This window comes from Alligator mississippiensis, chromosome 4, assembly GCF_030867095.1.
Source record: "Alligator mississippiensis isolate rAllMis1 chromosome 4, rAllMis1, whole genome shotgun sequence".
NCBI classification, from domain to species: Eukaryota; Metazoa; Chordata; order Crocodylia; family Alligatoridae; genus Alligator; species Alligator mississippiensis.
Window position 1 is genome coordinate 107,507,897 of NC_081827.1, and position 102,209 is coordinate 107,610,105.

General features: G+C 42.2%; 1 protein-coding gene across 1 annotated transcript; it reads left to right on the forward strand.

Annotated features, from left to right (window-relative positions):
* The first annotated feature begins 22,654 nt into the window (after positions 1 to 22,654).
* GNPTAB (N-acetylglucosamine-1-phosphate transferase subunits alpha and beta) lies at positions 22,655 to 99,773 on the forward strand. The gene is made up of 21 exons (XM_006259614.4): positions 22,655 to 22,856; positions 33,087 to 33,172; positions 43,961 to 44,080; positions 45,622 to 45,663; positions 50,666 to 50,871; positions 52,639 to 52,703; positions 53,269 to 53,403; positions 60,889 to 61,050; positions 64,571 to 64,750; positions 67,182 to 67,352; positions 71,247 to 71,370; positions 74,164 to 74,367; positions 80,831 to 81,969; positions 83,473 to 83,672; positions 83,929 to 84,148; positions 85,865 to 85,978; positions 91,125 to 91,210; positions 93,354 to 93,452; positions 96,023 to 96,190; positions 97,150 to 97,240; positions 98,564 to 99,773. Exons 1-21 carry the CDS (start codon positions 22,740 to 22,742, stop codon positions 98,639 to 98,641), a joined length of 3,807 nt encoding a protein of 1,268 aa, XP_006259676.2. The 5' UTR covers positions 22,655 to 22,739; the 3' UTR covers positions 98,642 to 99,773.
* Positions 99,774 to 102,209: the final 2,436 nt, after the last annotated feature.

The window sequence follows — 102,209 nt, forward strand, 5'->3', positions numbered from 1 at the left end:
AAATGTTTACATTAGAATTATTACAAAAATATATCAGGCCAGAACGTATACGTAGTAGCATAATTGCATGCTAGTATATTGAAAAAGTCAAAACATAAGGGTATAATCTTAGAAGATTATCTGTAGCCTTTTATTGGAGTGGTAGCTCCCCGCTTCTCTCCTATTCTGTTCATAATCTTGTTTCCAATAATCACGTTCTGATTTTGTGTGAGCACTTTCTTCATGACTACCATCTTAGGAAATTCCCTAGGTCATTTTTCTTAGGTAATTTTTTGGTCATTTTTATTACTGTGATTTGGTTTCCTTATCACTATATTTGACCAATGTTATTTAATCTTTCCTTGTGTAAAGTGTGTTTTTGAGATATACTGAGGAAAGTGCTACTTATTTGCTAAGTAGTAAATTGTATCATCTAGAGCAGTTTTATCCTACTAGGCACACTTTGTCATTAATTGACAATTCCTTTCTACCCATTTGTGCCTATGCCTGTAGTGATGTTCTCAACCCCTTGGCTCTTATTAAAACTTGTACATTAAATTCCCCCATTTTACTGTCCAATGTTAGACCTTCAAATTCCCAGCCCTTGTCATGTTGTCATGTATTTGAAAATCTCATCAGATAATCTACTTTTGTGCCTTCTACGTTGAAAAGTATAATTTCTACTCCTTTCTCATCTTCAAAGTAAGGACAACTCATGTTTCTTTTCCAGTAGCTTTAAGATCCCATCTGCCCTATAAATAGTTGTGCATTGGAGGCTCCAGTTACAACATTGAAATAGCTTGAAAATACTCTGCCAAGCTCTATATGGATTACCTCTCTCTATATACATTGTGGGTGTGTCTACATGAGACATGTTAATGTGCATTAACTTAGGCTAATCACACCTAGATTTGATACCCGCAAATGCCCCAAGGACCTGCCCCCTAGGCCCCCTCCGTGGCCCCCCACACTGGGCTTAAAGACCCAAAATATTGTAAATAGTTTTCCCCTTGTATATAGTTTCCCTGTTGTACATAGTTTCCCACTTTTAAGTGGGTGTTTTATTGTTGGTGGGTGGGGAGGGTGGTGGAGGGACGCTGTTGGTTGAGGGGGGAATGAGGTTCTGCTTGTTGAGAGGGCGGGGGAAGGGGAGGGATGGGGGTGGGTGTTGTGAGGGTAATATAGTTCTTTTGTTTCACACGTGTGTGTGTTCTGACTCTGAGAGTGGTGCTGAGGGTGGGCAGGGGGTAAGTGATATGTGGACAGTGGGGCAGGCAGGCCAGAGTGGGGAGTGCCAGAGGAGGGACTCAGCCAGGGCCTCTGGTAGCCAATGCCCTGGCCCCTGCTGGCGGGTTTGCGACTGTGCCATTGGTTTTGGCAGGGGGCTGGGGCCAGTAGGGCCAGCACCATGGCCAGCAGGAGTGCGGGGCACTGGTCATCACTGGCAGGGGCTGGCCTGGAGCAGTAGGGTGCTGAATGTTGCTGACAGGGACAGGAGCTACTCTCAGCCCTGGCTCAGGGGAGCAGGGTGGGCAAGGAGGGAGCTGCCACATGCTGCCCCTGTGCTGGGCATGTGGCTCTTGGGCAGGGAAGGGGCTGGGATCAGAGTTTCCCAGATGGCCACCAGGTGCTGGTAGTTGGCTCTGGCTTCAACATGGCTACCAAGTGCTGACATGTGGCCAGAGGCTGGAGCTCCCCCTGTGGCCACAAGGTCACGCGGTAGGACTGCAAGGATTTGGGACTAAATTTAGTGCCAAGTCACAGGATTTGGGATGAACTTCAGTGCCAAGTCCCTGCACCTGCCAAAAGTTGCTTCATGCACGTTAACTTGATAGGCATTTAATGTAGTCATGCTTAAGCGTACATGTAGACGTGCCCTGTATGTAATAAAGCTGGCCTGCACCATCCTAAAGCAAACAACATTGAAAATGACATACCACAGTGACATCATTATCACCAGGGTAACTGCCAGAGTGCCTTTTTACATACATTGTGTGAGGAGTTCCAGAATGGGGGCGTGGGCTGGTAGTAGGGAGAAATGGCAGGAAGTTCATTTGGGAACCAGGCTGAAGCCACAACAGATGTGTTTGCTTATGAACTCAAACAGTGAGATTTAGAGTAGGAGTTATTGGCAGCATTTCCAAGAATTCACCTACACAAAACCCAGGCAGATGAAGGCTCTTTGAAGAAGGCCTAGTTTGAACAGCCAAAGGGCTGAGTAATGCTTGGAAATCCAATGTACTGGTGATGCAAGTCTATGTAAGAGAATACCTTCTACATCTAAACAGATAACATTAGGGTAAGATTTGCATATTTTGTTTATTTGATATTTGTATGTGACAAATTTAGACTGTGTTTTTCTGTTGTACCCAATGAAATACTTAAACTATTATGTGGGAGGACATGTGAACTGTGTCTTTCAGACTAGCTCTTCAGCTGTGCCCAGCTTCCTCTGACTGCAGCTGAGACAGACCACAGAGTTGCTAGTTGCAGCTGTGTCATTCAGGGGCTGGATTGATACTAGTCCTGGCCTTGATGTGCAGTAGAGTAGCACTATAATGTTCCTAAAGTACTCAAACTAATAACAACCCCTGTTGGCTGCCTGCCATCTGGGGGACTGCCTAAGCACATACATGCTGTGGCCATCTTCCCCCCCCCCCCCATCTTGGCTGTGGGTAAGAAGGTGGGGTGTATGAACCAGAAATAGGAGCCAAAGGTATTCCAGCTAGGAAGATCTGGTGATTCTTGGTGCAATTGTGCCACTCAGGCTCCTTTGTACTCAGGGGACAGACAGGTTCTGAACTGTTGACTCATGATGTTAGCCTTTACTGTTTATAAATGCTGATATACATAAGTTTCTTCTGTCCTGTTAGCCATGTAAGTTATTTGGAAATAAAAGGAGGAAAATACCCTTTTACGATTGACATACCCTAATTGGATCTATCTTCTAAGAAAGAAGGAAGTCATAACATAAGCAGATGCTGGTTGCAACATATAATCAAACTTGCTTGTTACAGACAAATTCTGAACAGGGGAGTGGGGTGGGGGTTCATAAAAATGTACAATTTTTTTTTCAAATGTGACTCAAATATATCTTTGCTTTTGTGTAATGTGGAAACAAGTCTTGTGGTGTCTTTTGCTTTAGAAAATACGTTTTCATTTCCCTGTTTTTGCTGAAGCCCTGAATGACTGAAGAACTACTGGAACTGATATCATAGAAGCATGAGCTATTGAGAGGGGGCTGGGGTTTTAGTCCAACTCTTTCAGACCTTCTATTTGGTTACTAATGCTCTAATACAAAATACTCAACAACCAGTGGGAGCAAGCTCTTTCTTTAAGGTTTCACATTGCTAACTCTTAAGTTGAACACTAAAAAAGTTTCCGTTCCATTTCTCCACTCCTCTAAGAAGCTGTCCAGCAAATACAGGAAAGAGAATAATGTAAATTGAAAATCAAATAGAAATGTCTTCCAGGTCATATTTTCTGCTTACCACAAAGTCAAAAATATTTGCATGCCTCCTGATTCTGGGTAATGAGCCTCTGGTCTCTCAGTTCTAGTGAAGCAACACACAGCCATCCTTGGCAATCTTCCGAGACAGCGAGCCATATCAGGAATTGTTTTCTCTGGCTCTGGGCCAGAGATAATGATTTCTTGCATGCCTTTCCAACCCTAGGACCTGGAGGCAGAGTATATGGGGGATCATGCAATGCTCCAGAGGGAGGGTGAGGTGGGGAGCTGTCGAAGTGTCCATCTGTCTGTGGCTGAAGCATTCTGGTTCTGAAGGCCTTTGAAGCACAGCCACATCCGAAGCACTTCAAAAGTTACATCTGTCTGTGGCCTATTTGTCACAGCCCCTATGCTATAATCATGTAAAGGTGATCTCCCCCTTTACTTCAGCTGATGGAGGGCTATCCTTCTGTAGTAGGAATATGTTGTATCTATTTGTACTGCTGACATGAAGTTCAGTGTCAAGAATAGCCACTGAGTGACAACCATGAAGACGTATGTGTAGTACATTTGTTCCATTTCTGTTAAAAAATTACAGGTCAGTAGCTTAACTGTAGTATTTTGGACAGAATTGTCAATAATATTCAAAAGAAAAGACAGCTTGTTTCTTTCAGTTGTTCTGTCTCCCTCTTTTATGGGCTAGATTAGACTTCCTGACCATTTCTCTTCTTTCACCTGTCAAAAATAATGGGCAACCTTCCAGCTGAGGAGAAAGAGCAAATTCATGGGGTTTTTTTCATCCCACAGGAAATAGTTTACTTTGTGTTCGCAGTTTATATGGCTATCTCCCAACAGTGCTGAGATCTATACTACTTAATCCCCAGCATTTCCAGGGAAGATTAACCCTCAAAATATACATTGTTACCCAGATTACCTTCTGATTTCAGTGTGGTGCTTTTCAAATGAGGGAGATCAAAAGGAAGGATTTAATAAGGTAAATCCTTTTCCCTGAGCACAACTTAAAACTAGTAAAGTGCAGATCGGGGTGGGCAATGGAGGGCAATAAGGAATGGTAACTTTTTGGCTGTTGTGTAGCTCCCCTACTCAGGGTGGACTAACCAATGTGCAAGTGCCTCAGTTCCTGTACGGGGTTTAGGTTGTAGCTGTGTTGGTCTAAGGACATAGGCAGACAAGGTTCCTTGGGTGAATTTGATATCTTTTATTAGACCAACCCAAATAGTTGGAGAATATTTATTAAGCAAGCTTTTGGGTTCAAATAGTTCCTGTACTGAATTTGGCCCCATGGATCTGAATGATTTTGGTAATCTTTTAGCTTTAGCACCAAACTGATGTTTAATAGACCTTTGGAAAAAATATTGTTTAGGAAGAATAATGTTTTTTTTTTATACAACCTCAGCTACTCACTTAGAGCTAAATCATAGTTTTGGGCTCCGCGGTCTGAAGGAGGGAGAAAGAAAGAAGTCTCCACATTTCACGTAGCACGCACAAAATGGAGCAGAACTGTTTTTAAACTGCTGCTCAGCTTCCTGGAAAATGAGCCCATCAACAGAACTGGACTCTTGACTAGGGAGTTTGCTGAAACTTGTGAACAGGCGCCAGTGATTATCTGTTCCCAGTGCGGCCTGGCAGCCTCAGGAGGATTTAGCCAAAACATCCAAAAGTGACTAGTGATTCTGAGCGCCCAGCCTGACACATTTTAAGAAGCTCAGTTTCAGGAAATACTGAGACCCATCATCTGAAAATCAGATCCCTTTTAGGCATCTGAATTTAGATTCCCCATAATTAAGGAACCCCAAATCTCCATTCATTTTTTGAAATCTTTGCCATTGTGCTTTTATCACAGTCTAGGCCCAGAGTGTCAAGTGCAAATCAGTTGGCAGGCCACATTCTCTGTCAACACACAGGGAGTTAGTGCTGCCACCACTACTGCTTACCCCAATTACGGACTACTGCCAATTTTTGTTGACAATGGCAATTGAAAATAGTAAATCTGACAGCAGCACAAGTGGAAGTGAGAAGGTACCTATCTCTGGTGGTGCCTAGTTTAACTTAGTAGGTGCAGGCCATGCCAATGTGGTGGCTCTGGCAGCCAGGGCAGGAGGAAGAAGCCCCAGGGGCCAGATGGTATGGCTCTTCAGGCCATATCTAGCATGTGGGCTGTAGGTTGAGCACCACTGGCTTAAATTATATAAATGGTTTTCTCTTATTTTTATTGCTTCTGTTTCTGATCACCTTCAATTTTGTGTTCTAATGCATTAGAATAGCATTGCAAAGAGCAGGTTGTAAACACCTTGGGTAATTTATTATAAAACTTCTAAATTCATGTAAATGCTTTCATTATCTTAAGATTTAGTAATAGCTAATATTAGTCAAAACCAAATATTACACCAAATCTGCCCTAAGGATGTCTTTTTATGGCACATACATGTGTTACATTTCTACCAGGAGAACTGCTGTTTTCCCTTTACAAACCATAAGCATACAAATGTTAACACTGTTTCTACTGGACCAAAAATAGTGGTCTTGGGAGAAAAACAACCCAACTCCAACCCAGTAGATGTTGCTCCCAGGGGAACAAATGCTTATACACTTCCCTGCAGCTTAACTTCTCCCCGGGACCAGGAGGAGTCAAGCAACAATGAAAGACTCCCATGCCTTCTGGAGATCAGGGCTATCTTGGTTTGGAGAAGGTGCAAGGGGTAGCTGCTCCCATTCTTGTAGACTGGGAGGGGAGGAACAACCACCATCTACTGTCCGTGGGCTCTTCATACACTGGGGATTCTAGCATGAAAAGCAGGCAGAAGGCTTTGCTGCACTGCTCCATCTTCTTGACTCCCAGGCACCAGGAGTCCCCAGTGTAAGGAGTGGGTAGGGGCTTTGGGAGGACAGTAGCAAGCACCGCTCCCCACAGTTTCCCCTGTTCTTGGAAAGGCTCCAGGAGCAGGGAAGGACCAGTTACAGGCTGAACCCTTGTACTGCTCCCTCTCCTGGAGTTGTTTCTAGCACTGAAAAATTTGCACCATTAGTAATGAATGCTTGTATATGGCCTTAGTTATAATGAAATGTTGGGGGGGGAGGCATTTGTTACTTATTGACCTTCATTAATGATTTCTATGCTGTTCTACAGTAATGTCTATGCTGATGTCATTTTGAAGAGAGTGCAATAATCCCTATGTGAAAAGACACAAGTAAGTGCCCAGCTTCATAAATGCAGCATCTGACTTTGGGTAAATTGCTTGTATTGTAGACTTTATGACTGAGGTGAGAACAGAGTACTACAATTATTTTTCTCTTCAATTCTACATAAGAGAAAAAGCTATGATGCATTGTAATCCAGGAGGAAAGATCGTAAACTCTACTATATTTTTGCCTCTGACAGATATCTTCCACTTAGGAATAACACTGTACAGAGATATATCTATTGTGTGGGGGTTTTTTAATATAAACTTTGGCTTAAAAGCTGATCTGTCATCATCTCTTAGGAAGTGCTCTGTATGTCATTTGAGGCTATAAATGTTTGCTTTGGCTCATGGAAGAACAAATTGAATTATTGAATATTTCACTACCATCAAAGGTGTTTTTTTTAAGCAGGACAGATTGTAAACTTTAAACTCTTTTAATTCAAAATAGCATAAAATAGTTGTATGTTAATGCTGTTGATAGTGGAAATGGAAAATGCAGATAGCATGTTTATATCATAATCTATTACTGATCTAGCTTTAGTTAAGTAGAACTTCGAAAATGTCTGAAGAAAAAGAACCCCGTAATTTAGCCCAAGGCTGAATGTAATGCATCTGCCTTCAATAGACTAGCTGGTTAAACACCATTGTAACATTGGCACCATCTACTGATCAAATCATGTAACTGTATCACCTTGGAAAATATTTGGGACATCTTTGCTGGCAGAACCCTGGAGGTTTAAAATTCTTTGGGCAGTTGTGGAGCTCATAAGTCTGAAACCAGACCATGGTCTTTGCCAGGAATGGTAGAATCTCTTTTTGCAAAAGCCTGTAGCAGAAAAGTGGCTTTCAGATTAATTTGAATGATAGTTTGAGAAAAATACAGTTGTAGGAACCTTCTTCATTAATTCTTTATGACATAAGGAGGAGGATCCAGGTAGTGAACCAAAGACTGCGGCACTGGTGTCATCGGGAAGGCTTTGGCTTCCATGACCACAGCCTGCTCTTTGGAGAGAGAGGCAGTGAGCTGCTGGGACGAGATGGCCTCCACTTCTTTCTGCTGGGGAGGAGGCTCTTCTCAGCCAGACTGGCTGACCTGCTCCACCAGGCTTTAAACTAAGCCCGCTGGGGGATGGAGGGACTACTACCACTGCTGGCCTGCTGAGCAACCCCTGCAAAGCCAGCAGGCCAAGGCACTTAAGGGAGCCTACCCCTGCCCCAGCCCTGGTACAGTCTGTGAGCAAGGCAAGAGCCCCCAAGAGGACACTTACCTGCCTGTACACAAATGCCAGGAGCTTGGGGAATAAGCAGGAGGAACTTGTCCTCCTGCTTAACGCAAATAATTACAACATCATAGGGATAATGGAGACCTGAAGGAACTCCATCCATGACTGGACCATGGGTACAGATGGCTATACCCTGTACAGGAGGGATCAAGTAGATAAAAGGGGTGGGGGTATGTCAAGGAGAGCTACGCATCCCTGCAAGCTAAAGTTGGTGAGCAGGGTGGACGACTGGAGACCCTCTGTGTTAAAATCCATGGGGAACATGGCACAGGGGACACAACGGTGGGAGTCTACTACAGACCTCCCACCCAAAGTCAAGAGCTTGACCAGGAGTTCGCCCGGGAACTGGCTGAGGCCGCATGCTCCAGGAGCATGGTTGTCATGGGTGACTTCAATTACCCAGACATCTCGTGGGAAGATCAGTCAGTAAAATCCGAGTGGTCACAAAGCTTCCTAACATGCATGGATGACCTCTATTTGACTCAAGAAGTCTACAGGCCAACAAGAGGTAAAGCGCTGCTCGACCTGGTACTGGCTACTGGGGATGACCTAATCAGCGACCTAGTGATTGATGGGAAGCTGGGTGGCAGCGACCATGAGCTGATCACCTTCACTATCCGCTGTAAAGATGGCAAATCAGTCAGCAACACTGAAGTCCTTGACTTCAGGAAAGCTGATTTTGACAAGCTCAGGAGGCTCGTCAGTGAGGCCCTAAGAGACCACGACCCCAGGGGGAGGGGAGTTCAGGAAGAGTGGTTGTTCCTCAAGGGAGCAATCCTCAGTGCACAAGCTAAGTCTATTCCATCTCGGAGGAAAGGCAACCAGAGGGCACAGCAGCCCCCTTGGCTCTTCAGGGATCTAGCAGACCTCTGGAGGCTAAAAAGAAAGGCCTACAAAGGATGGAGGATGGGATTCACCTCCAAGGAGGAATATTCTGCACTGGTCAGGTCCTGAAGGGACTGAACCAGGCAAGCCAAGGCTGCAGCTGAACTCCAACTAGCTTCAAGCATCAAGAACAATAAAAAGTCCTTTTTCAGATATGTGGGGAGCCGGAGGAAAAGCAAGGGCAACGTTGGACCCCTGCTGAACCAGATGGGACAACTGACAACTGATGCCCAGGAAAAAGCCAACCTATTAAATGGGTACTTTGCGTGGGTCTTTCATCAGTCCCATGGGACGCCCCTGCCCACTATGGGACAGGGAGGCCTGGGTGAGGGAGATTCCCTGCCCTCCATCAATGCTGAACTCGTGAAGGAACACCTTGAGAGGCTGGATACCTTCAAGCTAGCTGGCCCTGACAATCTACACCCCAGGGTACTCAAGGAGCTGGCGAGCATCATAGCCCAGCCTCTAGCACGGATCTTTGAGAATTCCTGGCGCTCTGGTGAAGTGCCTGAAGATTGGAAGAAGGACAATGTGGTGCCTATCGTCAAGAAAGGGAGGAAAGTGGATCCGGCAAACTACAGGCCCATCCACCTGACTTCTATCCCGGGGAAGATCTTAGAAAAGTTTATTAAAGAGGCCATCCTTAATGGACTGGCTGATGCCAACATCCTGAGGGATAGCCAGCATGGGTTTGTTGCGAGTAGGTCTTGCTTGACCAATCTCATTTCCTTCTACGACCAGGTGACCTATCACCTGGACAAGGGAGAAGAGATTGATGTCATATATCTTGACTTCAAAAAAGCCTTCAATCTGGTATCCCATGATCACCTCTTGGCGAAACTGGCCAGTTGTGGCCTTGGGTCCACCATGATCTGCTGGCTGTGAAATTGGCTCTGTGGTTGGACCCAGAGGGTAGTAATTGATGGAAGTCAATCATGATGGTGCCCTGTGACCAGTGGCATCCCCCGAGGCTCTGTCCTTAGACCCATATTGTTCAACATCTTCATTAATGATGTGGACATTGGAGTCAGAAGTGGACTGGCCAAGTTCGCCAATGACACCAAAATTTGGGGCAAGGCATCCACACCAGAAGACAGGAGGGTGATCCAGGCTGACCGTGACAGGCTCAGCAAATAGGTGGATGAGAACCTGTTGGTGTTTAACACTGAAAAATGCATGGTTCTCCTCCTTGGGAGGAAAAATCTGCAGCATCCTTATAGGCTCAGCAGTGCTATGTTGGCTAGCACTATGGAAGAAAGAGACTTGGGGGTCATTATTGACCACAAGATGAACATGAGTCTGCAATGTGATGCTGCGGCTAGTAAAGCAACCAGAATGCTGGCTTGCATCCATAGATGCTTCTCAAGCAAATCCTGGTATGTCATTCTCCCCTTGTACTTGGCCTTGGTGAGCCCGCAGCTGGAGTACTGCATCCAGTTTTGGGCTCCATAATTCAAAAAGGATGTGGAGAAGCTTGAGAGAGTGCAGAGAAGAGCCACGCACATGATCAGAGGTCAGGAAAACAGACCTTATGATGGCAGGCTGAGAGCCTTGGGGCTCTTTAGCCTGGAAAACTGCAGGCTCAGGGGTGATCTGATGGTCACCTATAAGTTTATCAGGGGTGACCACCAGTGTCTGGGAGAACGTTTGTTCACCCAAGCGCCCCAGGGGATAATGAGGTCTAACAGTCATAAACTACTGCAAGACCGTTTCAGGCTGGACATAAGAAAGAATGTCTTTACTGTCTGAGCCCACAAGGTCAGGAACAGCCTGCCATCAGAGGTGGTTCAAGCACCTACATTGAACACCTTCAAGAGTAAATTGGATGCTTATCTTGCTGGGATCCTATGACCCCAGCTGACTTCCTGCCTTTCGGGCAAGGGGCTGGACTCGATGATCTTCTGAGGTCACTTCTAGCCCTAATGTCTATGAAATCTATGAAATAAATATTAGATATGAAGAATTAACTTGAAAAACTGTTTATCTTCCTAGTCTAACTTCCTATCTGCCAGTAAGGCACATACCAGGTCCTTCACAACTTAAAAGCACAGGTTGAAATATATTTTATAGGGATTAGGTATTTTATAGGGAGTTTGTACTGTCAGGTCAGCTATACCTATGTGCTGCCTGATTGGCTAAGAAAGACAGTAGGTTCAGGGCGCACAGTTATTTCTGGTGGAGGACTGCTTAACGAGTTTTGGTGAGCTGTCAAGGACTGTGTGGGTAGTCTCGTCCCTTGACAGTAACCGAAAGTCCCACCTCCCTAACCGCTGACCTTTGTCACTGAAAGTCCCTCCCTTGCACCCCAGAAAGACTCCTTTAGGAAGGGGGTTGCCATCTTAGAACTGGAAAAAACCAAAATCATACACTAAAAGTCAAACACCTACTAGAACATATTTTAATTTTATTACAAAAAATATTTTTGTCATGATTTGTGTTTGCATAGTGTATATAGAAGGGATTGCATAATAACTCAAACATAAATTCTTAGCCTTGTATATTGTGGGGTGTTGTGTGTATGGTGGTGGGAGGTGTATGGGTGTGTGTGTGTGTATGGTGAGGCATGTGGGTGTGTGTGTATGGTGGGGTGAGGATGGTGTGTGTGTGGGTGTATGGTGGTGTGTAGGGGAGTGTGAATGGTGGGGTGTGGAGGGGGTTGTCGTGGAAACACACACAGAGTACTTTTGGGTCAGGTCAGCAGAAGCTTTTATTCAAAAGAAACTACAGCTGTAGGGGGAGTTCCAAAGTGACATGGATTTCCCAAGCACTTGGAAGGGGTCCCCCCCCAAGAGCAAAATCAGGAGGCTTATATATTTTTTAACAGTCGCTTACAACTCACGTGATCATATAGTGAAATTAGCATGAAAAGCGGCTATAATATTACTTCATTATTTCTTTGCTGTAATCAGGATGGGAACTTATGGGGGAGGCGAGGTTAGTTCACAAACCTCCTTCTTGCACCTGGAAATCTACTTTGTACATACTTTTTTTCTACCTTCAAGGCCGCGGTGAGTGAAGCAGTTGCAGAAGAGTTACAAAGAACAAACACTTGCCCTTATCTGTTCTACTGTACAGAGCCAGCAATTCTACACAAAGCGGTTATGTCATCTTATAACTAAAATAATCAAAGTTTAAGGCATATATTTTTTCTGATTCCACAGCCCCCCCCTTTGAGACTATTTAGTCTCACTTTAGCCTTAAATTTCCATTCTCATGAGCCCCTCTATGTCATCATGCAGCCTTTTATGTTTTCTTTTAATCTGCTCACACTTTTGTAACACCATTATTCTAGACTCTGCTGTGGGTTTTCTTGCCTTGTTAAAGCTTCTCCTGCTGGCTTTTACGCAGCAGAGGATCAGTTGCACTAAGACATAGAACATTATCAGAACTATCAAGACAAACAATATTCCATACAGAATTTTCTTGCCAAGGGCCCCGAAATCTGGGAGCCAGGAGGTTAGCCAAGACCACATTTCTTCTAGACCCCAGTCAGTATTTTCTGAGGCCACTTGATGTAAGACCCTTAACTGATTTTGGATTTTGCGAATGTCAGTTTCGATTCGCATGTCCTGATTGACATAGACACAACAGGTGGAGTTTACTAAGGCACATACTCCTCCCTGGGATACCAATAGGTAATCTAGGGCTATGCGGTGTTGTATAGTTACTTGTGAGATCTGGGAGATCTCTTTCTGCAGAGCCTGAATTGCATCCGCAGTGGCATTTCCCATAGCTTCCATTGTGGCTGAAATGTTAATTATGGCTAGTTTTAATTCTCTTACTCTAAGCCACGGTATGAAGGTTTTCACAAATCGATGGAACCCTGTGTTTCTGGTAGCTAAGGGGTTAACCGCCCTTTTCATGTGATGGTTGAAATTTTTTATTTGTTCCAGATATATTGCACTATGCATTTCGAAACCAGGGATAACGCGTCCAAGAGTGCATGCCCCCACCCAATTCCAGGGCAAGATTTTATGAGCCCTGTTTCCGCAGAGCCAGTAAAGGCCTGGGGCAGAAAGGGTATTCAAATCTCGACAGTTGTTGTGCCATATCCGGCACTTTCGATTGATATGCATCGTATAGGATGGTCCACATTCAGCTGCTATCCTGCTGGACCGAGATATATTATAAGAAGTAAAATTGGAGTCAATGTAAAATTCCGATCTGTTTGCAATGAGAGCAACATGAGGTTCCTTAGAAAAGTTGTAGACCATGAATCCTGTATAATTGAGAGAGGGTACATTATCCAACAGGATTCCACTGGTGCTATTAGGGCTATAATCTAGAGTAGTTAGGCAATGAGGGTAGTGTCCTATAGGTGTGGCTTTATTATAAGCTCCGGTGTTGTTGGATCTGTAACAGAAAGGCGCCTCTACTCTTGGGGAGATTATCCAGTTAGCAGGGGCGGCCCTCCATTCTTTAGGAGCGGACCGATGGGCAGCTAACGAGTAGAGTCTAACGAAGCCGCCGTTTATTGTTCCCCATTGCTGGAGGGATATTGGTACTCCGATCATTGGGATTCCTTGGTGTAGGTGTGCTGGGCTGTGAGAGCATATCCAGCAGTCACTTTTATTTCCAGCTTGAGCCACTGCATGGGAGATCTGCAAATACAAATTTTTCTCCCACCCCCCTTGGGTGATACTGAGATACCCAAGTGTGATATATAAGGATATCAGTGCCATTTTTAGATACAGGAGGGACAAAGAATCTTAACAACAAACATAACCAGCACCAGTAAGAAAAAGAACACTACCAGCCAAACCCAGGATGGCAGCCAAAGTCTTTCTTTGTCCTCTGGGCTCAAGTTACCTAAAGGACTGATAATGTCGGCTCTTGGTCTTGATTGAGGTGGTGATCTTCTGAATGGGAGCATTCACTTTTTTCGAGGCCGAAGATGATATCTTCGTTCTTCAACTGATGAATCTGGCTGGGCTGAGGTGTTGGGTGCAGGGGAGAGGTTATTAGCACTTGCACCCTGATGCTCCTCACTTGCCTGAGTGAGGTCCTGAGGGTCTTTGTCCTTGGCCTCAGGGAAAGATCCCAACCTTGGTTGGAATACAGCTGCTTCGGGGTCCAATGGAGGTGATACCTTCTTGCAGTGCGAGGCGTGAGTCCACGTTTGGTGACCTTGGCAACGAACAGCAGAATTAGTGGTCAGAAGTACCTGGAAAGGTCCTTTCCATCTGGGTTGAAGTGTGTTTTTCCGTTGATAGACCTTTACGTAGATCCAATCCCCTGGTTCGAGGTTGTGACAGGGAACATCCGGTGGTTGAGGTAAGGCTTCTTGGACCTGTGAATGAACAGACCTGGCATACTTCATTAATGCCTTGCAATAATTTAGTACAGTTTTATCAGTTAATAGTAGGTCTGTTTGGTGAGGGGCAACAGGTGGTGTAGCTGGCATCCTCATGGGTCGTGCCATGAGTATTTCATAAGGGTTTAGGCCATGTTTTTTGTTAACAGTGTTTCTAATGTGCATAAGAGCAATGGGCAGTGCATCAGGCCATTTGAGGCCTGTTTCAGCACAAATCTTCGAAATGCGCGTTTTTAAATCAGAATTTTTATGTTTTACAGCACCACTTGATTGTGGATGATAACTACAGTGTAGGTGTTGCTGTATGTTGAGTGCTTGGCAGATGTTTTTTATTATCTGTCCTGTGAAATGGGTGCCGCGGTCACTATCTATTGTGAGGGGCAATCCAAATCTAGGGATGAATTCTTTGAGCAATTTTTTTGCTACAGTGATGGAACCAGCATGTATGCATGGGTAGGCTTCCACCCATCCAGAGAACACATCAATAATAACAAGAATGTATTCATAAGAACAGCACTTAGGTAGCTGCACAAAATCAATTTGCAGATTTACAAATGGTCCCCGTGGAGGGGGATAGGCTGCGGGTGTCATTTTTACCCGTTGCCCAATGTTGTGAGCTAAGCAGATGGGACAGGAGCTACAGTACTGTTGTGCCATGGAAGGAAAATTTTGGGCAAACCAATTTCTTTGTACTGTAGCAATCATTCCTCCTTTGCTCGTATGGGCCACAGAGTGGGGTAAACGAGCAAGATGTGGCAAAAGCTCTCTAGGCGCCACCAGGCGGCCGTCCGGGGAGCGCCAGAGAGAGTCGGGGTGTAGTGAACATCCTGCACGCAGCCAGTCATTTATTTCCTTTTTTGGGGCCTGATTTTGAAGAAGGGCCAGACTTGAAAGGCTAGCCAAAGGAGACTGGTCTGCTGAAAAACAAACAAAAACAGAGTTAGGAGCCTGTGGGCCAGAAAGGGCCGCATTTCTGGCAGAACGGTCTGCCAGATCATTTCCTCGTGTGACATCATCAAAGGGTTTCTCATGAGCTTTACATTTAACAATAGCAATAGCAAGAGGCAATTGAACAGCTTCTAAGAGCACTTTTATATAACAACCATGACTGATTTGGGTCCCTGATGAAGTGAGAAACCCTCTTTGTTTCCAGATTTGTCCAAAATCATGAACAACACCAAAAGCATACTTAGAGTCAGTATAAATGGTTGTGGTTTGATTTTTTGCAAGAATGCAAGCACGTGTTAAAGCAATGAGTTCAGCAACTTGAGCAGAACGAGCTTGGGGTAAAGAATAGGCTTTTAAAACAGCATACTGAGTGCATACTACATATCCCGCAACTAATTTGCCTGTATCATTTCTAAGACAGGAACCATCAACAAACAAAACAAGGTCAGAGTTCGGGATAGGAATGTCCTTGAGGTCAGTTCGAGGGGTTAACAATTGAGTTGTGATAGACAGGCAATCATGAGGCTCACTGTCAGAGGCAATAGGCAGAAGTGATGCAGGATTCAGAATTGAACAGCAATTTAAGGTTACATTTGCAGCTGACAGTAGAAGTTTCTCATATTTAGTAAGACGGGAATTGGAAATGTGCTGAGTTTTGCCCTTGAGCAGAAGGGCCATCACAGCATGTGGAACTGCAACAGTTAAAGAGTGTCCCAAAACTAGAGAATCTGCCTTTTCAACCAACAAGGCAGCAGCTGCAACTGAACGGAGGCAAGGAGGAAGTCCCGCAGCTACGGGATCAAGGGCAGAGCTATAATATGCAATTGGGCGATGCTTTTCACCATGCAGCTGAGTGAGTACTCCTAAAGCGATTCCTTCCCGTTCATGACAAAACAAGGTAAAGGGTTTTTTATAATTAGGAAGTCCAAGAGCAGGAGCAAGAGTGAGGGCTTGCTTAAGGGCCACAAATGCTTGTTCGGCTTCAGGAGTCCAAGGGAGGGGTTCCGGGGTGGTATCATGAGTGAATGCTTGCAAGGGTTTTGCAAAAGCAGCATAACCCAGGATCCACTGTCTACAATAACCCGTTGCACCTAAGAATCCCCTCATCTGTTTTCTAGTCATAGGTTTGGGAATGTTGAGGATAGCTTCGACTCTACTAGGGGAAAGGTGTCGTTCTCCTGCTGAGATATCATGCCCTAAATAATGGACCTTAGACTTGCAGAGCTGCAATTTAGATTTTGAGGCCTTGTGGCCTTTCTGAGCTAAAGCTGTGAGGAGTGTCAAAGTATCTTGCTTATAGGCCTCCAAAGTGGGTGAGGCTAACAATAGATCATCAACGTACTGAACAAGTGTGGACCCCCCTTTGAACATGATAGGATCCAAATCTTTTTTTAGGATCTGGAAAAACAGGATTGGGGACTCTGTATATCCCTGAGGGAGTCTTGTCCAGGTATATTGAAATCCCTGATAAGTAAATGCAAACAGATACTGGCTATCCTTATGAACGGGGATAGAGAAAAAAGCAGAACAAAGATCCACTATTGTGAAATATGTAGCATCTGAAGGGATACAGGAAAGAATAGTGGCAGGGTTAGGGACCACGGGGAAAGCGGGTAACACAGCGGCATTTACAGCTTGAAGATCTTGCACAAAGCGATATGTATCTTTACCAGGTTTTTTGACAGGTAGGATAGGTGTGTTGCAAGGGGAGCGTATTGGGACAATAATCCCTTGCTCAAGGAGTGAGGAAATGACAGGCTTGATCCCTTCCTCAGCTTCCTTTGAGATGGGGTACTGTGGGACATGAGGAAGTGGCTTGGCAGGGTTCAGGATGATACGCACTGGTTCAGCACTCAGCATGTGCCCCACTTCATTCGCATGGGTGGACCACAACTGTGGAGGTACTCGTGCCAACAGTTCCTCTTGCAAGTAGGAAGTGTCAGGATCAGAGTACTCCTGGGTTAGCAAAGCCACAAGCTCGGTTTCCCTATGTTCCGGTACCTCAAGGTAAACACCATCTGGGCTACAATAAATCACGCATCCCAGTTTACACAGCAAATCCTTACCAAGAAGGTTGACAGGTGCACAGGGGCTAAGAAGAAAGGCATGATTTTCAGACAAAGGGCCAATAGAGATGGAGACAGGTTCAGAGACGGGATGTGGGATAGGTTGTCCGCCTATACCGACAGCATTTACAGTTTCAGGAGAATAAGGTAGAAAAGGAAACTCAGCAGCCTTTAGTGTGGAGCGGGACGCTCCGGTGTTGACAAGACAGGAGACAGGTTTACCAGAAATAAGGCATTCAACAAACGGACCAGATTGGTCAGTAGCAAGCAAAGGAGCAATGATGTCACTGTCCCTCAGGCTGTCCTATTCAAACTGGGAAAATTGACAGGAAGTGGAGGTGGGGGCTGGGGTCTGGGTCCTTGGCCGGGGCGGTTGGGGCATTCTGATTTCCAATGTCCTTCTTGCTTGCAATAATGACATTGGTTCCCATAGCCTGGGTTTTGTGGGCTCAAGGATCTATCTCTTCCCCTGAATCTACCCGGGCCTCCCCTTCCCCATCCTCGTCCCCTTCCTCTACCTGGACCCTGCAACTGAGAAATCTGTAAGGCCATTAACTTAAACTCGGCACTGTCTTTAGACCGTTCCAATTTGTTATGAAAATGGTTAGCCACAGCAAGGACTTCGGTCAAATCTTTAGTTTCCCAGCCAATAATTACTGTTTGAATTTTCTCAGCAATTTTAGGGTTAAGTCCCTGGACGAATGCTGCCACTATTGCTTGTTTAGCATTTCCGACTGGGTTATCCATTCCTGAGTATCGTTCAAATGCCTGTTTGAGGCGTTCTAAATAGTCACTGGGGTGTTCATTTTTGTTTTGTTTACAGGTATTTATTTTGGTCCAGTCTGCCTTTTTTGGGCAAATTGTGAGAACTGCCTGAACCAAAGCATTTCTCTTGTCAATAAAGTCTTGGCCAATCCCTGGGTTTTGATCTGGCCAAGTACAGGCAGCGTACAGACGTAGCATAGTCTCCTTGGGCAAAATGGATCGCATGAGCTGATTAATGTCAGCCCATGTTGGATTATAACAATTTATAACAGTCTGCAATTCTTCCTGAAATTTTTCTGGGTCTTCCCTGATTTTTGGGAACTTTTGAGTTAAATTGTAGAGATCACCTGGAGTCCAGGGTGCATGCACAGTTACTATATTTTGTCCATCAGTGCCAATGCCTGGCATTTGTCTTAGGGGGTAAACTTGTGCAGTTCGGGATCTCAGATTGATGGGAGATCTTTCCATGCCTATTCCCATTCTTCTAAATACACCTGTGGTGGGTTGTGACCCAGGAGTAAATTGCCACACTGGTGATGATTGAGTGGCAGATATGGTGGATGAGTCCGGACTATTAAGCTCCGTGGATGGATTTACTGAAGGAGCTTCAGCTAATGGGTCACCAGCCTGGGCTGCAGCCTGATGTTGAACCGGTTGTTGCTGATGTGGGAGTCCCAGGAGAGCAGGGTTCGAACAAAGGTCAAGGATATCCTCTGCTGGCTCCGGTGGTGGGGGCACCCCGGGCAATGCTGGATACATCGGAGCGGTGGCCAGCATGTAATTTGGGGGAGCAGCCAATTTCTCCCGAACAGCTTTTAACTGCTGTTTTAATTTTTCTTGAGAGTCTTTTAGGCTCCTAGTTTGAGATTCTGTCCGCCTTTTGGATATTTCATCATACCAATAAAAGAACGCGTCCCACTGGTTTTGTGGTGTTTTGGATCCACGGGACTCTAACGCCCCTCTCAAGTGCACTATTTTATCCTGATCAAATGTTCCTTCCTGTGGAAAATGTTTCACAGGATCATCCCTAGTATACCAGTTCCACTTATCCAGGTACTTGCAAGTCTCGGGAGAATAGTGTGTGTACATAAAGTACGCCGGAGTCCCCTTAGGGGGGACAGGAACCTGTTTAGACTGACTTGTTCCCATTTTCAGTCACACAGGGAGACGTAGGAGAGGCTTATTTAGGATGTCCGGGCCGCTCAGTGCCTTGCCCCGCAGTTTTTCACTGCCCAGACAAAAGGCTTCTGACCCGACACCGGCTCATAAAATGGAAATGGGGAGGGAAACCCTAGAGGGATCCTTTCACTCCTGCTTTCGGCAGAAGCTACTGGGACAAGGGGTTTGGAAAAGACAAAATCACTCGGACGCCCTGTCCACTGGGTCACGAGGTTCCAGTTGGGTCCCCTTGCTTTCAAAACTGCCCTGTCAGGCAGAATTGGGGCGGCTGAACCCAACCGTAGTCTCAGTCCTGGTCAGTGGCTCATGTTTCTAAATATACACACACATTCATTCAATAAGCCCTGTCCACTGGGTCACGAGGTTCCAGTTGGGCCCCCTTGCTTTCAAAACTGCCCTGTCAAGCAGAATTGGGGCGGCTGAGCCCAACCGTAGTCTCAGTCCTGGTCAGTGGCTCATATTTCTAAATACACACACACATGCACATTTATTCAGTCAGCCAGACCTCCTACCCCACACCGCCTTAGTTAATTAACTACAAGCCCGATGTGCTGTTGGATGAAGGTGCCTCAAACAGTTTCTCCCTAAAACGTACGTTACCAGACACAAAATGGGATCCTTTACCAGACAGAAAATTTTAGCCGGCAGTAAGGTTCAGACTGACCTGTTTTAACAAGGTTCAGATCCAGTTACCACGGCCAAGTTGGGAGCCTACAGGCAGTCCTCCTCCGAAACCCCAATAGAGATTTTGAATTAGGTCTCTTACCTCTCAAGTTTGGCACCTCAGGGTTCGGGGGGGGGGGGGGGCAGCCTGCGGTCCTCCTTCCTCAGCCTGTGTTCTGGATCTGAGTCACGGCACCAGGAATTGTCGTGGAAACACACACAGAGTACTTTTGGGTCAGGTCAGCAGAAGCTTTTATTCAAAAGAAACTACAGCTGTAGGGGGGAGTTCCAAAGTGACATGGATTTCCCAAGCACTTGGAAGGGGTCCCCCCCCCAAGAGCAAAATCAGGAGGCTTATATATTTTTTAACAGTCGCTTACAACTCACGTGATCATATAGTGAAATTAGCATGAAAAGCGACTATAAAATTACTTCATTATTTCTTTGCTATAATCAGGATGGGAACTTATGGGGGAGGCGAGGTTAGTTCACAAACCTCCTTCTTGCACCTGGAAATCTACTTTGTACATACTTTTTTTTTCTACCTTCAAGGCCGCGGTGAGCGAAGCATTTGCAGAAGAGTTACAAAGAACAAACACTTGCCCTTATCTGTTCTACTGTACCGAGCCAGCAATTCTACACAAAGCGGTTATGTCATCTTATAACTAAAATAATCAAAGTTTAAGGCATATATTTTTTCTGATTCCACAATAGGTATTGGGCAGATCAGTGCTGCCAAGTGTTGCTTTGTTGTGCACATGTGCAGCAGCAGAAGTTTAGGTCACAAAATGTCACCAGCAGAAACTTAGACACCAAGAGTGTAGATATCTCTCCTGTCTAACCAGTGGCCTGCAGGAGTTAAGTTGCAGCCCCTGAGCCAGTAGCATAACTAGGGTAGGTGAACAGGGCACCAGCTCAGGCACTGACTAGGGGGCACTAGAATCGCCCCCTAGGAGGGTTTGCCACAGCACGGGCAGCCTTGCACTGCTCCTGCCCAGTCATAAGAGCTGGACACAGCAGTGCAGCACCTAGCAGTATATCTGGCAGGGGGCAAGTGGAGTGAACAGAATGGTGCTTCTCCACCTCGCTCTGGGAAGCCTTTGCCCAGGGCAGGCACAGCCCTGTACCTGATATGTATGCATGGGGTGAGAGGGAGAGAGTAAATGGGGAACCAGCATCAGCTCAGTGGGAACCTGGCCATGGGGTTGCTGCTGCCTGAGCAGAGCTGATGCTGCTACAGCAGTAGCAGCAGCCTTGGAAAGTAAGCCTTCTCCTCCACTCACCCACATCCCATTCCCTGCCCCTGCCCCCCTACAATGGTCAGCATTTCCCCTTGCAGCCCTACCACCCCAGGCACTCGCTGAGTTTGCTACACCTCTGACCCCAGCGCGCCTATATCCATTCTTCATGATCTCTCAGAGTCCTCCCAGTCTCTTGTAGCTGAGGAAAACAAATTTGCTTTGCAGTGTGCGCTGAAGAGCAATAACGTAGGATTGTCTTGGTCCATGAAAGATGGTGAGTTAAAAGGTTGGCACTGTATGTTGGGTCAGCTCAGGGACCATGGGCCATGTTGCCTGACCAATAGCATGGTGGTATGTCGCAGGCAGATGTTTTCTTGCAGGGAAGTAGGTCCCAGGCCATTTAAGCCTTTGTAAGTGAAAAGCTTAAAATTCCACTCTGTATCCAGTTGATAAAGGCAGAGCCAAAAATACTAGTACCGTGCTTCTCCAAAAATACACTGGGCAATAAACAGGCTTCTAGATTGGCCCCTGCTTTCATGGTCCACCTCTGCATTTCTAGATTGGTTTACAATCACTTAATCTGTAGGTGATGAAGGCATGGGTCCAAGACCCACCTTGGAGGGAGGTTCATCCAACATCCTGAACAAGTGAATGGCAAAGCCAGGTGGGAGACAACTGCTCCTTGCAATTCTGGGAGCAGCTGGGAGTGGAGTCCACATGAACTCATCCATTGTCACCCGTGCCTCTAGTGAGGGCCAAACCTGCTGGGCTCTGGCTTCTTATTGTGGTTTCCCAAACCATCACACCCATCTTCTGCTTTCCGGCCCTGCCTCAGTCAGATTTAGCCAGAGCCTTGGAGGCAGTATAAATTCTGCTTCTAGGGGGTTTGCAGAGAGCAGTGTGCAAGTTTCATTGCATGGGAAGAGATGCAGTAGCCTTTGCTATCAGCAGCACAGGGAAAGGGGGCTGCTGCGATTGTCCGTGCACTGGATGTAGAGAGCCATCCTAGAGCCGCAGTTTTCAACCTTTTTTGTACCAGGACTCATTGATATCCAGTCCCCCTCACTCGTGTCCTGCTGCCCCCAGGGCAGGGGTCGGTATGTGGGGTGCCGCCGTTTCCTGTCTTTTTTCTCCTTTAAAGGAGAATCCTTTTATAAAATGTGTTCTCGACCTTTTCATACTGAGACCTGCTTTTGGGTCACGACTCACGGGTAGGAAGGCCACCACCATAGAAGACAGTCCGGTTTTCCTCTGCTCTTGATAGGAAACCCGACCCCTTTATCAAGAGAAAAATAGAGGCCATAAAGCTGTCGGGTTTCCTATCAAGAGAGGACGAGGACAACCGGAATGTCCTCTATGGTAGCCACTCTAGGCATGGGCTGATAAACACTGTCTGAGAGAAGCAGGGCTGCAAGGGACCTCTGCCGGGGTCCGGGAAGGGCTTAAATGCTGTGTTGCAGCCGGGCTTGCTGCAGGGGGCGGGTTGGCTCGGCCACGCGGGTGTAGTAGACGCTGCCGCCGGCCAGAGCCGCTTCCTCGGGCTCCAGAGCGGTGCCTCCCCCACCCCGGCGGCTCAGGGCTGCGGCGGCTGCCGCGCGCGCCCCGCTAGGTGGCGCCCGCGGGGCCCGGCTGCCGGAAGCGGCGCGGGGGGGCGGGGCTGCGGCCGGAGCCGCTCCGCCCCGCTCGGCTCGGCCCGGCCCGGCCCGGCTCGCTTGGGCTGCGCATGGCGGCGGCACGGCGGTGAGCGCGGGCGGGCGAGCCGGCCATGCTGCTGAAGCTCCTGCAGAGGCAGACCTACACGTGCCTGTCGCACCGCTACGGGCCCTGCCTCTGCCTCGGCGGCGTCGTGCTCATGATCGTCTCCGCCCTGCAGTTTGGGGAGGTCGGTACCGCCCGGTGCCTCCATTGCCCTGTGTGTGTCGGGGGGGGGGAGGGTATTTGTGTGCGCTGTGTGTCCCACCCCCACCCCCTTTGCCCCAGGCACGTGCATCGCTTCTTGCATTGCCCCCCCAACTCCCCTCAGGCTGGGGGGTGCCCCCTCTGCCCGCCCCGCTGTGCCCATGGTTGTGCAGTGCCCCAGGGCAGTCCGTGTTCAGGCGTCCGCCTGCCAGGACCACAGCGGCCAGGGAGGAGAGGTGTAGTAGTTTCGCAGGTGTGGAGAGGAGGCAGGTGTGCAGCACAGAGGCTAGCCAGAGTGGATTTGTATGTAGGTCGGATTAGGGAGGGAGGGAGGCAGAGAGCACCAGCTTTCATGGTCTGAAGCTTGCTTCGTTGGATGCCACAGAAGGGCTGTAAGGTGTGTCTTGCCCGTCACCCAGCCCTTGGTTTGAGGATAGTCTCTGCCACAGCCCGTGGATGGGCTTTGAGGGGGAAGGTCTGTCTCCGCAGCCTCCATCCTGGTTCCTGTGCCCCTGCAGCACCTGCACAGACCACCCCCGTCCCGCATGGTGCCTGTCTTCCACGCTGGACCTCGGCGCTCATCTCTCACTCACGGCACTGCATCTATCACTGCTTCTGTAACACTCCTGCCCCATCCTCCCCTGCTTGCAGCCCTTCAGTGCCACAGGGGTTTCCTCCTTCCCTGAAATTTCTCGCTCTCCCAAGTGTTGCTGTTCCGTTTCTGGCCTTTCCTTCCTGACACTGCAAGGGGCACACAATAAGGGTTTCCAAAATACTAAATGGCAAAGAGAACGTCATTAGAGCTTGATTGTTTATTCTCTTTCACCAGACAAGGTCTAGGGGGGGTCACAGAATGAAACCAGTAGGTAGTCAGTTTAAAACTAACAGAAGGAAGTTTTTTTTTTTCACACAACGTGTAATTAAAGTGTGAAACTCACTGCCACCAGATGTTGGGGAAGCCAACAGTTTAGCCAGATTCAAAAAAGGATTAGACAAATTCTTGGTGGAAAGGGGCATCAGTAGCTGTTGAGCACACAAGTTAGGGGTACCGCCTCTGAATCAGAACTTACTACACCTTAATGTTGGAGGCTGCAAGCGAGAGAGGAATGGTGGGGAAAAAAAACCCTGGTCGTACCCAGTTCACTCTCCCTTTCAGCATCTGCTGTCTACCACTGTGCCCCAAGACACTGGGCAAGATGGACTTATGGTTGCAAAGAAGGCTAATGGCATGCTGGGCTGCATCAGTAGGAACGTTGCCAGTAGGTCTAGGGAAGTAATTATTCCCCTCTATTCAGCACTGGTGAGACCACATCTGGAGTATTGTGTCCAGTTTTGGGCACCCCACTCTAAAAAGAATGTGAACAAATTAGACAGAGTCCAGCAGAGGGTAACCAAAATGATTCGTGGGCTGGGGCACAAGACTTCTGAGGAGAGGCTGTGGGAACTGGGCTTATTTAGTGTGGAGAAGACAGGGAGATGTAATAGCTGAAGGGGAGTTTCAAAAGAGGATGGAGCTAGACTGTTCTCTGTGGTGACACATGACAGAACAAGGAGCAACGGTCTCAAGTTGCAGCAAGGGAAGGTTAGGTTAGATATTAGGAAGAACTTTCTCTCAAGGAGGGTGGTGAAACAGTGGAACAGGTTACCTAGAGTGGTGGTGGAATCTCCATCCTTGCAGGTTTTTAAGACTCAACTAGACAGAGCTTTGGCTGGGATGATCTAGTGGGGGGTGGTCCTGCTTTGAGCCACGGGTTGGACTAGATGACCTCCTGAGGTCCCTTCCAACCCTTAGTTTCTGTGATTCTCTGATATGATTAGACCCAGTAAATGGCAATTCGTATGTTCTTATGTTCAAACCTTTCCCATTTTCTGTTGAAATAGTTGTGCTTGTAGGCAATAGGAAGTGGAATTCCAATGTATTTGGTAGCTCTTCAGAGTACAGGGATGTGTGTGAAGCGTACATGGGATCCTCTCAGCTAAACAGTGTACCAGACTTGTGTAATTGCAGAACAGTTGTTGGAGTTCTGGGTTATACTCAATGAGATGGTCATGTTTACATTTTATTTTTGGTATCTTACTGAGCTATTTATAGGGCCAGCTTATGTCCCCAGTTACATTTCTGCAACCCACTGAAGTCACCTCAATGAAAGTGCAAGCTAAAGTCTGGTTTGGTCCTACATATGCTGCCTCCATTCTTTAAAAAAAAAAAAAGGTCTGGTAGCCCACTTACGGAGCTTTCATTTGGCAGCTAGCTTGTATGCATTCTTTGAATGCGGTAAACAAGCAATTAAGTGATTATTGCTTTTCTCTCTATGTATGTCATGTTGCTTGTAATTTACTTGTGTCCAGAGGTCTCAAGTGAGGTCGGGGTCCTCTTCATTAAGCATGTTACAAACATACACCCTTGTAGTCACCAAAAAAAAACCCCTTTTTTCTTTAAGAGTTAGGTCATTTTAGCTAAGACGATTCCCACTGAAAATTTACTTTGAGCAAGTGACAGTTGTTTAAAATGAGAAGTGCTTTGTCAATACAGATATTGTTGTGTTCATTTGTTTAAAAAACATCAGTCCAGATACAGCCATGATGTATGTGTATGTAGCCATGGTGAGATGTCCCCTGCCTAAACAAAGAGTATTTAGACTTAGTGGACAAGTGGGGGACAGAAACGGAGATGAAGCAGCTTGACCAGTCAGGCAGATCTTTGTCAGTAGTAGTTTATTAACAGCTTTCACTAAACAATACAATAACACTGACAATAAAACTATATAAGACTAATAGGACAGTATGGTGCAGGATCTCTCATCACTATTTTTGAAGACTGGGACAATTATTTTTTCTTTCCATTATTAGGATAGATGTCTTCTAAAATAATTATATTAATTTTTTTTCAACATTGGACACCACAAGTCAATAAAGCCCTTGCAGATTTCTTGGGAAGAAAGTCAAAACTTTCCATTACTCAGTTAGCATAGATTATGATATTACTAAGCAGAATTTTGTTAGATTCTGCCTGCTTTATAAATTGGTTTACTTTCTTGTTTTAATTTGATAAAATAAAGTGAAGGGAAAGATGTATGATGATTTTTATATTATTAGCAACATAAAATGAATCATCTGTCTGGGAGGGATGCAGTTCTTGTTGCCTGAGATCTTGTGATATGATGACCGCAGTTTAAAAGGGGGGGGGGGGGGAGGGAGGAAGCACTCCTCATGTATGCCGTGACTTGTATTTTAAGCATGCTTAGCATCTCCTGACTGGACCCACCATTTGACTAGCACTCCTGCATTATGAAAACAATTTTGACTGCTCTTTAAATTTGGTTTGCATTTGTAGGTACTATGCAGGAGATGCCATATAGCATCTGCCTTTGCTGAAAAAAATGCTGCTCTTTTTCTGATTCATGCCAAAAATAGAATACAAATACTAACTGGTAAGAGCAAAAGCCCTTCAAATCCAGCCTGGACAGCAGAGGGCCTGGGTAGAATCTGTATACTGTGAAGTAAGCCTTGTTTTCTTCTGTAATGTCCTCCCTAGCTCTTCAACTGACTTATCACTATCATTTTTTTTATCTGAGCAGATTGATCTGAGTTCTTTGAGCTTTGGGCAAGCTGCTTTTGAATAGCAAATTGTTACCACAACAGGGATAATTAGAATATGGGTTGTACATATACAAATACTTCAATTCAGAGTGTTTATGAAAATATTGTATGTATCTGTGTCTCATAAGAGTTCAACAGAGTAAAAAAAACCACACAAACTTTGGAAAATGACACCTGCAAGAGAAGGAGCTCTGAGATGTGGTAATCCAGAACGATCAGAAAGAGCACTGGGCTGCAAAAGCAAAATACAAATGCCATAAAAATTTTACAGATGACAGTTGTTCGGCAGTTTCTTGACTGTACTTTGCTATCCATTTGTAGAGTTTTTAGAAAATGTATCTGGATATTTATCAAAGACTGTTTATAGATGCGAAGTGCATAAAAAAAGTAATAGGAAATGCATAAAAAAAGTTTGAATTGCTAAGTTATGGGGTGCCAGAATTCTGTCATGTCCTTTTAAAGCAGTATCTTTAAGTAACATTAAATTTCCTTTCTTAAGGAATTGACCAGCAGTTTTGCAATATATGTCCAATGTCCATTGTAACTCTCTTGGAGATGATGAAATCATATCTCAGAGTAAACTAAAGTGTTGCACATGTTATGCAATGATAAAGCAAACACCTAGATTTTCTGATGATAAATCAAAAATAATCAGTTCATAAGATGAAAAAGAATAATTCTTTTTAATGGAGGAAGATATGTGGGGAGCTGGAGGAAAAGCGAGAACCCCTGCTAAACCAGATGGGACAACTGACAAGCGATGCCCAGGAAAAAGCCAACCTATTAAATGGGTACTTTGCGTGGGTCTTTCATCAGTCCCATGGGATGCCCCTGCCCACTATGGAACAGGGAGGCCTGGGTGAGGGAGATTCCCTGCCCTCCATCAATGCTGAACTCGTGAAGGAACATCTTGAGAAGCTGGATACCTTCAAGCCAGCTGGCCCTGACAATCTACACCCCAGGGTACTCAAGGAGCTGGCGAGCATCATAGCCCATAGCCCCTGGCATGGATCTTTGAGAATTCCTGGTGCTCTGGTGAAGTGCCTGAAGATTGGAAGAAGGACAATGTGGTGCCTACCTTCAAGAAAGGGAGGAAAGTGGATCCGGCAAACTACGGGCCCATCAGCCTGACTTCTATCCCGGAGAAGGGCTTGGAAAAGATTATTAAAGAGGCCGTTCTGAACAGACTGGCTGATGCCAACATCCTGAGGGATAGCCAGTATGGGTTTGTTGTGGGTAGGTCTTGTTTGACCAATCTTATTTCCTTTTACAACCAGGTGACTTATCACCTGGACAAGGGAGAGGAGATTGACGTCATGTATCTTGACTTAAAAAGCCTTTGATCTGGTATCCCATGATCACCTCTTTGCAAAACTGGCCAACTGTGGCCTCAGGTCCACCACGATCCGCTGGCTGGGGAATTGGCTCTGTGGTAGGACCCAGAGGGTGGTGGTTGACGGAAGTCAATCGTCGTGGTGCCCTGTGACCAGTGGCGTCCCCCAAGGCTCTGTCCTTGGACCTGTATTGTTCAACATCTTTATTAATGATATGGACATTGGAGTCAGAAGCGAACTGAACAAGTTTGCTGATGATACCAAACTCGGGTAAAGCATCCATATCTGAGGACAGGGGGGCAATCCAGGCTGCCCGTGATAGGCTCAGGAAATGGGCGGACGAGACCCTGTTGGTGTTTAACACCAAAAAATGCAAGGTTCTCCACCTTGGGAGGAAAAACCTGCAGCATGCTTATAGGCTCAGCAGTGCTACGCTGGTTAGCACTACGGATGAAAGGGACTTGGGGGTCAAGATTGACCACAAGATGAACATGAGCCTTCAAGGTGATGCTGAGGCTAGTAAAGCGACCAAAACGCTGGCTTGCATCCATGGATGCTTCTCAAGCAAATCCCAGGATGTCATTCTTCCGCTGTTCTTGGCCTTGGTGAGGCCGCAGCTGGAGTACTACATCCAGTTTTGGGCCCCACAATTCAAAAAGGTTGTGAAGAAGCTTGAGAGAGTCCAGAGGAGAGCCACACATGTGATCAGAGGTCAGGAAAACAGACCTTACAATGACAGGCTGAGAGCCATGGAGCTCTTTAGCCTGGAAAAGCGCAGGCTCAGTGGTGATTTGGTGGCCACCTATAAGTTTATCAGGGGTGTTCACCAGGATCTGGGGGAACAGTTGTTCACCAGAGCGCCCCAAGGGATGAGAAGTTCGAACGGTTATAAACTCCTGCAAGACTGTTTCAGGCTGGACATAATGAAGAATTTCTTCACTGTCCGAGCTCCCAAGGTCTGGAATAGCCTGCCATCAGAGGTGGTTCAAGCACCTACATTTAACGCCTTCAAGATAAATTTGGATGTTTATCTTGCTGTGGTCCTGTGACCCCAGCTGACTTCCTGCCCCCAAGGTCCCTTCCAGCCCTAATGTCTGTGAAATCTATGAAGTAATCTTGGATAAAATTCCATTAAAATCTTTAATGTTAAAATTTAACAGTTAAACACTGAACAGAAAATGCCAAAAATGAGGCTGGATATGCAGTTTTCACTCCTCTCACTTCATTATGCTTAATCATATAGTCTCTAATAATTATATAAATATAGTAAATTCAATTCTGTTTTTCAGTGAGGCAATATAATTAGGGTTTTTCTTTCATGGGCTTGTGCATCCGTATAGCATCTTCCACTGTTGCCTCATAATGCTGTTTATACATTGAACAACATTTTTAATGGTAAATTCACAGCATTTCTTTCAAGATGTGCATTATAAATCTGTAGAAAAACTGTGTTTTAGTAGTCTTTTACAGACAATATGATATCAGGGGATTAAAGAATGTACTGTCATCTATATTCAAAAAAGGAGCAAAGTTAAACTTGCACATGCAGTCTTTCCCTTGACATTTCCTGATTTTGAGCATTCTCAAAAGAAGGATTTGTTCTACTGTGAGAGACTTGTGAGATTTAAAAAAAAAAAGAAAATGGAATCTGTAACTTCCATTATTTCTTTATTATTTTGCTAAATACCTTTCAGTGCACATCCTGATCTCTACATAGGTCTGGTTGGCTGAATTAACTGTGTAATACCATTAGCTGCCTATGATATTATGTGATACTGTTAGCTGGAATGATGTTTTTTGGAGTACTGTGTCCAGTTCTGGGCGCCACACTTCAGGAAGGATGTGGAGAAGCTGGAGAGAGTCCAAAGGAGGGCCACGTGCATGATTAGAGGTCTGGAGAGTAGGTCATACATGGAGAGGTTGAAAGACGTGGGACTGTTCAGCCTGGAGAAAAGAAGACTTAGAGGGGACTTGGTGGCAGCCTATAAGTATATAAGGGGCGTACATCAGGGCCTGGGGGAACATCTGTTCACCAAGGCACTCCAGAGGATTACAAGAAACAGTGGACACAAACTGATTGACGATCATTTCAAATTGGACATAAGAAAAAATTCTTTACGACTTGAGTGCCTAGGGTCTGAACAGACTCCCCCCAGAGATGGTACAGTCACCTACCCTGGAGATCTTTAAAAATGTCTTTATCTGCACCTTGCTGGGATCATCTGACCCCAGCAGTTTTTCCTGCGCAAGTACAGGGGGGCTGGACCCAATGATCTCATGAGGTCCCTTCCAGCCCCTAACATCTATTAATTTATGAGTGTGGTGAAAATTTGAGTAAACTCCTTTGACTTTAACTTGATAGAAGTATGAAATAATTGCCATTTAGAATTCTGGTAATACTGGATAAAACATAATGCAAACTATACCTGACATCTGAAACAGGCTCTTTTACTTACTGCTTGTCTGAGTTGTGACAGATTTCCAAGGGATCATTCAAAGGCACTGTTCCTCACTGAAGGCTGTCTCAGTGCCAAACTTTAAATCACTCTCTCTGCTGTTTAAATACTAGAACTGTTTAGAAGTAGTCATAAGTAGAATTTTATAATAGCAGGAGTTTTTTTCTGTTAAATATGGCTACATCATTTAAGAGCAAATATTCTAAACAGTTTCCCCTTTGACAAAGAACAACCCTAGGAAAGAGTAAAAAAGTAGGAGCAGCCAGAAATGTAATGATGGACCTTTCACCTTAGCGATTGCTTGTGATCTAGCACAAAAAGGCAGTTAGCCCTCCTAAAATTTTAGTACTGATAACACAAAAATATCCAAGCAGTCTTTCTTTTTTCCCTACAATGAGTTATGATCCAACAAAGCCATGTCACAAACAGGTAAATGGCTTAACTTGGGGCTTGTGCAGATAGGGTTTGAAGGATGGACTCCAAATTTTTATTAGATGTTGTCTTACAGGGCTGTAAGGGTAGTATTTGAAACAAAACCAAAAACCTTGCTTGCACTTACTAGGTCACGAGTTTCTGTATCTCCTGCAGCACCCCATATCAGGGTGAGGCTTCATGTTCTGGAGCTTATCTAGATGGGCCTCCCTGAGATAGCAGTCCTCCCTCTTTCATTCTTTCCCCCTTGGATCGCAGCCCTTGTGTTTCTGGTACACTCCCAATGTGACACCCTCAGTTAAGCAAAATTGTGCCTCTTTGTTGTAGATCCACTGATAAAGGCAGTAGCACTGTATGTGTGCTTAAATGGGTAGATCAAGTTAATACTTTAAAATTAGTAATTACACACCAATAGTAACAAGATGTGAAATTGTGGTTTGAGGGCGTAAAGTCTCATCTGTGAGCTCAAGCCCTGTGCTGGTAAGCACAATTCAGACTTGTTTGCACAAAACTTTGTTACCATCAGCTTCAAAACAGTTAAATTTTAATTATGTTTCTGTTGGTGCTCCAACTTTGTTCAAAACCCTGTGTAGAGAGGGCATGAGTGAACAGCTGTGGCTGGCAGTAGGTACATATTTTGGGAATAGAAGCTGTTCTTATTTTTTGGTATAGCAGCATGGGCGACTGGTGCCTCTCGAGTCTGGGAGGCGGGGCAGGGGGCACCAGATCACTGATGGGGGCAGGGAGGGGTCCCCCCACGGCTGATCACTTCCTCCAGCACTTCTGGTTATGCAGCTGCTGGTTCTAGGTGGTGTACATGCACCCCCTCCGCATCACCAGTGTATAGTGGCTAGCACTGTGGAGCCCCAATCTCAGTACCTGTAGGTGCTGTTGTAATACAAATACTGGCTCATTCTCCCACTCAACTTGCTCTCCTGCGTTTCTCATCCAAAGAGATTCTGGAGTATAGTGTTTATGTGTAGAGATATTATTACCAGTCATAATATCTTTATTGAAAAAAATAGTGTATGCCATCTTTTTTTCTTTGTCATAGCAAGGAAATTAGCATATCTGTTTAGAGAGAGAGAGGTGACTTGTATTTGAAGGACAGAGTTGTCTCACTTGTTTTTAAAACAAGCCATTATTCACCTTGACAGAAATAATAGCGAGCAAATTGCACTCATTTTGTACATTCTTTGTTCATGTGGTAAGGGAATGAGAAGGGACAAGTGGTTTTAGTTGTGAAGAACCTCTTTGCCAACTTGGAAGGAGTTTTTGATTTCAGCAAGTGAATTATCAGCTGCTTGCTTGATTCTTTATTCCCCTATAAAATTCCTTTTCTTCATTGTACACCGGTGTAGGTATGTGCTGTAAAACTTTTAGGATCAAAGGAGTAGGGAAAGTTTTGATGATTTTTTTTCTTTCTCCCTAATGCTGAAAAGTACACTTGGGATTTTTCCAGAACAACATCTAATCAAGAACTGGAGAAAAGTATTTGCTGCTATGATCCTTAACTCAGACTTTCCACTGCTAAACATAGCCTCAGCAAGTTTACCTCCTGATAAAACTAAAGTGCCAGGTTTTCCTTGTATTTTTCACCTTGAGATGTCTCATGCTTATTTATTATTTTGTGGTAAAAAAGCAAGAGAAACTGGTGAGTTTAAATTACCTCAATGATAAATATCCCTTGTTTGTGAAAAAACTTTTAATTTTAGTAATAGAGATGTGAATATTTGGACTTATTTTTATGTAAGCTAGTTTTTTACACAGATGTTATTGGATTGGTAGATAGCATAAACTAGTGGTTTTCTTCATTAAGAAGCGACTTATAAAAATGTTGCTTAGTCTAATTAGCAAAAATCTGCAATGTGATAAGCAGTGAACAACTTTTAAGTTCTTAGTCATTCTAAGATGCAGGGCTCATTGGTATGTTTCATTTGTTTAAATGCCAGCAGAGTTGCACATGATAAAATATCAACGTATGCTTTATGGTAGAAGCCAGCTTCTAACTGATGAAGGTTTGGGAAAAATAGATACTCTGTGGGCAGGCTACTCCATAATTGTCCACTGTTGGGTTTCTGGCCACTGACAGCAATGTATTGTTGCACTGGGTGGACTCAGCTCGATCTGGTATGGCAGCCCATGTCCCTTAGCTTCATTGACAGTCTGTAAACTTGCCTTTTTTCTTGTTTTGTTTAGGGTGACCTGGTTTTCAGGTTTTCGTTTCTTTAGAGACTAAATGTGACATTTTTATGTGGCTTAATTCCCAGTCTGTGTGTGTTAATGTACACAGAATGCTTTAATCAAATGTACACTGCTAAAACTTTTGAAGAAAGAGAAATCATCAGTTACATGTTCAAAAAGGTGACACCACATTTCTTTTCTTTACAGGTTGTTCTGGAGTGGAGTCGAGACCAGTATCATGTTTTGTTTGATTCTTACAGGGACAATATTGCTGGAAAATCATTTCAGAATCGGTAACTATTATTCTTAGGGTATCAGTATTGCGCGTTTAGCTGGTATGCGTATTTGTCAATGTTCTGTGTAGTTGCATCATTTTCTTCCTGTACATTTTGAGGACTGTGCTACAGTTGTAATTTAACCTTGTGCTAAACATGTTAGCTCTGAAAACGTCTGTAATTGGAAGTGATAGTAAGACAAGAACTGTGTCAAATTTTAGATTTGTATGCTATCAAGTTTTAACATTGTAATCTGGTTTGAACAAGTTAGTCTTTTAGCATTGCAAAGCAGGCAGCGTGACTAATTTTGCATATTAAAATATATTTAGCTAAATATACAAGTCCATTTCCAATTTGGTTTGTTTTACCATCTCTGGAAGATTTATTTTTTAAATGTTGGAAATGTTCCTTGACCTCTTATAGAGATTGCTATTTAGTAGAAATTAACAAGGCCAATGGGGAAAAAAAGGTCTTTTGAGTGGATTGATTGAAATTGGAGAAGCTGATCACAGGAGTTTGAAGCCTAAAACACGTTGATCATTTTATGCTTCAGTTGTGTTAAATGTTAGATGGCCTCTTGTGGTTTTTAGTGTAGATCTTGAATAGTCATAGGATCTGCTGCTCAGGAAACCAGTAGGACTGTGGGCTGCAGTGTGGGAGGAGCTGCTTAAGGTAAGTCATTTCATTTCTTTTAGCATATGTACACTCAGCTGAAAAAAATAAAATCTCATTAAGACCCCAGTGCTGAGGTGTAATTAAATCATAGAAATGAGAGTTTCAGAGGAAATGATTGGATTATCTAGTCCATTTGCCTGGTGGCATAAGGTAATCTTGATCATATTGCTGTACACTAATGTTCTAGACCTGTTTTACTCCCATTATTCTCTCATTTTCTCACCTTCCCCCTTGCCAAGCAGTAATGGGCATATTAAAGTTGATGTTCATAGCTCTCAAATGATTTTTTTATTTTTTTTTTTGAGAATTGTAGTGCTTCATAGAACTAAGCAGTTGAGCATGCTGCTCTGTCCTGATGCATTTCTGGAATGGCTGTCACTATGGTAACTAAGCATGTGAATTTTTGTAAAATAGTGGGTTCTGTCCAAAAGGGATATCTAAACCTTACTGCTGCTATGTGGGTATTGTCACTGTTTTATATATTGCAATAAGCAGCCTTATTCTTTTTTGCTCTAGTTCTTAAGGGAATGCTTTAATGTGGAGGTAAGCTTTGCCATTTCTGAACTGAAATGTTCAGGAAATGCATGGAATTAGGGACTGTTTGGATAAGTCCTAATGCTTTTGCAGAGGGTGCTAAAGTCAGGGAGTAGGTTGAGTTCCTTAGTAAGTTTTTATATTCTGTCAGGTTTGATAGGAAGGTATTAGGTGATGTTTGTCAGGAGATATGCATCCAACTAGCAACCCGGTTGTCCTGGGGTTGTCTTTAATAATTGGCATAGAATAAAATTCTTTGTTTTAATAATCTTTTCCTTACATCTGTCACCTAAGACATCAGGAGCTGGGTTCTTCTGTGCTGCCAAATCCGGGCATCTTGTCAGGCCAGACCTCTCTTTGTCTGTTATCTGTTACCATGTTTTATAATTTCATAGTTGGTAGGGTCGGAAGGGACCTGAGCAGATCATCAAGTCCAACCCCCTGCCATGGCAGGAAAAAGTACTGGGGTCAAACGACCCCAGCAAGGTGCTCATCTACTAACCTGCTCTTAAGGACCCCCAGGGTAGGAGCCAGCACCACTTCACTTGGAAGTTGGTTCCAGATCCTAGCTGCCCTGACAGTGAAGTAGCGCCTCCTGATGTCTAGTCTGAATCTACCCTCTGCCAGCTTGTGACTGCTATTTCTAGTCACTCCTGGAAGTGCTCAGGGGAACATGTAAACCAGTATAGCCTGTTCCATGGTTGGGTTGTCAGTGACTAAACTGGAACCCCCACCTGGCTTGCCTGGACAGCCAGCAGGACTGAACAAGATATGTTAAAGAGCGAGTGAACTCCCTGCGAGCCAACGGCCATCCATATCTGGAGAGGAGATGGACGCTACCAGGTCACTTTGCCCAAAGAATCACCAATGATGGAAAGCAACTCAACTAAGGAGGGTTGTTACCTCATCTAAAGTGCCCCAGTGGTCACAACAGTCTTGGGACTGACTTGACTTGAAATTCTGGCAATGTGATGAACCAGATATTCTTGTAGTATAAGCTGAATGAGTTAATGGAATCTCTCATAAACAGAGGTGTGCCTTTGGCTTTCTGCATAGCCTGTAGACACAGGATTTCTGATTTTGATACTTTCTAGAATCTAGTTCACCCTAAGCTCTGGGATGAAGCTGCAGAGAAGGGACTAGAAATAAATGCGTCTCAGGAAAGGCTGGTCCTGTGAAAGTAAACACATCAGTGCAGGGAAAGTAAAGCATATCTCCTTGTGGTATCAAGTGATTAGCCAGTTTACTATATGAACAGTGTGAGAACCTGCCTGTAGAGTTTCTGTTTTGATTATATCTCTGGTGTGATGCCTTTTGGAGACATTACACAGTAACATTTTTGTTACCATTACAGATTATATATATATTTTATGTGATCTTTATAACACATTAAAGTTAAATTGGCTGATGCCTGTGGGCATGCAGGATTTTAAAAACTTGCACAAATCTTAGTTTGTAAATTATTTTAAAAACTCGCTGTTATGAAATAATTATAACTGTTTAGCATCACTGCTTATAAGGACAAGAAAAAAAATCATGTTCTACATTTAAGTGCTAACCTTAGGCAGCTTTGCTTTTATTTCCAATTTACCTCCTTCAGCATTCTCCGCTATCTTCTGTATCAGTGAAATCTCTTAATTGCCTTTTCTGCCATTTTGGCTGTTCAAGACATGTAGACTCCTTATCCAAAAGCTCTTCAGCATTTCAGTTCTTTCCCCACTCAAGTTCGTTCTTAAAGGTTTGCTTCAGTCTTGCATTAAGGGAGATGGAAGGAAATAAAATTAGTGGAATCAAGATTTGTAATTGTCTTATGTGACTCTGGTTTTGCCTTACTTTGTGCAATGTTAATTTTAAATTGTGTGCTATTCTGGAATGGGAACAAATTATATTTGAGAGCCTCCTGAATGTGCAAAGTGCTAAAAAAAAATCATTAGGAAGTAGACAGACCTTGCCCCATAAAATCAATAATGTATATTTTACATGGCACAACAAATTAGGACCATTAATAGAGGTGGAGGAGGGGCAAAAAATGAGGCCAGGAACAAGAAAAGAATCAGGAGATAGAGCAGAATAGGGTAGTGGCTATAGTAGTACAGTTGTAATCGGGGCCTATGGAGAGGGGAAGAAACTGGAAAGTTATGGGAGAGCAGTTGGAGAGTGTAGTAGGTCTATGTCAGGAGGTTAAGGTAGTTAATGATGCCTGGGGGAGATTTAATGTGTATAGTAGGGGAGGGAGCTACAGGCTGCTGTACCTCTGAAGAATTATCAGCACTGACATTGAGGCTTCTCTGCCTGATTCTAATCTGCTGTCAGATTCCACATGCATAAATAGACACCAGATATAGATGCTGCTGGTGGGATCAGGATCCTCCAGGGAAAAGACAGAACTGGCAGGTCCCATTTGGTGCAGCCCTTTTTGAACTGTCAGGTTCCAATTTTTACTCAAACAGGATTGGACCCAGTGTTCCCAGATTTGAAAACTGGAAATACTGTATGTGAATCCCAGAGTTATTAATTTTAATGAATGATTTTGATCACCATCGCCTCTTAGAATTTTAAGTTATTTAAATTCCTATTTGGAGTCATTGTCTGCTGTTACACACACCTTTACAATCAAAATCACATGCATAACATGCCTTTTGGCATATCCACATGTATGTGGCATAATGCAAACAATTAAGGGGTGGTTAGTCATTAGCAGAAAGCAGGGTAGGGTCAGGGCTGGATTAACCCTTTAGTGGGCTCCAAGAAAACAATACTGTATATTTATATTCCTTTTTTTCCCCCACTCAATAATTATAATATGTAAAATAAGCACAACTGGGCTCCTTTTTCACTTTTAGCCCTAGGTGTGTACCTAGTTTGCCTATGCGTTAATCCAGCCCTGAGTAGGGTAGTATGTTAGAGACTAATTGGTTCAGAAATGCAGGAGCTTTTGTAGGCAACTTTGTCAGATGTTAGGAATGGATCAGTGAATAAAAGGTCGGTTTCTAGCATCTGATGAAGTAGGTTGTTTCCTCCGAAAGTTCGTGTCTCTCTGAATCAATTGGTCTCTAAGGCAGTAGTTCTCAAGCTTTTCAGGTTTGAGGTGCCCCTCAGAAAATGCCAGCTCTTTTTGACTACAAAAAAATAACATAGCAGGGGATTTTTTTACAACGAATTCAGAAAGACCATAATTATGGTTTTCTGTTTGAAATCTCTGTATGTATCTTGTGAATTGTGTTTGTAAACCTGACAGTGCTAACATGGTGTAGCACCTCATAGCACCTTGATTGAGTGTCACTGCTCTAAGGTACAACCCTAGCCTACCTTACCTTCTGCCAAACAGTTAAAGTTATCTAAAGCTTGAAAAAGTGGTTGAATACGACTTTTTTTCCCCAAATCAAAACACTTTCTGAATTAGCCTACATTTTGTCTACTTTTGAAATTACCACATGCGGTTGAATTAGCATACAAATCTGATTATCCTACACGTAGTAGCATTGATCTCACCTTTATCTTTTGGACCTGGAAATAGAAAGTGGGATTATGTTGGAAAGAAATCATGAATGTTAAAAAAACCCCCAAAACAAAACCCTGTTTTTTGTTTATTTTCTTGAAACCCCCAGTTTCAAAGAATTGTCTCATATTAAAATGAGTCAGATTTGAAAGATGAAAATCTTCATATAGAAAGATGTTACAAAATGCCTACTTGCCAAAGTGAGGGTGCTGACAGCTCATTTTGGAGTTCAGTAATATACCTGTCTGATACCTGAGCTGAAGAAGAAATCTATCTGTCTGTGTAGAAAAAAATCATTAATACCTGAAGTCAGAAAGATATTTTCTGTCCTTTTTAGGGCTGTGTGAAGCTTCAGTTGCTGATTCGATTCAGAGGAGATTTGGCCCAGTTCAGTAGCTGAATCTCTGAATCCAAATCGAATCAGGAAACCCATTAATCTCTCCAAATTAAATTGGAACCTTCCAGTCCACTTCTGGGTCTGCTGCTGAATGCACAGGGGAGGATTTTGCAGGACTTTGCACTTGTCCTTGTTGAACCTCATGAGATTTCTTTTGGCCCAATTCTCCAGTTTGTCTAGGTTACTTTGAATCCTAGCCCTACCCTCCATCCTACCTACTACTCTGCCCAGCTTGGTGTCATTTGCAAACTTGCTGAGGGTGCAGTCTATGCTGTCTTCCAGGTCATTGATGAAGGCATTGAACAAAACTGGCCCCAGAACCAACCCCTGGGGTATTCTGCTTGATACTGGCTGCCAGCTAGACGTTGAACCATTGATTACAACATTCTGAGCCTGATGCTCTGGCCAGTTTTCTATCCAGATTACAGTCCATTCATCCAGCCCTTCCTTAGCTTTCCTATGAGAATGTTGTGGGAGACCATATCAAAAGCCTTGCTAAAATCAAGGTATACCACATCCACTGGTCTCTGCACCCACAGAGCCAGTCATCTTGTCATAGAAGGCAATCAGGTTGGTCAGGCATGGCTTGGCCTTGGTGAATCCATGCTGACTGTTCCTAATTACCTTCTTCCCTTCAAGTGCTTAGAAATGGATTCCTTGAGGATCTGCTCCATGAAGATGGTTTCTATTTCTACTACTCACTGTTTCACCTCCTTGTTAATGATCAAACTTGATAAACTTGTGTTACCAATCAGAAGACATAACTCTGACTAAAAAAAAAATAGCCTTAATTTTTTGGGCTTAATTTTAGCTCAAACATTATCAGGATGTGGCTGAACCAACACTACTGTAATTTTATATCTTAAATGTAGAAGTGCACATCATCAGCTTATACTTTTTGTTAATATGGTATATTATTAATAAATGGCAATGTGGAAAATAATCCAAATTTAACAGAATTGAACCTAGCACTGAGTATCTCCCATAACCAAGAGAGTCAGGATTGGTATTCTTTTATCAGTGTAGCTTCTCAAAAGAAGCTTGACTAAATAAGCATTGCACTCTGCTGAGAAGGTTAATAGGTTTGGCATAGAAATAGAAGAAAATTCTAGTGTTCAGGCATCCCCTCTCCCTGTCTGGTCCGTTGCCCGCCCAAACCCCTCTCCGACCAAGTCTTACTATGAGTGTAAAGCTATGGGTTGTCAGTCTGAATGACATCTTTACCCTGCCTTCTGTGTGACTTCAGACTAACATGACTCACTTCATTTCTCTACTCATGCCTGATTACGGTGAAATGCATAGAGCTCTTGTTGCTACAGATTCTAAACCACAAAGGACCTTGATAGATCAAATGCACATTGAATTACATTTGTTAACAGGTGAGAAGCTTGTATAATCTCCTGCAATAGTTTTTTTGTGTGACAAGTGACCAGCTGTATTCCCCAGTGAGCCTTCTGTGTTTGATTTCAGGGGAGCCTCATGTAAAAGGCAGTGTAGTGACAACAGCAGCGATCACTGTGGTGAAACGGACATCAAAGAGAAATCATTGCAATGTCCTGGAAGTAGCAGAAAATCCTAAAGGACACCTTTTAGGCTGTACATAGTACTGGAGGAACAGTTAAAGGAACAGCTGTTTGTGGGGTGTTGATTTTTTTTCTTTCCAGCATAATGTCTGTCTTAGCTGAGCTTCAGCCAGGTGACTTTGATTAAAGCCTCAGTCCTTATCACACACTAGGAAAACCAAAGCAAATAAATCATTCAGGTTTGATTAAACTGAGACGGAGAACTGAGTTTCATGAGCATACTGGTAGGACTACAATCAAGACAGACATTGAACAAAAGTGACAGAATAAAGCCCTGCAGTACTTCATGTGAATGTTCTTGGGGAAATTAATCAGCTGCCCAGTACTGTCCCCTACACCCTTTATAATACTTCTTTCTTCTTCAATCCATCTATCCTTGTTGGTACCCAGTCCATGTTCAGTAGTATTAAAAATGAAGGACACACCAAAAGCAATTTGAGAGGGAGGCTATGGGCAGGGGACACTGCAGCCACCCCAAAATTTGCCATAGCTCCCCCTCCTAGCGCTGCCACCTCCTGCCCCGAGTACAGCCCTTGCCCAACCTCTGCCCCCTCCCCTCCAGCACACACACATACCGGGAAGAGCCCAGCACTGCCCTGGCCCCAGCCCGCAGCTGCAGCCCACCCCACCCTGCTCTATGCAGATCTAGGGGCAACCCCCTCCCGTGTCCTCCAGGGGTGTGTGCAGCAGCAGGAACTGCCCCCCTGCACCCGTCAGATGAACCGCAGCCTTGTCCCCTGTCCCACCCCTGCTAGGCAGTGCCTGCCCCACTCCCTCCCTCACTGCAAGAGGCATTGATCTGCCCCCACCCCATGCCACTTCCCTCCCTGCCCCCCCTTCTACCACAACAGACTTACCAGCTGCACACAGCTCTCCATGCTGTGGGCTGTGCTTTTTGCTGCTTATGTGCTCCCCCCGCACCCTCTAGATGAGCTGCAGCTCCATCCCCTGCCCCGCTTAGCCCTGGGCTCCATCCTGCTCCCTGCCCTAGCCCCTGTCCCTGCCCCACTCCCTCCCTCACTGCGAGGGGTATTGATCTGCCCCCACCATGCCCCTCCCCTCCCCCTCCCCCTTCCACCACACCAGACTTACCAGCTGGATGCAGCTGTATCAGAAATTGGATCAGTATTGGCTGATGTGCCTCCTTAAAATTTGGCTATTAGTGTCGGCCCCCAAAATCTCTATTGGTGCACCCCTACTAATTAAAGTGCCCAGGGACCACCCAGCACTGGACTGCCTCAGGCTCAGGCAGCAGCTGCCCCCAGGCTAGGGTTGAAGGGCAGTGGCTACAGTTATCATGGGGTACTGTTACATTTGCTTTAGGAGAGGGGGGTTGGAGAGTCAGTGTGCCCAGTCTTCCTCAGTGCCAACTCTTTTTAAGGTCATGGTGGGCCATGACATGGCGCACAATTTGACTTCCTCTTCTCTCCCACAGGTGAGCTGTGCCTTTCTTTCCCATTTCCAATGATTCCTGTTTCTTCACCAGCCTTAAATGCCTGGCAGACATCCTCCAATGGGACCCCAAACAGTTCACCCAGAATCCCTCTGTGGGCCCCCTCTCAGCGTGTCACATATGATTTATAGTTTGTACTATATATAAGTAGGTGCCAAAGTGCTGCTTAAAAGTGTGTTTATAGAGTACCTATGCTAAAACTTGCAGCATATGATCTGCTGGCAGATTAAGGGAAGTAATTATTCCACTCTGTTCTGCACTAATGAGGCCATACCTGTGCCCAGTTTTGGGCTCTCCACTATAGAAAGGAGGATGAGGATAAGTTGGAAAGAGTCCAGCAGAGAGTATGCAAAATGGTTTTGGGTTTGGGGTATGTTACTTTTGCAGAGAGGCTGAGGGAACCGGATTTATTTAATCTGCAGAAGAAAAGGCTGAGGGGGGATTTGATAGCAGCCTTCAACTACCTAAATGGTGGTTCCAGAAAGGGTGGAGCTGGACTCTTCTCAGTAGTGACAGATTACAGAACAAGGAGCAATGGTCTCAAGTTGCAGGAAGGGAGGTTTAAGTTGGATATTAGGATAAACTTTCTGTCTAGGAGGGTGGTGAAGCGCTGGAACAGGTTACCCAGAGAGGTGGTGGAATCTGCATCCTTGGAGGTTTTTAAGGGCCTGCTTGACAAAGCCCTGGCTGGATTGATCTAGTGGGGGATGGCCCTGCTTTGAGCAGGGAGTTGGATGAAATGACCTCCTGAGGTCCCTTCCGGCCCTAATCTTTTTATGATTCTAAGATTCTGTGATTATTGTGGCCCTGCCCTTCATAAGATGAAGCCAGACCAGGTTGCCCTATGCCTCATCTGCATATAAATTTTTGGAGGATCACAGGATTTATGACCAGGTTGCAGGAATTGTGTTGCTAATTAGCACATGAATCCTTTTCAGGGGGAGGTATCTGGAGTACACACAAATACTGAGCAGTGTTGAGATGTGGAACCACCATGGCTTGAAATGCTGTTGACTCTGCTGGGGCCCAGCCCAGTAGGCTATATGGTAAATCATGAGCCTTTTGGTTTTGGATTAATATCATGCTTAATTTGTACTATATATAAGCAGGTGCCAAAGTGCACTTAAAAGTGTGCTTATAGAGTACCTGTGCTAAAACTTGTAGCAGTTTAGAAAAGGCAAATTGCACCAATTCTGCATGAACTAAATCTATGGGTGCTATATGTAGATTGATAGCTATGCTTATTTCAAGGTCATTGTTTTCAAATTTGCTCCTCACTTCCATATGCTCAGGGAGACCAGGGTCTGACGGTGAGGATGGTGGGGAAGGGGCTGCACGGTGATGAAGTTGGGGGATGGGGGGGCAGAGGGCCAGGGTCTACCTGTCCCTCTAGATTTATTTTCCCTGCTGTAGCAGTGACAAAGGGGACAAATTCAGGACAAACTTCTAATAGTTAGGCTTAAAACCTGGAAAATTATAACAAATTTATACATTTATCCTTATATAGAATCCAGCCATTGGGGTTTGTCTTGTATTCAGGGTCATCTTACGTTTGAGAATATATGATACAAAGGTTGGGTTCCACATACTTACATATTACTAGATTTAGTACATCATTCTGCTTCTTTCCAAATGCAGAACAGAACTTTATTGAACGGTTCTGATAAGCTCTCACAAGCACTGACAGTCTTAAAGTTGAGTAATTGTGTCTCACGTTAAGATTTGCTAGGTCTCCATTTCTTCATCAAATACTGCATATTAGTTGTCCAGCCTTAGGTCAGTGCTATTGCCTTTTTGGGGGGCAGGGAAAATGGGGAGGGGTAGAAAGTTCCTGATGTCTTCTTGCTTGGCGGGAAATAGAAGAGATATTGATATATAGTATATGCCTGGTTTTGAATATACATGTTTACAGCATGATCCCCTTTGGGGACACACTGTTGTAAAACTTACTGGCTTTGTGGACCATAATGCAAGGAAGAATGGGAAACTTGTGGTTTCCTGAAAATCTCCTTTTTTCTGAGTAATGCTTCCACAGTTCTCACGCATGATGGAAACAAATGGACCATCCAGAATAAAAAATGGAAATAGACATTCAAGCACTTGGGTTTACAAGGTGTAGTTTAACATCCTCTATAGTAGGATAATTTGTTTTTTCCCTTGGTGGTATTTTAACATAATCTGTAATTTAAGAAAGTAGTCTTGAATTATCCTGGCTTTAGAAGTTTTAGAAGTTTTCAGTTTGAAGGAACTTCAGGAGGTGGGACACTTTCCCCCTGCTGCTGGTGACTGATTGTATAATTAGGAGATAATAATTAAGGTGCAACATTTTTTTTTATCTGGTTTATAACTAGGGATCTACTGAAATGGCAATAGGCTAATTAAGCCATGGTTTTAGACCATGTGGCAATCTCCAAGGAGGGGTAAGATAGCTAGGGCCAAGCAGGGACATGGGGGGCCCACTGCACTCATCCCGTGAAAATGGCGGCCAGCCCCAGGATCAGCTCTCATACTCAGCTGGCCTTCTTGAATTCAGTAGACCTCTATTTATAATGGATAATCCATGCCCAGCAGATGGCTTTCTTTGGCACAGTTTAATCTATGCTACTTTCAAACATTGTAGAAATAATCCTAAACAGGTTATTCAGCTTTCATTTGCTTTATGTAGGCTGTGTTTGCCCATGCCGATTGATGTGGTATACACCTGGGTGAATGGCACAGATATCGAGCTGATCAAAGAATTGCAACAAGTTAGGGAACAGATGGAAGAAGAACAAAAAATAATGAGGTAAGAATCTTAAGTGGAAGCAGAATTCTTTTTTTTTCTTTAAGTTGCCTACAGTAACGATAACAGGATACTGTCCCTTTATTTCCCTTTTCCCCATGTTGTTCTGCATGAGTCGAACAGATTATTTGTTAGTTTCATTTCCTTGTTCCCATAAGTGTCCTTATTTTAAAATGAATTTCTCAATGCTACTTCCATTAATGAAGTATTGACTAATGCCAGTGAGTTTAGTTTGTTATTCCTACCTTATTTTAATATTTTATCCTGTGTTTGTCTTTTATTTCTAGTCCCCTGGGCCTTTTATGGGGAAGGGTGGCATACGAATCTAATAAATAAATTAACACATTTCTCTATTTAACCATGACTTGGTAAAATCTTTTATTAAAATCTGTGTTACTTCGAGTTTTCTCTTTAAGTTAAATTTTAATGATCAGAAAAGCTAAAACTGGGAGGAAAAAGAAACCACTCATTGAACTTGATCCTGAATTTAGATGAGTTTGCAAAATTCAGTTTGGTGTGTTTTGACTATTAACTTGTTCTGAATCCACCTGTTTTAGCTTTACTGTGCTGCAAAATTACCAAGCAGAGACTTAACTCTCTAGGTGACATGCTGTTTAACAAACCCATGCTGCCTCAAGTGACTTGGATGATGTTCTTGAACAATTGATTCAGTTCTTGATAAGTATCCCTCTTGGCTTGTCACATGTTCCACTTTTCAAACACAGAATAACCTTGTTTGCTTATTTAATGTCATGATAGATTTTTTTAAAAGTATGCAAAAGATGAGTTGATATTCTAACTTTAGAAGCAGCGAGATTGGTAGCTTTGAGTTGAACTGAAAAGGGAAATCAGGTTGGCATTTTCATTTTTATGTATTATTGATATTGTTGTTGCTGTTATTTGTGTGTGTGTTTTTGTTGGCTTCATTTCCTTGTTCCCGTACATGGCTCTCTTTTAAAATTCATTTCTCAATGCTACTTCAAGCAATTAAGTATTGACTAATGCTAATCAGTTTGTTTAGTTGTTCCACATACACCTGCACGTGTGTGCGTGTGCGTGCTCACACACACACACACACACACACACACACACACACACACACACACACTGCTTTCAATATATAGATACAATATCCGCTCTAACAAGTTATTTATTAATCTGTGCTTCTCAATAATTTGTTTTTACAAATGCTAATGAACATTAACATATTATGAAGGTAATTCTGTTATGTAAAGGTGTAACTATTTCCATTTTATAGGTGTAACTATTTCCACATATAAATTGAGTGCTTTATTGAAGCTAGTATAGGAAATGTGTAGCAAAGTTTGAGGTGAAGTCCTTTCACCATTGTCCTTTTCATGTCCTTATTTATAAAGATCTGAATAAGGAAATAACTTTTCTTTCACATCTGTTGGAATAATGACAGTGGTGTGTTTTATTATGGAAAACATTCCATAGCCAGAAATAGCTATATCAACATTCAACCCAAACTCTTTATTTCTGACTTAAGATAAATTTAAAGTTGTCACTTGATTTTTCTGCAGAGAAATCCTTGGAAAGAATGCAACGGAACCAACTAAAAAAAGGTAACCTTTTTTTTTTTTTGGCCCTGAATGTTTAAGTCAAAATAAGAGATGAGTTAGGTCTTTGGTGGGAATCAAATTTAGATGATGGGACCTACATTGGTCTGCTGTGACCTGTTCATATTTGACATTTGTATCTTTTCAAAAAAGTTAAAAAACAAGATCTTTATATTGAACAAAGATAATGGGAATCTCATGGAAAATGGGTTCACTTTAAAACTGTAAAAATTAATGAAGTTTAGAAGCTACTTGTCTATTGTCATGCACAAAATATTTCAGATTCTTTAAAATTATTGTTTACATGCCTGGTATCATGTAGATGTGGCAACTCAGTAGGCAACTATACATGCTATGCATTCGAAACATTGCAGTTTCTATGTCCCACTTGATTGTAAATCTCAGGACCCTTGAAAAGACTACCACAATAATTCCTTTCTGCAGCCAGACAAAAATCAGATTTAAGTGTAGCAGGGATGTGTGAGATTTTATTCTAACTGCTTTATAATATGCTTATGTGAAAATGTCAGTCCTGGCTTGAGCTGATGCTACTAAGAATGTCCTCTCTTAAAAAGGATGTTTCTCTTAAAAAGGAGCTCAAGCCCACAGCCTGCCCCTCATACAGATCTGGGGGCATGGGTCTCTTTTGCCCCCTTAGATTAAAAACACTGAGTGCCTCACTGGCTCCACATCTCTCCGCCCCTGGTTGATGCCTCCACGTGTGGCTTTCCTTAAGAGCTGCTAAAGCCACTTCAGTTTCACCTGTCCCCAGTCAGGCACTCTGGCCATGAGCAGGGAGATGTGGAGCTGGCTGGGCACTCCGTGTATTTCCCCAACACCTCCCTGCTCATGGCTGGAGTGCCTGGCCGGCTCCACATCTTGCCACTCATGGCTGGAGTGCCCAGCCAGGAGCATGTGAAACCTAAGCTGCTCTAGCAGCCCTTAAGGGAAGCCGCACATGGAGGCGCCGGCCAGGCACTCTGTGTATTTTCCCCAACACCTCCCTGCTTCCTCAGCCCCCTACCAGCTTCCACCCCAGCCCTGCCCCACAACCCCTCAGCCCCCTGAAAGCCCTACTTACCAGTTCACAGGCTCTGGGAAGAAAGCGAGCCTGACCTAGGCCTTGCAACTGACTAATAGCTGCAGGTTCTGCCCTTCTCCCTCCGCCTCTCCCTCCCCCTGCCCCTCCGGGCAGGGCTGGGGTTTTCCTGCTCTTTTTACACACAGCTCTTGCAGGCTGGAACTCAGCCAGCCTTCAGATCTCTTTGCAAAAGGGGGAAATGCATGGGGTTCTCTGCTAAATGAGAAAATCCGCATTTTCTCTGATAAACCCAGGAAATCTGTAGTTTTCTCCGTTTTTCTGTGGGAAATGGAAAACCTGGATCCCTGTTGAAGAGTTGATGGCCATGTCATAGCAGCATTTTCCTGTTCGGCAGTTGGGCATCTACCCTGGAGTGTTGTGTTAAGAATATTGGAAAGAAAATGAGGTGGAATAAGTGGTTGATCCGTCTGCTTCTTTACTGCTTAGTATTTTACTGCTTTAATGGTTCTTGAAGTTCTTTCCAAATTTCAACAGGAGCCGCAATACAGCTGCAATCTTTCTGTAGTTTGTCCAAGGCTATGGAAATATGTTTTAAATTTTAGTGTATTCAGCATATCTTTTACATTTCTCTGCAGTCCAAGGTTGACTGTTTAGCTGTGATACTTCCATCAATTTTGTCACAATTTTCTTCACAGATTGGCATCAGAATAGGCCAGTTCTTAATAAATTGTTCAAAGCACTCAACCACTGAATTGCATTGTATATTTTGGGGGAGAACTAGCTTGGATCCCCCAGCTCTCTGCAGTGAACCTGAAGCAAACTAGTTGTTCTGAAAGTATTTTGCAAGTTCAACAACATTTTCCTTTATTCCTGGAGTACTTGAATATTTCCCTGAAAGGATGCATCAAAAGGGCAGTGCATCCCTATGTTGTAAGCTTCAGGTTTGCTTCGTTATCTTCTCAGTTTCTTCTCATCTTTGGTACCTTTGAAGGATTATCTCACAGTTTGTTATAACTTTTACTGCTACTTTTATAAAATATTCTGCAGTATGGGCATTTCTGAGAGACAATCCCGTCTCTTCTGTTTTCACACTATCCCATTACTGGATCCTTGTGTACGCTGCACCATCCATCAAGACTCAGATTAACACTTTTATTTTCAATATTTTTTGCACACTGTTCAATTTTCTTCTCATACCCTGTATTCAGAAGCCTTCTGGTAATATCTGTTTTGCTTGGTGAAGTGTAACCTGGTCGTAATGATTGAACCATGCCAGTGAAATGTTTGTTCTGAACAAGACAAAAGAGAGATTTTATTGTGTAAATGAACAGAGCAATCTTTACATCTATGGTATTTTGCTGGACTTTGCTGGTCCTGATTATGAACTCATCCATAGTTTTACTTGATAATGAAGAAAGTCTCTTCTTGAATACAGGTAAACCACTGTCTGAGGGATATGTAGTGAAGTACTGTTGGTGATACCAGTAGATGATTCTGAAATTGCAGATGTTCCAGATGATGGACATTTATAATTTTTTAAGCCTAAATGAACCCTGAAACAAAATAGTTAAGAAGTCACTCACTCTGAGTATTAGTTAATGCATTACTTAAAAAAGAAAATGAGATTGTAAAACAGAAGAGCCCTCCTACAGCAGATTATTTTTAACCAGTGTTTGAATGATAGTTTTTCCAAACCTGGTTCTATAGGGAAAATATTCAATATATTATAAAGGTCCCTTCTTCTATTTAAACCCTTTTATTTATCAATATAAAATAACTTACGAAATGTTTAAATTTTAATTTTTAAGTTAATAAATTCCTTTAAAAATTTAATTCTGCACAGATTATCTTTACCTACGGCTTGTATATTTGCTTACACAGAGCAAACTCATTTCAGAAATGCGGGGATAATATTTAAAATGTGTAACTGACAAATACTCCCACAAACTAGTACATACATTAGATTTTAACACAAACGTTTTGAAATTCATTAGTAATCCACCCAACATTATTGTCATAAATTGATCTTTTATTAGCGTTGCAGTGTATGGTAGGCAATCTTATAAAAATGGTTCAAAAATAGTAAGTTTCCTGACCAATTGATCCAGATGGCCCAGACATGTTCACATCGGCATCTTCAAGTTTTTTGCCTTCTGAGATTCTGGTTGTTGCCGTGTTGGTCTAAGGACGTAAGCAGACAAGGTCCTTTGGGTAGATGTGGTATCTTTTATTAGACCAACTGAGTAGGTGGAAAAAAGTTCTTTGCGAGGTTTTGGGTGCAATCACCTTTCTTCAAGCATAGGAGGTCTCTGCTGTTCTGAGACTCCAAGGAATGAACGAAGCTGAAAGTCAGTGAGAATGTAAATACGTGGACATTAGGAAAACAAAAGGTGGAGCAGGGAAGAGAAGGGGGAAAAAAGCAGGGGGGGGAAACCACAGGTAAGTAAGGCAGACTCTACAGTAGTATGTTGCTTTATTTGGGCTACCAGACCTTGCCTCTCTTTGTTGCCCTGTTTACATTTGGCATGTGTTTCTCTTTTTCCCAGTAGCACAATAATTTTTTAAAAAATATTCCCAAGTAGGGCCTTTTTTGCCAGCTACAGCCATGGCTGTTTTTCCCTCCAGTTTCCAGGTGATGAAATCAAGACTAGTGTGTACTCCACACAATGTTCTTCTTTCCTATGCTGTCCTGAGCTCAGTGTTGTTCCTTTCTGTCATACACACTGCTCCTTACTCAGCTTCTCTTCCTCTTCCACACAGCAAATTAACCACAAAACAAGATCTTTCTCACCCCTCACCCATTGCACCTTCTTCCTTGCAAAATAAAACAAAATAAAACCATCCCCTTAACAATCCATCATTTCTGCAGTTGTAACCCCTTGGCCTCCTGTTAGAGACATGGATAGAGTACTTGAGAGGCTAATTTTTACATATCTTTGTGTACTATGCAAAAGGACCAAGAAAGGCCATTTAACCAAAATACCCAGAATCATTCAGAAGCAAGGGTTGGTAGTTATTGAGTGGATGGTTGTTTTTCTATGACCTGGAGAATAAGCCTTCATTATGGGTGCAGAATCATAAATATTCAGAATTTGATAGCTGAGGTAATCAGAGCTTAGGTAAAGATAATAAAACAGGAGTTAGATACCATCCAATTGGACTCCGTGGATAACCCTGATCAAGGAGTACACCTAATGGTATCTGCTGGAGTCAGGTCACTGAGGTCATATGGGATGACTTTGCAGCTCCTTTGTATCCAGTAGTGTAAACCCTGCATCTCTTGTGTGGCCAGGTCCCTAATATGTGAAATATTGTGTCACCTCAAAAGTTAGATCTCTTTCCCCTCATTTTTATACAGAAGAAAATTAGCCTTTAACTCCAGAGTTTTTAGTAGAGGCTCATTGACTCAACATGTTTTATTTAAATTATTTTAATAGATTATATTAATTGTGTGCCATAGCTTATGCTGTATTAAATTCAAATTTCATTTTAAACTGGTGTATTTTTAGGAAAAGCTTTAATTATAATTTAAATAAAAACATCAAAAACATTAAATTTTAAATAAAATAAATCTGATTTTAAATTAACCTGATTAAAAAAAAAGAACTATTATTTTTTTTAATCTACCCTGTCCCTAAGCATTCAGCTGAGCCAAAACAGTGTCCCTTCAAGTCCTTCAGTAAATATGGAATATTTTGCAAGGAGAAAGAAGCAGGGAAGAGTTGGGGCCAAGGGGTAAAGAGATGAAATTATCAATGATGTGAATGATTTAAGTGGTAGCAGCAGGTTTTTTTCTTTGTAGCAAAACACCTCCTGCATACATAGAAATAGTAAACTGTTTGCAGTTGCAACATCAATTAGATTTTTCAAAAGTATGGTCAGCATTCAGCAAAATCCCGCTAACACAGAGTTTGTCAAATGTTAATTTTCACTGGCATTAAATTTACACTTGATTTTTTATTCCAGTGAGAAGCACCTGGAGTGTTTGCTGACGCGCTGCATTAAAGTGCCGATGCTTGTGCTGGACCCTGCTCTGTCTGCCAACATCACTCTAAAAGACCTTGCATCTGTCCATCCTAATTTACAAGCTGCTAACTCTCTCTTCTTTGTAGCAAAACCAAAAAATCCTTCTACCAATGTGACAGTAATTGTTTTTGACACTCCTAAGGAAGGTAAGAACCTATGTGTTTTTTCAACCTTCAAGAATGAAAAGCAGTCTTTCCATGGAGTTAGGGTCACAGGGTGACCTTGTGCCTTAATCCATACAGTGTCTTGTCCCTTACGTCTTTAGGCCTGTGCACAGAGCTGTGCCTACACAGTCATGCGTGAGTGACCTCTGTTTCCTTTGCTGATCAGACTCACACTGGTTCAGTTTGTCCCTAGCTGACCATATGTATTGATTCCTTGCTCTTCCAACCTCCATTCCTGACTGAAATTAGAAACAGCCTATGTTGAGCCTGTAGATCCCTTAAAGGATTAGTTCTTTGTTATAGCATTATTTCCATCCTGAAAGCTGGACTGTTTCTCCTTGACTGTCTGGAGAATACATATATCACAGTTAGTGATGCAGTAAACAAATGGTACTTTATGCTGTTTAAGGTCTTAACCCTATTCTGCCTCAAAGAATGTCTTTGCCTTATCTAACCCCAAAAGTAAACTTCTTGTTTTAGGAGTCCACCTGAACTGCACCAGGGACTTGAAAATGTATAACTCTCTCATTCAGGCACTAGGCAGTGGGCAGCTTCCAAGAAGGCTTCCCTGTTCCACCCATAGCATTCCCATTCTCTCAGTGGGCAACCTTATGTGCCTCCATTATGCTGGGATCTAGCTCACTCAGGAGATAGCTACTTAAGGAAAAACACTGAATTCAGTGTGTAAAGCAAGGGTCAGGGTGACAGTGAAGGTCATGCTGCCCACCTTCCGTCTGGTAACTTATGGGTTAGGGCACTCACCCAGGAAGTAAGACATCTGAGTTCCAGGCCCCACATAGCTTGAGGAGGTTTGAACCACATCTCCCTCTTCCAATAACTAATAGGCTTTGGGATAGGGAAGGTTGATGGTATTAGCCTATATCCCTTCTTTTGAAGCTGGGCCACCAAATGGACAGGAATGCAAGAGGGAGTCTAGTTCTATAGCCCAGTGAGGGGGTGTTCCCCTGTGATCATGAGGAAGGAAGTCCTGGGTTCTGGCTCCTACCCCTAATGCTGTTTATGCATGCCAAAATCCATGTTTTCCCATGATTAAAATCACACACACACACACACACACCCCTCCCCCCCCCGTGCCCTCCTGTGGGCACACAAATCTTGGGGGGGCATGTGCTCCCCTGGTATATTGTCTGTGGTCCCCTGCCCCCCATTGTGTCACCTGTGGCCCCACTCCCCACCCCCGTAGACTTATCTGGGGGCACAAACTTTCCTGGAGGGAGCTGTTCTCCATCCCCCTGCCTGGCTGCTATGTGCATGTATGCGTGCGCACATGCATGTCGTGTCTCCTACTCCCTGTGTCTTGCTCTCCCCAGCCCCAAACAACCCCTTGTAAGCTGGAACTCTGCCAGCCTGCAAGGAGAAACCTGAGGTTTCCCCTTTAAAGGGGAAAATTCTTTTTCTCTGCTAAAGCATAAAATCCACATTTTTTCTTGTCTAACAGAAAATCTGGATCCCTGATTATTACATGCCTTAAAACAAACAAGGCCTGTGTATTCATTATTTATGTAACAGATTTGTAGAGTAGACACTTCACCTTTGTTTATTTTTATATGTAGTGCCAAACCACTGTCATCACCTAGTAAATACTGTAGTAATACAGACAATACTTGGCTTAGTGACCATTCTTTTTCTTTTTTAATGTCTTGAGCTTAAGTTTGCAAAAACTGAATTAAAAGATTGTTCCAGAAGGTGCCCACTGATTTTTAATTTGGATATATTTATTTATTCCAGCTGAAGATGCTCATTCAGGAATGTTAAAAGAAAGCAGTAAACAGACAGTATGGAGGGGTTATTTGGTATGTTAATTTAACACTTAAATTAGCTATATAAATCTGTTCATTGGGCTGTTTAGATATAATAATACATTTAACTACTGTATTTTTACTTTTTTTTTTTTTAGTATTTGTTTGCACCATTTTCTTAATTTGTGTAATAACGAGTACAAGATTTTTCAAAATAAACCCATATTCTAGCTTTGAGGTTTTGGGTTATGTGACAAAATACATCATTAACTCACAAATCTGCAGAAAGCTTAAGATAGGGTGCTATGAAATTCTTTTAAGTGTGTTGTGGCGTGCCATCCAGTATTTAGCACTATTAGGTATACAGACACCTACACATGATTCACAAGATAAATCCAGAGATTTCAAACAGTAATCTCTAGTGTCAGAAACATTCTGACCTGTTGTGGTCTTTCTGAGTTCTTTGCAACAGAAGGAACTGCTCTATAATTTTTCCATAGTTAAAACTACTAGGAGTGCTTTGAGTTTAAAAAGGTTGCGAACCACTGCATTAAGAATTATTAGTTACTGCTGATTTTTTTTTAAAGCCCAATTTGAACTTGCATTTTTCTTGTTATAGACTACAGACAAAGAAGTTCCTGGGTTAGTGTTGATGCAAGACTTGGCCTTTGTTAGTGGATTTCCAGCAACATTCAAAGAGACAAGTCAGCTAAGGACAAAACTGCCAGAGAACCTTGCCTCTAAAGTAAAGCTGGTGAGAGTCTGAAAGGGTGTACTTTAATTGTACTTTTTTAGAATTCCCTTTTTTTTCTTTTTTTTTCTTCTTTTCTTTGCACAGAGATGTCCTGGCCAGCCTACTGGCAAAACTTTTCATGTATGATCCTTCAGTTTAGATTACAGCGTTGCTGATAATTGTCATTTTTCTCTCTCCAGGTTTGAGTTCTGTTTTCCTGTATGAAATATGTCTACTAATGCCTCAAGTAGTTGCTTTCAAAAGACAAATCTTCTGTAACTGTGTCTCTGGTAGCTTTCTGAGCAGGGTTAGGTTTGCTACTGTTCAGCTGGTCAAGAACCGAAGTCCTAGCCCAGGGGTTTTCAACTTTTTCGGATCAGCATAGCCCTGGTGGCCAGGCACAGAGCAGTGTATCCCCAGTGGCCAGATGCAGATTTGGGGTAAGGGGGAGGTGGCATGAAACCTTCCCCCACGCCCAGCCGGGTGGGTGGCGCCTGCGTGGCAGCACAGGTTGGTGCGTGGTGGCACTCCGTCCCTGCCTGCCTGCACATGTCCCATAGGGCCTTCTCAAGTGCCCTCAGGGTATGCGTGCCCCCAGTTGACAACCCCTGTCCTAGCCATTTGTATTCTCTAAGACAGTGGTTCTCAAGCTTTTTTTTGTACCGGAATAGTTTTTTGTGTGCACACCCCTGGGGGAGGAATAGCGGACATGTGTCCCCCCAGATTTGTGCTTGGGGTAAGGGCAAATGTGGACTGCCTGCTGCGGGCTTGGGGCTCTCCGCCCTGCTGCCTTTGCCCCAGGAGCCACGCAGTGGCTGCACGTTTGCTGTCTGTCTGGCCGCGGTGGAAGTGGCAAGTTGTGCCTACCACTGCCAAATGGGCAGGGGACGTGTGGCCAGTACGCGCCTCATGGGGCAAAGGCAGGGCAGAGAGCCCCAAGCCTGCAGTGGGCAGCCTGCATCTGCCCTTGTCCCACTTGGCTCCAGTTACAAATGTCCCCGTTCTTAAAAATGGTGGTGGCGGCACCTGAACTATAGTTCATTTGACAAGCCTTAGTTCAAGGGCCATTTTTAAACACCGGGCTGCTGATCCCCTGGATAAGTCACTCATAGCTCCGTTTCGCTCCCTGCCCTGGCCCTGGGGTCCCATTCACCACCCTGGCTGGGCAGTACCCGCAGCATCTGCTGCTGCCCCTGCCCCACTCCTTTCCTCACTGTGGGGGCCTCAGTCTGCCCCCACTCCCCCAACACACCTTTTCCCCTCCACAGACTTACCTGCAGGGCACTGCCCTCCACCCTGCCCAGCTGTGCTCCTGTAAATCGGTTATTGGATCAGTATTGGCCAGTATGCCTGGTGAATAATGGGCTATTGGTATCAGTCAAGAAAATCTGTATTGGTGCACCCCTGTAAACAAGTATGGTCATTAAGTCTATTCGAAAGATGAGCTGTCTCTCCCTCTATAATCATTCTCCCCCACCTGGCTTCCTGTTGGCACTGTGGCTATGCAGTTCTGGCACCACCTTCAGCAGCTCAAAAAGGATGGGGTGCAATGCAGCATGCCAAGCATCTGTCCCACCTGCCTGCTGCAATGAATTGCTGCAGCGCCACTAGTCTGTGCCAGCCACATGTGGGGGCTCAGCCTGGGGCAGCCACCCCTGACTTTCTTGGTGCGGCGCAGCAGCTCATCATGGCGTGTGGTCAGGACAGCTACTTAGCACATTGCGTTGTGCCGTGGGCCCAGCTGCCGGCTGCTGTGATGCTAAGTCTGTGCAGCGCCAATAGGAAACTGGGCAGGGGTGGATACAGGGGGACAGAGGAATCTGCATACTGCACAGCCTGGCATCGCCTGCCCTTGGCTGCGGCAGAGCGGAGTGGCATGGGGCGCAGCTCTGCATCCACAGGCTCCCACGGTGGCCAGCGGGCCGAATAGGATCAGTTGCCCCTCTCCTAACAATTCACCAAAAATCCATAAGTGGCCCTCTAGCACAAATAATTGCCCACCCCTGTTCTAATGCCTTTATTTCAATGCATGGGCCCCTTAGTAAATAAATATTTGTTGTTCGTTATTGACTGTACCCTGTTTGCAGTGTGGGCTAGATACAGTCCAGACACCCTGCCTCACCCTCAGCACTCTGGCCTCAAGCTCCCCCACTGCACTATGCTTCTCTGGTACTCGGGGCTGTGGGCTCCCTTGGGCACTGTGGACTGTGCAGTGCTGCACCACCCCATTGTATAGGGCAGGGGCAAGAAAGGAAAGCTGGAGGCATGGGGAACCCTGAGATCCCAGCTGCTGCTGCAGCTGGAGCAATGTGGGGAGTGGTGGCCAGGTGGAAGCGCCTGGGAGGCTGTAATTTAACCCCTGATCCTTGAAAGTGTGTCCACCTAGCTTTTTTGTTCAGCATGTAACTGCATATCTTGTTCTCTGGCATCCTTCTCTTCATTGTTGCTGCTGCCACTGGGACCTCTGTGCCAGGGGTGTCACCAGCAGCATGAGGAGTAACTAACAGACTGGTGGGATGGGGCTGTGCTGCCCTTACCTCCTCACACTGCCCTCACCTCCTCATTCTGCCAGCTCTACTCCCCTCAGGCCACCTGCACTGCCCCCCATCCCACCACCCCTCTGGGGTAGAGCTGCGGCCTGGCATGCAAGTGGCTGGCAGCAGGAGGAGGTCATGGCAGTGGGGCCCCCGTTACTCCTTGTGCTGCTGGCAGCTCAGCTGGCACAGGGGTCCTGATGGTAACAGTAGTGGCAGGGCAACAAGTCTCGCCACCCCACTCCACCCTCTTGCCCTGGGTCCCACCTGCTAGGTTGTGGAGGTGGTTCCTGCCCATGCCAGTCTGCCCAGGCTGCAGCCCCATACCTGCTGTGGGTGCATAAATCCAGAGGGAGAGGGAGCACATGCCCCCGTGCCTCCCTGATGCATCGGTTATTCCCTCACCCCTTCTCTCCCACATCCTCGTCCCTCAAGCACAAACCCCCTGAAACCTGAGGGTTGAGATCCGCTGATCTAGTCCAACCTTTTGCCTAAGGTACAGTCATCCCTGTCTAAATCATCTAATTCAAATAATGCTCTGAGATTCTCAATTAAAAGGAGTTAAGTGTGTATTTATGTCCGTGGTTCACTCACGCCCGTCTGCCCTGGATTCCCAGTAACTCCCCTCCAGTAGCTGTTTTCCAGTACGTGACTACAAGAGGTGATTATAATCGAATTGAAATTACAGCAAAGCTGCCATTAGGAAAGGGAGTTGGATATAAAGGTGGGGGGAAAAAAGGAGGTTGGAGGAATTTTTAAACAACGTTGATACATTTACACATGGTATTCCTGACTAGTGTAATAGCATCTCTTCTCTTTACTGTACATGCTTCTGGACGTGAAGAGCTCTAAAATAGTTCTGAACTGTGTTTGTAAGAATGTTTCCTTGAAGATTGTCATGAGTTTACTAAATTGTTTTGTACTCATTTGAGCTTAAGCTGAATTTGAAAAGATGTTGTTTACAAGGCAGTTAACTCAGTAAGGAAAATCTGAAATATAAAAATAAATTGCAAAAACAACTTGTTTGTTATGTCTAGATACTAGAAAATCCTGAAAAGCAGGATGAACTACATGGCTTTAGGAGAAACCAGGAGCCCTCCGTCTTGGCTTTGTCTTTGTACTATGTGGCCTTGGACATTTGATTAACTCAGAGGGGCACAACTGAACTTTATTGAGGGCTACTTGCAAGATGCACTTTCCAGTGCAGGGCCACTGCTACTCGAATTTGTTCATGGAAGCCCTCAACATGTTTGTAAGCTAGAAACTGCAAATGCAGCAACATTTGCTGATTAAGAAACTGCCATAAAGTGAGAATACAAGACGTGCTGTTTGCTTTCGAAATCCGTTTAATTTTGGGGTATAGAAAATTGTGTAATAAATATTTATGGGAGGCCACAGGGATTATACTTGCAGGTCACATGTAGTTGGCAGGATGTTAAGCACTCCCAGGTTAATTTGCCTATGTACTTTTTAAGCTGAAAATTGGGAATAATAATTTACCTGTTTCATAACAATGTTGTTGGGTTCATTTAACATTTGTAAAGAAAGTAATGTGTTGATAAGCAGTGACCTTGCATGGTGAAAATGCATATCTGACTGTTTACAGAACTTCCATATTTAGCCTAAGTAACACGTTGGTAGTAAGTTTGAAATTATTGTTCGTGTCTTGGCTGCTTGTATTTTCACTGCTCATATTTGTTTCTCTGTTTTGTACATGTTTAGTTGTGGTTGAAAATAACTGACATTGAACTTTGTTGTATTTTCTACTATATCAGCTGAAGCTACAGTGTTTAACCACTTGATGGAGCCCTTACTCTTATCTTCAGCAGTTGTTCTATTAAGGAGTTCCTTAAATCAGCATTTCTCAACCCGTGGGTTGCAACCCAAAAGGGGGGTCACAAGAATATACAAAAGGGTCATGAACAAACTTTAAAAAAGGATTCTCTCTTAAAAGAGAAACTGGGGGGGGTGGAGCTGGGGGCCGGTGGGTAACAGGCTGGGAGCGAGGGATAATAGGTCAGGACTGGCCATCAGACGGGTTTACAGATGGGTCCTGGTACAAAAAAGGTTGCGAACCACTATCTTAAATGAACTGCCAAGGTAATATATTGGACATTTTTTCTTTGCAAAGGAGACCGGAAAAAATATGCTTTTTCTTGTGTTTCTAATGAGAAACAGGTACCTTCTAGCCAGAAAAAGAGTATAGTGAGTGGGGAAATAATGATGTAAGAGCCAAAACATTGAATGGAGTGCCTGGGAGGGGAAGGGATTTTTTAGTCAGACTGTTTAAAACCTAGAAGGTTGCTGTGTTTGCACCTGTTTAATTTAAGTAATTGGTGAGAATTTGAGGAAATGGAGGCTTTTTATAGATTCAGCACCCTCCTTTAATTAAAGTGTGAAAGCTTGCAGCACATATCTGAAACCTATTTCTTTTATCAGCTGTAGTTTCTGGTTTGTTGCTATATATATATTTATTCCGGTTACTTGTTAGCCCTTTTCCTTGAAAGCAGTGGAACAGAACCCATGTACTTAAGTTATTTATAGATGGAAAACAATGGCAATGAAATCTCTGTATATTTTTGCTCCTGACCACATGTGTGCTACACTACTCCTTTTAGAAATTAATGGTTATAATATGGCTTTTAATGGCATTCCCTTATTAGAAGGAATGATGATAATGTCAGTGAGTGCAGCAGGCAGTATCTTACAGTGGTAGCACCTATGGAATCCCAGTTATATTGTACAAGGGTATATAGCCTGCACACACTAATGCTAGCTCCAGTAGAGAAAGAGGTGGGGATCATGCTGTGCGCAGAGGAAGAGGCTTGAATTGCACCTTGTGAGGTTCTATTCTGAGGCAATTTGTGCATTCTGGCTGCTTTCTATACAGGTGTCCAAGAAGTGGGTGGAAGTCTGTGATTTTCCCCTGCTGTGCACTCATATATTTACAACTGAGTCACTGACTGGTAGGCAGTATCATGGAGTTGGTCTCCAAAGAAAATTACTGGCCCACATTTCCATTTAAAGGAAGCCTGATGCATTGGTAGCAACTACAAATGGCACTACATTCACAAGGACAGGCAAAAATTGTCTTCATATTTTGTCTTTGGCATAACATACAGTATTTTCCCCTTCTCTCCATATCAGAATGTGTCCACTGTCTTGGATTGTTAAATGTTCAGCACCTGGAACATATGAAGAAGGAGTAAAAAGAGGAAAAATAGTAATTTGATAGCAAATTCAGTTAGAAGGCTGTTTGTAACATTTGGCCTGTTTTGTAGTAGTCACGGGAAGACGAGTCAAATAGAAATATTTTTAAAGACTTCTTTTGAGATGGTGGGATGGAAATCTTGTCAGTTCATCGTGTGTGTGTGTGTATGTATAAAGATGACATTCTCAAGGCTTGTATAACATCATTGTCTTCTTAAATAAAGTACATAGCTTATGGTGGCAGCTTTGTAATCTGTAGCTTCTCTGTACTGATATTTTTAGAGATTGCTTGTTTCAATCTGTAACAATACCTCAGCTACACAACTAGTGAAGCCATCCTTTCGTCAGTATGTTCGAATGATTCCCTGGAAGGTCCAAGGTTTATCAGCTTTTTCTAATGACAGACTTCATAAGTCAGATTGAAACCTATCAAATAGCATATGAGTCAAACCATTGACAGCTTTAAAATGTCACAGGCATGACAGCTGGGCTTGTGTTTGACTGCTAAGGGATGGGGTGCTAAACACTGTGGCAAGTGTTGTCTCAGAACAGGCAGAAAAGGTCAGATTTGATCAAAAATAAAAATTAGCCTGAGTTAGAAAGTTAATAAATGGAAAAAAAAAATCTAGGATGCTTCAGCTGTTGTGTTGCCTAATACAATATTACTGTAAAGTCTTACATTGCTTTTATAAATTTCTGCCAACCAGAAATATATGCAGTAATCCTGAATTCTTTTTATTAGAGGTAATGCTTAATATTTCTGCATTGCACTGAGGACTGAAAGACATATATGCTACTGTCATATTTCAGTCTGTCTTTTAAATATAGATTAATCTAGAGAACTTGAGCATGATTATACCCTTTTTATTTGTATCCTTTTGCACTAAAATATACAAATAAAATCTTTGGTTGCCTTTTACTTTTAGTGAAATGTACAGTGTCCTGTGCTTTTGGAAGCTGTATTTGCTGTCAGATATAGCAGTTAGTAAGCCCCTTCTCATCCTGTCCATTATGAAATCTGATATCCAAAATAACTAGTGGCAAGAGATAAAAACAGCGACCAGATCAAACAGTTCCGCAGTAACAAATGACCTTAGCAGCAGATCGGCAGTCGTGGTTGAGGACTCAGAGACCCACATAGATTAGTTCTGGAGCCTTTTGTATCTCAAATTTCTGGACCTAGTTTGATCCTTAAACCATTCGAAAAATCTCATGCTGTTAACAGGCAGAGCTGAATCAGTGGCCTTTCATGCCAAGAAAGGTGTCACTTTAAAAAATAGGGTAGCAGTCCTTTAACCAGAAATTAAATTTAAGGATCAGTAAAACATGAATTTATGGATTTCAATACTTTAGGTAGGGAAGGGCTGGAATAAATTACTAATGTACTCATGAAGTATTGCTAATGCATTCATTGATCATTGATTACAGAGTAAAGAGAAATGTGGTTGGAAACAGTAATACCAACATAATAAAACACGTTTTTTGTGTATTGTTCTAAAAGTAACTTCAGTTTTCCAACACTATGTTTATCTTTCTTCCAGATACATTCCATGTATTTGAATGTCAGCTGTATTTGCCATTTTGTTATTCTTCTTCATTAGGTTGCTTTTTTCAGGGTACCTAAACTTTTACCAGTTTTCATCATTTGACCCTTTTAATAACAATAGTGAGAAAAATATAAGTCAATAAAAATTGCAAGTGAGAAAGTATCTCTTCTGTGGATATCTGACACATATTAAAGATTTTTTCTCTGCTTATATAGTTGCAGCTTTATTCAGAAGCCAGCGTAGCCCTCCTGCAACTGAATAACCCTAAGGGTTTCCAGGAACTGAGCAAGCAAGCTAAGAAGAACATGACTATAGATGGAAAAGAACTGGCACTCAATCCTGCTTATTTACTGTGGGATCTAAGCACCATTAGTCAGGTTGGTAAATTTCAGCAAGGAATGTAAAGACTACAGTGTTACAATTTCCAAGGAACAAGGTTAAAGATTTAATGTTAAGGAAAGAGAATATCTTCTAGAAAATCTAAGTTGGGAACTTGAAATTTCTCATTTAAATAAAATTGACCTCAAAGCTTAAAACTTGGAAAGAAGTGTGAGAAGGGGTAGAGCTCCATCAAGTTTTCTTTGAGGACTGTTTAATTAAAATATTTGCCCTTCTCTTACCTATGGTGATAAAACTGTCTGTAAGCTAGTCAGTGTAGTTTGGACAGGAAGTGCTTATGTCTGAACTGGTTATTGACTTTCATATAAGCATTTTTATTTCTCATGCTGGAAACAGAATTATCTTTACTGAAATACATTTTTTTGTTTTGCTTCTTAAGAGATGTCTTTGGTATACTTTTGCTACAGTTGGAAATGTACTGCTAATGCTGGGGAAAAATAATTGCTGCTTTGCTAAGAGTTTTAAAGAAAGCAAGTTTTGGCCTTTGTATTTTACTGGAAGACTTCAATAAAAGAAAAGAGGTTCCTGATGAAAAATGGTATGGCCCAAGGTAGTCTTTATCAAAAGGAAAGAAAATGTAACTGGGGAATCCATATTTTCAAACTAAGATTTTTCTTTTAAAATTTCTTCCTCTGAGGTTTGTATTTATCTTGTAGTGAGTGACCAAATTATATTGTATAGAAAAAAGATACATATGTTTTGTTTTTGAGCTACATTCTAATTAGCTTGAAAAAGTTTTGTTACGTTTTTGTAATTAATGAAATCATCTAAGCAAGATTGTCACCTGTCAGGTTTTACTTTAAAGAACTTCTGTCATTATAATGCAAAACCCTGAACTTGGCTTTCACACTTCCTCACGTAAAAAGAATGTGGTGTACATTTCATCAACTTTGGGTGTCCGGTAGACAGGATATTTGGAGTTCCTGAGTTGGAAGTTAAAGTTTTGTGCTGCTGCAATGCCACTGTTAAAACTGTAGTGTATATCACATTACCTTTTATGTTGAATTTGCAGGGACTTACTTATAGCAGGTAGAGTCTGGTGAAAGTGGTAAGCAGGAGGTGTTCAAGTAAAGATGTGTTAAAGAAGGAAATCTAACCGGACATTTTCATTTAAGGAGGTGTGGACGGGTGTTTACTTAAAGCAAACATACCTGTCTTTTTAAAATATTTTTTTTCTGGGAATTAAGTATGTTGCAGTATTAAGTGACTGTAGTTCATGACCTACAAAACGAGTGTAAAAAATAAATTTGTCCGAGTTTATCTTAAGAAAATACTGGCATATTTGAATTTACATAAAAGTTGATGGTGAATTCATTTTCATTGAACTATTTTTGTTTACTGGTGTTCTTGATTAACAGCTCATTACTTTTTAAAATTCAAGAACAGAGTATTGTATTTTATAATACTTTATTTTATGGTGCATAAATTTTGTTCAAATAAATTACTAGGCTATCACATTTATGAATACAACTTTTCAAAAGAGCAGAGCCAATAAGAATCCTGTTCTGTACATGGTGGGACCTGGGTTTAATAATAAAAGAAACAAAGGTTGAAAAGCAATATAGTTTTGGGTCTGTCTACCACAGGAGGGAGTAGGAGATCAGGAAAAAAATGTAGTAATAATCCAGGAAGAGAGGGTAGTTGCTCTCTGGGACCTCTTAAAGGTAGAAGAACAAGTTCATTGTAAGCACCAGTCGGCTCCTATTACAGTCATGGACAGGCTGATAATATCGTGTGGTCAACATTATTGACAGCTCATGTCAGTGGGCATACTATAATATATAGTAGCTGAAACTCACAAAGCATTTGCAATTTAAATTTCTATTGCAAAAGTGTTTCTTTAAATACAGGATTTTTAGTTATCCTTTGACTAAATACTTTTACGGAATCAAAATTTCTCACCCTTGAAAAGGCTACATAAAGCTATGCACGTGTAAACACAGGCTTAAGAATATAAATACGTAGTTTGTTAAAAGTCTGAGCTTGTGACTTGTTTATAGTCTTACAATAAGAGAGCCGTTGTACACATGATGAAATTGCCCCTTTTAGTGGGTTAATTGCCTTTTTTAACAATTTAATTGCGTAACAGTGTACACGTTCGGCGGCATGTTACAATTTAAATGACTTTTTTACATAGCAAACTAAAAACACATCCCATGTATTTGAGTTGGCTATGTAACAAATTACAGTAGTGTTCCTCATGTGTACGAGGGCCCTATCCCAGGGAAGGCTGTGGGGACGGTGCATGGGGCACTGGAAGCCTGGGCATGGTCAGGGAACCTCAGGCTTGGCGGGCTTCTAGTGCCCCATGTACCATTCCCACTGCCTTCTCTGGCTGCCAGCATACCCAGTTGCCTTCCTGTTGCCTTCCTGGGGCAGCCAGCCTGGTCCCAGGCAGCGGGAAGGTGGTGGGGATGGTGTACAGGGTGCTGGAAGACTGCCACGCCTGAGCTTCCCTGAACACACTCGGGGCTTCCAAGCACCCCATGTACCATTGGATCATGCAGGTGCTGCCTGCAAGCTGGGGCTGCACCTGCGCAGCTATCACCCCACCCAGGCAGCCCTGGGGGGCACCACTGTTGCAGAGGAAAGCACTGGGTTCCCCGGCAGCTTGGGGTCTGCATGATCTGACAACAGCTCATGTGGGCAGCCTCTGCCGAGGAGAAAAGAAAAAAAAAAAAAGTGGCAAGGGGCCTTGTTCTTTGTTTGTTGTATTTGTTTTTTTTCTTCCTGGAGCCTGCCTGTGTCTCCCGCAGCTGGGGAATGAGCTGCCGGTGAGTCGCACAGCCCCTGAGCTGCAGAGGATCCTGGTGCTTCTTTCCTCAGTGATGGCGCCCCCCTGGGCAGCACCCACCCGCTAGCACCCTGCCTGGGTGGTCCTGTGGGGTGCTGCTGCCGCAGAGGAAAGCACTGGGGCTCTCCACAGCTCAGGGGCTGCTGGCATCTCACCCCCCAGCTGCAGGAGAGGTGGGCAGGCTGGGTGGGGTGGGGGCAGGAGAGATTGAGCCCCTCACTGCCTTTTTTTCCCCCCCTTTTTCTTTTTTCCCTTCTGTGGAGCCTTCCTGCTCCTTGGCAGGGGTTCCCAGTGCTTCCTTCTAGCTCTTACCTGCCTGCATATCTGTTTGAAATGCCTCAGGATCATCTATAATAGCTTCACACTTATTCTGTCTGTCTGGAGCACTCCGATTGGTCGTTTCAGTAAGCATTGTGATTGGCTGCCAAGACAACTAATCAGAGTGCTCTGGACAAAAAGAATAAGCCTATTATTATTATTACAGATTTTTTTTACAAAATCAGACCATTTATAAGGAACAGTTTTATTTTTTTCCAGTGTACTTGCTTTTAGTTAAGGTCGCAGTCCTGCAAAAATTGATGCACCCACATTCCAAAACTTACTGTAAGTTGTCCAAAGCATTTCAGTGAGACCTATTTACAGGGTTCAGTTAAGCATGTGTTTAAGCCATTAAAATATAAATGTATCTTTTATTTTATCCATAGTCTAAACAGGATGAAGACATTTCAGCTAGCCGTTTTGAAGATAATGAAGAGCTGAGATATTCTTTACGATCAATAGAGAGGCATGCTCCGTGGGTTCGACATATTTTCATTGTCACTAATGGACAGATTCCATCCTGGCTTAACCTGGATAACCCTCGTATAACTATAGTAACACATCAGGTAAAAATCCCTCAAGAGAGGCTGCAGTGGTTTGAGAGCTGCACTTCTAGTAAAGCTTGTGTATTATTGCAAAGGTAGAAGCAACTACCTTATTTCTTTTTTCTTGTTTTACTAAACTGTAGGGTTTCCTTTGTTTTTCAGTTTGTCACCTTGCAAGGAAGATAAAACTATATCAAACCTTTACTGAGAACTTGTTTCTAAATATCTACAGGTTTTTAATTATTTGGATATCTGTCTATCAGTTCCTTATAGAATCTGTTTTTATTTAGATTGAGGGGAAGTAAATGGTATTTGAAGTTTACACCATAAACAATTTGTCAAAGTCACTGAAAGGCTAGTATATTTAAATTTTAAGACAGGCTGGAATATAATTACTGGAAAGAAGTGGATCACTGGAAAGCTATTGTGTTGTTTTAAAAAAGCTTACTTTAAAATAAACCTCTAAATTTACTAAATAAATAAAGCACCAAAATATGGTGGTTATTACAAATTGTGGAGTATTTGGGTTTTTGGCATGTTTGAACTCTGAGAAGTGTTAAGAGGCATTGGGTAGGAGTCTGCTGAACCTGAGGAGGTGACTGGCCAATTTCATGGCCAACTACCATTGATTGGTGGAGAGGGGTGGGGCTACACAACAGGCAGCCCTCTCAGCCAATCAGCAGAAATTGTGGGAGCAGCAGCCACCTGGGCTCCTTATGTGCCAGCACCCCTCCCCTCCCCCTGACAAGCTGCATGACTGAGCCACAGCACCATGAGGACCATTGGCTCTCTCTGACGAGTCAGCATTTTATTTTCAGTATGTTTTCTTTTCTTATTTTTCCACGGATTTTGTGGATATTGCCCACTTTTCCAGGCAATGCTGGATTTCACATTTTCCACTAAATCTGTGAAATGGTGATTTCAGTAGGTCCTTACCAATGGGATACATCAGGAGAAGCTGAAGTAGTCCCTTCAGAAGCAGGATTTGTTTAGAAACTGCCTGCATCATTGGGAGAGGTGTTAGACAAGCTTTCAGGCACAAAATGCCCTTCCTTCAGTCTGGGACGTTTTATGCTTCCTGAAAGCTTCTCTGACATATCTCTTCTTCACTTTTCATTCCATCCAGGAAGAGCACACACAAACTGCTGAAACTTCCTTAGCCTGACGAAGGGTTTTTGAACCTGAAAGCTTGCTTAATAACTATTCTCCAACTATTTGGTTTGGTCTAATAAAAGATATCAAATTCACCCAAGGAACCTTGTCTGCCTCTGACATATCTCTGAACTCTATAGCTTGTCCAAATGAGATCTTATCAAGCAAATCCTGCTTCTTGCATGTTCTTTGGCCCATCTTGGCTATAGCAACACTACATGCTCACTAAATTACCTGTAAGAAATGGAGATCCATGATTCCCTCCATGTTGTAGTGGCTTCAGCTGGCTTCAAACTCTGTACAGATTTGTGTAGCCTGTAATGCAGAAGGCATATAAATATATGCACATATGACCTGTTTGACAGTTCTTGAGGAATGCAGACAGAAGTGCAGCTCCCAGCTGTAACTCAGAATGATTTTTGCAAGCCGTTCTGAGTTACAGTGGTACCCCAGACCAGACAGAAGTTGACTGTTGGTTCCAGGGGAGAGGGAAATCTAGCTGCAGGGCCAGGTTCCCATAGCAATGGCCAGGGCTCTCTGCCAGTGCTCACTGTTTTCAGAATGGGAGGGAGGAAAGGGAGCAGAGGGAGCCTGTTCTTGGGCTCCCCGCCTGGTACTGAAGGGTGGGGTAGGTGAATTGGAGCCCTCCCAACTTGGAGGGGACTGCAATAGTCCTGCTCCACCTTCCAGGGGGGCCTGAAATTCCCCAGACTGAACTCCCTCTGCTCCCTTTCCCCCTTCCATTCTGAAAATAGGGACAGGCTGGGAGCTCCACAGACACAAGTTACAACAATGCTATATTTTGTAACATCTTTATTTGATACCTCATGCAATGAGGGGTCAAATTTTCATCCAGTTGGCCATTTTTTAAAGCTGTTTGCAGCCATGCACTTTTGTTTGATCATAGCTATAAACTGCTTTTTGTGGTCAGATCAGGCAAAAATTGTCACTCCTGTCTGCACCCAAAGTGAGTGGGAGCCTTTCTGTTGTCTTCAGTTAACTTTAGATCAAATAACAGTCATAGTCTGCCACTTACGTTAGTACAAGAAGAAGACCAGTGTAAGCATGCAATTTGAAATGTTTTTAGAGCTACAAAGAGAAGATGGTAAAACTGTACTTATTCCTTATTTATTTTCCTGGCCCTTCATTCCTTCCTTTATTTATTTTCTCCCTTTCTCAGCCAAAATAATTTTCATATTGAATAAAGTTTCTCTGCTGTACCTGGCAGTTTAAATCTATGTTAAAAAGTTCTAAAGAGGCATATTTTTTTCTTTTCTTTTCTTCTTTTCTTTTTTGTCAGGAAATATTTCAAAATTTGAGTCACCTGCCTACCTTTAGCTCCCCAGCTATCGAAAGTCACATTCATCACATTGCTAGCCTGTCCCAGAAGTTCATTTATCTAAATGATGATGTTATGTTTGGGAAAGATGTATGGCCTGATGATTTTTACAGTCACTCCAAGGGTCAAAAGGTAAGTCCTTATGCTTGATCAGAAACCGTTCAGAAACAGTTTCTACTCTAACATGATGATGTAAGTTCAAGAAATGATATGAAAGGAAGATAGAGTATAAATAAATTTTTGAAGGAATATCTATTTTTAGAACGTACAGAATTGGTAACTGGGTCATGGGGACTAAACCCCACATTTTCCATATTTTGCAAGGCTCTAATGTTAAATGTCTTGCTGGAGATTAGCTGAACCAATTTTAGTTTCTTTGAATTCAGCCTCTAATTTGTTGGGCCCTATGTCTTTGAGTTCCACACTTTTCTCATGCTTAAACCTTGCCCTGAACTGTAGAATAACTTGTTTATCAATTCTGCTTGCCCAGCAGGTTTGATGAGTCTGTGTAGCTCTGGTTGATTCCTTCCCTTCCCTCAAACATTTAAAGTAAAAGTATTTTAAAATAGTCTACATGTGTGTCTGTCTCATGTAAAATCTTATCTTTCCCTGATGACAATATGAGCAGGCCTAAAATCTTCAGACATCTCCAGAAAGTTATCTGGTCCCATTTGGGTGCCCCAGGCCCCCAAAGCAACTTTCCCAGTCTTGAGAGTCCTTTTCAGCCCCATCAAGGTTTAAAAGCATAACAACATTACACTTGCAATCCATTGTCAAAACTAATAGTCCCAGTATTGCCTTTATAAGTCATCAGTGTTTGCTGAGGGATTGTTTATCTCAAGCTATTTTTTTCCTTCCTGCTTGCTTTTCCTTTCCGCCCTCTATTAAAATAACCCAGTTTATTCAGAGAGTAAGTAGTTTCTAGGTCAGCATACCATATGCATAAGCATTTCCAGTTCTGATACTGCAAGTACTTTCTGCATGAATTGGCAGAAAGCATCTTGATTGATGTCATTAGTCTGACCAATCCAAAAAATTGCAGCCTATTTTGTTTCTTTAGGAATACACGTCATGGACAGATGTTCACTTGGAGCTGTTTCAAAAGGGATCATGCAGCCGATGTTGCAGTCTAACTGCTACATGTGCACAGTAGTCTGTAGCAATACAAATGGGCTAAATGGCTCTACATTTAACCCTGCTTCATCCAGCAGTTTCTTGCATGTATCCCTACAGTGACAGCTGCTGCGCACTTCCATCCAGTAGCTCCCCCTCTTCTCTTGAAAAACTCTTCTAAGTGAATCTTTGTAAAATTGTAGCTGCCCAGGAACTTGTTAAAAAAAAGGATCAGAAATAGGAAAAACATGTAACAAAACTAACTCTAAATAAGTTATAAAAGTTTAAAACACTGAGAAGATTCTTCTGCAGTACCCATTCGGTCCCACACATGGCATTTAAGTGTTAGTTTATTTTCTGTTGCTGTCACCCCTTTGCTGCATGTTGCTTTTCTGTTTCACAGAGATTAAAAAATGAAGGGGAATGCAGTTTTATTTTGCTTGTGAATTCCTTTTGTATGGGAAACTTGTTTGAGACAGTAGACTTAGTAGTTCTTGATAGCACTGAGATTAGATAATTGCTGAATCAATCTGCATTTTACATTTCTTATTCATCACTTCTCCAAGTACCGAAAACATTGTCAGGGCCTATCACTGAGGTATACCACCTTTCCTAAACCTGTAGCAATTTATAGCCTATCAGCACTTTAGCAATAGTTATATTTAGGCTAGACAACCATGCTAGGACCATGGAACAGCCATGTTTAAATGCAATTGTATTAGCAACTAGTATACAATCCTAGGCTTGGAAGGAACCTCAGAGGAGGTCATCTAGTCCAGCCCTCTGCTCAAAGCAGGACCATCCCCAACTAGATCATCCCAGCCAAAGATTTGTCTAGGTGGGTCTTGAAAACCTCCAAGGATGGAGCTTCCACTACCTCTCTGGGTAACCTGTTCCACCGCTTTACTACCCTCCTGGGGAGAAAGTTCTTCCTAATATCTAACCTAAACTTCCCTTGCTGCAACTTGAGGCCATTGCCCCTTGTTCTGTCATCTACCACCACTGAAAACAGTCTAGCTCCATCCTTCAGGTGGTTAAAGGCTGCTATTCAATTCCCCTCAGTCTTCTCTTCTCTAGACTAAATAAGACCAGTTCCCTCAGTCTTTCTTCAGAAGTCATGCCCCGCAGCCAGAGACGATCCTAGCAAGGTGTGAGGCCTGGGGCAACTCAGCCTGTGTGGGGCCTGAATGCAAAGAAGCTGGCAGGGGGCGGGGGAGGGGCAAGTGGCCGGATGCAAAGCTGACTGAGTCACAAGCACTAGGCGGGCCCTGCAGGAGGGGCCGTGGCCGCTCTGCCTGGCTCAACGAGGCCCCCCAAAACTCAGGGCCTGGGGCGGTCGCCGTGATTCTACCACCCGCCCCCTGGGACAGCCCTGCCACCAGCACCCTCACCATTTTCATTGCCCTCCAATGGACTCTCCAATTTGTCCCCATCCTTTCTGTAGTGGGGGGCCCAAAACTGAACACAGCACTCCAGATGTGGCCTCACCAGCACTGAATAGAGGGGAATAATCACTTCCCTTGACCTGCTGGCAGTACACCTACCAATGCAGTGCAGTATGCCATTAGCTTTCTTGGCAACAAGGGCACACTGCTGGCTCATATTCAGCTAATTGTCCACTGTAACCCCCAGGTCCTTTTCTGCAGAGGTGCTGTGCAGTCAGTCAGCCCCCAGCCTGTGCCGGTGCATTGAATTGTTCCGTCCTAAGTGCAGAACTTTGCACTTGTCCTTGTTGAACCTCATGAGATTTCTGTTGGCCCAATCCTCTAATTTGTCTAATTGACCCCCAGCTTGGTGTCATCTGTAGACTTTCTGAGGCTGTACTCTATGCCATCTTCCAGGTCATTGATGAAGATACAGAACAAAACTAGCCTCAGAACCAACCACTAGGGCACTCCACTTGATACCGGCTGCCAATTAGACATTGAGCCTTTGATTACTACCCTCTGAGCTAAATGTCCGAGCCAGTTTTCTTTCAACCTTACAGTCCATTCATCCAGCCCGTACTCACCTAGTTTGCCTGCGAGAATGTTGCAGTCTCCTGCAACAGTCTCGGAGGCAAACTAGTATTTCATCTATAGGTTAGGTGTGTGCTAACCTTTTGGTGGGAGAAAACTTTATTATTATTTGTATTTGTTTGCGATCCTATTACACAACAAAATGAGACAGTTCTGCCTGTGGTCTAAAGAGAGAGGATGGCAGGGAAAGAGGCTCAGAGGGTAAAGTGACTTGCCCTTGGTCACACAGCAGTCTGGTAGCAAATACGAGGTTTCTGGCTCCCAATCTAGTATTACTGTTCCGTCAGTTGACCATGATGCTGATGTGACTTTAGCTGAAATTTTTTTTAATGATACCTACTTGCTCTGTAGCTTTCACAGCTGGGACCACATTGTAAAATTCTTGGGAGAGGGATCTGAGAATAAAAGTGCTTAGTTTTTTATGATTTTTAAACAAAATACTTTTCCTACATTATTTTATCCTAGAAATTCTTGGAAACATTAAACTCCTAGATGGTAAGGTTCTTAGTGATAAGTACGCTAGTTGCACTTGTGCTTGTTACACCTATGGCTAGTTGACAGCACCAGGAAACACCAAGTGTATTATTTGAGACTTCCCTCTTTTTATCTTCTAAAAGATCAAGTGTCTAACAGTCATTTGAATGCAGTCTATGGAAATGAAAAGAATGGTAGGGAATCAGGAAGTTGCTTGACAGTCTTTTCCTCTGAGCCTTAATTTTTCCCGCTGAAAGGGAATAATACTTTCACTTCTGGGTGCTGAGGATGATTAGTATTTCTAAAGCACTATGCACAGGTAAGTGTTGACTAATTCAGTATATATTGTGAGGCAAACTAAACTGACTTTTATATGACCGCTAATTTTGACAAAAAACCTGATCATGTAATACTATTCTAGGTTTACTTGACTTGGCCTGTTCCAAACTGTGCTGAGGGATGTCCTGGCTCATGGATTAAAGATGGTTACTGTGATAAAGCCTGTAATAATTCAGCTTGTGATTGGGATGGAGGCGATTGCATTGGTAAGAGGGCAAATTTAGATTTACAAACAAGTTAAATTTACTTTTATCATTTAAAATTAAAAGGATTATCCTATAACTAAGAAAAGTGTTTCTTAGAAAAATACAAAAAAACCTGGTCTGGCTTATAGATATATAGTTAGTTGCTTGAGGGAAATAATATTGCAAACTAATATATAAGATAATAAGGAAATCATGCTTCATGTACCATATTTAACTAGATGAGAATAGATTTTGGATCTTATTGTCTGTCTTTGCACAGCAGGCCTGATAGTAGTAAAATATTAGTTTTACCAATGAATAAAAGTTTTGTTGTCAGGAGGCACAAAGGGGGGGAGAGAAATAAATAAGTACTAGAATCACTTTCAGACCCCAATTACAAGTTAAGGTAAGATTATAAGGATTAATAATGGCATTTTGCATATGTTTAAAACTATGGCTTATCTCTGATATCACAGACTCAGTGTTATATGTGTAAGTATTAAATTAAAATCTGATTTTGGTAATATCAGAGTAGTAATACAAAGCATACTTAGTAAAGTGTTAGTATATTGAATTACAACACTATTTTTAAAAGATGTTATCTGTATTTTAACACTCTAAATACAGATGACTTTATTACATAAAAGTTGTTCAGAAATCTTTAGGGGACTGGGGCCCATGACTTATGAGGAGAGACTGAGAGAACTGGGCTTATTTAGTCTGCACAAGAGAAAACTAAAGGGGGATTTAATAGCAGCCTTCAGTTACCTGAAAAGTGTTTGGTTCCTAAGAGGATGGAGCTAGACTGTTCTCAGTGGTGGCAGATGACAGAACAAGGAGCAATGGACTCAAGTTGCAGCAAGGAAAATTTAGGTTGGGTATTAGAAATAACCATTTGGAAAATGGCTAATTACCATTTCTATAAAATGTTGCAGCTCACTTTCAATTTGATTTTTTTCTAACTTTTGCTCTCAACCAATTGGATCCTGTCACACTTTTGTCTGAAAAACTAACAAATGCTTTAATGTTAAATACTTTTATTATTGTTTTTTATGGCTATTTAGATTTACCAAATGCTTTGATGAGGGGTATCAACATAATTGCCATTACTAAAATCAGGTTTAACAAGATTCATCATCTATTTATTACCAGAACTTCTCATATACACCACACTATCTGTTTCCTACTGTATGATACACATCCTTAAAGCACTTGCAGGTGGCTATCCTAAATCCCTATAGCATCTGAGAACTGAGAAATAGCTATTCTTTTCTTTGTTTTTCTTTGTCATAATTCTTCAGTCTTCTTACGGGATTTTTTGGCAACAGGAGTTAGAGACTATTTAGGAACAGTTGCATGAACACTACTTAAAGGGTTTTGAAAATAAGCTGGAATGCAGTACAAAGATATTCTTCCTAAAAAGTGTGGATAGATTTCTAACCGCCAATCTCTGATATTTAGAACTGATCTTAAAAATGGATATAAGGGGCTTTCAGCAGGGAGACATAAAACAAAGGCATATGGAGTTGCTTTAAAATAGATTTCAAATTAGAGAAAGGAATGAGAAGAGCTGTAACTTTGGATTTTTTTTTGTCTTCTGCAACCCCCGCCCCCCCCAAAGTCTTGCCCAAGACCGTTATAATCAGATGTTCACATTTTATATTAAGATCTTTCCAGTTCAATGTTTGTGGTCTTTAGTGCCTGAGGAGCTCAAAAGTAGCAACTAGTTGTTTAAATGAAAGTAAAGAGTTAAATAAACGGCCTGTATTTGGGGGTGGGGGCGAACCTGTACGTTGGTGCATTTTCTTAAACAGATGGACTTGTTGTTAGACTTTGGCCCATAAAGTTCCATACAGATTTACAAAGTAGGTGAACCTTTTCCTCTCTGTTTTAAAATAATTTAGGTGTTTTTGCTGGCCCAGAAAGTCTGCTTAGATTTCCCACTGGTTTACAGGAGGCAAGCCAGCATATCTTAATGTAAGGTAATTACTAGGGGTGTGCGAAACAAGCCATATTTGATTTGGATGCGGCCTAAATCAGGGACAGAGATTCGATTCATTGATTCAGATCACTGTCCCGATTTGATTCAGCCGAATCTGAATCTGAAGATTCGATGATTTGGCCATAGACATGGCTTTAAATATTTTTTCTACATACCTCAAGGTACCAGACGTGACTCGTGAATGCTGAGATGCTGGGGTGGATGGAGCAACCCACAGGAGCATGAGCTTCCCCCCCGCATGCTCAGCGGCGGACCACCCCTACCCCTCCTGGCTCAGTGATTGGCCGTGGGGGAACCCCAGGTGCCCCCACAGATCCAGGAGGCACCAGTTGCTGAGCTGGGAGGCTGGGGGGGGGGGGGGGCAGTCCCCTGTATGCTTCACCATGGATGTGGAAGTGCTTCTGGTCCGCTTCCAGGTCTGCCGCTGAGTGCACTGGGGAACCCACCCCCCCGTGATCCCATGGGACGCTCCATCCACCGCAGCATCTCAGTGCTGACAAGCCACCTGGTACCTTGAGGTATGTAGAAAAACATTTAAAGCTGTGTCTATGTCCAAATCACCGAATCTCTCCAAATCAATTCAGAGGGTTCCGATTCGATTTGAAGAGATTAAAGGGTCTCCTGATTAGATTCAGCCATGGAATTGGGCCGAATCTCCACCAAATGCAATCAGCGACCGAAGCACACAACCCTAGTAATTGCTGCTTATGGTTTTTCTGCCTAACTCTGGAAAACAAGATTTAAAATGATAGTGGAACATAACCTATCCCTGAAGGAAAGTCTCAGTGGACTCTGCTTTCTCTTTTCTTTAGGTAACAGTGGAAGTAGCCGTTATGTTGCTGGCGGTGGTGGAGTTGGAGGAGCAGGGAATGGTCCACCCTGGCAATTTGGTGCAGGAATAAGTGGAGTTTCATACTGCAATCAAGGCTGTGCTAATTCCTGGCTAGCTGATAAATTTTGTGACCAGGCATGCAATGTTCTTTCTTGTGGATTTGATGCTGGTGACTGCGGGCAAGGTATGTTAAGCACATCACTGAAAATCTTTCTGTAAGTATTTATAACAAATTATCCTTTTTTACTTTGTGGCTATTCTCTGTGGAGTTCCATTCTGCAACCCTTTGTAGAATTGTTGGAAAGGAGCTGTGACTATGTTACCAGTTTAGGAAAATGTCAGAGGGCGATCCTTATTTAGACCAATCCAAACATTAAAATATGTTTTTGGTTGATTTTATTTTTTTTCCAGGTAGTTATTTATTGTGCTTGGCTAGAAATGTACAATTTTGAAGCCATGGGAAAAAATGGAAATTTTTGGGAAAAATCGAAACATACGCATTATTTATTTTCTTAGCACCCTTTACAGATCGAAATTCACTTTACTACTTTAAGAACATAAAATGTATTATGTATAATTTGATTTGCTCATAAAATTATCATGTTTGGTATATTTTATTACATTTAAAAACATAGTTTATTCAGACAGTAATTACACATTTACTAATTTACTTTAAAATGTTTTTAATTTTTGTTACAAATGGACAGCTACAAGCTGCTGAACTCTAAGGAACCTAGCATCTCTTAGTTTTTGCCAGTTTATGAGAAGCAGGCAAAAATTAAAGTTGAAAAAAGAAGAAACCATCAACATTGTAGTAAACATTGTAGTAAAACAAAGGCAATTGTTATGTCTCCTCCACAGTGTCAAGCAGTTACAGAAAACAGTCATTTTAAAAAAAGAGCCGAGAAAAAAAGGACCCCCCCCCCCGACTCACTGAATACAAGTTTTGCTACATGAAACTTTGTCTAATTAGTCTCATTTTCTGAGCTGTCCACTATCAGCAGTTTCTGCTTCTTCTGATCCTTCATTTTTATCATCTTCATGGACTTCTGAAAACTGAAGGTTTGCCCTGAGTGAGACAAGCTTCTCTACTCTTTCACATCTTAGTTTATTTCTTGAGTTGGTTTGAGTATTTCTAAACATAGACCAGTTTCCTTCATATGCTGCAGAAGATGGAGGAATCTGAAGCAGGCGAGAAGCAAGAGGAGTCAGAGGCTGTGTCGTGCAAAGGCCTTGCCACCATGTTGCAGGAGGGATATGCTTGGCAGAGTCCCAGATTGCATTCCTGGACCAAATACCTGAAGGGTTTGTATTCTGTAACATTTGAAAATACCTTTCCAACATCAAGTCCTAAGTCTGTTACTTATTTTGTAATCTAGTCAAATGCAGTAGCAGTGCTATCATCACTAACATTTCCACCTTTGAATCTTGGATCCAAGAAATTTGCAGTGGCATGAATTGATTGGCAACAAAATTCTTCCCGTCTGTTAATAAAGTCTTTCATTTTTTCTTTCTTCTGTACTTGTAAGCGGAGATGCACTTAGATTCTCAAAAACAGTTGATTTTACCTGGGCCATTTGGTAAGGAACATCTGACAAAAGTGCACTCTGATTCAGAGGCAGTGATTGCTGAAGAAATTGGCTTTAGCATCTTCAGGGAGTTCTGCAGCTGAACCCAGAAGACATCCTCATCAAGTACAGTGTTCCTTACGCTTCTGGGTACTTTAAGATCCTCAGTTATTACTATTTCTTGAAGAGCGGCTTTGTTTTTCAGTAAGCTTTCAAATGAGATCACCACTCCACCCCATCTAGTTTTACTACAGAGTTTGAGTGTCACTATTTTATTCTTTGCATTCTTTTCTTCCTGATTCTTAAAGACTGCAGCTACAGTATGAGTAACTTTTACATGTTTTATATCTTCTTTTGCTCTTCTATAGATCTTTTGCAGAGTGTCCAACTTCACAATGTTATTAGGAAGCAAGTTTAGCCCATGGGATGCACATCCTATTGCAGTAATAAGTGGATATTTATCCATTATGATCTCCCATGCTGCTTTCATGTTACTTGCATTGTCAGTCAGCAAAGCAAATACTTTACCACTCCCAATCTTCTATAGGACTTCACATATTTTACTACTGATATATTCTGTAGTATGCCTGTTTCTCTCCTGTTTCAATGCTTCTGTAAAAAAAACTGGTTGAGGTGTTGTTAAAAACTGGTTGGGGTGTTATCACATATTTTATGATTCCTTCTACCCGCACATTTGTCCATCCATCTGTAAGTACTGCAAGACACTGCTTCGTTGATTTTTCCTTGCACAGATTGCATTACATGTTCATACTCTAACTCTAAAAGAGGCTTGCTCAAAGAATGTCTGCTGGGCAAATGGTATTATGGTCTTAGTAATTTAAAAGCTTCCTGCCAGTATGCATTTTCAGTTATTGACAATGGCGTCTGAGAAGAATGTCAGAAAGAGCTACTTTCACTTTCATCATCATGATCTACCTCCTCCTCACTTACACCCATGACTGATTTTTTTAACGAGGACACTTCTTACATACAAGGATGTGTTTGGTCATGTTTAGTAACATTTGGAAATCCATATTTCATTAGACCTTTTTTTCCTCAGTATAACTTGCAGTATGGAAATGCTTTCATATGCTAGAAGTTGGTCACACCATTTTGCTGAGGGAGAAAAAAGAAAAATGTAATTTAGTGGCTGGCTTGTGTATATAAACACTAAACTACAGCATGTACAAATTTAGTAATGGATGGAGGAAAGGCCTCCTCAGAGTTATCTGTGAACAACTTCCCTGCCTCACCTCACTGCTAAGGTTGGGTGATTTGTCACAAAACATCAGATTAGTAGGAATTCAATTCTGAATTACATAGGTTATGAAAATATACTAATGCAGCTAAAATATAGCTGAATTCAGAGAAATTTAAACTCTTACCTTTCAGTAAAGAAGTATACTTTATTTCAACTCCTTTGTACTGCTTCTGTACTTCTGCAGATCTGAGGGTCACAAGGCCAGGAGGAGGCAGGTTCCTTCCAACTCCAAAACCTTTAGATTTGCTCTGTCTCCTCTCCTGAGGCCTTTGAGCAAGCAGGGCATTAAGCTCCTTGTTTCTGATCTCTATGGGAATGAATGGATGCTGTTGCCAGTGTCCACTTCCAGTCCTTTGAGGTCTAGTCAGGAGGACAGGAGCAGATCCACCAACCTCTAGATCAAAAGTCAACAGTAGAGGAAGTGCACAATCAAAGAAAGCACTGAATCCTTCCATCTCTTGTGAAAATGGCAGTGCCCCGTGGGGACAGAAATGCACCTTGCTCTTCCATTTGAGAGTTGTACTGTACTGTTTCTCCTCGGTGTACAGGAATTATAGTGATCTGGTACTGCAGATAGTCTTTAAAAAGTCTTCCTATTACATAGTTATTAGAAAATGTTTTGGGGGAGTAAAGGGTAGCAATATAGGAAAACCTTGTCTTAAACATTTTATTCATCATTCTAAAAGAAAATATTTCATAAGAGGGTTTTTTAAATTTTCTTCCAAATGTTCAATTTTTCCAATTTTTCAGAAAAAAACAAAAAACATCCTCAGAAAAAGATGGGGGGGGGAGACGGTTTTTTTTCCAAATGTTTCTGTTTTTTTTCTGGGCCTTCCCATCTCTGTGCTTGGATAAGGTACTTGGTTCTGTACAGAACCCAGAATATTTAAGTCTTTGTTTCAAGAAGCTTGCATGTTACAGGAGAAAATACACTTAAATGGTATGTGAAAACTAAAGTTAGCAGTGAAAATGAGGTACCAGAGCAGCTAAGACATCTTGGTACAGCTGCAGAGGCATGAATTTCAACTTGCTCTGAGCTAATGATTAAGTCTGTCTACAGCTTACCCAGTCATTAACAGATATTCTGCTTCTAGTGGTTGTCCATACACACATCTTCACTGTGGGTATGAATTTGATCAGATAGCTCAGGCATTTGATTACAGCCTTTTTGTCTGATTGATACCCATATGGCGCTTCACAGACCCATCCTTCCTAGTCCTCCAAGTAGAGTATTTGAAGATTTGTAGGTTTAAAAGGTGAGGATGTCAAATACAAGGAGAGGAAGGAAAAACATGTGAAGACAAAAACAGGATTAAGCTACAGAAGACAGTGTGGAAGGAGCACAGCAGTTCAAGGAGGTACCCAGGAATGAACACACACATGTGCTGGTGGAATGGAGCAATGGAAGTCCATAAATGTGAATGTAAGAATTTAAAATTTGCTATGAAAAAACAGAAGAAATTCATGGAGTGCCAAGTACACATTAAGCCATTGATTTACTACCCCTTAAGCCTGATGATCCAGCCAGTTTTCCATCCATCCAATCCATACTTCCTTAACTTGCTTGCAAGAATGTTGTGGGAGACCATATCAAAAGCCTTGCTAAAGTCAAGGTATATTGCATCCAGAGAAACAGTCATTTCTTCATAGAAGGCAATCTGGTTGGTCAGGCATGACTTGGCCTTGGTGAATCCATGCTGATTGTTCCTGACCACCTTCTTCTCCTCTACATGATTAGAAGTGGATTCCTTGAAGAACTGCACCATGATTTTTCCAGGGACTGAGGTGAGACTGACCAGTCTAGTTTCCCAGATCCTCCTTCTTCCCTTCCTTAATGATGAGCACTATATTTGCCCTTCTCCAGTCATCTAGGCACTTTCCCAATTGCCACAAGTTTTCAAAGATAATGGCCAGCATCTCTGCAATCGTATCAGCCAACAGCCTTAGCAGAACCTTTGGCTGCATTGCATCTGGCCCCATGGACTTGTACACGTCCAATTTTTCTAACTAGTCCCTAATCTGTTCTTTCACCACTGGCTTCTCACCTCCTCCCCAGACTGTGCTGCCAGATACAGTAGTCTGGTGGCTGACCTTGCCTTGAAGACTGAGGATAAAGAGACTTTGAATACTTTAACCTTTTCTGCATCATCTGTTACTAGGTTGCCTCTGCCATTCAGTAAGGGATCCACGCTTTCCCTGATCTTCCTCTTGTTGCTAACATACTTGCAGAAACCCTTCTTATTACTCTTCACATCCCTTGCTAGCTGCAACTCCAGTTGCACTTTGGCCTTCCTGATTTCATACTTGCATGCCTGAGCAATACTTTTATACTCCTGCCTAGTCATTTGTCCAAGTTTTCATTTCTTGTCAGATTCTTTTTTGTTCTTTAGCTTACTGAAGATTTCCCTAAGCCAAGCTGGTCTTCTGCCATACTTGATAGTTTTCCTGAGCATTGGGTTGGTTTGTTTCTCCGCACTCAGTAAGGTTTCTTTAAAATACACCCAACTCTCCTAGACTCCTCTCTCTCTCAAACTGTCCTCTGAGGGGAGGTTCCCTGAGCAAATCGAAGTCTTCTTTTATGAAGTCCACAGTCCTTACTCTGTTGCTCTCTTTCCTTCCTTTTCTCAGAATTCTGCACTCAATCATCTTGTCACTGCTGCCCAAGTTGCCATCCACTTCTGCATTTCCCACTAAGTCTTTCCTGTGTGAGCAGCAGGTCAAGAAGAGCACAGTCCCTAGTTGGCTTCTCCAGCACTTGCACGAGGAAGTTGTCCCCAACACTCTCCAAAAACTGCCTGCACACTGCTATATTGCCTTCCCAGCAGATGTCAGGGTGATTTGAAGTCCCCCATCAAAACCAGGATCTGTGATCAGGAAAATTCTGCTAGCTGTTTAAAGAAAGCCTCATCCACCTCATCCTCTTAGTCTGGTGGTCTATAACAGTCACTCACCACCACATCACCCTTGTTGCTCTCCCCTCTGACCCTGACCCATAGACTTTCAGCAGGCCTGTCTCCAGTTTCCTACTGGACCAGTGGAACCAGAGATTACTGATACACTAGAAAGTTTGCGGTTTTTTGCTGTAAGGAGAGAGCAGCAAGCAGAAGTAGAAGGCAGTGGTTGGAAGTGGGGTTTTAAGAAAGTGAGACGAGTAGAGTAAGACAGTCAGGTACTGTACATTATGAGGGCAGTGAAGTTATCTATAATGATGGTATTTTGACTGTTTTGTTTTTTTAAGTTTGTAACCAAAATATGGTAAAGTACTATAGGTCCTGCTAAACCAGAGGTAGGCAATTATTTTGGGCGGAGGGCTGCTTACTGAATTTTGGCAAGCCATTGAGGGCTGCATGACAAGCAGCCTGGGGCAGGTAATTATTACTTTTCTAAATTTTTTAGGGGCCCCTGTGGGCCAGGTAGAATGGGCTGGTGGGCCACATCTGGGCTGCGGGCCACATTTTTCCCACCCCTGCTCTAAACAATCATGGAGCTATTTTTAAATGTGGCCAAAGCATGGTTTTGTAGATATCTGTGTACTACAACTAAAATAGAGGGACTATTAATGGACTACAAAAACACCAAAATAAATAATTAATGCAGTAGCTTTATAAACATCACTGGAATTAATAAGTTGATAAGTCTCAGTATATCCAACATGGTGATATGTTATTCAGAGTACATGAATTAGAATAATTGGTAGTAATTGTAAGTATAGTTTTGGAGCTTGCTCATTACTGGTAGTCTCTCTACAGCTGGACAAGTCATTACAAAAAAAGTGGCAGAATGTGAGCTAATGGGAACTATTCATTTTATTTTTCCAGATCACTTTGATGAGTTGTACAAGGTGACTCTCCAACTTAATCAGACTACTTATATTATTCCGAAAGGTGAATACCTGCCCTATTTCAGCTTTGTTGAAATAGCCAAGAAAGGAATTGAGGGTGCGTATAGTGATAATCCAGTTATACGCCATGCTTCTGTTGCCAACAAATGGAAAACTATCCACCTGATAATGCATAGTGGAATGAATGCAACTGTGATCTATTTTAATCTTACATTTCTAAATAAAAATGATGAAGAGTTTAAAATGCAGATAGCTGTTGAGGTTGATACTAGAGAGGAACCGAAATTAAACACAACTACCTCACAGAAATCTGACACTTACCTGAAAACTACAACTTCAATACCTGAAGCTGAAATGATTTTTGAGGATATTCCTGAAGAAAAACGCTTTCCAAGAATCAAGAAACATCCAAATGGCACATCGGAGGGTTTTCATCAAAACATGGTAATACCTCTAGTAAATGTGTCTTTCCTCCCTGAAGATATTCAGCTGGCTTTGCAAGACCTGGATTTAAAGCTAGAAAATGGTGACCTCACTCAGAAAGGATACAATCTGTCAAAGGCTGCCCTTTTGAGATCTTTTCAAATGTTACCTACTGTTAAAGAAGATGTAATAACAGAAATTCAAAAGCTGGAAATAAAGGACAATGGTGCTGGTTTAAAAGACCAAAAAAACCTTACTAATCAGCAAAAACCTGGTAACGATTTAAATGGAGGCAAAAAAGAAGCTACAATTAAAATGCATGATGTAGTTCCTTCAGAATTGATAGCTACAAAGAGTACTTTTGTGCCAATGAACATAAATGGTCAGTTTCAGTTAAAATCCATTTCTAAAACAAAGCTTGACTCAATGCCTTTAACCCAAAATGTGGGAAATAAACCTGGATCTCGAGAAAAAATACTGAATGCACTCATACTAAAGGAAACTTATAAGTCAAAAGATACTGGGAATGTGGAGGCTGCTGAAAAGCCTGATGGAATGGAAATAAACCCAGGTCATGACCAAATAGATACAAAAGGCAAAGCTTTTCCAGGAAGAAAACTACAGTATTATGCTGGAAGTGATCGAGGCTTTTTGCCATGGGAAAAAAGGAAGTATTTCCAAGATCTTCTTGATGTAAGTATCCTAATTGCATCCACAAAATAGAACTTGTAGCTTCAAAAGATTTGTTAGATTTGCTTATCTGCATTATTTAATGAGGTACTGTTAAGATAAAAATTGTATAAAACCATTCTTACCGCTATTTGACAGATTTTTTTTAAATCTAATTTACTTTACTTTCTTTTTACTGCTAGTTTCATTTACTTTCTGCACTTCTAGTTGGATGGTGAAAAATGACTGGTCTAATTCACTTCTTTCTCTAGTTGTCTTTTAGAAAGTCAGATTCAGTTCCTACTTTAATGAAGTGCCACTAGGCTGCAACTCAGATTTGTAGCACTGCCAGGGGGTTGAACTGATCCCCATTTAAATTCTGTGGGCGTGTCTACACATGATATTAATGTGACACAATTAAACTTTGGCACAGTTCGGGCTGGAGTTTATTCCTCCTGGGCATAGCATTTACACGTGCACTGAGGACTGCAGAATTCTAAGCCAGGGCAGCGCAGCCCCAGCGAGCAGGGATTCTGGGGGTTTAGCTCTCCAGCCTGGAGCCGTTTCCCCCCTGCCCAGCCCCCCAGCATAACATGCTACGGAAGGGCTGGCTGGGGCACAGGGGTGATATAGTACAGAGCTAGTCAGCAGGCAGCTGTAAATAACGTTATTGTAGGATAGTACTTCTGTTGGGAAGTACTATCCTATGGCAGAGTTGGTTAGTTTACTGCAGTATGTGTAGTAGCGCACATGTAGATGCTGCTGCTTTACTGCAGAGCTAATTAGTCAACACTACAGTAGTCTCGTGTAGATGCACCGTATGTGTGAAGACTTAGTTCATTTCTATATAAATCTAGTCTATTAAAATATGCAATCTCTATTTTGGATCTATATGCTACATTGAGTGCCTTTTCTAGTAAGTCAACCAAAAACTAATATGAAGAACAGATCAAGCGAATATGTAGAAAACACTCTTCCAGATGCTCATCCCAAAATTTTTGGCAGGGTATCTCCTGAAGGGAAGGACATGGCAGCCCTACAGACCTATTTGGCTAAGACTGATCCTTACAGCTTTCAAGCCGTAGAGATGCTGCATTTAAAATTTAAGCTCTCTTTATTTTCATTTGAGCTTAATCTTTGATTGCACTCTATTTAAGAATATTGTTTTTACATTCAGGGGATCAGATCTTGTTAACTCAGTGCATAATCAGAAAAAGAAATGTGTGATTATAAATAAGTCCCTTAGCAGATGGTGGTTTTAATTGGGCTTTTGTTTTTAAGTTGTATCAAGTTAAGTAAAATTCTGTACGTCATTCCTTATTGTGATAAGGACATAAGGATGAGGCCACATTTTAAATCCTTAAGATGTTCTTTTTGAACAAGAACATGTTAAAACTGCTGTCATATTTTTCAGGTATTGAAAAAAGCTCGGCATGTCACTGGAAATGTCAGTCTGCATCTGGGTTTAATGGATTAATGTTTGTGTTTCTGATAACATACATCTGGTATATGCCTGTCATTATTTAGGAAGAAGAGGCATTACTTAAACAGATGTCCTACCTTACTGATGGTAAACAAACTGGGAGGCATCTGAAAGATACGTTTGCCGATTCTCTTCGATATGTAAATAAACTTTTAAACAGTAAATTTGGATTTACATCCCGAAAAGTCCCTGCTCATATGCCTCACATGATTGACCGCACTGTTATGCAAGAACTACAGGACATGTAAGTATGCTTTTGTTTGAAACAAAGTGAAAGAAAAACTGGAGCTGGTGCAATTCTTTTCTTCTGTGTTTGCACAGTTGAATTTATTGCTGTGTATTGACGGCTCGTTGTAAAACAGTGTGAAATGGGAAAGAAAACATGTCTTTATGGGACAGCAGTGCTAAAATAAGTGTTCTTTGGGGAGCTTTTCTGTTAAGGTATGTTTTGCTGTTTGAAGTGTCAGAATAGGAAACTGATTTTTATTTGATTTGGACAGGTTTCCCGAGGAATTTGACAAGACATCATTTCACAAAGTGCGGCACTCGGAAGATATGCAGTTTGCTTTTTCGTATTTCTATTATCTCATGAGCGCAGTTCAGCCACTGAATGTTTCTCAGATTTTTGATGAAGTTGATACAGATCAGTCAGGCATTTTGTCTGACCGGGAGATTCGTACATTGGCCACACGAATCCATGAACTGCCCTTGAGTTTGCAGGTACATTTTATTTTCCAATATAGTTACCACATAGAAAAAACAAATCTTTACTCTTTGCTGGAACTCTGTTAAAAGTTTAAACGTACAATGGAATTTTAATGTATGCTTTTTTCCAATTTAGGTAAAATAATACTGATGTTTTAGGTGTACTTGAAAAGCAGTTCATCATCCTTTGAATTGAATGGAGTGTTTAGCTTGCATATGTTATACTATGCAAAATGACTTATTCTTTACCTCAGGGCTGTCCAACTTATAGTTCACAAAGTGTTAAGCTGTGGCCTGCAGACTCCAAGCACCACTTCCCCCCTCCACCCTCATTACTCTGGTTGCCACTGTCAGTAGCTGAGGACAGGGGTAGCAGCCCAGGGCAGTGACTTTGTGTGAGAATGCAAAAGTAGTCATTGCCACAGAGGCAGCTGATCACAGTTGGCATGGCAAGAGCTGGCACTGCCACACATTGCCTCAGATGCAGAGCTGCGCTGCTATGCCTCTGTTTGCTATTGCTGCTGATAGGGTCTCTGGGCTCCTGCTTTATCCCTAGTTTCAGTTTCTTGCCCCTGCCCCTAGGGCAGCTAGCATAACCTGAAGAATATGTTGATTGGGGGCACCCATACAAGGCAGCTTGCTGGGGTTGGGGGAGCACCGGTGGCCAGGCAGGGCAAGCAACAGCAGCATGGTATGCAGCCCCCAGCTACTCAGAAGATGGGCAGCGCTTCTTTACATTACGTTGTGTTTAGAAGTCCCAGCTCAGAGTGGGAGGCTATTGTCACATCTCTGCATATGCATTGTAAGAGTCCTTGCCCCCAAGAAAAAACCTACAGTATAAACAAACAAGGCTTGTGAAGAGGCGGGAAAAAAGAGGAGGAAGGTTATGGAGGGTGGTGGTAGTAGCAGATATCTAAATGACGACAGTACCCAGAGACCTAGGCCCCTAAGTTGTTCTAGGCATGATACAATTAAAAAAAAAAGAGAGATATGGGGAGAGGAAATCTTCTCTGAAGCACTTCAGTTCTTAAATACATACAGAGGTGGGTGGCAGAGAGATGTGTATTTTCTGTATTTTACAGATGGTGAACTGAGAAGGGCATTAAATGACTTGTCCTCAGAATAGCACATGAAGGACTTAAGTTGTTTCAAACTGGGATAGCATAAGATTGATATTGTAGCTGTCATGGTCCAGAAATTATGCAAGAGGCAAATATTCCTTAGGGTGATATCTTTTATTGGACCAATTCTGTAGTTGGGATAAAGTTGGACAAGTTTTTGAATGCAAGACATTCTTCCTCAGGTCCCAGGTTCCAAATTGGGAAAACTTGTATTGTCCTGAAATCAACAATAGCACAGTTTTCTTTGTTTTTAAAGAGACAGGGCTTTGGTTTCCTTTGCTTTGGTTGTACTTCATTATGACCATGAATCAACCAAGTACTTAAGTACATGTCTAGTGTGTGCGCAACCAAGTACTTAAGTACATGCCTAGTGTGTGCGTAACTACTTTGACATTAGTAAGATTGCTTCTATACCTTTTATTTTAAATTGGGGACCAATATGAATAAGTCTTTTTCATTCAGAAACCGTCAGATTCATTTTTGTAGATAATTTAAAGATTTCTAAATATCCTGAATGCAGAAGGATGTAATATAATAGGATGCATAGTATAATTACTGAAATAGGTCAGCAGAAAAATGGGTTATGAATTTGTTTCTTTTCTTCTGACAGGATTTGACGAGTCTGGAGCAAATGCTGATAAATTGCTCTAAATCACTTCCTGCTAATATAACTCAGATTAATGTCATTCCACCAACACAGGAAGCTTATTATGATCCCAATCTGGTAAGAATAACTTTTGCCTATAAAGATGTACATTTTTGGATTATTTCCAAACCCTGCATCCACCAGATTCTAGTTGTGTTTTTTTCCCCAAATCATACTGACAAATTATTTACGAGAAAAAAGAATATTTGTGCATATTTCATAGTACACTGTTAACTATAAAGCTGTTATAAGCAACCCACTAACAGTTAGTTTAGAATGAGCCTCCACAAAGCTATGCTAGTGGTGTCCAGTTCATTTAACTTTGTGGGTTAATCAGGACTGCGGGGCTTCTTGCAGGCTGCATAACCTACCTCTAGCAGTGGGGCAGTGTCTTGTTGGCACTTCTGCCAGATTTGTTTTGTTGGCACACTCTAGAACCCCGAGGGTAAATGCCACTTCTGGTCCCCCTCTGCCCCCTCCCACCACCAATTTTAGTTTGTCAATCGTGACTGAAGACCCAAAATTCAGTGCTAGACAAGCAGTTGGAGAGGGCTGAGTGGCAGTGTTCACCATTTTGGGTTCCCGAGCCATACTACTTCAACAGCTCCAGTAACCGTGCCCAACAAGTTATGTAGGCTGCAATTTAACCTGCAGACCATGTGCTGCCTTCAGGTCACCAGTTGGACAGCCCCAAACTGAAGAATGCAAAGTTATGATTGCTACAGAACAACTTGTGTGCATGGTATTAAACAGGGTGTTCTTTGGAGGGGGGAAAACAAAACTCTTCAGTGTAATTCAGTATGTGGTAGACTAGAGAAAGCAGTGTGCAGAAAGCCTCTCAAAGGTGTCTGACAGCACAAAGCAAGTCTCGACCTGAAGTACCACATTTACTCAGTTATAAAATGACCCTCATTATAACACAGCCCCTCAATAATTAGATTCCTTATGTGGAAAATTTATTAGTTTAGAAGCATAGAATTGTAGCAAATGAGGGTTGGAAGGGACCTCAGGAGGTCATCAAACCCCCTGCTCAAAGCAGGACCCATCCCCAACTAGATCATTCCAGGCAAGGTTTTGTCAAGCTGGGCCTTAAAAACCTCCAAGGATGGAGATTCCATCATCTCTATTCCAGTGCTTCACCACCCTCTTTGAGAGAGTTTTTCCTAATATCCAACCGAAACTTGCTGCATCTTGAAACTGAATTGCTCCTTGTTCTGTCATCTGCTACCGCAGAGAACAGTCTAGCTCCATCCTCTTTGGAACCACCCTTCAGGTAGTTAAATGCTGTTATCAAATCTGCACTCAGTCTTCTCTGGTGTAGACTAAATAAGCCCAGTTCCCTCGGCCTCTCACAAGTCAAATCTCTCAGCCCCCTAACCATTTTTGTTGCCCTCCACTGAACTCTCTCTAACTTGTCCACATCCTTTCTGTAGTGGGGGGCCCAAAACTGGACACAGTACTCCAGATGTGGCCTCACCAGTTCCAAATAGAGGGGAATAATCACTTCCCTTGATCTGCTGGCAACACTCCTACAATTTCAGTCCAATATGCTGTTAGCCTTCTCAGCAACAAGGGCACACTGTTGGCTCATATCCAGCTTATTATCCACTGTAACCCCCAGTCCTTTTCTGCAGAGCTGCTGCTTAGCTAGTCAGTCCCCAGCCTATAGTGGTATATGGGATTGTTCCATCTCAAGTGCAGGAATTTGCACTTGTCTTTGTTGAACCTCATGAGATTTCCTTTGGCCCAATCCTCCAATTTGTCTAGGTCACTCAAACCTGGCCCTATCCTCCAGCGTATCTACTATTCCCCTCCACTTGGTGTTATCCATGAACTTGCTGAGGGTGTACTCCATCCCATCTTCCAGATCGTTACAGAAGATATTGAACAAAACAGGCCCCAGGACCAACCCCTGGGACACTCCACTTGATACTGGCTGCCAGCTAGACATCAAGCTGTTGATCAGTAGCTGTTAAGCCTGACGATCCAGTCAGCTTTCTGTCCATCTTACAGCCCATTCATCCAACCCATACTTCCTTAGCTTGCTTGTAAGAATACTATGCGAGACCATATGTCTTGCTAAAGTCAAGGTATATCATGTCCACTGCTTTCCCCATACCCACAGAGCCAGTCATCTCATCATAGAAGGCATTCAGGTTGGTCAGGCATAACTTGGCCTTGGTGAATCCACGCTGACTGTTCCTGATCACTTTCTTCTCCTACAAGTGGAGAAATGGATTCTTTGAGGACTTATTCCATGATTTTTCTGGGGACTGAGGTGAGGCTGACCAGTCTAATGTTCCCCAAATCCTCCTTCTTTTCTTTCTTAAAGATGGGCACTATATTTGCTCTTTTCCACTTGTTCAGGACCTCCCCTTATTGCCATAAGTTTTCAAAGATAATGGGCAGGAGCTCTGCAATCACCTCAGCACCATCAGATGGCATATGGCCCCATGGATTTATATACGTCCAGCTTTTTTAAATAGTCCCTAACCTGTTCTTTCACTACTGAGGGCTGCTGACCCTCCTCCCCAAACTGTGCTGCCCGGTGCAGTAGTCTGGGAGCTGACCTTGCCTGTGAAGACCAAGGTAAAAAAGGCATCAAGTACTTCAGCCTGTTTCTCGTGATCTGTCAGTAGGTTGCCTCCCTTATTCAGTAAGGGACTTACATTTTCCTGATCTTCCCTTGCTGCTAATTTGATATAATTATCCAGGTATAGAATCTAATTATTGAAGTTTTGTCTTGAATTTATCAACCTTCTGCTAGAGGAGGGAAGATAAATCTGGGGGGTCAGGTGGCCCCTTTGCCCCCCCCCAACTTCTTCCCCCTGCAGCCACTGTCCCACATAGCCCCTTACTGTCAGATCCTTCTCTCCCTGAGCACATGGAAGTGAGGCATAAATATGAAAAAACTGATCTTAAAATAAACATAGCTGTAGGAATTTGCATATAATGCCCTTAGACTTTAGTTCACCTAGAAATGATGCATTTTACCTTTTTGGAAACTTCTGCAAGTTTTAGCAGAGCTATTCCATAAACACACTTTTAAGTAGCACTTGAGCACCTGCTTATGGAGAATATGAACTTTACATAATATTGGTCTAAAGCCAAAAGGCTCATGATTTACTGTATAGTTCATCGTGCTGGACCCCAGCAGAGTGAGCAGCATTTCAGGCTGTGGTGTGCCCACAGCACAGCACAGTGTGTGTGTACTCCAGATACCACCCCCCACAAAGGAGCCAAGTGCTAATTGCCACCCCCTCCCCCCACTCATGACTGAAACTGGGTGTTCTTGTCATGAATCTGGAGTCCTCTAAAAATGTATATGCAGATGAGGCTCATATAAACCAGGTTGAGATTCACCTCATGGATGGTGGGGCCGCACTAATCATATGCAGCAGGCTGAGGGAGGGCCCAACAGAGGGATTCTGGGTGAACTGTTGCGGCTGTTTGATGACGTCTGCCAGGAATTTAAGGCTGGTGAAGAAAAAGGTATAATTGAGAATAGGAAAAAAAAGCGCAGCTCAGCTGTGCGAGAGAAGAAGTCATCAAAATGTATGCAGTGTAGTGGTTCAGTTGAAAAAGAATTAGCTCTGAGGGGGTCTGTGCTCAATGAGCACTATCTTATGTCTTATTCAAATGGAGTGTACGAACTAACTTATCTTTGTGTTAGATTCCCATCAGTATGTTTGTCCCTTATGGGTCATGTGTTATATAGTCATGGTCAGTGTTGGCTGCATTTAATCAGCTTCTTAGTTGGTTTCCATTACTGAGCACATGCTGCTCAGTTCAAAGATTGGCAGTGTATTTAACGCTGTTTTATTGTATGCAAATGTAAGATGAAGGACTTTTTCCCCCCATGTTGATGTGGGGAGGGGAGGGACTTCATTTAATATTTGAATAAATATGGTATCTCCTGTATAGCAAAATGATCAGCACTGTGTGTACCTAGTCATAAAGTGCCTTCCATGTAATTTCAAGACTTTTGAGTAATTCCCATTGACTTTCAGTGAGATTTGGGTTTTCAGTGCTTAAGTCATTTTTAAAAATGAGACCTTAGACAGCAGACAGGTGTCACATTTCAAGCATTTCACATGCCCTTTGAAGCCTTCTAAAAATACCAAAGCACTCCCAAGAGTACCTGTTGGAACAAGGTATTATTTAGAAGTGCTTCACTGCTTCTTGTGTGTGCATGCTCTGCAGAGTGCAACAAGGAACCCATGGGTCCTCCAGTATCCCACAGTGTTCCCCCCCTGGCCCCTCCCCCGCACCTCCAGGATGAAGGGTGGGGAGATCAGGGCAGAAAGAGGAAGAAATGGAAATGTAGATTTGAGAAGACTTCCAGTATTAGAGACAACACAGCCCAGAATGTTTCACTTGTCTTTGCAAGTCTCACACCTTTATGGTCATATTAGTCTAGTTCTCACACTTTCAAAGATTCAATTCCTAGATTTACCAACGAGGTAAAACTTTGAAGGAAGACATAATAAGGGATAGTTTCAATAAACTTGCTTGATACAGGGTTAAAAGTAAATCTGAGTAGTTAGAAACAATGTTTAATTATTTTGATCCCTTTGGAAAGCTAACGACATGTTACTAATCTAAGCACTAATTCATAATGTACTAACATTATCATTTTTAAGACCACTTCAAATAGCAACATAATAGTGTTTGGCTTAGTACAGACAGAATTCAGTTTTATTTTTGTTGTTTTTCAAGGCTAAATTTCTAGCAATGATCCTAGCTTTGTAGAAAACTTCCCTTGAGAATGGAGATTTGATTCCCAGAATTGTTCTTTTAAAATAGTTTATGCTAGGAATAATAAAGCTAATACTTACCAGCTGCTCTTCAGAGCTTGTCTGGTCAATTTTATTGGTTGGCATTGAGTGGCCTGCATCAGAGGAATGCCTACAGCAGCTGTCTAGCTAGCTACCACTGGTAAATAGTGTACTGGGGTAGGGGGGAATCAATTTTTGTCAGAAACCTATTACTTCATATAATATTGGTATGTATCAAAATTCCTTCTTTTTCTGCAGCAGAATGTTTTTTCACAGTACATAAACAACAAATGGTTATTGCTCTTAAAATGAAAAGCAATATTTTTGGTAGTTTTCAGTTGGTAGTTTGGGTTGTTTTTCTTCTTTTTTTCTTTTTTATAATATCTGGCTTTTCCAACAGGCTTTTAAGAATATAGTGTATTGAGCCAATACTTGTTTTATTACAGCCTCCAGTGACCAAAAACCTAGTGACTAATTGTAAGCCTGTGACTGACCGAATTCGTAAGGCATACAAGGATAAAAACAAATATAGGTATGTCATATTTCTCTTATAAAAACAATTGTAAAATTTGTAACGTTAAAAAGGTAAGGTACAATACTATTCTAGGATAGGAACATTTAATAAGGTACAAATACATTGTACATGTTGAATTAATCCAAAGGTTATTATCAATGGCACTTGAGCAGAAATGACCTGGAGAAAAGACAGCAATGATAAATATTTATGTATGTTTCATTGTCTAAAATGATCTGGAATTTTTCAATTTTAGTGATAACATACTATTCAATAATCTAAATTTTCTATATTGAACATATTTCAAGGAATGATCTATATTTAGCCCAATTCCTCTTCCTGGGGCCAAATTTTGATTCCAAGCTATGCAGCCAGGAGCCAAGTACCTCAAGATGTCTGTATAAATCAATCTTGTGCAGCAGTGACTCATACTGAGGACTGTTGGTGTGGTACAAAGGATCTTCTCCTAAGTTTGCAGGTGGCAGTTGTAAATCTACTTGAGCAGGGACCTCAGTCTCATCTTCCTACTAGGGCAGTGATACTATGGAACAGGATAAACAACCGTTTCTGGTTGCAGGCTGGAGGTGGGAGGGTAGGCAGCATGACATACTGCTGCTTGTCTCTACATCCACACAGGGAAAGTTCCCAGAACTGGTGCTTCTCCCCACAGAAGCATGAGGAGAGAATCTGCTGCGAGTGTTCATCCTGTGGCAGCGGTCTGGGGAGAGTGACCACAGAGGGTGCCCTCCACTGCCGAATGCCACCAAAGCCCCATGCCCACAAAGTAGATCCACAGGTTCCATGGGCCAGATCCAGCCTGAAGGCTGTAGGTTGCTAACCCCTGCTGTATAGAGCAGCTGAAGTGAAAGGTCACATTTGACCTTTGATGATGATAATGATGATCATGTCTTGTGGTGGCACTGAACAGAATTATAAATAAAAACATGGATTCCTCTTATTGGAATCACTTTGGGCAGTGGTGATTTGATTCCATCAACCAGGTGATTCCAGTAAAAGGAGACCCGTTTTTTTTAAGAACACAGATACTCACTCCTCCCTCACAGCCCCTTGGCCCTGCTCATGCCTCTCACAGCCCTGTTGGTGCCCCTCACCCCCCACCCATAGTCTCCTGCCCCCCCAGCCCTGTCAGAGGGGGTCCCCAGCTGCCAGGGGCTATGGGGCCAGGGATCCAGGTCCACAGCCCCCTTCCCCTGGCAGGAGGCAGTGGCTGCTGCAACGGAGCAGAGCCTGGCTCCCCACCTGCTGCTGCAGACACAGGGGGTGGGGCCAGCTTCCCAGTGCAGTGTACCTTTCCAGAGGGGCAGGGGGGGGACCTGCACCCCCCAGATTTGTTCGCAGGGTAGGGGTGGGGGCAGGCAAAGGCAGCAGCATAGGGTTGCACCCCTCAAAGCTACCATTCACACAAGGGGTGCGTTGCCAGGAAACCCAGCTCCTGCCCCCTGGCCAAGCTGCCTGCAGCCCTGTCTCACTCCTTACTGGGGCCCTAGCCCTGCCCAGCTCCCTCTCTCCCTACAGGGCCTCAGTCCCGTCCCCCGTCCTCCTCCCACTTAACTGCGGGAGCTTCTCTCAGTACATGTACACGGCACCCCCTGCCTGACCACCCTCTTCCCGCTCCCTCCCAGCCCCCTGGCAGGCTGGAACTCTGCCAGCTTGCAGAGGGCTCCTCACAAAACTGCAAAATCTCCAGGCTTCTCTGGTAAAATGATTCCAGAAACTGAAAATTATGATTCTAATATGAGCGATTTTTACATGTAATAATCTACAAATGGTTTTGGTTTTCCCGTATTGATTCAAATAAGCAGCTGATTCTATTAACCTGCAGTTCTATAAAGCTGAATCCCTGTATTATCAACTTTTTAGACATAACAGATAAGATAGTGATAACCATTAGAAAGGGGCAGAGGTAAGGAGAGATGAGGGCTACAACAGGGTAAAAAGAAAAAACGATAACCATAAGAAAATAGTGCAGAAGAGCACCAGCTGTAGTGAGTAAAAACTTGGAGATTAAATGATAAACCGTTTGAAAAATAGCCAATCAAATATAGAGTGGCAAATAAGTTAGGCATTTAATGTATAAGATTACATCATATTTGCAAAATCCAGTTTGTACTAATTTAAAAATTGTTTTACTAACACTAAGGTTTGAAATAATGGGAGAAGAAGAAATTGCCTTCAAGATGATCCGCACCAATGTTTCTCATGTAGTTGGTCAGCTAGATGATATAAGGAAAAACCCCAGGTATAAACTTCTTGATATATACTTTGTTTTAAGATTTGCTTTTATTTTCCTGTTTAGAATACATCAAATAGCTGGGTGTTATAAAACTTATATTTACTAGCTGTAAGGAAATCCTGAATAGAAACAGCTTTTTCTTGAATAAAAAAAAAATCAGGTTGAGCTCTTAATTATAAATAAAAATTGTTCTTTTGCACTATGGGATTTAACATTCACTTCTGTTAAGTTTATGTTTAAAATTAGCGGCAAACTTCAGTTACTACTAAGACTTGCATTTCTGGATTGGACTCTTGAGGGTATAAAGCTTATTGCAGGCTTTAAAGAATAGGCTTCTTTGGGGTATGTCCTATATGTATTTTCCTTTTTAAATTATAGTATTTGAAGATTAGAGCACTTCAGAGGTACTTTTTGATACAAAATCAGTAGAGCAATACATATGGTGCCCTCAACTACAGTTAGCTTTGAGGGAAAAAGAAAGCAGAATGCAATGTTAAATATTAGCCTGCAGTTTGTCCCCTCTCTCTTCACTTTGCTTTTGACTTTCTAGAGTACCTTAACAATATATGAGAGTGGGAGCATAGAATTAATATGAAGCTCTACTTTGTCCACTGGTTCAGTACATGAGCTTGAGCAAGCCACTTAATTTCTCCCTGCTTTCTTCATATGTAAAATGGGCATCATAATCATATTTGTAAAGCACTTATGCAGTATCTTTCATCTTACGAGCTTAACCAATGTAAAGATTTTCACAGAGTCCCTCAAGGAATGAGTGAAATGGTACAGGGATTGGTTTTGAAATATTCAGAATGACTAGAACTCTAGATTCCAAATCCTGGCAAAATTTGAGCCAACTTCCACCTTGTAAAGTAGTAAATAAAATTCCGTTCACTTGACTGTGACACTGTCAGACAGTGTCAGGTTTTTAAAACCTTAAAAAATAAAGGTGCTTTCTGTTTTTGGCTGATATTTAGTATCCCAGTAATTTGCCTCATTTTAATTGGACAAGGTATCTCTTTCCTTTACACCATTTTGTAGAGCATAGATTCTTAACCAGGGGACCATAGCACCATGGGATGTGAGATCCTTTCAAGGGTGCCGCAGCATGCCACAGTGTTAGCCCTGTTAGGTATACAAGCACAATTCACAAGATCAGCCCAGAAATTTCAAATAGGAATCCACAGCGTTTAAAACAGTTTGCTCTGTTGTGATCTTTCTGAGCTCTCTGCACCAGAAAAATTGCTCTATTGTTTTTCTTTATTTAAAAAACAAATTAAAACTAAGAGCATTTTTCAAAAGCTCCCTCAAGTCTAACAAGGGGTGCCTTTGCATCTTAAAATGTTGCAAACCACTGGTGTAGAGAGAGCAGTGTGAGCCAATTATCTTGGCTCCAGCTTTAATTCTGTAGTGATGGGCAAAGTATAAAGGCTTTGGTAAACTCCTTCACCCCAGGGAGACCAGCATGTTGGTAGTGAAGTTTTATGTGGATAGTCTGAACCATCTCTTTGAAATGACAGGTTCTACGTAAATGAAAAATATTTTCTAAACTCTTGGAAAGGGCACATCATACTATTCAGACTACAGCAGCTGACTAGAGCCTATTTCTTTCCAAAGGTTAGCAATTTCAAGGCATATGTTAGCAGATATGATTTCTCCCTCTGGGGAAAAAGTAAGGCTCTTGTATCTTGCAGTATAAATAGGGTACATAACCTTGTCCATAAGAGGGAAAGGGCATTTTTGCTGCCAAACACTGGCTCAGTGGCCAAGGATACATAGTTGTTTGGTACACTGCATGCTTCTTTAGTTGCACCAAACCTGAAGTACCTTGAATCTTGGTGTTTCTACTCTGAAAAGGTGACTCAACGCAGGGGATATTGTATAACATTGGATCCATATTTATTGGGTCACAGTAAATGTTAATTCTGCCCAGTTTACCAAAAAAATGTACAGTATGGTTTTTTTTCTGTCTGATAGTACTGCAGGGTTAGGCTAGGATTTACAAGTCAAGTTCTCTCTGGCTTATGTTGTCTTTCTTAGTCAAAGATCTCAAGGCCAAATTTTGCTTTTAGTAACACTGTTGACTTCCATGATTTTACTTAGAGGTTCTCAAAATTATGAAGTCAATGGTAAAGTAGTCTTAACACCTTTATACAGTGAAATTGACTTTGCTGCTCATCTTACTGTGAGAAATAAAACACGCTAGTAGTAGCCTCTGAACTAGTCTGACTAGTGTTGTAAATGGCTTCCAGTTTCTGTAGTCTGCATTCAGTAAAATGGTATGAGATGGCAGACACTGGTACCAATTAGAGGGCAGTTTTAATCATAGACAAGATAAGATGCAAGTGTAGCAAGCATGTTAGGAACAACACTGACTCGTGCTAAGCTGGCAAGAATCTGGAAAGGCCCAGACCATTGACATCTAAAAGGCTTATTTGATATTATGCAAATATAATGAATGTTGCTCCATACATTCTAGTTTATCTGTACCTATGAACAATACTATTTGCATTCTTTACTTGTTAATAAAATATTTATTTTAGTAAAATCAAATTAACAGTCTCTTATTATTTTTCTAGAAAATTTGTTTGCCTAAATGACAATATTGACCACAGTCATAAGGATGCTCAGACAGTGAAAGCTGTACTTAGAGATTTTTATGAATCCATGTTTCCCATTCCATCCCAATTTGAGCTGCCAAGAGAGTATCGGAACCGTTTCCTTCATATGCATGAACTTCAGGAATGGTAAATTTTACATATTCTCTTTCAGATTGTGTGAACTACTGCCCTGTATTGGTATCTAACCAGTGCATTAGAGCTTATTAGTGTAGCTTCTGTGTTTCTAGATGTTGTCTTGATGTACTTAGTTTTGATGATGACTGAGAGTTTGGACTTGTATTAACTTTTAATATAAAAAAAGTTAAAAAGTGTTTTAAAAAACAACCAGTTAAAAGCACCGAACCCCATGTGGGGCTAGTCTTGAAAGCAAACCTTAACTAAAGAAGAACAATTTAAATAGAGTAAGAATGAGAAAAACGCTTAGACTGCCTTCATTTCCACACACCCATGATTACACTTCAAAGACCAGCTGGCTCCTTTACTGTACACAGTGGCCTAGCAGGATGCATTCTGGTCCATGTTTTGCTTCAGGGCAAAGTGCCCAAACTCAGAGGCCAGATGCATTCAAACTAGATGCCGAAAGAGGCAGAAGGTGTCATCAGAGCCAGATCCAGCATCGCTATTTTAGCCTAGCCCAGGGGGAAATTGGTTGGGCAGATTATATCCCCTCAAGATGCCTCGTATGAGATTGAAAAGATGCATGTCATTTCACCAAAATCTAAGTCCAATACACCAAATAATGATAGAAATCCATTTTTAGCTACTGTGGAGTTTAGGCATAGCACTTAATTTCAGATTTAAGACCAATATAAATATAGCCCAAGAGCTATTCCAGCATGCTACTGATGAAGTGATGCTTTGGAACCAAAGAAAATGCACAGATCTTATGGAACACATAGCGAATAAGCGTTTTGTTTTTTAAACCAGAAGTTATATAGTAGCAAATTGTTGTTATACAACAGTGCCTTCTTTCTCTTTTTCTACTATTTTTACTTCATGGAATGTTGGAGAGCATGCAATGTATTAGATTCAAAAATATAAATCTTAATCTGCAAAACCTATCTCCATTTTTTTTTTTTGTACAGGAGGGCTTACAGAGACAAGCTAAAATTTTGGACCCACTGTGTTCTAGTAACATTGATAGTGTTTACAGTCATCTCATTTTTTGCTGAACAGGTAAAAGTTATAATTTTATCCTGATAAATAACACTTTCTATTACATTATAACAACCTTAAATAGAATGTAAATTTTAATTCTAATGGGCTTTGAATTCTGATTCTGAATTTGAGCAATAATTGAAATATTGTTTCATGAGAGAGAAAATATATGTGGAAAAGAAGTTTAAACAATAAAGGATGGAAGATACTATGACCAGAATTTTCAGAGTGATTATAGGGTTGCCTCTGTTTTTCAGGTGTTTAACTTAAGATTCTTTAAGAGCCTGGTTTTTTTTCAGAAGGCAGATGCAGAGCACCTTTTGAATACTAGGCCTACTAAAATTAAGATAGGTTGAGTGCTTAAAAACACCAATCACTTCTGAAAATTGTGGCTCATTTAACAAAAAAAAAAAAAAAAGAAAGAAAGTACTACTCAATTGATCCAGACAATATCTTCTTAAGGTGATACAGGCCTGGACCAAAGACCAGTGAAGTAATTAAAAAGACTTGTTGAATTTGATAGGCTTTGGAATTGGTCCCAAGAAAAATAGCCTCCAGTTCTACAGACTTTGGTACATAAAAGTACTCTCATTCGTATGAGTAGTCCCATTGAACTCAGTGGAACTAATCGCATGTAATTGCAGGATCAGGGTCTTAGATAACAATTTGTCATGCTACTGAAAACTATGTTTGCTTTTTATGTTTCATGTTGATGATGAACCTTACTTCTTTTGTACTTTTGTATTTAATGAAAAAATAAATTTTAAAAACGAAATTATACGATGCTGTTGTGGTCCTGTTCTTTTCCTGTGCATCTAATCTGTTTATTCTACTACATTACTTTTGTTCCCTTTTTTTATGATCTTATGAGGGGAGCATGATTCTCAAAAGCTTTACCTGTTATGTTTTTATTTAGTAACATAAAGTTTTACCCACAGCTCCGTTGGTTAGTTTGCAGCTTTTTGTAGGTACTTTGGGACAGCTGCTATACTAAAAATGCGGTTTAGGAAGTATAAATGGATTCAGTGTGCAAGGTCCAGATATCTAAATTAAAATATATGCTTTCAGATTACAGTATCAGTCTTGAAAATATTATTCCCATTATTTGCTGTCTGCCTGTAACCCTGTCATTCAGCACCAGAGAAAATAGATAAGCCTAATCGATATGTGCGCGCAAAATTGCTCCCTTCATCTTGTGGAGTGAAAAAATATAATGTGTAGTCTCATGTAGTTATTTGCTATAAAATATCTGATGTTTTATGGAGGTCAGAGGAGCATGGTTTGAGCAGCCCCTACTGCTTCTGGGGAGAACTAAATACTAATTTCTTTTTAATTTTTCAGCTAATTGCACTTAAACGAAAGATTTTTCCGAGGAGGAGAATCCAAAAAGAAGTTGGTCATGAACGAATCAAGGTGTAGAAGAGCTTTCTTTGGAAATCAGTCTACCTCAAGATATAATAATAATAAGCATTTAAAATATTAATTGCAAGTGTCTTTTATGGTGTGACATTTAGCTGGCTTGACATGAAGAAAATAAGTTAAATGCCCTTGGTTATATTCTTTATAGTACTGTTTGTGGTAGTCAAGCTATTTAGGTTATGGCAGAGGAGAAAACAAGATGGAAGTTGTATGTATATTGGCAGCTCTTGAGTGGTTTTACTTTATAAGAATCAGCTCATGGGCATGTTATCCTTTTTATAAAAAGGGTTACCAAAAGAAACCTAGCTGCATTTACAGCAGTGGACATTAATAAAGTATGATGTTAGAAAGTGAAATTGTTTGGGATCAATCAGCAAGGCGTCCCTGACCTTGCATTCCAAATCATTCTGCAAATTTGTTATTGGTGCTTTTTCCAGTTTTAGAAGAAAACTAGTGGGTAATTAATGAGCTTGCCATTTAAATTTAATAAATATTTAATTAGATTTATATGATATAGAAATAGCAACAATGCAGCCTCAGAGGTTGATATGTATAATATGTATCCAAATTAGGATATGATGCATATCCTAATGTTATAATACCCAGCTGTGGAGACTCAAGATTTTTTTTAAAGATTTTGTTTCTCATCCCTGTTCATTAAATTTCCAGGAATACTGTGGTATAATTTTTAGGCCTAACTACAGAGACAGGGCTGTAATCAAGTAAAAGTGGCTAGCATGTATTATTATTTTATAATCATTGTAAATCTACAAATAAAAGTGCCTCTCCATATGAATGAATAATTTATCATTTTAATGTAGCAGTGTATTAGAACAATGTTTTTCTTCTAAATGCAATAGTTATAGTCTCACATCAAACATTTGGTGTTTTTAAATTTGGAAAAGTTCTGGCAGTCTCATGTTTTCTTACGATATGGCAGATTAGCAAGATTTTAAAAGGAAGACAATGCTGTGATGCTTTTCAAACAGGTATTTCTGGCAAGTAATTTAAATCATAGTATTAATGGTATTCTAAAATCATATCTTTTTTGTAATTAAAACATAAGATGTAAAATGTGTGTGTTGTAAGATATTAACTTGTTTTGAAAGCAACTAAATCTATCTGAAAAACAGTCATGTTGGTCTATTCTGTTTTTGTTCTATAGAAAAAAGAAAGTACATCCAGTTCAGTAAATTACTGATTCATGACTTATGCTTTATAAAACCTTTGCAATTTTCACAAGTTGAACTAACTTTCTTATTATCCAGTCCATACACAAATTGTTAAATTTTAAACGTATTTTAAAATACAAGCATTTTTATCTTTCTTTGTAGGATGCAGCCAAGCTTCACGCTAAAATACCACAGATGATGTATATTATCCTGTGATGCATCAAAGTAAACATTTAGCATCTAAAATGAGCAGCTTGTATTTGTAGTGCTTCCAGTTGTTTAAAGTCTTTCATATAGGCATTGATTTGACACACAATTACAGAGAAGCCAGAATGAAATTGGATTAGGTTCATAAAGTTTACAATGTCGTGCCCTAAATTGGCTCAGTTTTAAAAGAATTTCTATATTCTGCATTTTAATTAACATAAAATCAAGTAAACAAGAAATGGCTGGGTGAAAAATAACTACAAGGTAGTTTTTCAAAGCTTTCTGCTAAGTTACATGTGCAGTTAACTAACTTGCATAAACGTGGCAGGTTATTGTGCAAGTGTTCTTTCATTTTTGCAGTTTAAGAAAACGGTATTGAAAGTACGTTCACAATATTTTGCTTTCTTGCAGCAACAATATCCATCCAGCAGAAGGGCTATAGATTGACTACAAAATCATATTTCCACATGTATGTCAAAGTTAGTAATGGCTGTGTCCCCAAAATATCAAGCAAACCAAAACAAATGAGGGTCCGGGGGAAAATCAGTATTTTGGTGAATTGGAAAGACAAAAATGTGTCTGGATTTATATTAAGTTAGTGGAGAATACAAATTAAATCATAAATGAAGAGTACCAGTGTGTATTTATTTTGTCTTATATTTTGGACTTTCGATACAAACTTCTGATATAGAGAGCATATTAGAAGCTACACAATATTTGAGAATGAGAGAATGTTTCTGGGACATTCTGTTTCTGGGCTTTTGTACATGCTGTAATTTTTATGAGCAATATGATTGTTTTTGGCCATGTGACAAAAACCTCTGTAAAGGAGGACAGTCAGGAATGGTATCACTGTTTGCTGTAAGCCAACAACAGTTTTATATCATTTTGGTCCTAAGAGTTTAAATTTATTTAAAAACGTGCTTTTAAAATGACAGTTTTCAAATAGATCTCAAAAACAGGAAAAGTTTGCTAAATTTAGCATATGGAACAATATGAAAGTGCAGCAAAGAAGAGGAATGCCATACCTTGCTTTGTTTAAAACTGATTCATCTTAAATACATCGCTTACTGCACTGGTCACCTGTTAAAATGACTTTTACTCATCGTTTACTAAAGATCATCTTTAATATTTTACTGTATAGAAAATAGCCAGTTTTTTAATGTTTACTTTGATCTAAACCTGAAATAATATGCATGTTATAACCTTTTAGTTTAGGCCTTGTTTTCATTGTCCTTCAATTTGCCAGTAAGAACTTTGAGTTCATTTGTGTTTCGAAAAAAAAATCCCCACGTGTACAACATTCCAATTTCACCATGTAACAGTCGCTGTCATTAAGGGACACATATGGGCATTGTGTTTCTACCACAAGTCATAGCTTTCAGTAGAAATCATGAGTGTACAGGTGTTCATTCATGCCCTTTCTGGGAGAAAGATCTTTCAGGTGTCAACTTGGAAGATCTCCCTTGTGAGAGAAAAATCTCAAGGAAGAGTGTTTATACATTCTCCTCCAAGTCTGGTCTGGGAGGGGAGTGGAGCAACAGGGCAAAACCCTCTGCACATTCCCCAGGTGGCTGCTCCAGTCCTCTTCTGAGCCAGTCTGGATTCTGGTCTGGGGAGCGAGTGTGGGTTGCCTGCTGCTTCCTTGTTATGCTCCTGGCAATGGCAGCAAAGAGGGGGAGTTTAGATGCTCCTTTTCCGCTGCAAACGGGAATGGGTGGGGAGCAGAGTAACTGCTCTTTGCCCCCAGTCTGCTCTCTAGACCAGAGTTCCTGGCTTGCGGGGGGGTGGTAGTTATTTTGATGCTCCATTTCCCACACCTCCCAGACCCATTTGGGACTGGAGGGAAGCAGCTACCTTGCTCCCTGCTTCTTCTCCAAACTGGGCACTGTCTTAGGGAACAGGCTGGGGGCTTTGCCCTATTGTTCCCTCTGCTCTGCTCCCCACCCACTTCACAGACGGCTCTCTAGAGAAGACATGGGTAATCATTTCTTGCAGCTTGGGTCCCCCCACCACACCCCTTCCCAGAATAGGAGTAAAGCAACTACTGAGACCTAAGCCTTCAGACTGGGATCAACCAGATCTGGTGAAAGCATGAAGAGCAGGAGAGAGGGACAGCTGCAAACTAAATGCCCTCTACTGGAAAGATTTCTACCAGTGAAAATGTCTTAGGCCAATTTTGTATTGGA

Bases quoted from the DNA above. Each gene is read 5' to 3' on its own strand.
- GNPTAB (XM_006259614.4), top strand. From the start codon at position 22,740: ATGCTGCTGAAGCTCCTGCAGAGGCAGACCTACACGTGCCTGTCGCAC. The intron at 52,704-53,268 runs GTATGTTAATTT...TTCTTGTTATAG, and splicing joins CAGTATGGAGGGGTTATTTG to ACTACAGACAAAGAAGTTCC. The intron at 67,353-71,246 runs GTAAGTCCTTAT...ATACTATTCTAG, and splicing joins GTCACTCCAAGGGTCAAAAG to GTTTACTTGACTTGGCCTGT.